At 41.3% G+C, this 144,179-nt stretch overlaps 1 protein-coding gene and 1 long non-coding RNA gene across 3 annotated transcripts; one reads left to right on the top strand and one right to left on the bottom strand.

Annotated features, from left to right (window-relative positions):
• The first annotated feature begins 24,861 nt into the window (after positions 1-24,861).
• Positions 24,862-91,110, top strand: CD47 (CD47 molecule). 2 transcript variants are annotated; one of them, XM_027567123.1, is made up of 11 exons: positions 24,862-25,192; positions 37,729-38,076; positions 49,894-49,983; positions 72,274-72,381; positions 77,331-77,423; positions 78,134-78,226; positions 79,503-79,595; positions 83,959-83,990; positions 85,564-85,588; positions 86,181-86,213; positions 88,133-91,110. In XM_027567123.1, the coding sequence occupies exons 1-11, from the start codon at positions 25,147-25,149 to the stop codon at positions 88,135-88,137; spliced, it is 966 nt and encodes a 321-aa protein (XP_027422924.1). In that variant the 5' UTR covers positions 24,862-25,146; the 3' UTR covers positions 88,138-91,110. The 2 variants fall into 2 exon arrangements, with proteins under 2 accessions (XP_027422924.1, XP_027422838.1); XM_027567037.1 differs by lacking the exons at positions 85,564-85,588; positions 86,181-86,213 and having other exon boundaries at positions 24,930-25,192; positions 88,133-91,105.
• Positions 91,111-135,864: 44,754 nt separating this feature from the next.
• On the bottom strand, positions 135,865-140,090 carry LOC113898740. Its single transcript, XR_003512734.1, has 2 exons — positions 139,949-140,090; positions 135,865-136,101 (listed from the first exon to the last, which is right to left on the bottom strand). It is a non-coding gene; the product is annotated as an uncharacterized LOC113898740 (long non-coding RNA).
• Between the last annotated feature and the right edge of the window lie 4,089 nt (positions 140,091-144,179).

Genomic DNA, 144,179 nt, shown 5'->3' with positions numbered 1-144,179 from the left:
TAGAGGGAAATCTCTGGGTTTTAATATAAAGTGAAGTCGCTCAGGTGTGTCCAACTCTTTGCGACCCTTTGGACTGTAGCCTACCAGGCTCCTCTGTCCATGGGATTTTCCAGGCAAGAGTACTGGAGTGGGTTGCCATTTAAACACCACTTAATTCTCAATGAAATTTTAGAGGAATTAAATACATGATGTGTGAGCACTTAGAAAGCACAAGAACAACCCTTAGGAGATGACATATGTTATGAAGAATTTTTGTTGTTCAGCTGCTAAATCATGTACAACTCTTTGTGACCCCATGGACTGCAGCATGGCAGGCTTCCCTGTCCTTCAACATCTCCTGGAGTTTGCTCAGATTCAGTCCATTAAGTCGCTGATGCTATCTAACCATCTCATCCTCTGCCATCTTCTCCTTTTGTATTCAATCTTTCCCACATCGGGTTTTTTTTTCCCCCCCAGTGAGTTGGCTCTTTGCATCAGGTGGCCAAAGTGTTAGAACTTCAGCTTCAGCATCAGTCCTTCCAATGAAAATTCAAGGTTGTTTTCCTTTAGCATTTACTGGTTTGATTTCCTTGCAGTCCAAGAGACTCTTAAGAGTCTTCTCCAGCACCATAATTCAAAGGCGTCAGTTCTTCAGTGCTCAACCTTCTTTGTGATCCAGTTCTCACATCTGTACATGACTACTAGAAAAACCATAGCTTTGACTATATGGACCTTTGTTGGCAAAATGATGTCTTTGCTTTATAATATATTGTCTATGTTTGTTATGAAGAATAGCCATGCAAAACACCTTTCCCAGAGGGGAATCAAAGATACAATTTAATTGCAACAGAGTATTTGAAAAAGTCAATCATATTGGTATTGTGATTAAAATGGAAAATATAAAGTGGGTGATTAGCTGAGTCTTCCTTCCCATTCTTCATTCCTTCATCCCTTCAATCATTCATTCAGTATTAATCATGTGTTCAGCACTACAGAGACAACCACCCTATTAGAATGAATGAACACATTACTGTCAACTCAGGCCTAAAGGAAATTTCTAAGTTTCTAAAGTGTGCTCTAGGACCAAAGCATCAGGATCACATGTGGTGCTTGTTAGACATGCACATCTGAAGTCCCATCCCACACTTACTGAGTCAAAATTTCCAGAAATGAGACTTGGTAATCTGCATGTTTAACAAATGTTCCAGATAATTCTTTTGTACACTAAAATCTGAGAGCCACACCAAAGTTCTCTGCTCTTTTCTGAAATCTTAAATATATTAATCAGTAAGTTAGGTGGATTCCAAGTTGGAGTAAAAATTGATAAACCATATTAAAGAATCAAACTTGAAAAAGACCTTGACAAAGGACAAAGGTGGAATGAAATTAATGATATACAACTTAATAGGGTTAAATGTTAAGTTCTGCATCTAAGTTCAAAGAATCAACTACTTAAATACAAGGTGGAAAAGCTCTGGACTGACAGCAGTTCACTGGGAAAGATATAAAGTTCAGTGAGAGTCAAAAATGTGGTATTATTTTTTTTTAAAAACTAACACAAATTTTAGTATGCATTAATAGAAATTGAAATTAAGGAAGGGAGAGGGAGGGTTACACTCATTATATTTTGCATTGGCAAAGCACATCAATTTCAAGATATTTAAACACCTGTTTTTTAAAAAGTCATTGTCAGACTAGAGTTTGCCCAAGGGAAGGTAACTAGGTTGTAAAGTGTCTTAAGACCACATCAGTGAAGACTCAAGAAGAATGTATCTCATATAGAAAAATGAAGATTTACTTCTTCATGATAGCTGACTTTGTGGGATTGGAAAGCTATCAGTTGAGGAAAGAATTGATTTTTTTTTCTGCATGATTCTACAGAAAAAACCTGGGAACATTGGGGCAAAGTTATAGAAAAGCTATTTTTGGTATAATGTAAGAAAGAATTATCTAAGAGTTGGAAGGCTCTATATACGGTATTAGCTGTTCACTTTAGAGATAGTGAGTTCCCGAAGTAGGTTAAAGCATCTGTCAGAGATATTGTGGAGAGGATTCCAATTAACCAATAAATCAACCAAGGGAGGTCTTGCTCAGACCAATAGTGCTGGTGGGCTGGGAACTAAGGAGTATGGTTAACTCAACCCTCTATAACTAAAATACAAAAAAAAAAGAAAAAAATTTTTTAATAAATAATAAAGAATACCTGCATTACCTAGGTGGTCTCTTCAAACAATGTTTCTGTTTTTTAAATTTCTGTATAAGTTTATCCAGAATGTGTCAATGAACAGGCTTCAGACCTTTATCTTGTTTTATCAGCTGTTAATCCTTCCAAAGGCAACCATTTCCGATATCTTTTACGGAACCTGTTTTGGAAAAGGCAAGAGTCAGAATGCCCACGACATACTTCCATGGTCTCCTGCAGAGGAAACCTGACCCTGGTCAACTGACATGCTTTTAATCCATAAACTGTTACTCCCCTGACACAACAACAGACAGCCTCCCCAGAAGTGGGAGCTGAACTCGACGTGTAAGCTGGCTGGTGCTCTATGAGGCAACTTGGCACAAAATCTGTATCAAAATAGGGTTAATATGACAGCAATTAATTGCAGGAATTATGTTCCCTCTTTTGAAGAGTTTCTCATGTAATACACAAATTGGTTTGAGCATTTGGAAGATGGAACAGAAGAGAAGATACCCTGGAAGAAAATGGACTATAAAGGATATGAAAGACCATTGGACATACTGAAATTATTAGAGAAACCAATAGATACATAAAGGAAAGAAGAAACCAAAAGATATACAAAAGAGAGGAGAGGGTGGCTGGCTGGTGGGAGTAAAGACTGTTGAAGTAGTCCTTCAGAGTTATGCTATGGGCAGAGGATGAAACACTCTACTGCTGAGGTGATGTCAAGATAATTCATTTGCTAGAGCCATCTTGGACTTTTTCTCAGCTCACTCTGTTCTTTGAACAATATTCCAATTTCCAACATAACTGTTGTTCAGTTCTTGAGTTTGTCCTTATTTGTGTGTGAATCCTAAGCAATACTTCTCTGACCTTTCCACTTAACCGAAGAAAAGAAGAGCCTGTGTACTACTAGCAGTCTGGGATGGAGTCCATGCAGCTGATCACAAGTTCAACGTTTCTTTGTGATCTCTTGTTATTTTTATCTTTAAAATTTCATGAGAAATTTGCATTCTCCTCCTTAATATATCTGTACTGATTTTTACATAAATATGATGTTCAACCCATTAATTTAAATTAACATCTTAGGGAGAGACACCACATATTTTTTCAGTTGCTTCCCAAATCTCCTGGCCCGTAACTCTTGTAATCCTTGGAGGTGTGGCTACCTCAGCTTGAGAAACATGGTTGCATGACACACTAACGTTACCTGAGGTTATCTGAGTGACTGGTCCCTGAAGATTCTAATATATGCTTTTAGGGAGTTTTTTTTTTAAGTTGACAGTGAAAGTTTGCAATTTACTATTTGAGCTTTGTTGCTAAGGACACTGGTTTGCAACTGGATTTGGTTTGGTTTGATTTTTGCTTTATTTACTTATTTAATTGAAGTAATAGTTGATTTATGGTGGTGCAGGTATACAACAAAATGATTCAGTTATATACATATTATATATAACTATATTTTATATATATATATATATATATATTTATGCCACGTGCTCAGTCATGTCCAGCTCTTTGCAACCCTGTAGACTGTAGACTGCCAGGCTTTTCTGTCTGTGGAATTTTCCAGGCAAGCATACTGGAGTAGGTTGCCATTTCCTCCTTCAGAGGATCCTCCTAACCCAGGGATCAAACCCACATCTCCTGTGTCTCCTGCATTGCAGGCGGAATCTTTACCCACTGAACCATCAGGGAAGCTATACACACACACACACACACATATTCTTTTTCAGATTCTTTGCTATTATAGGTTATTAGAAGATAATGAATCTAGTTCCCTGTGTTATAAAGTAGGTCCTTGTTGGTTATCTATTGATATTTTATATACAGTAGTGTGTTTCTATTCGGAGAAGACGATGGCACCCCACTCCAGTACTCTTGCCTGGAAAATCCCATGGACGGAGGAGCCTGGTAGGCCGCAGTCCATGGGGTCTCGAAGAATCAGACACGACTGAGCAACTTCACTTTCACTTTTCCCTTTCATGCATTGGAGAAGGAAATGGCAACCCACTCCAGTGTTCTTGCCTGGAGAATCCCAGGGAAGGGGGAGCCTGGTGGGCTGCCATCTGTGGGGTTGCACAGAGTCGGACACGACTGAAGAGACTTAGCAGCAGCAGCAGAAGCAGTGTGTTTCTGTTAGTTAAATGCTTTTAGAGATATTAATATGAAAGTGTGTGTGTGTGTGTGTGTGTATGCCTCAAAGCACCAGAACCTCTTCTGAATCACAAAAGCCAGGAAGACAGTATTGTAGGTATTTTAAATACATGTTGATTTATAATAAAATTAACCACAGGCTACAGAAAAATGGAATTTAATGTTTAAACATAAAAATGTTTATTTGTATAAATTTTTATATCTTCCTATATATTAAAATAACTATATATTTTTTTCTTTAGTCATTGTTATATTCCCCCGCTTTATTGTAGGCCTGAAGAAAGTCCATCTTCTTTCACATGAACCTTACTGAAGAAATAATAGGGAGAAGAAAGAGAGAGAAAGTTATAGAATGAGCAATACAAAGAGACAAGGATAAGATTAGACCTAAAACTAGTTCAGGTGTAGAGTTGCATATAGAGTACTTTTTCTATTGCTGCTGCTGCTGCTAAGTCTCTTCAGTCGTGTCCGACTCTGTGCAACCCCACAGATGGCAGCCCACCAGGCTCCCCCTTCCCTGGGATTCTCCAGGCAAGAACACTGGAGTGGGTTGCCATTTCCTTCTCCAATGCATGAAAGGGAAAAGTGAAAGTGAAGTCACTCAGTCGTGTCCAACTCTATCGACCCCATGGACTGCAGCCTACCAGGCTCCTCTGTCCATGGGACTTTCCAGGCAAGAGTACTGGAGTGGGGTGCCATTGCCTTCTCTGACTTTTTCTATTACATTTTATTAAAAATTAATTATGTTAAAAATTATGTGCTTTATTTGCTAAAATATCATTGACAGTTATTACATGTTATTTATTAAAACCCTTATAAGAATTAAAATTTTAAATTAAATATTGACTCCCAATAAACTAAACTTAATAAGTAAGCCTAATATTAATGGTGAAGGATTACAGGAGAAGAAGACATTCATTAAAAGTTTTATACATAAATAATATGTTCAAAGATAATGATTTTCCAAGCCAGTCCCCTCCCCCCCTGCATTTCTAGTGTTTACATTCTCTAGAAACTGGTGTGTTCTTCCCAGGCACTATTATGTCCAGTAACATTTACTGAGAACTCACTAATGACTGTACTCAACAGTTTAGTTCAGAGCCCCTTACTGGATAGTTATATCTAACTGACACAATAACACTAAGACTGACCCTGCCTGCAGGAGCCCACAGTCTGGAAAGAGGGAGGGGTGTGAAAACACATCATTGCAGTGAAGCCTGGTACATGCTAGAGGAGAATGTGTACAGGCATCGAGACAGGAGGCTCAGGAAAGTGTCCACAGATACAAGGGTCCCTGGGTAGAATTCTGACATAATACTAGGCAGGACTTTGACAGCGGAATATCCAAGAGGAGGAGTCCAAGCAGAAGTATCCAGTGTATGCAGATGTGTGAAGCAGCATGGGGTGTTAAGGAGCAGCCATTATTTAGGTGTGACTGGGAGAGGTTAGAGGAAGTGAATTACAGAGTGAGTAAGAAAGGAAATGGGATCCAGGCTAGATTTGTCGTTCCTTCTCTCTGTGTGACCATAGGCATATGACCTGATCTCTCTCTACAAGCTTCGGTTTTCTCATTTATGATTTTTTTTTATAAAATCAAATAAGATAAAGCAATTTGAGATGAAGGCGAGGACTGGTTCTGAGCTCTCAAAGTAGACTAGTTGTTCATGGTGTTTGTGGAGATTGATACAACTAAACACAAAAAAGGGAACTCCAGGCCCACGACCTCACAGGGACCACCTCAAACTCACTGCCATCCCAATGTCTGTAAACTGGCAACAACACAAAGACAGGACTCTGGTGTGTGTGTGTGTGTTCGTATGTGTGTGTGTATGTTGACAGACAAAGACACAAACAGAAAGACAGAGACAGAGATTGACCCTGGGAAGCAGGAGTTATAATTCTACCTGTGTCTTCTACAGGCTTCCCTGGTGGTTCAAACGGTAAGGAGTCTGCCTGAAATGCAGGAGACCGGGTTCAATCCCTGGGTCGGAAAGATCCCCTGGAGAAGGAAATGGCAACCCACTCCAGTATTCTTGCCTGGAGAATTTTTCTATGGACAGAGGAGCCTGGAAGGCTATAGTCCATGGGACTGTGAAGAGTCTCTGACACCTCCCACATGATTACAATACTTCATCCACTTTTCATAATGAAATAAATATGTTGTACTGCCCCTTTTCTTCTCATTATCACAGCTGGCCTGGACAACCACGGAACTTGTAGGAACTGCACATGTTCCTCCTCCACTCCCTGTATGACAGATGAACTCCTACGAAAGTGATGCCTATTAGAGTGAAATACAATATGCTTCTTTAAAGACCATTTGATTGAGGCATGATTGACATACAAAGAGCTCTATGTAGTTTGTGCATATATCACTTTATGAGTTGGAGATATGTATATATCCATGAAACCATCACCAAAATCTATGCCATAAATATCAATATATTTATCATCTCCAAAATTTTCTACTGCCTTTTACTATTTTTAATTTTTTGTAATAGCATATAACAGCTACCATCTTAGAAAACTTTTAAGTATATAAGATAATATCATAAACTATAAGCACTTTGCTTGTAGTAGTAGATCTCTAGGACTTACTTATCTTGTATAACTGAAACTTTGTCAGTTCAGTTCAGCTCAGTCACTCAGTCTTGTCTGACTCTTTGCAACCCCTTAGACACACCAAGCTTCCCTGTCCATCACCAACTCCTGGAGCTTGCTCAAACTCAAGTGCATCGAGTCAGTGATGCCATCCAACCATCTCATCCTCTGTCGTCCCCTTTTTCTCCTGCCTTCAGTCTTTCCCAGAATCAGGGTCTTTTTCTAATGAGTCGGTTCTTTGCATCAGGTGGCCAAAGCATTGGAGCTTCAGCTTTAGCATCAGTCCTTCCAATGAATATTCGAGGTTGAGTTCCTTTAGATTGACTGGTTGGATCTCCTTGCAGTCCAAGGGACTCTCTTTGTACCCTTAGACAAATAACTTCCTCATTTCTGCCTCCCCGTAGCCCCAGCAACCACCATTCTACTCTCTGCTCTGTGAGTTTGACTATTTTAGATTCCTCATGTAAATAGGATCATGTGTTGTCCTACTTTGGCTAATTTCACTTAGCATAATATCTTCCTGGTTCATCCATATTGTCACAAATGGCAGGATTCTCTTCTTTTTTAAGGCTGAAAAATGTTCCATTGTATGTATATACCATATTTTCTTTTATCTGTTGATGGAAATTTACATTGTATTTACATTGCACCCATTCCTTGGCTATTGTAAATAACACTGCAATGAGCATGGGAGTGCAGATGTCTCTTTGAGATCCTGATCTTAATTCCTTTGAGAATGTATCCAGAAGTGGGATTGCTGGATCATATAGTATTTTTTTTTTCTATTTTTTGAGGAACCTTCAAACTAATTTCCATAGTGGTTATGCAAATTTACATTCCTTTCAACAGTGTACAGGGTTCTTTTTCTCCATGATATACTCAATAAAAGTCCTCACATCGAAGTTCAACTGGACATCTTTCTAGTTTTTGATTGGGAAGACACTTGGAATTCATTTATCTGAAAGTCAGTTTCCCTAAACATTGCCCTCAAACTCGTATATCCTTCTCTGCTCCCAATACTAGTCAATAATAGCATCATTATACACCCAAAGCTCATGCCAGCAGCATGAAAGTCATTCTTGATGCTTCCTGTCTTTTACTCCCTGTGTTCAATCAGTCATCAAGTCCCAGTAAATCTGACTTCACATCATCAAACCTGTCTTCTTCCTTCCACTTCTGCTTTGGCTTCCTCAGTTCAGGTCCTTATTTTTGTTATGTTCTCATGGGACTTAATTGTGAAAGCCCTTCTCACTACTTCCTACATCCGACAGAGCCATCACCCATGAAGGCAGAGATGTAACCTTACACAGTTCTGCTTAAAGCCCTTTCAGGGCACTCTACTGTCTACAAAGTGAAGTCAAGACAGGGCGGCCATGGTCCTACCTGATCTGATCCTGCCTCCCTCTTTAATTTATTTCCCACCTCACAACCCTTCACATTTTGTGCTCTGATTATACAAAGTTCCTGATTGTTTCCCAGAAAAACTCTTCGAAGACTTCATACCTTTGTACCTACAATCTTCTATACTTTGCCACTCAAAATATGCACCATGGACCAGCAGCATCAACATCACCCAAGAGCTTATTACTGAATCAGAATCCATGTTTTAACAAAATCTCCAGGTGATTCTACTCACATTAAAATTTTAGAGTACTGCCTAGAATGCTTTTTCCACCTACTTTGCCCAAGTCATGGGTTCTCACCCTAGAGATGGAATGCCCCCATTTTATATATTTTTAAAAGGTATCCTGCTTTTTACTATCTTGCAACAAATGCTATAGATAAGATATATACACTCATAATTTTTAAAAATCCAAAATAATACTTTAACTGTAATAGGAAAAAACGCAAGTAGTATGGAATAAAATGGATGTTTCTGCATGTATATGCTTGGGCACACCTACACTCAAAGACATAACAAATGTTTGCCTAGAACCACAGCGGACTGATAGATACAAATGAACCAATTCAAGTGTATTGTTTCAGAGCCACAAATGCCAAGAGCAATGAGACAGTCAGTGATATGACTTTTCAGGCTGGTGAATGACTCTTGGCAAAATTCCAAAAAGAACAGAACACAATCTTTCTTTGACTCATAAGGGAGTTGTATTCCTGGAAATGCACTTTTTATTAAAACTGGGTAAAGCATACTTTGTATTTGCATGTGACATGAGTTGGCTATTAGGCTCAGACAATTGTAAGCAAATTTTCACCCAGACAAATGTCTGGTGGAACACTCAAATGTCCTGTTGGATGCAGGATGAGTCTTTGTGAGTAAGATCAAATCATACATAGCAGAACATCTAGCATTTCTGGCCTTCATCCACTAAATGCCTCCTATCAGTGACCAATGGTAACACCCACTAAGGTTCTCAAACTCTTGGAGGGAGCAATATCTGTTCTGCTGAGAACTTTTAGTCAACTTGACCAACTCTAGAGCTTCCTTCAAGCCTTGATCATTCTCACCACAGTCTCCTTCTCCAACCCTGGTACTTTCTGGCTCTTTCCTTCCACAGTCCTTAGCTCTCCTGAATGTAGTACTGGCCCAACCTCCTGCAGTGTGGGAGGGCAGGTGTATAGGGCAGGACTGCCTATTGATCACCTTCATACTTGCCCAGGGAATCCCACAATCTGAAATTGAATAAACGTTCAAAAACATTGCTGAATAAATGACTTTAAAAACAAAAAAACAAAAATAAAAAGAACAATAGAGCTCTAAGAGCATGTAGATTGAAGATTAGAGATATAGTCATCCATAACAACCAAGTGTTACCTAATATATCTACTTTACCCTGACATGATAAAAATAACACGCTTCTCAAACAGGCAATTTGAAATTAATATCATAGTTTTTTTTCACACTGATGTATTGAGCATAACACTTGGACCCTCAGGAAATTTACCACTAAAAAATACACTCTTTTATATAGTTCAAATAGTGTATAGAATAGGTCTTAAATATATTCTTACTTTTAGGGTGGGTTGTGGAGATGGTGGTAAAAAATTAAAATGAAAATACTTCTGACAGCTGTAATATTAAGGAATTACAACAGGCATACATCTGCCTGGTTCACTGTCCCAGAATATGCCACAGCTCCTGGCATGTCCAGGCATGTAGTAAGTGCTTGTGGAATGAATTCATGCACGCATACATAAATGCATTAATTTGGTCTCTATTTCCATTTGCTCCAAGGCTTGGAATTTCTATCAAAATTACTCAGCTTTAAGGAAATAAAACATATTAAGGAAAACAACCGAGAAGGGTTTTCCCTCCCATTCTGTAGTGAATGCAGCCTTTGAGGCGCTGAGGACACCCGGTCAGGGAACGCTGTGACCTTTGGAACTTAGCACAAAGGTGGCCTTTTTTGTTTCCCTCCTGTTCATTGGTTTCAGAAGCTGGTGCCAGCTGAGTCTAGATGGTGCGAGCTTTACACTTGAATGAAACACTCCCTGCCCTCCGTTCTGGGAGCTCCACTCTGCTGCCTCCATCTGCTGCTCTGATAAATGCTCATATTTTAAATATATTACTATCAGCTCACTCTCAAAGTGGTTTGCCAGCTCCCCACACAGCAAACAACCCCACTGGCACCGAGCCACTTCTTGGGTGGAAAGAATTCGGGCAGACAGAGGATATACCTCCCAGGGAGGAGAGAAAAGAGAGAGGAAATTGCCTGCAGAAGCTAGTGGCAAAGACCACGTCTGTGTCCTGAGGGTCCCCAGGGGCCGTCGGGATCAGTGCCCGGCTCCCGGGTGTCTATGCAGAGGGTGAGTGGGTCTGAAGTGTGGCCATTCTGAGAGTGGAGCTGAGGTGAAGTCGAAGAAGATGTTTTGCTTTTTCTCTGAAAACAAATTGAACATTCTTAGCCTGGTCGGCTGACAACCCTCCATTATGAGTAACCTCCAGGAAACTAAGATACACAGGAATTTGCCTCCAGCTCTCAAAGCCTCCTCAGCACGCACACCATTCATGCCGCTCTTCCAAGTGCTCCTGCTAGTTTCGGCTGGCAGTTGCTCCCTTTCAGTGTGCCTGCCTTCCAGCAACTGATCTCTAGCTAGCATACTCACCAATTGCATTTGGGAAAGTGGGGTAAAACAGAGTGGAAGGTCTCTCTGAAGAACACAATTACCATAGAAGCCACTAGGGTAGCTGTTTATTCTCTCACAGTTGTGGAATCATAGAATATGAGGACTGGACAGAGGGTTAGAGGGAACTGAAGGCCCAATTCCTTTATCCTAAAGGCATCTTGCATTTTCATTTCCCAAACGGACTCCTGATACCCTCCTCTCAGTCCTACACTAATCTCCCTGCTGGGTTTTCTCCCTTTATTTCAGTAGTGGTGACTCTGTTTATCCAGTTGCTCAAGCAAAATGCCTTACAGTCATCTTTGGTTTCTCTCGTCACTTTCCTTGGTTTCTCTCACACCCCACATCTGGTCTGACAGCAAGTCCTGAGGGCACTAGCTTCAGAATGTAGCCAATATCTGATCTAACTTCACCACTTCAACCTGGTCCAATCCACCTTCATCTCTCCTGTGCATTATTGCAACAACACAAGGATCAGTAGGGGCCAAATCTGGCCTGCCACCTGTTCTTGTAAATAGAGTTTTATTGAAACACAGCCACACTCACTAGTTTACCTTCTGCTATGGCAGCATCATCAAGGAGTCACAACAGATACATTGTGACCTACTAAAGATAACTATCATCTCTAGGCTTTCCCGGTGGCTCAAAGAATCTGCCTACAGTGCAGGAGACAGGTTCAATGCCTGGGTCGGGAAGATTCCCTGGAGGAGGGCAGGGCAACCCATTTTCCTTGCCTGGAAAATCCCATGGACAGAGGACTCTGGCAGGCTATAGTCCATGGGGTCACAGAGTCAGACCCGAATGAAGCGACTGAGCACAGCACACACCATCTCTAGCCAATCCCAGCAATAGCCTATTAAATTGAAGGTTGGATAATGACACTGTCCCTCAAAACTCTCTCACTCAGAGTAAAGGTTAAGTCTTTTAAGGTTCTGTGTGAACTGGACCTCATCCCCACCCTGCCCCATGATCTTCGGGCCTTATCCCTGCTATTCTTCCCCGTGCTCACTTTTGTCTGACCACACCCCACGCACACACCCCCACCCTTCCTCAAATAAGCCAGACAGATTCCTGATGCAGGATTTTGTATTTTTTACTCTCCCCTCTGCTGGAAATGATTTCCTCATGGACACCTGTGGGGCTTCCTTACTCCTCACTCACTTTTTACTCAAGGGTCACCTCCAGTGAGCCATCTCTGAGCATCTTATTTTAAATGGCGATTGCTCCCCAGCCCCTCACTGCTTTCTTCTTCTCCAGAGCTCCTATCAGCATTTAACCTACCACGCTTCCCTTATGCATTGTGTCTGTTGTCTCTCCCCACACCTCATATCCCTTCTCACTAAAATGCAAGCCCTTTAAGGTCTGTCCCATCTGCTGTTCTCATATACTCACAGTGGCTAGGCATGTACTAGATACTCAATAAATATTTGTGAATAGCTAAATAAATCCCTGGAAATAGTGATGTTACAGCAAATGTGAAATGTACCAGTGTCTCAGCAAGGGTTTCTACACACACACCTGCCTGGGAAAGAATCTCTAGGAGTAGCTGGCCTAAATGATCCATGGACTTGGGGACCCACCTTATTTCGCATGCTCCTTTTTTTCATCTCGTTTCTTACCATGTAACTAATGTCCTTATGCTATTCCTTGAGCCTATGGCTATAGTTTCTGTAGTATTTTCATTCTCACTCTGTCTTCCCTGGTGGCTCAGATAGTAAAGAATTTGCCTGCAATTCAGGAAACCAGGGGTCAATCCCTGGGTTGGGAAGATCCCCTAGAGAAGTGAATGGCAACCCACTCCAGTATTCTTACCTGGAAAATCCCATGGACAGAGGAGCCTGGCGGGCTACAGTCTATGGGGTCACAGAGTTGGACATGACTGAGAGGCTTTCACTTTCACTGTAGTCTTTTCCACCTATTGTTATTAAAACATATCTCTCTGGCTTCTATTACCAAAAGACTCTGGTCTGTTCTTTTCTAAGCTGATAAACTCATTAAAGCCCAAATATTAATGAATAATAATGTCTTTACCACCTAGAAAATAATTTGCATTTAAACAGCTTTCAGTGCCTGAATCCAAAGACACCAGTGATATGGGAATTCCCAGCAGGCAAATGGCCTGGGCCATCTGGGGTCGTCACAGAGAGGGCTCTAGAGCAAAATCAAATCCCAGCCCATGGGCAGCTGTCCACTTACCTCTATAGGGTGAATCCAGCTGTGTATATCCCCATAAAAGTGTGTGTGTATGTGTGTGTGTGTGCATGCGCGCACACACACAGATAGGCAGGGCATCAATTAGATGCACTGAGAATATCTTAACTTGCATGGAAACGAGCCTGTCACTTGTGATATATACCCACACTTACACATATTACTATCGATTCCTTCCCTTCGTGCTTTGATAGCTTTTCATCTAGCTTACAGTTCCACTGGCACAAAGCCACTTCTTGGGGAGGGGAAAGAAGCTGGATAAGCATAGACTTAACTCCCCAAAGAGGGGAGACGGGGAAAGGTAAGATGACTTTTAGAGCACAAACCACAAGCATGTTCAGTTGGCCTTCTGGGGCTGAATTTACCATGCTCCAAAACAGAGTGAGGGCTCTGAGGGTGGAAGGAGGAAGAGCATGAGAAACACAATCACAGAAAAGTCACAAAAAATAAAATTCCTAGTTCACAAGATTTTGTGCTGTGCCAGGAAACCAGCAGAGTTTCTCTGGCTTTCCAGGACTGCCAACAAAATTAAGAGAACCATCCAAACAACTAGAGGGGAACATGAAAGCGAAAGTGAAGTCTCTCAGTCATGTTCGATTTGTTGCGACCCCATGGACTGTAGCCTACCACGCTCCTCTGTCCATGGGATTTTCCAGGCAATAGTACTGGAGTGGATTGCCATTTTCTTCTCCAGGGGATCTTCCCGACCCAGGGATTGAACCCGGGTCTCCCGCATTGTAGACAGACGCTTTACCGTCAGAGCCACCGGGGAACATACCCATTAGCAAATCTGACTGATTCATCTGTCCAGAGCCCTTCTCTTGCCTCCAGAGGCATACCCCCTGGACAAAAATGTCACTTACCCCTTAGTGATAGAGAGGGTTAAGACGCGCCCTGTGCCTTAGTTTACCAGAACCTGCTCCAGGTGGTCTAGCCAGTGTAGCTGTTGAACATGAACACCTCATTTTCTTTTGAATTACGATAGAGTATGATTTTTTTTTCTCTCCTAATTTATATGCTGCCCTGTGGTACCTCTGAATTTGTCATCTGATGTAACGGGTACTGATGCATCCTTCCCCCAGGGAATCCCCCAGTTTTAGTCACTTCATTTTCTAGGCAAAGAAGCACAATTATGTAACCATATGTAAATTTTCTGCATTTTCATCAAAATGGCATCTTGTATGTAGAAACTCAGAAGAGATTAGCACAGATTTCAGGTCCTAAGTACTCTGATGGACACACAGGAAAGGCCATTGGTAAACTACAACAAAACCAGTTTCTAAATTCACTCAATATAGCACTAAAGAGATCCTCAAGCTACTTGGAAGTACACATCTGTTTCTTTCGGAAAGCGGCAGAGTATGAGTTCCTTCACCATGAGATATCAGAGAAAGCCTGCTCCCAAGGTGAGAGACCCTTCTCTTGTGGCTTCTGTGATTCTGTCTTCAGGTCACCACCACAGCCCGGCTACACTTGTGACCTAATGCCTGGAAGCCGGGAGATAACCTGGGGCATTTTGCACTTACTGTAGGCTACCTGCATTAGTAATCTAATAATCTATCTGCAGGGGATTCTCCACTGTACTACATGTGGGACTTCCCACCAAATCAAAGGGGGCAGAGGAGCTGATGATGTTTTTACCAAGATGAATGACCTCCTAGGCAGGCCACCTGACTTCTGAGATCGAGCCCTAAGCTGGTGGCTCTCAGATTCTCACATGCACCAGCACCTCCTTGAAGACTCCCCAAAACACAGATTCCTAGGCCTCACACCAGAGTTTCTGGGGTAAGGTCCAAGAATTTGCATTTCAACCAGTTCCCAAGTGTTGCAGCAGCTGCTGATCCAGATACCAAGCTTGGAGAACCATCCTTCTAAGCACAGTGTTTTGATAACTTTTTCTTTTTCTCCTGCTATTGGGGTTCATGGAACCTGTGATTGAGGGAAAGCAATAGAAATTTCAGCTGCAGCAGCAGGGGGCATGTGGTGCCTTCAAGTCCAGGCTGCCATTCAAGGCACACAGATAAGTCAGAGTAAAAGCACATGGAATTAGTCAACCTTTCTCATGATTCCAAATATATACATCTGTCTTGTCTGGGAGTCTCATCCTAGTTTATCCACTTCACTTTTAAAGCTCATCTGATGATAGTTTGAGTCTCTGGTCCATGCCTGTAGCAATTAGGCCAGTATTAGAGAAAAGTAGGTTGGCATAAAAGTAGAACTCATGTAGCATCAATAAGCAAACTTCACGAGGCACAAGAGTCTTGAGTCATTTTGTGTCATGGTCATAGTAGGGCAGGGAAGAGCACACTGAGGGAGTCCTGGTTTTGGTGGAGAACAAAGGTTCCTCAGCAGACATTCCCAGCTGCTGCAGGTGGGGAACTCTTCTGAAACTGGAGGTGAGACTGTCAGCCTGAAATGTACACAGTTCCTCTGCAGCTAATTTCAAAGAACACCCATGTGCTCTAGCCTTCATTCTTTTTTTTTTTTTTTTTTCTTTTCTTTCTAGAAAACTTGCTCCTCTAAGGACACAAAAGGCTGTCTTTAAAATCTTTCTCTTGGGACTTCCCTGGTGGCCCAGTACTTAAAGATACACCTTGCAATGCAGGGGATGTCGTTTCAATCCCTGGTGGGGAACTAAGAACCCATGTGCTTCAGAGCAATTAAGTCTGTGACTACTGAGCTCCAGAGCCTGTGTGCTACAACTAGAGAGTCCATGAGCTGGAATGAAGATTCTGTGTGCCACAACTAAGACACAACACAGCCCAATACATAAATAAAATAGAAGATAAATAAATAAAATATAAGATAAACAAATAAAATATAAAATAAATAAATAAAATAAAACCTTTCTCTTTTTACACCTTGGCCCCCAAAGAGGAAGGATAAGCAGCAAAATGTTGCCAGTGGAGTTGGGACTCACAGAAACAGTGAGCCTGCAAAAGTCCTTTTGGGTAATGCCAGTATTCAGGGTGTTCTTTTTTAGGTAAGGTAGGGAATGGGGGAGCCGCATTAGTTGCTGGAAATATCTGTGAAGGGCTTGACGGTGTCATTAAACCCTTCAGATGTGATCCCTTCTGGAGAGATGACACATTTATTTCTATTCTTATTGTGCTTCCTTTGTAGATCAGCTGGGGCACCACTCTGCTGCATCTTCACTCCGGGACCCAGGCTGAGGGAGGAGCCACTGTCTGGAGGGCTGCTGATTGCCATGGGGGAGGGGAAGAGAGAGTGGCAAATCCCATGCTCAGATCTGACATGCTTTAATGGCTCTAGTGAGTTGACTAGTGCCTGTATGCGTGTTCAATCGTTCAGTCCTGTCTGACTCTTTGGGATCCCATGGTATCCCCTCCCAATTCATGTCCCCTCCCGGTACCTCAGAATGTGCCCTTATTCAGAAGTAAGGCCTTTACATATGTATTCAGTTAAGAATCTGGAGATGACATCATACTAAATTTAGGTTTGGCCCTGAATCTAACAATTGGTGTCCTCATAAGAAGAGAGGACACAGACAGAGCAGAAGACCACATGAGGATGGAAGCAGAGAGTGAAATGTTGCCACCAATAGTGGTAGGGTCTACCAGAAGCTTTCCTGGTATCTCAGCTGGTAAAGAATCTGCCTGCAATGCAGGAGACCCTGGTTCAATTCCTGGGTCAGGAAGTTCCATTGGAGAAAGGAAAGGCTACCCACTCCAGTATTCCAACCTGGAGAATCCCATGGACTGTATAGTCCACGGGGTCACAAAGAGTCAGACACAACTGAGTGACTTTCACTTTCACCAGAAGCTAGGAAGAGGCAAGAGATGATTCTTCTCTGGAGCCATCAGAGGGACTGTGGCTCTGCTGACACCTTGGCTTCAGACTTCTAGAATATATTTCTCTTGTTTTAAGCCCCCTCTTAATGGTAATTTCATAGGGCAGCCCTAGGAAACTAAGACTCTGGGCGAAGTCAGTCTCAGCCAATTTCAGGGGAATGGAGAGGGATAATCCTGCTGTGTTGAATATTCTCTCTCAGACCAACTCTCCACCCTTCCATACTCTGCAGAGCCTGGAAAACGGAACTTCAAGAACTGCCTGCGCAGACCTCTCCCCCTGTGGATTCTGGCTGAGAATTGCCCATGGCAGGAATTCAGAGGATGGGAGTGAAGACTTACTCTGACACCTTTTTCTCTGCCAGGCTGGTAGTGGCTGTGTTCCCCTATCAAAGGCCACCAGCTCTCGCCCAGAAACCCTCCTTCAGTTTCACCTTTCTCTTTCTCATAATCGCTTCCTCCTTTTGCACCTCCAGACCTAGGGACCTGGGAGCAATAACTATTGCTAGCTAAGAGCCCCTCTTCTTTCCTTGTCAGTTTCTTTTAACCCTACCCACATCCTTGTAAACAGTCCTTTAACCAGTCTCTTCTAAATCATTCATTTGAGTGTGCCACCTGTTTTCTGCTGATGCCCAGTGGATACACTTCTCTGGGACCCTGGAGAAGAACCGAAAACTTGGTGGACACAATGGTGACTACTTCACTAAGTTGAGAAACAGCACTAGCAAAACAATAGTGGGAACCACAGTGACGGTAACAGATCATACAATTGCTTTGCTTCCACTGTTCCTTTTCCCTAGCAGAGGAAGGGGTGTGAACTCTGAAGCAACATTCAAGCTCCAATTCTACCATCTCTTACCTGTGATATAAACCTCTCTGAGCCTCAGTTTCTACACATACACAATGGGTATAATCATGCTTTCCTTATTGGACTGTGATGAGGATTGAGGGACATAAATAGGAAAGAGCTTGACTGTGGTAGGCAGAATAATGCCTCCCAAAGATTTCAGCCCCTAATCGCTGGGAGTCGGAGACTACGTTACTTTACATGGCAAAAGAGACTTTGTGGATGTGATTAAGGTTACAGACCTTAAAATAGGGAGCTTATCCTGGATTACCCGAGGGGCCCAATCTAATCACTTGAGCACTTAAAAGAAGAGGAAGGCAGAAGAGTTAGTCATAGAAATGTGGCAGAAGGTGAGAAGGCAGAAGAAGTATGACAACAGAAGAAGGATTTTGGGTACTGTTGCTAGTTCTGACATGTTTTGAGACTACATGCAACTATTTGCAATGACCCCAAAGAGGTCTAGGTGCTAAAGAGCCCCCCTAAAAGGCAGCAGGCAAAGGACTGTGGACATTAGTCCTATAGCTACTGAATTCTGCCAACCATGGGAGTGATGCTGGAAACGGATTCTCCTCTAGTGCCTCCAGAAGTGAAAGGAGCCCAGTTAACACCTTGATCTTGGCCTTGTGAGACCAGAAGCCAAGAAATCAGCTGAGCCACTGGACTTCTGAACTACAGAACTGTGAGATAATAAATGCGTGTTGTTTTAAGTCCCTACGTTTGTGGTAATTTGTTCTGGCAGCGATAGAATCTGCCTGCAATGCAAGAGGCTCAGAAGATGTGGGTTCAATCCCTGGGTTGATGAGATTCCCTGGAGGAGGAAATGGCAACCCACTCCAGTGTTCTTGCCTGGAGAATCCCATGGATAGAGAAGCCTGGTGGGCTACCGTCCATGGGGTTGCAAAGAGTCGGACACAACTGAGCAGGCCCGCATCACCCTCAATGATAGAAAATGACACACTAGCGTGGAAATGTCTGGTACCTAAGGTGACCCCCTATATATATATTCCCTGCCCTCAAAGAGGAGAGGTAGGCAAGATACAAGGGGCCTTCCCAGCATCCCAAAAGTCATGTGCTCTTCAAGAAATAAGCCTGTGGCAATTTTGCAGCCTAATGTGGAGGCTGTCTTTCTCTAGCACTTTCCAGCTGTTATGAGGATGGGCCTCCTACAGGGGTAACCTCCAGCAGCAGCAGCAGGAAAAGCAGGATACACTGTGCTTCCTTGTGACCCAAGCGAAACAAGCCTGTGCACCTCTGACACCTGCAGGGAAATTCACACCAGAGCAGGCTGTCATCTCTCTGGTAGGATATCTCTTACTGGAAACCTTTAGTCCTGCTACCATCCTCCTCCAGGGAGGCAGCTTCTATTTCCAGTATTCACCTCTAACTGAAACACCAGGGAGGAAGAAGATCATTTCCTGCCTGGTTTCCTTCCATCTCTCTCATCAAATCCATCTCCCCAGCCACACATGGAAATTTTTCAGCTGCCTAACAAACCAAACCCAGAGAACACAGACCCTCATTGCTACTCAGCTTTATTCAATGACCGGGACTCCTATGCTTTCCTGGTGGCTCAGTAGGTAAAGAATCTGCCTGCAAAACAGGAGACTTGGGTTTGATCTCGGGGTTGAGAAGATCCCCTAGAGAAGGAAATGGCAACCCACTCCAGTATTCTTGCCTGGAAAATCCCATGGACAGAGGAGCCTGGTGGGCTACAGTCCATGGGGTCACAAGAGTCGGACATGACTTAGCAACTAAACCACCACTTGTGCTTTAATAACTGGGTCAAATTGAAGTAACATCCTAGGACACTGGGCCCTGAGCTAGGTGAGAGAGACAAGGGTTCCTCAGCATTCAGTCACCAGCACAGTGTGCAGAAGAGCAAGAGGATTAAGGCCTTCCCACTGGGCACAGACATGTGCCTCTAGCTTAAGTCAAAATTGTAGACAGTTCACCAAATACGTTGCTTTTTCAAGGCTCCAGATCAGCGGTTGGGGATCCTTTTGAAATACTTTTCACTGCCCTTCTAGGAGACCCATCTCACTATAAGAAGATTGTAATCCTAAGAGCTGATACTGATTGTGTGATTATTGTGTACACAGCTCTAAGTAGCTATAAAAGTGTTATTAAATTCTCAAGGCAACTTGAAGAGTTAATTTCTATTATTTTTATCAGTTTGTCATGTAACTTTTAAAACGAGGAAAGGAAAAATAAGACTCAGAAAGATTATATAACTTGTCCAAGGTTGGCTGGTGGTACATAGCTGTAACTCAAACTTAGGCTAATGTGTTTCAGTGTGCTATGGGGTGTTTCTGTACACACGAAGCACACTGAGTTCTCTTGATTGATTTAACATACACAGAGCCCTTAGAACTCAACCAGGCACTGTGCCAGACCCTGGAGATACAAATAGACCAAGAAACGTTTCATTTTTTTCATTGATAACATGATAGAAGAGGACAGGTATATAGAAAGAAATATATACTGACACATTTTACTGTGTCATGAACACAAGTGTTTCATGCCACAATGTTTATTGAGGCATGAACAAATAGAAGAGGTTATTAGACCTTAAAAGTGGTAGAGAGAGTGAAGAGAAAAGGGAAAAATAGGGTTGAGAAAAGCTACTTAGAGGAGGTAAAATTTGGTCTTAGTCTTGAAGGATGAGTTGGAATTCTTTGGCTTGAAGAGAGAAGGAAAAAAAATGTGGGGGAGGACACATGAGGCAGAGGGAACAGCATGACTGAAACACAGAAGCTTGAAAATAGAATAGTCCCAGCAAGGAAAAGTCCACTGTTACAAGTGTAAAGCACTTGACTGGGGCATGAAAATTAGCTAGGAGCACATTGGCCAGAATTGTTAAAAATACAAGAATCTTCATTACAAATAGCTCCCCCTCTCAAATTATATTCAGAAACACTAAGAGAGATAATATTCATCATGTACTGCAACTAACTTGATGACTGATAAGCCCCAAAATGGAACTTAATGGTGATAAAAGCCTCTGATGTACCAGACAAGCATCAGGGTTAGCTCATTAGTGCAGTTCACGGAGCATCCCCTTTTGATGGGTACTTTGCCAGACAATCATAGAAAATAGAGTTCCTGGCCTTGAGAGGTTATTGATCATTCTTTCATTCATCATTTTAATGATCGATTTTTGATTACCTCTTGTGTGCCAGGCAGTGGGGCTAGCAGAGAACAAGACTCATGTGGCCTCTCCCCTCATTGGGCTTAGGAAGGAGTTACTATTGAACGGGAAGAAAGCAACAGAAACAGGTATTTTTTAATATAACAAAGTAACTGATATGTACCAAACAACAGAAAATACAGAGAAGGGGCCCTGAACTTACAGTGGGGGAATCCTGGGCTTTGGTTTGCTGTGGGATCATTTGATGTAGGTTCACTTACATAAAAAGGTATATCTAGCCCTCCACAAATTATAGGCCTTGCACAGTTAGGCAGGTACAGTTCTGAGCTAACTCTCCAAAGTATCAAGGATCAAGCATGGCACACCAACATGGGAACAAAAAAAAGTTCTAGTTGAATGAAAAATTGTAGTAAGGACACAACTGTATCAACACAAATTTTTAGATAATATCCTAACAATATGGGCCATGTGGTAGGATGTAGGTATAGTTTGGGGAGGAAGATAAAAGTAGATATACTGTTAAGATAGAAAGTGAAAGAAAGGGGAACTGACCATGAATTGAGAAGGGAAGCTTGTGAACATTTTCGCTGGCCTTGGAGTCAGACTAATCACCATCCCCTCCCTGAGCACAGTTCACCTTCCTTATTTGTAAGGGTAATGATGATGGGATAGGGTAGCAATTGTTTGGGCTTGTGAGTTTATTTACCTACGAAGGGGAAACTATAACATCTTTGATGTTACAGAGTGAAAAGAAAAAGTAGGAAAAAGAAGGCAAGTGAGTTAGACACAAAGGATCATAGACAACGTGCTCATCATCCCTCTTTCCTTTTGCTTCTTTGTCGCTGAAATGAAGATCATAAAACCCATTCCAAGGTCCTTGTGAAGATTTAGGTAATATACCTAATGTGTATTACTTCTGTTCAAAACATTCTATGCATTATTCTTTTGCTTTCTATCCAAGAAAACTCCTTATGTAAAGATAAGATGAGCTCAAAATCCGCCCCCCCACCTCAAAATGCTTGCAAATGTTAAAAGGGAATGTTAAAATGTTAAATATGAGGTGCTTAGATACTTGAGAAAGGAGCCCAAGGTTATCTCAAAGAGAAAATCATCAAACTTAGATAGGTTGCTTTGGATCGTCTCTCCCAGAACAGGCCTCCTCATGCCCCACCATCAAAACATATCCTGGTCAGATTCCCAAAGCAGAAGTGGTCACCCAGGTGGCCTCTCATTCACCTGACTTAAGCTATTCCATTTTCTTCACAAACTACCTTAAGCACATGACGTCAGCAGTTCCCACAATAAAACAGAGCATCACTGATCTCCACCTCTGAAGGTTAGGGACAGTCCTCCCCAGTCATTCTTTAGCTTTAGGGGGGTTGGTGGATCTCAGGGACAGCTGACAGCCTTATTTAGCCAACCAGCTGCTCTGTGATACACAATGTCCCGAATGCTCAAAGTCTGATGGATGATTCTTTTGTATCCACAGAAGCAGCAGTTGGAGGAGAATCCACCAGTCCCTTTGGTAGCCTCAGGGTGTCAAAGCTGTCATTCAAATCATTACCATCATAATTATTAACCATTGTTTTAGTAAGATATCTGCCAGGCAATTGTTTTTTCTTTCTTTCATTCTTTTTTTAATCATTAAAAAACAATCAAATTTCACTGGAGCAATGCTTGCCTCAAGTCACATCTACATGTTTATTAAAACCCCTTCTGTTTGCCTAGTTCAACAGGAAGTCTTGGAGAAGGGAATACTTAATATATCCTCTCTGATTGTAAAAAATGGATAATGCTGTGGGGAAGAGATTTACACCCACACACACACACACACACACACCCCCACACACACACAAAATCAAAGGGAAAGTTATGCAGTATATATAACACAATGCTACAGAAGGTCAGAGAGTGGTAATTTTACTTCCTGGATTTTATTACTATGGGGATGCAATGAAAGAGACACCATGGGTAGAGGATTTGGAGGACTGGAATATTGTGGTGGGAAGATTTTTTGTTTTCCACCAGGTGAGTGAAAAACAACCAAGGGAGCAGTGGATATTGAGAAATGGAATACTTCCTAGCAGGTTGGTACACAAGATGTCACAATCATCAGCGATTGCACCCATCCAGTGTGAGCAGGTGAGCCCTAAGGGAACTTAGGTAGAAGAATACCTGCTATCTAGTAGCCAGCAGACTATAGCCAAACTCTATTATGAGCCCTGGGGAAAGGAAGCTCAAGAGTGAAAACACAGGATGCTGGCCCCAGATAGCTATGATGCCTATAAAAGGAATGATTTCAGTGAGCCCAGACTCTTGCATCTTCCCATACACAGTTGTTATGGTTCAGTCACTAAGTTGTGTCTGACTCTTTGCTACGCAACCCCAAGGACTGCAGCCCAGCAGGTTCTTTTGTCCATGGAATTTCCCAGGCAAGAAGACTGGAAACCCGTTGCCATTTCCTTCTCCAGGGGATCTTCCCCATCCACTGATCAAAACCACAGATTGCACTCCAGTCTCCTGCATTGGTAGGAAAATTCTTTACCTCTGAACCACCAGGGAAGTCCCTTCCATACATAGAAAAGTACTAAATTCCTTAACTTGGGATATCTGGTTTTCTTAATTAACAATAACCTTCTCATGTTCAGACTACCTGCCCTTTGTTGCAAAGCTTCTATGTAACCTGGCTCCTCCCCCCTCGCCTCTTTGGAGTTCTCTCAGGGTTACTTGAGAGGTTCCCTCCCTGGCTTACCTTCTAAAAATGTCTGCTGAATAAAACCTAACGCTCAGCATTTGGATTGCATGTAATTTTTAAGTTGACAATATGCACGCCAATACAGTAGTCACCAAGCATGACTTTTCAGCAAGCATTTTCATCATTTAGGGTAAATGTTAAAGGGAGTTCTAAAAGGGAATTTGCTTCTGTATAAATGATGTGGTCTGTGTGATTCAGACAGCTAATCAAAGACCTTGTCCACACTGTGGCTTGGAGACACACTTCGAACCCATTTTTTTAAGCAAGGTAAACTCAAACAGCATAGAAGAGGGACCACTGCGAGGGAACTAACCAGGCCCAATGACTTTGCAGGAAGGGGCATCGTGGATACTTCTGCTAACCGTTGCGACCACCCCTGATGGTTGCTAGGGTTTCAGCATCAGGACTTCGAGACTGAACAACAACAAAGTGTTCACCACCACGAAAGGAACTTGAGTAATCCCCTTCAAAGGTTGAAAACACAACAGAACTAGGCGAGAAAAAGAACGGAGGATCTCAGAGCGGCCGACAAAAACCAAAGCAGACGGGACGCGGAGAACCCCGGAGGGCCCGACAGCCCACGAGCAGCGAGTGGAAGTTCCCAGCGGACACATGACCGCCTGCGACCTGTCCTAGGCGTGGTCCCTCCGGGCTCGCTGCAGGCGGGGGAAGCGTTGAGACGCCCCCACGTGGTGTGCGCTCCCACTGCAGGCGGCGGAGCTTTGGGGGAAATGGAGAGGGGTGAGAAGTATGGAGCCGCGGAGGTCCCATCGCGCGGAAGGACGGTGGATGAAGGGAGAGGCGAGCCACTGTGGGCTCCAGAGGGAAGTGGGCTTCGAGGTAGCGCCTCGGAGGAGCGCCTGGGGAGGGGGTTCCTGAAGCGTGAGGCTGGGCGTGAACGCAGGAGAGGACCAGTTGAGATAAGATAGGGGGTCCCCAGGGACGTAAAAGGGAACAGCAGACAGGGACAGGTCCAGTGAGGTCCCCGGTGAGCGGGAGAACACACACTCAGCCTCCAGCGGGTGGGGGGTGGGGGGCGGTGTATGGACATTGACGTGAGAGGAGGCGGCCTGGGGCCGCGGGGCGTGACCGGGAAGCGCCGCGCGCGCCACCGCCAGGGAGCAGGCGGGAGCGGGAACTAGAAGCTGCGAGTCTGGAGGGCGCGGCGTCAACAGCCACCGAGGCGGGGCGGAGACGAGGCGAGTGCGCGTGCGCGGCCCGCGCGGGCGGGAGCGCGCGCGCGCGCCCGGCCAGGCAGCCTGGGCAGCGGGTCCTGTCTGTGACAGGAGGTGGCGGCGGGTCCTCTCTGTGTCTGCTGCGGCGCCCGCTCTAGACGCCTGCGGCGGCTGCGGCGACCCAGCGGCGGGCGCGGAGATGTGGCCCCTGGTAGTGGTTCTGCTGCTCGGCTCGGTGCGCTGCGGTGAGTGGTCACTAGCTCTTGGTTCTCTACAGCTTGTGTCTCGGCGCCCCCGCGTGTGTGTGGGCTGCGTCCCGGCTGGCCCGGCGGCTCCCTGGAGAGGGTGGCCGGGGCGCGGGACAAGCGGGCCCTTGCACGGGTGCAAGGCCCGGGGTGCGGAAGCGGGAGGGCCCAGCGGGTATTCGGCACCCCCTTCCTTTCTTCCTTTCCCTCCTCTTCCTCTTACCCCTGGGTGAGAGCGGGGCACATCTTCCCTTGTTTGTCACCACCGAGGAAGACTCCAACCGTGCACCTCGCGCAAAAATTAGCTCTGGAGAGAAGGGGCAAGATCGTAGGCGAGGGGTTGGCAACTGTTAGGGTTCCCGTTCCTCCCCGTGCTTTAAACGTTTTGGGGGTTGAAGGAAGGAGAGTAGGAGGGCCCCAGCCTCTTGTGATGCAAGTACGCATTTTGGCAAAGTCTGCTAGAAGGGGTTTCCTCCGTTTGCCCTCCCACACGAACATAGGAGTTAAGAGGACGTAAAGGACACAATTAAGTTTCATTTCCAATCCAGCGTTTAATCAGAAGATTCTCTGGCTTTTTTTTTTTTTTTTTTAAACCCTAGGAATATAGCTTACTGAGTGGAAACTACCCCCACGCCCCACCACCATCAGCCACTTCAATACAGTCTAAATTGCGCGTTCAAGTTTTCCTACATTATTTAGGGGAACCGTTTTAAAAGTAATCCAGACTTCGCTTCAAGTATGAAGATAGTAACCTTTAGTCAAAACACATTTGCGGTAGAGTGGGATTTGGTGTCTTTCAACACCAAAGGCGTTTTGGCCCCCCAAGCTTTTGGAATCCATTTCGCTTTTTTAGAACGTGTGCTTCGCCTGTAAAAACTGAGGAAGGAATAGGAATTTTCGTGGCTCTATAGTGCCTGTCACGCTTCATATCTATACATTCTGTTGTGAACTTTTTGTAAAATTCAGAATTGAGTTAGAGTAGTAGTATCAAGCAGTTGTTACATTTAATTCTGGAATGCTAAATTAATTAGATTTTAAATGGGTTATTAGCCTCCCTCTACCATTTATGAAGGCTTGTGACTTGAAGCTGTTTACAAAATGCCCTTATGCCCCGACTTAGCTTCTTCCCCTTCTGTGAAACCTCCTGAGATGTTGGAGCTCTTAATAATCAATCTCTGTTATCTAAAGGGTTGATACTAGGTAAGGTAGTGTTTTCTGTTATCATCCTTAACATCTTGTTTCCTGTTACCATCATAGCTCAGATAATACTGCTTTCAGAAACCTGTTGTATGATCGGAAAGCCTTATACTGAACCCGGTAATGAATTTTTAATAAAATATTACTAAATCAGACCAGTGGTCTCAAAGCTAGTTTGAAGCATAAAAAAATGTGAATCATGCACTGTTTTAAAAACAAGGGTCCTATTTTCAAGTAGATTAGAAAGAACTGCTAGAATGGTACTTTTGAGGATAGAAATGGTTAGGCCTTCTTTAGTAATAGGTATGATCACGTATGATTAGCATTCATTTACATACAATATTAATATGCTCAAGTCCCTACAGAGTCTTAGAATTCAGAATTTATGGTCTTTTATTGTAGTTAGTTAATAATGACCTAAAAAAAAAAAACAGAGATATTATACATTTGAGTTGTTAAGTGTTGAATATAAAACAGGAAGGGATAGTGTTTGTCATAAGCTATAATGTATTTTTGTGCATGTGTGTTTAATATGTAGTTTTAAAAGAGCATGTAGGAAGAAATGTTACATTTCAGAACACAAGTAGTTGTAAACCCAAGTATTTGGAAGGCTGAATTTAGATTCTCGAATGAGTAAGGAAGTCATGGGTTTGTATGTTTATTTGTACTCAGGTTTGATTTTGCTTTCGGTTTCATTTATAAGTAATTGCTGGTCAAAGGCTATTTCCTGGTAGCCAGTACAGATTCAGTTGATCTTTATAGTAAAGAAAGTTATTTAAAATGCCCATTCCTTTTAATTATAGGCAAAATACAGTTTTCTGTATTGGTTTACAAGATACAGAATGAATTATTACTATTCTCCTTTCCTCCTCCCTCCCCCATATGTCCAATTATATGTTGTTTGAAAGCACATCATCAGTTTCAGTGATATTCACTAACTGGTAAATAAAAGGTTACTCAGATAATGACACTGATAGGAACCGTCTTTTCAGTGGTTGATTTTTCTTTATTTAAAGTGAGTTTTTAGAATCACAGGTACACATGATTTTAAAGCATTTTTATTGTCTAAGTCTAGTAGTAATTTAGTTGGCTTAAACAAAAATGTTTTCTTTTCTCCTAACAGATACATTACTTTGAACCACAATTTGCCATTTTAAGGAAGTAAATGCCTCTTTAAATGTACTTATTTCCGGGGCCGCCCAGCAGTCTAGAGGCAGGGTGCTAAAGCATCGCACTAAGTGCCTACTATTAGGACACTTGCTCATGCTGTCATCTGTATTTTGGCAGATGTTTTATGTTTGCCACTGAGTTGTTAATGAAGATTTGAAAGGCCAGGTTCTAAAATAGAGAAATAGGTGGTTTCCCCAAAATTGATAAACATTGTAAATCCAAAATGCATTATTAAAACTAAGTTTGCATTCCTTAATATTAAATCAACTCTAGCTAGAATAGGCATCATTTTTTTTTAAATACATTCATCTTCTTTTAGAGACATAGTTTTCATGTAACCATTTTACCTCTCTTTTAGCTTATTTTGCCGTCATACCTTTTTATACAAGAAAAAATTTTCTGTATCTTGTGGCTCAGCCTAATATAATGCACTCTTGGGCTGTGAGAAAGCAAATTTCACTCTGTGTACTAGTGCTGATATTTCTTCTATGATAAAAGAACAAGAATGATAGTGTAGGATCAGTTTTGCTGAACACATTGTAGCACTAAAGTGAAAAAAATGTATAGAGCATTCAGGAAATTTGATTGTGGTATACCTAGACTAAGACAGTAGAGTCTGGATTTTCATTCTCTGTGGTTACATGGAGTTGAAACAGGAATTAGAAGCTACACCCTGCTCTGAATATTTTATTCCATCTCCATGATGTGTGTGTGCTCAGTTGCTCATTTGTGTCCTACTCTTTGCAACCCTATGGACTGTAGTCTACCAGGCTTCTCCATCCATGGGATTTTTCAGGCAAGAATACTGGAGTGGATTGCTATTTCCTCCTCCAAGGCATCTTCCAGACCCAGGGATTGAACCCTCATCTCCTGTCTTCTGCATTGCAGGTCGATTACTTAACACTGAGCCATCAGAATCTGGTCAATCCCAGGGTTTGAGATTTAAATTCGGATTTAAATTAAGTGCATATTTGAACTTAATGGCTCAATTGGTAAAGAATCTGCCTGCAATGTGGGAGACTTGGGTTCAATCCCTGGTTTGGGAAGATCCCCTGAAGAAGGGAATGGCAGTCCACTCCGGTATTCTTGCCTGGAGAATTACATAGACAGAGGAGCCTGTTGGGGTTGCAAAAAGTCAGACATGACTGAGTGACTAACACACACACACACACACACACACACACACACACACAAGTTAAACAGTAAGTCAAGGGATTGGGGAAGTGCAGGGTCTGTCAACATTGCTTATTCTGTTTCAAGTAAGTATGAACCCATGTTATGCTTTAAGCATTTTGCAAGGCCTTCTTGGGCATACAGACAAATTTCAGACTGTACGCCTCTTAATAACTTAAAGTGTAGTTTATAAAGAGAAGGGATTTTTTGTTTTTATACCTCAATAGTACTTAATATATTTTAAGTGCTTGAAAAGGCTATAATTGTGGATGTTACTGCCTTTAAACTGCCCTGGGCCTTATAACTCTAAGTTGACTACTTCTGTTCTTTTGCTATGCTATGCTAAGTCACTTCAGTCGTGTCCGACTCTGTGTGACCCCATAGACGGCAGCCACCAGGCTCCCCCGTCCCTGGGATTCTCCAGGCAAGAACACTGGAATGGGTTGCCATTTCCTTCTCCAGTGCATGAAAGTGAAAAGTGAAAGCGAAGTCGCTCAGTTGTGTCTGACTCTTAGCGACCCCATGGACTGCAGCCTACTAGGCTCCTCCATCCATGGGATTTTCCAGGCAAGAGTACTGGAGTGGGGTGCTTATAGGGACCATTTAAAACCCCAGTGGGAGATCAGTTTGAGTCAGAACCAAACACCTGTGGACACTTGCCTTTTTAAAAACCTGACTTTGTTTGGTCTCTGTTGAGGAGAGATCTGACTAAATCCTCGCTTTGACCCTAAATTTAACCTGATTCAGTTTGAGACTCCAGTTCTTCATACCAGAACCCAAGCCTGATGGCAGAAATTAGATGGATTCATTTCTAGCAAGTGTCTTGACTCATGAGCTTTGCTTCATTCACCTTAGTGACTGCTGGGGCTTCTTACCCCATTCCTGATCATCCATCCTGAACAAATAATTAACTTCCTACTCTGCTGCAGAAAATAGTGATGTGTGGTGTGGACTCTTTCAACTTCCCACCCACCATTACTAAACTTGTGTGTAATATCTTAGGCAACATTCATTTCATTCTCCTCCTTCACCAGTGTCGGAAGTGCTCCTATTCACCTTTCCAAGGAAAGACCCCCACTGTCTACAGGTCTTGCACTTCCACCATCTTGGAAACCTGCCTAATCACCTTAATCCTTCAGTCTTGTACCTTAGATCTTTCCCTCTTCATTGATTCCTTCTTCTTAGTTTGAAGACGAGCTCAAGTTTGACTCCATATTAAAAACAAACAAGAAGAGCAGTTCCATGCTCTTTCCATCATTGCCTTGTTTCTCTGCTCTCTTGTGTGTGTTACTCAGTCAGTTGTGTCCGACTCTGCAACCCCACGGACTATAGCCCACCAGGCTCCTCTGTCCATGGGATTCTCCAGGCAAGAATACTGGAGTGGGTTGCCATTCCCTTCTCCAGGGGATCTTCCTGATCTAGGGATAGAACCTGGGTCTCCCACATTGCAGGCAGCATCTGAGCCAGCAGGGAAGCCCACAAAAGTGAAAGTGAAAGTCGTTCACTCCTGTCCGACTCTGCGATGCCATGGACTAAACAGTCCAGGGAATTCTCCAGGCCAGAAAACTGGAGTGGGTAGCCTTTTCCTTCTCCAGGGGATCTTTCCAACCCTGGTCTCCCGCATTGCAGGCGGATTCTTTACCAGCTGAGCCACGAAGGAAGCCTGCTTTCTTATACTGCCAAATTTATTCATAGAGAATCACTGCCTCTTCTTTCTCCCCTCCCCTTCACTTCCCAAATGCAGTCTGACTCCAGTCCCTCGTCTGCTGACATCGCTGCAGATAAAGAAGCTAAGAATGAAAATTTAAATCTAGAGGTTTTTTTTTTTTTTTTACTCACCCTGCTTAACATCTATTTTGCCCATAGTTAAGACCCTTCCATTGTGTCTGCAGTGGTGTTATTTGCTGCCTCACCTACTTCACCTCTTTTCTCACATCCTTAGTTTGTTCCTCTTTAACTATTTGCTCCATAAATATTGATATTCCCCAGCATTTTATTCTCTGGTACCTGCTCTGTTTGCAAGGACTCTCTGAGTGATCTTGTTTATGCTCACAGTTTCAGTTATCAGCTGTATTCTTGGTAATTCCCAAGTCTCTGTAGCCCAGACCTTTCTTCTTAAATCCACATTAACATATCCTGGGATCCACTGGACATCTCCATTTCAGTGTGCCACTGGTACTTTTAATACTCAGACTATTGAATATTGAAAGAATATTTACTGCTGAATCTCTTAAGTATCTTTACTCTATAGTTAATCTACAATCTAACTGGTTATACATACCATTTTAGTTAATAACTGTAATTCTTCTTGCTTCTCCTTTACCTCTCACATCTGACTTAGTCCGTTTGCTTTTTTTGTTCTTTCACTATTATTTTTGGCCTTCTCTTCACTTGTCATTTTCCTGGATTATTGCAGCCATCTCTTAATGAATCTCCTTTCCCAAAGCTCTTCCTGTCCTCAATTCACCCTTCATACTGCTGTTATTGTTATTTTTTTAATGTCATTAAGTCTGAGTGGTTTGCCATTACTTAGGTTATCGGCTCCAGACTTCCCACAATGACATTCAAGGAAGCCTTTACAATAAGTCTTAATCATCTTTTCCAGCCCCTTTTCCTGGAGTTCACTTGAATAATCATTGGCCTTCGGGTATTCTTTCTTTATTCCTCTGTACTTGTTATGGCCTGAAAAGCCCTTCCTTTTCTAGGACATTGCAACTCATCCAGTTTAAACACCGCCCAGTAGGAGAAGCATTCTTAGAGACGTCAAGTGATTTTAAAGGAACTGTTCCATCCAATCTGCATCCAACTTGGTTTAGATTTTTCATTAAAATATGTAGCCTCATGATACTACAATCAGGGCTATAGAAGTAAGAAACAGTGGAGGAGTCTCTTGAAATAAGGAAGAAGAATGAATCTTCCCTGATATGATATTTAGATTTTCTTTTCATGGGATTCATACTTTAAATTTTTACATTCAGGAGGAATGTATTGAGCCCTACTGTCTGGACCCTGAAGTAGATCCACAGGATATCAAATGAATACATTGTCCTTGTGTTTCTACCTTTTTATCCTAATGGAGAAATCAGTAGAGTAAAACAGTAGTTAAAAAATTTGGAACTGAGCGACAGCACTTGAATGGGGGGAATAGGAGCAGTAAGGAGGGAAGAATAGAGTTGAGTAGTAGCAACGACAGGGACAGTATTGAACATCTCAGCTGTGCCTTCAGGAAGAGCCAAAGTTAGTGAATTGTAGCTGCCATTTATTGAACATTTGCTGTGTAAGTGAAAGGCATTGCAGTAGGAACTCCATGTTCATTATCTCATTAAATCTCACAAAATCTCTATGAGGTGTACATGATCACTGGTCACATTTTATAGGTGAGGAAACTGAGATACAGAAATTAAGTAACTTGCCTAAGGTTATACACCTAGGAAGTGCTAAGTCTTGAGCCAAGTGTGTGCTCTTACTTGTACCTCCAGTGAAAGGTATGGGCCTCCTTAGGCTGGGTAACAGCTTGTGTGAGTGGGGAAAGGCCTGGAGATGAGAGTACATTTGCATATCCGGGAATTGCTAGGTCATTATGATTGAAGCTTACTTGGGAAATAAGAGAGTGTAAGAGGTGAGGACGGACAGGATCCTGAAGGACCTGGTTTGTATTCCATGATAATGTACTTGAATTTAGCCTGAAAGTGGGGGAAGGGGTGCTGTTAAAGTATATTAGGCAAAGGAGTGCACATTTGTGTTTGGAACAGTTATTTTGGGAACTGTGCAAAATGTATGACTGGGATGGGGAAACTTTGAGGCTGAAGGCAGGGAGCTAGTTAGGGGTTGCAGCAATAGTTCAAGGCAGAAATGATGAATGTCTAGTTAATTCATATAGCAGACATTGGATTTAGGAACAATTACATAGATTGAGCCTACCCAGAACTCGCCTGGCTGAGGAGAGGGCAGAATCTAGCATGATTCTTATCTAGGTCTGCTTGACTGCTAGATAATAAAAAGTACTTTAGGGAGGTGAGGATTTGGGATGAATGTAGGCAGAAAGTAGATAGATTTTTGTTCATGTTGACTCTGAAGTAACTGTAGTATATCCAAGTGGAAACGCATAGCACATGGTTGTCTTCTCAAGCTCTGCAGCTAAGGAGAAAGGTGGAACCCAGTTAATAAAATGTGTGGGTAGTTAAAACCTGGAGTAAGGGAGAATGCTGGAGTGGGGAGGGATGGGGGTCAGGGCTTGGTAGGAAGTCCTTAGCAACCTAATATGTATTGTGAGTCAAGGAATAGATTTCAGTAAAGCAAGCAAGCTGCGATGAGGTGGAGAAAGCACTAGGAGGAAATTCAGAGATACAGAAGCCAAGAGACAAGAAAGGGGCTCCCCACAGGCTCAAGAACTGTAGAGAAGTCAAGATGGAGAGCGAACCATGTGCATTCCGTTTTCACGGGATGATTGGCGACGTTGGCAAGAGCCGTTGTAGTGAAGAAGGCAAGGTGGAGGCCAGGTAGCAGGGATGTAGGAAGTAAGAGATGAAGAAATGCATTTAGATTATCTTTCTAGATGCTAGGAAAGAGAGAGACAAGTACAAGGGATTTTTTTTTCCAGTTGGCTGATATTCAAGTATTTAAAAACTTTTAAAAACCTATTGTAAATGAACTTGGGGGATGTCACAGGATGGTAAACAACTAGGGGAAGTCCTTGATATTGATGAGTGTGGAGGCAGAAATGGAAACTAGCTCTCAAGTGAAGGAGTTCGTTTCTGAAGTGGAAGAAGTGAGGGGAAGCGAGGTGTGGATAGGTAGGGCAGCAGAAGAATGTCCAGGGGGAAGTATTGGAAGCTTCTGGTTTCTTATCTGGAGGACTCAATTTGAAGTAATCAGGGAGGGAGGGCTCCTTTGGAGAGTATTGGATAAGCTCTTACAAAAGGAGAGTATTTTCAGAGTTGTTCTAAAGGAGAGAAATTTTCCGTGGAACATGTGAAAAGGTAAAAGAATGAAGGATTAAATAAATGGACAGAGTCTATGATAGTCTTCTGTTTTTCCTGTAGTAGCAACAAACATTTTCCTTGAAGTCTAAAGACTAATTACTCTCTTGCCCATCCATAGCACTTTGTTCATATAGGAAAGAAAGCACTTAACGACCTTGGGTTATAAAAAGTATATATCAGTCCCCCAGGGCTTCCCTTGTGGCTCAGCTGGTAAAGAATACGCCTGCAATGTGGGAGACCTAGGTTTGATTCTTGGGTTGGGAAGATCCCCTGGAAAAGGAAATGGCTACCCAGTCCAGTATTCTGGCCTAGAGAATTCCATGGTCTGTATTGGGATCACAAAGAGTGGGACACGACTGAGAGACTTTTACTTTCACTTTCATCAGTCCCCCAGGTGAGAATTCTGTTTTTTAAAGATGATTCCTACATTTTTTTCATTATTGTATTTGCACCTCCTGTTAAGTGTTTCAGATCAGATGAGATGGTTTGACCTAGCAGTTTGTATTCATAGAAGTTGTAAGGTCCAATATTTTTGGCATTTGATATAAGTTAATTTTCCCATTTCATTTGTTAATTTATCTGTAACTCCAGCATCATGGATGGTTATACTTATCAATTTCTATCTGATTAGACTGCTGTAGGCATTTCTTGATTATTCAGAGTTTACTTACTCATGATAATTATCTATATGATCCTTTATTTGCTCTGTATATTTTAGATCCTTTCTTCACTGTGCTGTTTCATCAGAAGGCAGTAGGCAAAATAGAGAAAAACCAAATCAAATAATTCCACTGCTTAATAGCTGTTTAACAAATGTTTGTACAGGATGAAGTTGTAGTTAACAGCTGATGAAGCAACATTTTTGGACTGTATTTATTAATTGTTAGTGCAAGGATTATTCAAATTATAGTTGATCCAGGTCAATTTCACTTTGAATTTTATTGACAGCATTTATTAAACTTAAATTGCTTCAGCTATAAAAATGGCTGTATTGATATTACAACAAATACTGCAGTGGAATCAGTGCTTTCTGTATGCTTTAGAAAATTCATTTTCTAAACACAAGTTATAAAGTCACTGAGTGCTTGCTGACCACTTTGTACTCACTTGCTGCTGCTGCTGCTAAGTCGCTTCAGTCGTGTCCGACTCTGTGCGACCCCATAGAAGGCAGCCCACCAGGCTTCCCCGTCGCTTCTAAAAAACTTTGCTGAGGTAACTTAGCTCTTCACTTGTATCTCTTTAATTAAAGGATAATTTTTAGGAGGTATAGTTTGACTCAAACAAATATGAAATGCTCATGTGTCTAAGTTTTTATTTCACACATTAATTAACAAGCAAACCAACAAGATGGTACAACCATCTTGGTTTTAAAAGAGAATTGGAAGGGACTTCCCTGGCAGTCCAGTGGCTAAGACTCTGCACTCCCAGTGCAGGGGGCCTAGGTTTGATCTCTGGTCAGGGAACTAGATCCCATATACCACAACTGAGAATTTGCACACGACAATTAAAGATCCTGCATGCTGTGGCTAAGGACCCAATGCAGTCAAATAAATATTAATTTAAAAAAAGAATTGAAAGAATAGACACATGTACATATAGGCAGTCAGGAATGGTGAAATGAATCTGTGGATAGATGCAAAGTTGGTCAGTGTCCTCAGGGCAATAAAATCTTTTTTTTTCCCCATGCTGTGTGGCATGTGGGATCTTAGTTTTCCAACCAGGGATCAAACCCGTGCCCCGTGCAGTGGAAGCACTGTCTTAACCACTGGACTGCCAGGGAAGTCCCTAAAATGTAATTTTTAAAAAAAATTCCTCTCTTCCAACAGGTCCAAATCAACTGCAGAACAAAGTTTGTTTGTATCTCTATGGTTATGAATCGTTTGCATAACCATCAGTTTTCTACATCTTACAAAACTGTAAAAACAGCCTAGTCTTGGCAAGAGGCCCAGGCTGCTATAGAGTTATTCCAAACGGATCTGTCCGATAAGGCCCAGCACCCCGTTGAAAGGACTCCTGGTAATCTTTTAGTCCATTTCAAAATCATTGACCATAGTTTCTGACACTTCCCTTCCTTTCTAATTCCAGCATCATAACCACTTTCTTCTGTCCTTGTACACTCTATAGTCTCCACCCAGTGCTTATTTCTCAGGGGAAATAATTCATAACTCCAGTGTTTTGAAGAATGCAGTTGGAAGTCCAGGTTTTGTCTAGAGCTTCCTGATATTTAGGTGCCTAGAAATGGAGAGAACTGGGGGAAGGTGAACTGTGGATGACCACAGGGTTGATTTAGACTGCAATTCCCAGAAATGTAACAGTTTAGACCTGCCAGTCAGAGAAGGTCCAGAGCATTACATTAAGATGCTGGAGTGCCTAGTTTTTATAGTATGACCTTACATATTTATAGCACAGTACAGAGCACTTACCAATGTTTTCTCCATTGATGCCGACCACAATTCTGTGAGGGGCTCCCCAGGTGGCGCTAGTAGTAAAGAACCTGCATGCCATTGCAGGAGATGCATGACATGCAGGCTCGATCCCTGAGTCAGGAAGATTCCCTGGAGAAGGGCGTGGCATCCCACCCCAGGATTCTTGCCTGGAGAATCCTGTGGACATAGGAGCCTGGCAAGCTGCAGTCCATAGAGTCACAGAGAGTCGGACATGACTGAAGCGACTTAGCATGCACAATTCTGTGAAGCAGCCCAGTGTTCATTTTTTGATCCTCTTACTTATAGAGAGTAAACCAAGGCATAGAAAGTTAAGCAAATTGCTTAAGGTTTCACCCTGAAAAGTAACAGACAGAGATGGGATTTGTTCTCAGGCTTCTGAGCATTGTTCAGTTCATATTCCATGCTGCAGCCCAGCATTCAATTCAGTGGGCATTTATTGAAGAGTAATTATGTTCCTAGAGTAATAATATCCTGTGCCCCTGATAAAGGAAAATTCTTAAAGATGAACAATTAAAACTAAGGTTTTATTTATATCTGTCAATCCTTTTTTGAAAGGAAACACCAACTCACTGCTTACATGAAAGAAGTCATAAGTGGCTGAAGAATATGGAGAACAAGTACAGTTTGTCCACATTTTTGCACATTCCACATGAAAGGGGACCCATTTCTCAACCTCTCTTTTATAAGGCAACAATCAGTAGTTTATATTATTGAAAAGAGTTGATCTGATACATGCTACTTATTAGTAGTATCCACTCTTGGTTTCAGCTTGCATCTTGTCTTTGTTTTGGGTGGTTTGTGGTTTCTAGAAGAAAGGGACACCTGTAATATATATTTGGAAGTTGTTCCTTAGTTTCAGTGAAATGTGGGAGTGGGAAAATGCCATTCAATTGTGTATAATCCTTTATGATACATGCATACTGAATGTCTGTGGCTGTCTGTATTTTGCAATGGAAAAATAGCTGTAGAGAATATTTTTTTTTCTTAATCCTTAGCATTCTAAGGCTTACCATCCTAGTGGAAAGATGTGATGTGATTCATGTGATTTACTTTTTATATTTAAGTACAGTGGAGCCTGCTACCTTTTTTGGAAATGCAACCTAGGGATAGAAATAAACTTCCTATCAGTTTAGCAAGTTCTATTTGGAGAAAATGTATAGAAGTTGAGACTGAATATATTATTTGGTTTTACTTTCAATTTAAAAATTTTCTCATAGTAAAGTCAGTATTTTTCTTTAAATATCAGAATACACAAGCTTCAGAGTTTCCAAAGCCAGATACTACATCTGCATGTTCTAACACAGTTGCTGAGTTTATTCCCAGGATACATGAGAATGTATATTTTGTGTTAGTGGGAATGAATAAAGAAGAGGTACAGTGTTGTCTATCAGCTGAGCACATTAATATTAAAATAATTTGTTCTTTTCACTTCACCCATCTTCCCTATAGTTGCTTACTTGCTTAAGTGAACAATAGAAGCACTTGTCTTTATCTTAAGAATTTGTAACATACCTAAGATCTCATAGTATTCTGTATGAAATGAAACAATTTTATTTCTCTTTTCCAGGTTCAGCTCAACTAATATTTAATGCAATCAAATCGGTAGAATATACCCTTTGCAATCAAACCGTTGTCATCCCATGTTTTGTTAATAATGTGGAGACGAAGAACATTACTGAATTGTATGTCAGATGGAAATTTAAAGGAGAAAACATTTTCATCTTTGATGGAAGTCAGCGGATGTCCAAGCCCAGCAGTAACTTTTCTAGTGCACAAATCGCTCCATCAGAATTACTGCGTGGCATTGCCTCTTTGAAGATGGCTAAAAGTGATGCCGTCTTAGGAAACTACACTTGCGAAGTAACGGAGTTGAGCAGAGAAGGGGAAACCATCATAGAACTAAAATATCGTGTTGGTAAGACTTCTATAAAGTTTCCCTGTTATTTCTTCTGCAGCAACATGATCCTGTTAAAGGAGGGTAAAATGGGGCTAGGAACTTCTTTGAATCAAAAAGCATACTATTAATACTTAATGTTGGAGTGTTTAGCAGCATTAAGATCATGAGTTTTATCTTATTTGCTCTTCTCCTTTTCTCAATAAATCTCCTTTGTTGGTTGATAATTTGTGCATTGTATGGTCCTCAGACTTTAGGTCTGAGGACTGTGACATTTGCAGGGAGCAGTCCAGGGGTCATGTCCTCTGAGGTTTTGTTTGCTGCCATCAGAAGTATTTTCTTTCATGTGATTTATTTTCAAGCCTTTTTCCCAATTATTTCACCTTTTTGTTTTTTAACCTTACACTTTGATCAAGGGTTGCCAAGTCCCAAACATGCTTCCTCTGGAAAGAACAGATTAGGAGGAGAATAAGAATATTAAAAATCATGTTATCATAGCTGATTCCTTGAGATTTCCTGTGCTTAGCCTTGCTTTGGTGTTGTTCCCCCCTCCCCACCTTGGCTAAGAAGTGGGAGAGCTAGGGATTCAATTTAATATATTTAAATTCAGCTTTGATTATAGTAGCACGATCCTGCCCTTTCTGAGTTGGTGAGTTGCATAAAGCAGTAAAGTTAGCTGAGTAAAAAGTTTTCATTTCTTTCCTATTCCTTGCAGTGCCAGCTAAGTTCTTCAGCCACACAGAGGTACATTTCAGCTTTCTGTTTTGAAATCTCTATTTAGAATTGCTAGCTATATTACTGATCTCAGGATTAGACCATATTTTGAGAACCTGCTCTTTTCGTGGACTCAGATCGGTTCCATTGGATCCACTATTTGCCTCTGTTCTTCTTGCATTTACCATTAATAAATGTCTCTTACCACACTGGGAATGAGGTGCTTGGGTTGATAGAATCCTTTAACATTGCTTAGTATTATGAAATCAGCAGATCCGGGTTATATCCCCTATTCTGCAACCTAACTGTTCACCTTTATGCTGTTGAGCAGTTACTTTGCCAAGTCAAGTTACCTCATCTCTAACATGGGGATGAAGATAGATTCCTGCCTTTATGTCTTATCCTAACAGTCTGATGAGCACCAAATGAGGTCCCTTGTGTACAAGCACTATGTGAACTGAAGTGCTTTATAGGTGTGAATTGTGTTCTTGGGATGTTTGTTTTATAAAGGATGGTGTCAAGCTGTGAAGCTGGCCTGCGGTTGTAAGAGGGATTCTTGCACCATGAGGAGAGGCTGAGAGATGGCTTAGAGTAGGCTAGCAGAATCTGGAAGGCTTTTCTGCTCAGAAATCTCTCTTACATTGTATCTTGTATTAAGTTGTACTAATTTAGGCTGAAGAGCTTTTTTTGTTTTATTTATTTTAAAGTATACCTTTCAACAGGGGGTCGAATCTGGAATTGCATAATCTAATATCTAGTTGAAACTTTTTCTGAAGGAATGTACAGTTTTATTGGAATGAAAAAACAAGACATAGGGATCAATCATTTGGTAGTTGTGTAGGTCACCGAGAGGTAATCTCAAGATATGAGACTCGAAAGGCCAGGAGATGGAATGAAATGAATGGGAAAGGAATACCAGCATCTGGAGATGAAGAGAAAGTGTATAATTTTGTGTGTCTGTGATTGTTTTATTTTTCTTTATTTTCAAAGTACCCTATAAAAATATGAACTATGTTTACTTTGGGACCATTCAAATGAGGAAGTATTATTTGGAGAGAAGTATTCATTGGAGGAAGTATTCATTGAGGAAGTATTCATTGGTGAGAATGTATGAAATTCCACCAGAGGTCTCAGACATTTGGCTTTGCACTCATTGTTTATTTTTTGAAATAACTATAGACTCATAGGAAGTTCACAGAAATAAAAAATTCACAAAAATAAAACAGAACAGTACTGGGTGCTGTGTACTCTTTTCTAAGTTACCCCTAATGCTTAAATCTTGTGTAACTTTAAAAAAAAACAAAACTGGGAAGTTGACAGTGGTACAATATGTGGGTATTTCTTTGTCATTTTGTGATATGTATATTTGTGTAACTACCACTGCAATCAGGACGTAGAACGATTTCTTTAGCACAAAGCTCTCCCTCACGCTGACCTGGCAAGGACTGATTTGTTCCCCTTGTCCATAGTTTTGTCACGTTAGTGCTGTTATGTAAATGGAATCATACAGTGTGTAATCTTTTGAGACTGGCTTTTTTCGGTCAGCACAGTGCCCTTGAGATCTAACCAAGTTGTTGCCTGTATCAGTTTGTTCTCTTTCTGTGTTTTTTGGCTGAGTAATATTCCATGGTATAGGCATATCACAGCTTGTTTAACTGTTCACCTGTTTTAGGACATCTTGAGTGTTTCCAGTTTTTGGCTATTACAATCATGTAGAGGTTTTTTAGGTGGGCATAGTGTTCACCTCTCTGAATAAGTACAGATTATTTGGTTGTTTGCATGTGTATGCTTAGTTTTTAAGGGAACCATCGAACTGGTTTCCAGAGTGGTTGGTCCATTTGACACCCCATCAGCAGCATATGAGTGATCTCATTTCTTCACCTCCTTGCTAGCATCTGCTGTTGTCATATCATTGTTTTGCATCCATTTTTTACTGGGAAAAAAAAAAAAAAGAACCTTCTTCCGACAAAAAGTTAACTGGAGCAGGACTGTTACAGTGGAATACAAATGTATTGTGATAATGGAACTTGCCCTCATATGGACATTGGGGATTTAGGCAATAGAAACCAATTTTTTAGGCATAGATGAGGAACTGAAATTGTGTCATAGAGAATTATACTTAGTAGAATGTGGATTAAAGGTGGCCATTCTTTGTGCCATTCTTTTAAGTATTTTAGAACTACTGTCAAATATATAGAAAATCTTTTATATATATATATTTTATATACCTCTGGTGCCTATGTATAGTATGGTACCATGGACAGAGCACAGGACTCAAATTTAGAAAGCTTTTTATATACATTTTTATTTTCTAGTTCAAGAAAATTTGGATAAGAAAGTCAACCTGTCAGGCCCTCTGTTTTTACCCACTAAATGCAGACCATTTCATCAAAGTCTTTCTCAAAATGTCTTGCTTACTTAACCAGAGATTTATTGAGCACCTACTGTGTGCTGGGCAGTGTCCTGGGCACTGGATTCAGTGATGACTAAGGCGAGATCCCTGATTTCAGGGAAGTGATAGTACAGTACCGCGGTAAAATAATCTTATAAGACCAAGTAGTTTATGTTTATTGTGTCTTTAATTTAAGAACTCTGGGAGTTAGTTATAAGTCTTACCATTTAACACATGAAGTAAGAGATTTTGAGTACTTGTTCAAAATCAGTGTCATAGCCAAGATTTTAACCTAGTTTTGTCTTTCTTTAAAACCAGTATGTTTACTACCACTGCATATGGTTGCCATGAAAACATCTTGTAAACAACCAAATTACTAAATGTAAATAATAATAGTTATATAATGTGTTACTCTTATTTGTATGTATAGTATAGTGATTCAAAAACTTAGAAGCATAAATCTTTACTTTTTTCTGAGTAAGCTCTTAGGGTTTTGTTTTAAAAGGTCTGTTCAAGTTTAGAAAAGTTGCCATTTCCGTTATTATCAACATGAAATGTGTTATGTTCCTAATGTTGACATGAAGGCATTTTGAGATCCTTGTGTTGGTTTTCTAGTGCATGTGCAAACAACCACAAATGTAGCAGCTTTAAACTGCACCCATTTATTAGCTCAGCACTTTGCAGATCACAGTTGTGGTCATGGTATAACTAGGTTCTCCATTCAGTCTTATGAGGCTAAAATCAAGATGTTTGAAGGCTGTGCTCAGGGTATGTTCCAAGCACACATGGTTGTGGAAAAATTAATTTCCTTGTGGTTGTAGAACTGAGGTCCCTGTTTCTTTGCTGGATGTCTGATGAGGGCTTCGCTTAGTTCCTAGAGGTTGCTCCATTCTTGCTCCAGAACCTCTTCCATATTTAAAGTCAGCTAAGAATAATCTTCTTCTTATTGATTCCTTTGCACATGTTGATTTTTTATTTTTTTTGGCTAGAACAATCCAGATCCTTTTAAGGTCTTATTAGGTTTGCCTCCTCTCCCTCAAGAATAATCACTCTTTTTCAAAGTCAGCTGATTGGGGACCTTAATTTACAGTCAGCAAAATCCCTTTGCCATGTGACACAACATAATCATGGGAATGAAATCCATCATGTTCACAGGCCCCATCCCTCAAGGGGAAGGAGTTTTTAAAAAAAAAAGGCTTGCAGGGGACAGGGTTTGGGAACCACCTTAGAATTCTGGCTTTGATTAAATAATTAGGGATTATATCTTAGCCAAGTCAATGCATCAGAAAAACCCCTACACAATCCTAAAGCATCACTAAAAATGTGGCTTGAATTTATTGTGATCTTCTTTTATGGAAATGTGTTCTTTGTGCATGGAGGTGTACCTTGTATATATTTGAAGGAGTTGTTGTTGTTTAGTCACTAAGTTGTGTCCAACTCTTTTGCAACCCCATGGACTGTAGCCTTCCAGGCTCCTCTGTCCATAGGATTTCCCAGGTAAGAATACTGGAGTGGGTTGCCATTTCCTTCAGATCCAGGGATGGAACTCACATCTCCTGCATTGACAGGTGGATTCTTTACCACTGAGCGACCAGGAAAGTGATCATATACATGAGTTCAGTTCAGTTCAGTTGCTCAGGTGTCCGACTCTTTCGATCCCATGAACCACAGCATGCCAGGTCTCCCTATCCATCACCAACTCCCGGAGTTCACCCAGACTCATGTCCATTGAGTCGCTGATGCCATCCAACCATCTCATCCTCTGTCGTCTGCCGGGGTCCAGCCCTGGCTGGATCCAGGGATTCCCTCGGGAGGATGGCGTTGGTGAAAGGATAGATAAAAAGAGAAAAAGATAAGGAAAGAATTTTGCAGTTAAGAAAATAGAGGAGAGAAAAGAGGCTGATATTTCTTGGTTTACGCAGAAAGCCAATAAAGCCCCAGCACAGGACTTGCTCTGTTCACGTAGGCCACAGGCGCCCTCTCAAATAGCTGAAGGTGCCCCACATTAGGCACCTTCTCGAGTGGGTCTTAGAAGCCCAGGCAGGAAAGTGAACGCAGAGGGCCCCTCCGCTCCAGGAGATCAGCCTGAAAAGGAAAAGGAAAGAGAAAGAATGACATGGGGAGACCAAGCTTCGGTGAGCAAGGCCCGCACTTTATTTTCCAAAGTAGTTTTTATACCTTAAGTTGTGCATAAAGGATAATGGGGGAAGGGGTAGAGTCATGCAAGGTCAGCAGTCCTTGATCCTTATGGAAGCCAGGCTTTCTTTCTGCAAACTTATCATATGCAAAAGTTTTAGGTGATTTACATCATCTGGCCAGGAGGCCTGTTAACTTTTCTTGAGAAAACTTATTTTTCTCTAAAGGTGATTATTCTAAAGTCAGGCGCCACCCTCCAAAAGCATTAGATAAAGTTGCATTCCTACAGGGAAAAAGTGTGGTGGGCTATAACAAGAAAAGAATTAACTCAAGGGTCCAAGGTTACAAACATTAAAGCTACTACTTACATTTCTATACACCAACTATATTAATCAATACACTCCTAGGGACACAGTAGGTAAGGGATATGGAAACTTGGCAGCAAGCATTAGCTCAACAAAGAAATCCTCTACTAGTTCTATTTTAACGATTTTAACTCTCTGAGAAGCTCTGCATTGTTAGAATATCTTAAGCTTCCCGTGCCTTTCATGGTTGGGAGGCTGTGAATCTGAACAAACCTGTCAGGCAAGCTAGAAAGTCATCAGAGGGGTTTGAATTGAAACACTCCTATTATGCCCAGGAGACTTATTAATTAGAGTTTCAAGTTGATTTTCTTACAGAGAAAGGTGGTCGGGGATAGCCCCCCGTTAATGTCAGAAGAGTTGGTGAAAGTCATAAAATAGTAAAACAGACAGATTTTGGTTTTGGGGTAGATGCTCAGGCAGGTCCGGAGGGCAGACCCCCTCGAGCTCTGACTCGCCTTGCCCATCAGAGCTCTCCTGCATGACCTTGTCATGGGTGGGGACTCCCGTGCTGGCTCCCGGCAGTCATCCCCTTCTCCTCCCGCCCCCAATCCCCCCCAGCATCAGAGTCTTTTCCAATGAATCAACTCTTCACATGAGGTGGCCAAAGTATTGGAGTTTCAGCTTCAACATCAGTCCTTCCAATGAACACCCAGGACTGATCTCCTTTAGGATGGACTGGTTGGATCTCCTTGCAGTCCAAGAGACTCTCAAGAGTCTTAAACACCACAGTTCAAAAGCATCAATTCTTCGGTGCTCAGCTTTCCTTATAGTTCAACTCTCACATCCATACATGACTGCCGGAAAAACCATAGCCTTGACTAGATGGACCTTTGTTAACAAAGTAATGTTTCTGCTTTTTAATATGCTATCTAGATTGGTCATAACTTTCCTCCCAAGGAGTAAGTGTCTTTTAATTTCATGGCTGCAATCACCATCTGCAGTGATTCTGGAGCCCCCAAAAGTAAAGTCTGACACTGTTTCCCCTGTTTCCCCATCTATTTCCCATGAAGTGATGGGACCAGATGCCATGATCTTAGTTTTCTGAATGTTGAGCTTTAAGCCAACTTTTTCTCTCTCCTCTTTCAGTTTCATCAAGCGGCTCTTTAGTTCCTCTTCACTTTCTGCCATAAGAGTGGTGTCATCTGCATATCTGAGGTTATTGATATTTCTCCTAGCAATCTTGATTCCAGCTTGTGCTTCTTCCAGCCCAGCATTTCGCATAATGTACTCTGTATAGAAGTTAAGTAAGCAGGGTGACAATATACAGCCTTGATGTACTCCTTTTCCAATTTGGAACCAGTCTGTTGTTCCATGTCTAGTTCTAACTGGTGCTTCCTGACCTGCATATAGATTTCTCAAGAGGCAGGTCAGGTGGTCTGATATGCCCATCTCTTTCAGAATTTTCCACAGTTTATTGTGATCCACACAGTCAAAGGCTTTGGCATAGTCAATAAAGCAGAAATAGATGGTTTTCTGGAACTCTCTTGCTTTTTTGATGATCCAGCAGATGTTGGCAATTTGATCTCTGGTTCCTCTGCCTTTTCTTAAAACCAGCTTGAACATCTGGAAGTTCACGGTTCACGTGTTGCTGAAGCCTGGCTTGGAGAATGTTGAGCATTACTTTACTAGCATGTGAGATGAGTGCAACTGTGCGGTAGTTTGAGCATTCTTTGGCATTGCCTTTCTTTGGGATTGGAGTAAAAACTGACCTTTTCCAGTCCTGTGGCCACTGCTGAGTTTTCCAAATTTGTGGGTGTATTGAGCGCAGCACTTTCACAGCATCATCTTTTAGGTCATATACATAATTTTATATAAAACATTGGTTTTACCCTAGAATCTCATTTTATATTTGAATATCCAATTCAGTGATCATCATACTTTTCCCATCTTACCAGTTAGAGGTACCATGTTTATGTCAATGAGAGAAGATAAATTACAGTAGTGATTTTAAACTGAGTAAGTTGTGGACACCCACCCCCTACCCCCATAGCCACACACACACAATTGTTGGAGTAAAAGCTGAGAGGGCAGTGTATGTAAAGTGAAGTGAAACAAAAGTCACTCAGTCATGTCCAACTCTTTATGACCCCATGGACTGTATAGTCCATGGAATTCTCCAGGCCAGAATACTGGAGTGGGTAGCCTTTTCCTTCTCCAGGGGATCTTCCCAACCCAGGGATCAAACCCAGGTCTCCTGCATTGCAGGTGGGTTCTTTACCAGCTGAGCCACAAGGGAAGCCCAGGAATACTGGAGTGGGTAGCCTATCCCTTCTCCAGTGATCTTCCCAACCCAGGAATGGAACCGGGGTCTCCTGCATTGCAGGCAGATTCTTTACTAACTGAGCTATGAGGGAAGCCCTGGAGAGTATGTGATGTTTGGATAAACCCCAGGTGGTTTTGATAAGTTTCAGTTAAGAATCACTTAGTCAATAATGTTATTTATTCATAATCCTACCCCACATCTTTGAAATAGCTCTTATACGTGTTATTTCTGCCTAGAGGTATAGAGTCAGCTGTTAGTCATCTAGTCTGTTTCCCCATCTAATTCATGATTTCCTTCTATCATACCGTAAGTAGTTGGTCATTCAGACTTTTTACATAAATGTTTGACATGAGGAAGCTGTTACTTCCCAAAGGATTTTAGTCTATTATTAGGCAGTTCTAATTCTTCCTGAAATCAAACTAAAGCTTGCAACCCTTCAATTTCTCACTCACTAGGAGGGCTGTGGTATTTCTCACCCAAGTTTCTTCTCTAAGGTAAAAATCCCCAGTTCTTTCAGTCATTGCTCATAGTTTCAGCATCCCCATTCTAGTCACTTTCCTTTGTAACAGTTCCCTATTATGACTTTAAATTTGATGAGTAAACTGAACACAAGACTGGACTGCATTTGTCAAACACATCCTACCTTTGTGCTACTACCTGACTGCTGCATTAACTTTCTGATAAGTCCTGTTTCTCTGTAATCCATTCTCCTCATGGCTACCAAGGAAGATTTTAAGTAAATCATTTTTCTGTTTGACGCTTTCCAATAACTTTTCATTGTAGAATAAAATCCAAACTTTCTAAACAAGCTAATAAGACCCAGCATGATGTTAATCCCAGCAAACTCTTTCCATCTCATCGTGTATCATTAAATTTTAGTCACACTGGCCATCATTTAGTTGCTCAAACTTGCTGTTCCTTTGGTGTATCTTCTCCCCTGTCTGGAAATGGCAGGCTATTTCCAGTCCAAGGTTTGGGGCCAGTTCCTCTCCCCAGAGGCCTTTCCTTACTACCCACAAGAGTCTTGTCCCTCAGCCCCTCCCCCTCCTCAAGGCTTGGCTTCACCTAGCTTGTTCACTGCTGAATCTCAGATACCTAGAAGAAATCCTATCCATGCATGCATTCTCACTTGCTCAGTTGTGTCCAACCCTTTGTGACAATATGGACTGTAGCCTGCCAGACTCCTCCCTCCATGGGATTTTCCTGGCAAGAATACTGGAGTGGGTTACCATTCCCTTCTCCAGGAGATCTTCCCAATCAAGGGAACTGAACCACATCTCCTTTATCTCCTGCATTGCAGGCAGATTGTTTAACCACTGAGCTGCTGGGGAAACCCACCCTACCCATGGTGGGCTTTTAATAAATTTTGTGTAATAAATGAAAAATGAGTGGTCAGACCAGGTCAAACATACTTCTTATTTTCACTGGTAGATTTCTGTTAATAAATGCCAAGAATGTTGAATATCATTCTGTTGTGTAGGCAGGGAGGCCTGTGAAATAACATTTCCTTCTCAGCCCATCTTGAACATGAGATCAAATACTGGCTGTATCTTGAAAGCAGCAACCACAGGATTTACTGTCAGACCAGAAGTAGGGTGTGAGAGAAACCGTGGAGTCAAGGATGATTCCAAGGCTTTTAGCTTGAGCAACTGGAGAAATGGGGTCACCACTACTGAAATGGGGAAACTGAGAGGGTAGGTTTGGTGAAGGAGTAGGGGGAACTTGTGTCAGAAGTCAGTTGCTTAATTATCTAGACCTTAGTTTCCCATATGATAAGGAGGGGTTAATTAATCCTCCTGTAATAATTGTGAGGATTTGGGGAGTTAATGATATACACAACTCAAAACAAAATAATAAAGGAAGTAGAGAAAAATAAGTCAATTAAGAATAATCATTAAATCATAGAGCTTTTACTAAATCCTTTGGGCATTTAGATGTGAAAACCTAGGGATAATTCATAAAGGTTTCTCTTGGTAGGATTTTAGACTGAATTGAAATGGATTTTTCTTGGTAAAGGAAGATGCTCAGTAATTGTTGGAAATTAAGGTATTAATTCAGAAGACATCTGTCTCTTGGTAGAGACCTGCAACCATGAGAGCATCCACCCCTCACCCAAAAAAGCTGTCTTTCATTCACTCACTATTTTTTGACTGTTGGGACCTTCAGCAACAAACCAATTGAATCTCTGCATGTGTAGGGCAAAATGTTAGATTATGGAAAGCAAATATCTGTGAGATAGAGTTTATAACATTATTATATTCTGTGGATTATTGTTAACATCTACCAGAGCTTAACATTATAAGCTAAGGTGGGAAATGCATAGTTAGCCTTACTGTATGAAAGCCAGATAGTTTCCTTACTTGCTGATAAAGAGGCAGAACAGTGGAAGATTTGAAAGAGTTAATTTTAGAAGAACATGAGTGCTTGCTTTGGATAAAATTAGGATTTCCCTCTATACAGACAAACTCTGAAATGCTTTCAGTGCATTTACTTTGCTTTATTGTTAGAGAAGAAATTTCACAGGTAAAATTATGGTCTTAAGATGCAACTAAACTTAATTTTTTTAAAGTACTCAACAAACCTTCTTTGAAGACTTAACATCACAATTTCTTTTATATAGAATGTATCATTTTATAATATCATTCTCTAGGTAACTTGTAACACACTTAATTGTTGTTGTTGTTCGGTCACCAAGTCGTATCCGACTCTTTGTGATCCCATGGACTGCAGCATGCCAGCCTTCCCTGTCTTCTACTATCTCCCACAGTTTGCTCAAGTTCATGTCCATTGAGTCGGTAATGCTGTCTAACCATCTCATCCTCTGCTGTCCTCTTCTTTTGTCTTAATCTTTCCCAGCATCAGGGTCTTTTTTAATGAGTCGGCTCTTTGCACAATTAATAGAAGCTTCCTTAATAGCTTAGTTGGTAAAGAATCCGCCTACAATGCAGGAAACCCATGTTCGATTCCTGGGTCAGGAAGATCCGCTGAAGAAGGGATAAGCTAACACACTCTGGTATTCTTGGGCTTCCCTTGTGGCTCAGCTGGTAAAGAATCTGCCTGCAATGCGGGAGACCTGGGTGTGATCCGTGGGTTGGGAAAATCCCCTGGAGAAGGTAAAGGCTACCCACTCCAGTATTCTGGCCTGGAGAATTCCATGGACTGTAAAGTCCATGGGGTTGCAAAGAGTCAGACACGACTGAGTGACTTTGACTTCACTTCACTTAATACCTAAAGCCCCTCATGTTACTTTACACGTAAACAATCATTTGAGGCCTAATTATTCATAAATGCATCTTCTAATCTAGAGTAAGTTTAAGAAAAGCTAGGGCTCACATCTGTCCGGTTTTAGTCAGAGTAAGGTGAAGGTACCCAGTAGTATAACTTCCTCACTTTGATACCCTGAGTCAGTCTTTACAGAAAGGCGTCACTGTTAGCTTAAGATAAATTCTTGGCATTTACATGTAACAGGTATTCATTGTAGCAGTGCATAATTATAATTGTAGTTAATGTTTACTGAGCACTTGGTAAGTGCCAAGGTTTTTTTATGTATTAACTTTGTTAGCAGTCACAATAGTCCAGTGTAACAATGAGGACACTGAAGAACAAGAGGGGTTAAGACTTTGTTCAAGGTCACAGAGATTGTAAATTAGCGTTGCGTTTCAAAGCCAGACACTGTGGCTGTAGAACCTTGTTCTTAATTCCTGTGCCGTACCACCTCCTTCTAGAAGTCATAGGTTAGGGAAAACGTGGTGCAAAGCACTTACATAAATAATTTTTTGTTTCATAAGTAAAATTTGTTGTATAAGTAAATTATATGTATAGTTTGTTTATTTTAAAGGTGAACTTTTAATTCAATTATTTTTATTTTCCATCTCCACAATAATATACATTGTTGACTAGTCACAGTTAGGATTTATAAAGTGATTATAGTAAGTGTTAATTGTGATTTTTGTTTTCTTTCTTCCCAGTTTCATGGTTCTCTCCAAATGAAAATATCCTCATTGTTATTTTCCCAGTTTTGGCTATACTTCTGTTCTGGGGACAGTTTGGTATTGTGAGTAAGTATTTATTTCTATTTTTCATTTATGTTTTACTGGTTAAATTGTTGTTTCTGGGAGGCAGTGTTGGCAAAATGTTTAATTTAGCTGAACTGTATTAGCAAGTATGATATTGTGATAAGTAAGAATGTGCAATCAATATTAATATTCTCCTTGAAGTCTATATTGTCCTTCATAGTTTACTTTGGTTCACTTTTAATTCCACAGAAGGTTTTCATTTTTTAACTTCTTAAGAATTAGCATTGTGAATCCTGATAATAACAGTACCTTGACTCAGCTGGTTTTAATGTTTACAGAACATATATAAAAATATTATTTTCTTTGGTAAAGATATGGTTACAGTCTTCATTGGTGATAAGATAGGATGTTGTAGAAGAAGGAATCAAGATGGCAGCATATGCACACCCTGAGCTTACAACCTCCCCTGGCACATCAAAGTTATAATACAACTGTTTTCAGAGCAGCTGTCTCTGAGAATGACCCAAAGACTGATAGAGAACATATTCTACAACTGTAAAGAGGAAACCACAACCAGATGAGTAGGAGGGGCAGAGATGTGGTCTGGTCAGAACCCACACTTGGGGTCCTTAAGTGGGAGGAAAATCACAGCAGTGGAGATCCTCCCTGAGGGGTCAAGCCCCACATCTGGCTCCCCATCCTGGAGGTCCTAAACCAAGTATGTGTGTGTGTGTGTGTGTGTGTGTGTGCGCGTGCACGCATGCATGCATGCACACACGCACATGCATTCAGTCATGTCTGACTCTTTGTGACCCCATGGACTGTAGCCCACCAGGCTTCTCTGTCCATAAAATTTTCCAGGCAAGAACAGTGCAGTTCAAGTGCCCAAAGCATCTGACCTTGAATACTGGTGGGACTTAGGTTTGGGAGAACCAGTGACTGTGGTATACCAAGACTTTGCTCTTAAAGGGTGTGTCCAAAAGCATATTTGCTTCAAGTCCCAGCACAGAGGTAGCACTTGACAGCTGTCTGGGTCAGACCCAGTGACTTTTCATGGAGAGCCTTGCTAGGAGACCATAGGCAGCTGGGATTACCCCCCAGAACTGAGATGCTGGTGGCAGCCATTTTTGTGATCTTGTAGTACCCCTCTTGATGCCTGAGCTGGTGGGCACCATGTTGGAATTGTCTCTCTCACATATTAGCACCTGGGGCTGGCACAGCCCACCAGCAGTCATGAGACTGGTAATAGTCATAGACTGACAGGTTGCACAGCCAGCAGTGTTGGGAAGTCTATCATGCCTACCAGTGTGCCTGCAGGAGTCAGCCTCACCACAATAGAAGAGCACACACAGGAGATACTTCTGGTGCATCTGGCTCTGGTGGCCATAGAGAACCTTGACACTGGGCCCCATAAGACATCTCCCACATAAGGCCACTTATCTAAGATTAGGAGGTGTAATGGACCTACCTAATATCTAGAAATAAACAGAGAATTAGGCAATATGAGGAGACAGAGGAATATGTTTCAAATGAAAAAACAAGAGAAACTCTCAGAAAAAGAGCCAAATGAAACAGATAAGCAATTTTCCTGATAAAGTGTTTAAGGTAATAATCATAAAGATGCTTACTAGTCTGGAGAAGAATGGATGAAAACAGTGAAAACTTCAACAAGGAGTTAGAGAATAGAAGAAAAGAATCCATCAGAACTGAAGAATACAATAACTGAAGTCAAAAGTACGGTCAGTTCAGTCTTTCAATCATGTCCATCTCTTTGTGATCCCCTGGACTGCAGCATACCAGCCTTCCCTGTACCATCTCCTGGAGCTTTCTCAAACTCATGCCCATCGAGTCAGTGATGCCATCTATCTCGTCCTAGGTCATCCTCAAAGGACAAAGGATTGTCACTTAAAAAGTGAAGGTTAAATGACAAAAAATAATTTTTATAAAATCAAATGTAACTATATACAGTGAGTGTTATTTGTGTGTACAGAATAGAAAGATATAAATATGACATCAAAAACATAAAACATGGTTTGAGAGTAGGGAGGAGTAAAAACAGTTTCAGAATGTATTTGAACTTCAGGGACTATTAACTTAAAATAATCTGCTGATAGATCCATGTATGTAAACTTCATGATAACCACAAACCAAAAGCCTATAATATATACACAAAAAGTAAAGGAGAAGGAGCCCAAACACAAAACTAAAAATCATCAAACCATGAGGGAAGAAACTAAAAGAAGAAAGAAACAGAAAAGAACTACAAAAGCAACCAGAAAATAATTAACAAAATGGCAATAAAAGTGCATACCTATCAGTAATCACTTTAAATGTAAATGGATTAAATGCTCCAACCAAGAGACACAGGATGGCTGATTGGACACAAAAACAAGATCCATCTATGTGCTGCCTACAAAAAACTCACTTCAAACCCAAAGACATACATGGTCTGGAAATAAAAGGCTGGGAAAATATGTTGATGCAAATGGAAACAAACAGAAAGCTGAACAGCTGTACTCATATCAACCAAAATAGACTTTAAAACAAAGACTTTAATAGAAGACAAAAAAAGAGAAGGTGTTACATAAGGACAAATGGCTCAATCCAAGAAGAGGATATAACATTCAAAAGTATTTATGTATCCAACAAAGGAGCACCTAATGTATATAAAGCAAGTATTAACAAATAATAGGAAAATTGACAGTAATACAGTAGTTGGTTACTTTGATACTCCACTTCATCAGTGAATAGATCATCTGCACAGAAAATTACTTGTCAGGCTTCATGTAACTTATATATACATACAGATGACTCTTGAGAGTCCCTTGGACTGCAAGGAGATCAACCAATACATTCTAAAGGAGATCAGTCCTGGGTGTTCATTGGAAGGACTGATACTGAAGCTGAAACTCCAATACTTTGGCCACCTCATGCAAAGAGTTGATTCATTGGAAAAGACCCTGATGCTGGGAGGGATTGGGGGCAGGAGAAGAAGGGTATAACAGAGAATGAGATGGCTGGATGGCATCACTGACTCGATGGACATGAGTTTGAGTGAACTCTGGGAGTTGGTGGTGGACAGGGAGACCTGGCGTGCTGTGATTCATGGAGTTGCAAAGAGTCAGACACGACTGAGTGACTGAACTGAACTGAACAGATACACACACACACACACACACACACACACACACACATATATGAGCACACACACACACATATATATATGAGTATACACACATATATAGGATATTCCATTCAAAACCAACATAGTACACACTCTTTTCAAGTGCACAGGGAATATGCTCCAAGATAGATAATGTGCTGGGCCACAAAACAGTCTCAATAAATTTTATAAGATTTACAGACAAGCAAAAGCTGAGACAATTCAGCACCACCAAACCAACTCGTCAACAAATGCTAAAGGATCTTCTTTGGATAGGGAACACAGAAAAAGTTTATAAAAATGAACACAAAACAACAAAGTAAATGGCAAAGGATCATACTTATAAATACTTTAAATGTAAATGGGTTAAATGCCCCAATCAAAAGACAAAGACTGGCCAAATGGATATAAAAACAAGACCCCTGTATATGCTGTCTACAAGAGACCCACTTCAAATCTAGGGACACATACAGACAGAAAGTGAGGGGCTGGAAAAAGATATTTTAGGCAAATGGAGACCAAAAGAAAGCAGGAGTAGCAATACTCATATCAGAAAATAGACTTTGAAATAAAGACCGTAATAAGAGACTAAGAAGGACAGTATATAGTGATCAATGGCTCAATCCAAGAAGAAGATATAACAATTACATATGTGCCCAGCATAGGAGCAACTCAATACATAAGGCAAATGCTAATAAGTATGAGAGGGGAAATTAACAGCAACACAATAATAGTGGGGGCCTTTAGTACCCCACTCACACCTATGGATAGATCAACCAAATAGAAAATTAGCAAGGAAACACAAGCTTTAAATGATACAGAGGACCAGTTAAACCTAATTGATATCTGCATTTCACCCAAAAACAATGGATTTCAACCTTTTCTCAAGTGCACATGGAACAGATAGATCACATCCTGGGTCATATATCTAGCCTTGGTAAATTTTATAAAATTGAAATAATTTCAAGCATCTTTTCTGATCACAATGCAGTAAGATTAGATGTCAGCAACAGCAAAAAAAGGAAAAATACTATTAAAAACACAAACATATGGAGGCTAAACAACACACTTCTGAATAACCAACAGATCACCATGGACAAAATTGAAAAGGAAATCAAAAGAAACAAGTGAAAATGAAAACATGACAACCCAAAATCTATGGGATTCAGTAAAAGCAGTGCTTAGAGGGAGATTCGTAGCAATACAAGCCTATCTTAGAAACAAGAGAAACCTCAAATAAACAACCTAACTTTATACCTAAAGCAACATAGAAAAAGAGCAGTAGAACCCCAAAGTTAGTAGGACAGAAATCATAAAAATAAAAAAAAAAAAGAAATCTTAAAAATCAGAGCAGAAATAAATGAAAAAGAAATGAAGGAGACTGTAGCAAAAATCAATGAAAACTAAAAGCTGGTTCTTTGAGAAGATAAAATAGACAAACCATTAGCTGGACTCATTAAGGGAAAAAGGGAGAACAATCAAATCAGCAAAATTAGAAATGAAAATGGAAAAATCACAACAGACAACACAGAAATACAAAAGGTCATAAAAAACTACTATGAGCAATTATATGCCAATAAAACGGACAACTTGGAAGAAACAAATTCTTTGAAAAGTATAGCCCTCCAAAACTTAACCAGGAAGAAATAGAAAATCTGAACAGACCCATCACAAGCACGGAAATTGAAACTGTATTTAAAAATCTTCCAACAAACAAAAAAGCCCAGGACCAGATGGCTTCACAAGTGAATTCTACCAAAAATTTAGAGAAGATCTAACACCTGTCCTACTCAAACTCTTCCAGAAAATTGCAGAGGAAGGTAAACTCCCAAACTCATTCTATGAGACCACCATCACTCTAATACCAAAACCAGACAAAGATGCCACACAAAAAAGAAAACTACAGGCCAATATCACTGATGAACATAGATGCAAAAATCCTCAACAAAATTCTAGCAAACTGAATCCAACAGTATATTAAAAAGATCATGCATCATGACAAGTGGGCTTTATCCCAGGGATGCAAGGATTCTTCAGTATTCACAAGTCAGTCAATGTGATACACCATATTAACAAATTTAAAGATAAAAACCATATAATTATCTCAATAGATGTGGAGAAAACTTTTGACAAAATTCGTTTTTGTCAACACCCATTTATGATAAAAAAAAACTTCTCCACAAAGCAGGCATATAAGGAACATACCTCAACATAATAAAAGGCGTATGCAACACACCCACAGCAAACATCCTCAATGGTGAAAAATTGAAAGTATTTCCCCTAAAATCAGCAACCAAACAAGGGTGCCCACTCTTACCACTACTATTCAACATAGTTTTGGAAGTCCTAGCCACAGCAGTCAGAGAAGAAAAAGAAATAAAACGAATCCAGATTGGAAAAGAAGAAGTAAAACTCCCACTATTTGCAGATGACATGATCTTCTATATAGAAAACCCTAAAGATACCACCAGAAAATTACTAGAGCTAATCAATTAATATAGTAAAATTGCAGTATATAAAACTAGCACACTGAAATCCCTTGCATTCCTATACACTAACAGTGAAAAAACAGAAATTAAGGAAACAATCCCATTCACCATTGCAACAAAAAGAATAAAATACTTAGGAATAAATTTACCCTCACGCGAAGAGTTGACTCGATGGAAAAGACTCTGATGCTGGGAGGGATTGGGGGCAGGAGGAGAAGGGGATGACAGAGGATGAGATGGCTGGATGGCATCACTGACTCGATGGACGTGAGTCTGAGTGAACTCCGGGAGTTGGTGATGGACAGGGAGGTCTGGTGTGCTGGGATTCATGGGGTAACAAAGAGTCGGACACAACTGAGTGACTGAACTGAACTGAACAGAAACAAAAGACCTATATATGGAAAACTATAAAACACTGATGAAAGAAATCAAAGATGACACAAATAGATGGAGAAATATACCATGTTTGTGGATTGGAAGAATCAATATAGTGAAAATGAGTACACCAATCAAAGCAATCTGTAGATTCAACACAATCCCTATCAAGCTACCCATGGTATTTTTCATGGAACTAGAACAAATAACTTCACAATTTGTATGGAAACACAAAAGACCTTGAATAGCCAGAGCAATCTTGAGAAAGAAGAATGAAACTGGAGGAATCAATCTGCCTGACTCCAGACGACACTTGATGACTACAGTCATCAAGATAGTATGGTACTGGCAAAAAGACAGATATACTGATCACTGGAACAAAATAGAAAGCCCAGAGATAAATCCACACATCTATGGACTCCTTATCTTTGACAAAGGAGGCAAAAATATACAATGGAGAAAAGACAATCTCTTTAACAAGTGGTGCTGGGAAAACTGGTCAACCACCTGTAAAAGAATAAAACTAGAACACTTTCTAACACCATACACAAAAATAAACAAAATGGATTAAAGGTCTAAATGTAAGACTAGAAACTGTCAACCTCTTAGAGGAAAACATAGGTAGAACACTCTCTGACATAAATCACAGCAAGATCCTTTATGACCTACCTCCCAGAATAATGGAAATAAAAACAAAAATAAATGGGACCTAATTAAACTTAAAAGCTTTTGCACAATGAAGGAAACTATAAGCAAGGTGAAAAGGCAGGCTTCAGATTGGGAGAAACTAATAGCAAATGAAACAACTGACAAGGTATTAATCTCTAAAATATACAAGCAGCTCATGAAGCTCAATGCCAGAAAAATGAACAATCCAATCAAAAAGCGGGCCAAAGAACTAAACAGACATTTCTCCAAAGAAGACATAGAGATGGTTAACAAACACATAAAAAGATGCTCAACATCACTTATTATCAGAAAACACAAATCAAAACCACAGTGAGGTACCCATCTCATGCCGGTCAGAATGGCTGCCATCAAAAAGTCTACAAACAATAAGTGCTGGAGAGGGTGTAGAGAAAAGGGAACCCTCTAACACTGTTGTTGGGAATGCAAACTAGTACAGCCACTATGGAGAACAGTGTGGAGATTCCTTAAAAAAACTGGATATAGAACTGTCATACCACCCAGCAATCCCAGTGCTGGGCATACGCACTGAAGAAATCAAAATTGAAAGAGACACATGTATCCCAGTGTTCATTGTAGCACTGTTTACAGTAGCTAGGACATGGAAACAACCTCAGTGTCCATCAGCAGATGAATGGATAAGGAAGTTGTGGTACATATATACAATGGAATAATACTCAGCTATAAAAAAAGAACACATTTGAGTCAGTTCTAATGAGGTGGATGAAACTGGAGCTTGTTATACAGAGTGAAGTAAGTCGGAAAGAGAAACACCAATACTGTATATTAAACCATATGTATGGAATTTAGAGACATGGTAACAATAACCCCATATGCAAGATAGCAAAAGAGACACAGATGTAAAGAACAGACTTTTGGACTATGTGGGAGAAGTTGAGGGTGGGGTGATTTGAGAGAACAGCATTGAAACATGTATATTACCATATGTAAAATAGATGACCACTGCAAGTTTGATGTATGAAGCAGGGCACTCAAAGCTGATGCTCTGGGACAACTCAGAGGCATAGTGTGGGGAGGAAAGTGGCAGGGGATGTGGGGATTCATGTACATCCATGGCTGATTCATGTTGATATATGGCAAAAACCACCACAATATTGTAAAGTAATTAGCCCCCATTAAAATAATTAATTAAAATAAAAGATTTAAATCATAATGAGCATTTTTTTCCTATTACAACAGTATGAAACTAGAAATCAGTTACAAGAAGAAAAATGAAAAAAATACAAATAAGTGGAGGCTAAACAGCTTGCTACTAAACAAATATTGGGTCACTTGAAGAAATCAGAGAGGAAATTTTAAAATACCTCGGGACAAATGAAAATGGAAACACAGTGATCTAAAATCTTTGCATTGCAGCAAAAGCAGTTCTGAGAGGGAATTTTGTGGTGATACAGGCATATGTCAAGAAGTAAGAAAAATCTCAAACAATATAACCTTATATCTAAAGGAACTGGAAAAGAGGAATCAGCAAGGCTCAAAATTAGTAGAAAGAAGAAAATAGTAAAGATCAGAGCAAAAATAAATGAAAAAGAGACTTAAAAAACAATAAAAAAAGATAAGTGAAACTAAGAGCTAGTTTTTTTTAAAGATAAAATTTATGAACCTTTAAGCCAGACTCATTAAGAAAAAGAGAAAGGACCCAAATATAATAAGAAATGAAAGAGGAGAAGTTATAACTGATACCACAAGAATACAAAGGACCGTAAGAGATTACTAAGAACAATTATACACCAGCAAATTAAACAACTTAGAAGAGATACATAAATTCTTAAAAACATACAATCTTCTAAGACTGGATTAAGAAAAAAAAATAGAAAATCTGAGCAGTCCAATTACTAGAAATGTAATTGAATTGTATGCTAAGTCGTTTCAGTCATGTCCAACTCTTTGTGACCCCATGGACCATAGCTCACCAGGCTCCTCTGTCCATGGGGTTCTCCAGGCAGGAATACTGAAGTGGGTTGCCATGCCCTTTTCTAGGGGATCTTCCTGACCCAGGGATTGAACCTGGGTCTCTCACATTGCAGGCAGATTTTTTTTTTTTTTTTTTTTTTTACCATCTGAGCCACCAGGGAAAAAAAAAACTCTGAACAGAAAAAAGTCTAGGAGCAGATAGCTTCACAGGTAACTCTACTAACATTTAAAGGAGAGTTATTAGGTATCCTTCTCAAAAAATTCCAAAAAATTGAAGAGAGAACACCCTCAAATTTGTTCTATGAAACTATATTTAATCCTGATACTAAAACCAGACAAACACACTAGAAGAAAAGAAAATTACAAGCCAATATCCCTGATGAATATAGATGCAAAAATCCTTAACAAAATGGTAGCAAAATAAGTTCAACAATACATTAAAAGGATCATGTACCATGATCACATGGAATTTACCCCAGAAATGAAAGGACAGTTTAGTATCCACAAATTAATTTAATATGATATACCACATTAGTAGGAGGAAAGATACAAATCATTTGATCATCTCAATTGATGCAGAAAGAGCAGTTGACAAAATCCAATATCCAGTTATGATAAACACTCAACAAAGTGGGTATATCCAACATAATAAAGGCTATGTACAACAAACCCACAGCTATTAATAACATCATATTCAGTGAAGAACTGAAGACTTTTCCTTAAAGATCAGAAATAAGACAGGATGCTCACTCTCACAACTTTTATTCAACATTGTGTTGGAATGACTGCCACAGCAGTCAGACAGGAAAAGGAGATAAAAGGCATCCAAACTGAAGAGGAAAAAGTAAAACTGTCATATTTACAGATAACATGATACTGCATTTAGAAAACTGAAGAGGAAAAAGTAAAACTGTCATATTTACAGATAACATGATACGGCATTTAGAAAACCCTAAAGACAAAGACATTGGTGAAAGAAATTGAAAACAACACAGAACCCTGAATTTTCATTGGAAGGACTAATGCTGAAGCTGAAGCTCCAATACTTTGGCCACCTGATGTGAAGAGCTGACTCATTTGAAAAGACCCTGATGCTGGGAAAGATTGAGGGCAGGAGGAGAAGGGAGATAGAAGATGAGATGGTTGGATGGCATCACCAACTCGATGGACATGAGTTTGAGCTAACTCTGGGAGATAGTGAAAGACAGGGAAGCCAGTCCGTGGGGTTGCAAAGAGTTGGACACAACTAAGTGACTGAGCAACAGCAACAAAATGGAAAGATATTCTGTGCTTATATATTGAAAGAATTAATATTTTTAAATGTCCATATTGCCCAGAGCAATCTTCAGATGTAATGAATCTCTATCAAAGTATCAGTGACATTTTTTACAGAACTGGAACAAATAATCCTAAAATTTGCATGGAAACATAAAAGACTCTGAATATACAATCTTAAGAAAGAACAAATATACCATATGGTTTCAATATCCATGGAATCTAGAAAACAAAACAAATGAACAAACAAAACAAAATAGAAACAGACTCATAGATACAGTAGTCATCAGAAGGGGGGGGTCTGAGGGGAATGGGCAAAATGGGTGAAGGGGATTTAGGAGTATAGTCTTTCAGTTAGAAAATAAATAAGTCATGGGGGGTGTGATGTGCAGCATGGAAAATATAGTCTAACTTTGTGTGGTAACATGTTTACTAGATTTACAGTGATCAATTTGTAGTGTATATAAATGTTCATTCCCTATATTGTACACTGAAATGAATATAATGTGTCAACTATACTTCAGGATGTTGTTCTTTTAAGTATTAATTATTTCCCTCTCTTAATTTTTCCAGTTTGAACTTCCCAGGAAAATACATGTGCTTGGAAAAGCCCAATTTAAGCCATATTTTGTCATCCTTTCTATATAGTTCTGCAGCCTCTAAGAAAGTAGCCATAGAAAGTGATGTTATTGGATTATATTTTACTATGATAATCATGTGACTGAACTTCTCAGGGAAAATCTTTCTGTATCAGATTTAGCATCAGCAATGTAGAATTGTCATTAGTAGTTAAAAAATGGTATTTTGCATTTTGGTTGATGTTTATATTTAGCTGTATTTCTGTACCAGTTTGGTAAAGGAAATTTACTAAATTAGTAAAGTTCTGAGATGATAGTCTAAACTTTTAAACTTTAAGATTTCTTTCCCATCTCCTTATAACACAATGAAATAAGTTAGTCATTGAAGGCCACTAAAGAAAGGAAAGGGGAAAAGTATATTTAAATAAGGCAAGGAGTAACTAATGGGTGGTTTCATTTACTTATTTTATTCTGCAGCCTTTATAAAAAGAAAGCTAGTAAAATATTGTAGCAGATTAGCTATTATGGGATTCCCTGATGGCTCAGATGGTAAAGAGTCTGCTTGCAATGTGGGAGACCCAGGTTTGATCCCTGCGTCAGGAAGATCCCCTGGAGAAGGGAATGGCAACCCACTCCAGTATTCTTGCCTGCAAAATGCCATGGATGGAGGAGCCTGAAAGGCTACAGTCTATGGGGTCACAAAGAGTTGGACACGACTGAGCAACTTCACTTTCCTTTTTTTTCAGTCATGTGTATCTAGAGTGATACATAAAAGTAGAAGTGAGATGACTGATTATATATTCTAAAGACTCTTTTCAATGTAGAGCACCCTGGAAATGCTTTGTGATTTCAAAGCTGTTCTCAGCTTTTGTCTAAAAGGCAAAAAAGACAAAGAAAGGGCTAAGAAAGACAACTGTCAAGACATTGCACAACTTTTTCAAAACAATGTCTGAAATTCTTATGGCAATTTCTTAGAGTTTCAGTAAGCTTTTTATATTAAGAAAATAACTAGTATAGCATCAAGACCTTGTCCACTGACATTAGGGGAAGCCTTTAATCCTGTTGGCAGACTCAGGTGTTAAGGCCTATGTCTTGTGATTTAGGTGGGAAGTAGCCTTTTTTTAAGATCATGAACTCACTTAACAGAAGTGTGACTTGTTGCATGTGGATTGATTGAACTGTGCTGATCATGGCATTATCATTAGTGAACTGAACCAGGAGTATGTTCACTATCAGCCATATTTTTACAAAAGTAAGTTTTACCATTGTTTTTCTGAATTAAAAAAGTAATACATACCACTTTAGGATACCTTATGCAACATAGGAAGTGTAAAGAAAAGACAAGTATCATCTAGAGTCTCAGAACCTAGAAATAAACTATAGAGGTATTCTGGGGAATTTCCCACTTCTCTGTCTTTTTTTTCTTAAAAAAGGAAAACCCATAAATGGATTCATATAGCTTATATACTTGTGAATGCTGATTTTCCTCCTGTGTTTTCAGAAATCTTTTTATAGTTGCCTGTGCTCTACTTTTATGGCTGTACTGTAATTTACTTAACTCTCATCTTGATGGATATTAGGATGTTTCCAAATTTTCTTGATGTTACGAAAGTAAGTGTGCTAAAGATATGTAACACTTGAAATGGCAGAGAAGGTATTTTAAGGCTCATGATATTAATACATATTGCCAACATGTTTTCTAGCACCATTTTATCAATTATTACTGCAGGTGAGAACACCCATCTTCCACCTCACAAACTTGACATCATTGTAATTCTAAAATCTTTGGTAATTCAATGATTGAAAAAAACATCATCTTAATTTTCATTTTTGTGTTAGTGAGGGTAATTCTTTTTTATACTTATTCTGTTGGTCATATTTTTTTTTTTTTTTGACCATGCCTTGTGGGATCTTAGTTACCTAACCAGGGACCGAACCCCTGCCCCCGGCAGTCAAAGCACAGAGTCCTAACCACTGGACTACCAGGGAATTCCCTTTTGTTGGTCATATTTTAACAAATGTGATCATAAACCTAAAAAAAAAAATTGTGGCAATGTTTATTTAGACTCATCTTAGAACAGGTAAATGTGTGTGTGTGTAGTGTTAGTTGCTTGGTCATGTCCAGCTCTTTGCGACCCCAGGGGAATCTTCCCAACTCAGGGATCAAACCCAGGTCTCCTGTATTGCAGGAGAATGCTTTACTGTCTGACCCACCATGGAAGCCCATTTGTGTGCGTGCGTGCTTGTGTGTGTGTGTGTGTTTAGGAGGAACCAATATACTTGATTCACCCAGCCTGCACTCACATTTAAAATGTTTGTGATAATAGCACCTAAGCTTTGTGTGACAGCACTATGCAAAGTACTCTACATCTGAAATCACATCTGCTTCTTTCGGGAACTCTGTAGGGATAGATACTGGGGTTCTCATTCTCATTTTGTAGATGAGAAATAGAGGCACAGATAGACTAGGCAATTTTCCTACAGTCACCCAGCCATTTCTTGATGGTACTGGGATTTGATACAGTGCTGTTTACCACTACATTATACTGCTTCCTTGTCTTGAAATTATTTTAAGAGTGTGCTTTTTTTTTCCCACAAAGGGTGAACCTGTATCTGGGTATACACACTGAGTAAGTGAAGCCGTTATTGATAGAATAGAATGTGGACCCACTTTTTTAAATAAATGTCTTTTGACAGGGTACATACTGATTCTTAGGCACTGGGCTGTGTGCTCGAGATGTGGAAATGAAATGTTCATTGCCCCTGGCTTTATAGCATTCCCGTTTCTGTTGTGATATGTAAGTGTACATGCTCTGTGCCTTCTGTCACATCTTCATGATAGACATGAATCTAAAATCCACTTTTCTCTCGGTTCTCTTTGTGGGAGACATTCTGTTTCTGGCCCGGGGATTCCACCCAAGGAAAACCCCTTTGTTTTGCACTCGCTGCTTGGTTATGCATTTTTTAGAGTGCAGAATCTTACAGCCTCTACAGTATTAATGGTAACTCAGACCCATGTCTCTCCCTTTCTAGATTTTCAGTTCCTTTTAACTTTTCCTGATTATCATTTATAGTCTTTCATTTATATCATTTATACACAGGGAATTTCTCTCTGATTTATTTGGCTCTGTGTGTCATTCTTTTGGTCACCCAAAATAAAACCTACACTTTTCATCAGCTAAACATCCAGTAAAGACATCAGATTACACTTTCACTTTGAGGAGAAAGTTTCTTTATACCAGAACTGTATTTTGAACTCTGTCTCAGGATGCCATTGATCTCACTGAGAAAAAAGCTTTGAGACCTCTAAACTCTGGAAGCCAAGCCAAGGACTCCCAAATATGGTGAGCCCTAGCCCATGTTTCGACCACAAAGGTCCCTCACAGGGAAATACCTTTGCCTTTAGCTTTAACTTACAAACGTCTGAACAGAATCTTATGGTAAACCAACTGCTCAGAGAATCCTAGAATCAAACACCGAGCCTTCTGCTAACCGAGTTACTTTGGCTAACAAATTATGGATTTGCTGGCCGAAATAACGAATCTCTAATAGGATTTTGTTTCAGGTATTTTGTTTTTGTTCTGAAAACTGTACCAACTCAGTTTCCCACCGCACTGGCAATTATGTTCCTGACTGATTTTCAGGATTGTTCTTCCTTACTCGTTGTCAATATGACAGGTATTTTCCATCATTTAGCTGTGTAATGAGTGATTTCAAGTGCTTCTCACTAGGATATCCAGTTTTTATAGGATTAATGTTTAACTCCATGTTGAGAACTGGATAACATGTTGAAATTCTTTGTGATATGATTGCTTGTTCTTATTTTTTCTTTTTTAGAACTTTTGTTATATTCAGTGAATCCCTGCTTTACACAGAACTGCAGGACTATAAACATGACCATGTAAGCTGAAACTCTGCAAAGCAATCTAATAATAAATGCCAAAACTACTGTTGTTCCATGACCTTTAAATTTTTGTCAAAACATTAAAACCTCTTATTGTCAATAATAAATGTATTAGGAAGTGAAAAAAGAGTAAATTTAATATTTAGTACATGATAAAACATTGAGAATTGGTGAATTTTATCAAGAGCAGGTTGAAAATGCTTGCCTTTTCTTGTTATATAACTTTGAATACAGAGCATGCATCTTGTCTACACCTTGGTGAATTGTCATACTCCTTTCTAAGCTCTAATCAGCTCCCAGCACTTTCATGTCTTGAACTATCCTTTATGCATATATTGCCATGAACTGTCTCCAAGAGTTGCTTTCATATGAAGTTTTTTTTGCCAGTCACTTCTGGGACATCTTTGTTTTTGTCACAGCCACCTCATTGTCCTCATGTATGCCAATAAGTTCACTTTTACTGAGTTCTTCTAACTGTATATCTAGAGAGTCTTGAATGGCAATAGTATTCACATTCCACAGTTAGCTATTCTATAATGCCAGTTACTGTCTATTGGAATTTCGCTTCCAGCATTATCACATCTCGTTTCTTTGCTCCTTCATCTTTATTGCCCGGTTTCCTTTTTTGATTATCCATTGTAAAATGTCACCATGGTTTATGACTGGGAGACAGGAGGTAGCACAACATATGTTTTGCTGTCTGTGTGTGAATTGAATAACAGATGTGCAGTGAGCAGTCACCAACAGTCTTTGAAAAGGATGACATGAGTGGTCACTGATGGTGATGCACATCTCTTATTTATATAGTGACTTGTGGATTGAAGAGATAACAGTGAAGTTTACACTTTATTCAATTACTCAGTTATTATATTGGGATGGTGGAAATTTAAACTGTGTTTTGGGAGGACTTGTGTAATTTAACTAAATGATGGTAACTGAAATTGATGCATATCAGAACCAGAGAAAGAGAGGGACAGCTGTAATTTCAAATTTGTTCATTGTAGGCATCTTTCATTTTGTTTTCTAACTTTCTAGTCCTTGCTCAATATTATTCCACAATGATTTTGGTTACTGCTCAGAGGTTTTTTGACTGGAGGCCTCTACTGAAATCAGTTAGAAAATTCAAAGGAAAAATTTCTCCATCACAACACCCTTGAGATCCTGCTAAGTTCTTGAGTCCAATCTTGAGTACTAGCTTGATTTTGAAAGTGATTAGGCCATGAAACCACATTTAAAAGAAGTAACGGAACAGAATTTCTTTGTAGATTAGAAAAATCATTCTGAAGAAATAAAGACATATATGGGCTTCCCAGGCAGCACTACAGGTAAAGAATCCACCTGCCAGTGCAGGAGACACAAGAGACTTGGGTTCGATCCTCGGGTTGGGAAGATCCCCTGGAGAATGAAATGGCAACCTGCTCCAGTATTCTTGCCTGGGAAATTCTGTGGACAGAGGAACCTGGCAGGTTATAGTCCGTGGGACTGCAAAGAGTAGACATGACTGAGCAACTAAGCACACATGCACACACACAAAGACATACTAACTGTCTAGGAAACTTCCATCCAGGAAGGCAAAACATCATCATAGTAAATGTTATTACTAAGATTCTGTTACATAATCTTGAACTCCCATTGCTTTTCCTTGGTCCTGTCCACATAATTATCCAATTCTGCTTATTAAAACATGTTTTTATATACTGGTTTTATTGTGGAAGGAACTGAACAAACCTACAACTTAGCAATATACTCTTTTGTAGAAATATAGTTGCTGTTACTTTGACTCTTTCCAAATTCAAACGTGCCACCTTCTTACATCTATTCTGAAGGGGTGGCATGGTCCATAAGACCAGGAATGTTTGGAACTAAAGAAAAGAAGTTAGTATGTTAGGTGTTGCCTTCTTTTATCTTTTATAGTCAAAGTACTTCAAAGCCCAGACTTCATGAAACTTGAACTCTTTTATTTCTCTGTCCTGTAGACTAGGAATGTGATTTCTCATCCGTCTTCATTTTGACAAAATTGTTTCATCAAAGAAAGTTGGATAGTGCATGGTGTTCATTATAAAATTATTTTACTCGCCTTCTGGCAAGTAATCAGTTTGTTATTGGCATTCTTATTCATTTTTATCTAGTACCAGTTTCACAAAGCCTTCTTTTTTTAATGTGTGTTAAATATTTTTAAAATAGTAATTTTAATATAATTAAATACAAATTTTGAAGTAATCTTTTTTAAAACTTACCAGATGTGCTTTATCCTTCATCAGGTAGAGTACCAATGTGCAGCTCAGTTCAGTTCAGTTCAGTCGCTCAGTCGTGTCCAACTCTTTGCGACCCCATGAATCGCAGCACGCCAGGCCTCCCTGTCCATCACCAACTCCTGGAGTTCACTCAGACTCACGTCCATCGAGTCAGTGATGCCATCCAGCCATCTCATCCTCTGTCGTCCCCTTCTCCTCCTGCCCCCAATCCCTCCCAGCATCAGAGTCTTTTCCATCGAGTCAACTCTTCGCATGAGGTGACCAAAGTACTGGAGTTTCAGCTTTAGCATCATTCCTTCCAAAGAAATCCCAGGGTTGATCTCCTTCAGAATGGACTGGTTGGATCTCCTTGCAGTCCAAGGGACTCTCAAGAGTCTTCTCCAACACCACAGTTCAAAAGCATCAATTCTTCGGCACTCAGCTTTCTTCACAGTCCAACTCTCACATCCATACATGACCACAGGAAAAACCATAGCCTTGACTAGACGGACCTTTATTGGCAAAGTAACGTCTCTGCTTTTCAATATGCTATCTAGATTGGTCATAACTTTTATTCCAAGGAGTAAGCGTCTTTTAATTTCATGACTGCAGTCACCATCTGCAGTGATTTTGGAGCCCAAAAATATAAAGTCTGATACTGTTTCCACTGTTTCCCCATCTATTTCCCATGAAGTGATGGGACCAGATGCCATGATCTTCGTTTTCTGAATGTTGAGCTTTAAGCCAACTTTTTCACTCTCCTCTTTCACTTTCATCAAGAGGCTTTTTAGTTCCTCTTCATGTTCTGCCATAAGGGTGATGTCATCTCCATATCTGAGGTTATTGATATTTCTCCCGGCAATCTTGATTCCAGCTTGTGCTTCTTCCAGCCCAGCATTTCTCATGATGTACTCTTCATATAAGTTAAACAAGCAGAGTGACAATATACAGCCTTGACATACTCCTTTTCCTATTTGGAACCAGTCTGTTGTTCCATGTCCAGTTCTAACTGTTGCTTCCTGACCTGCATACAGATTTCTCAAGAGGCAGGTCAGGTGGTCTGGTATTCCCATCTCTTTCAGAATTTTCCACAGTTCATTGTGATCCACACCAAAAACATCCTAAAATTACTTTCTGAGAGTTATCAGAAGATAGCACTGTAATAATAAAATCAAGCATATGTCTTCTCTTCATGATTTATTCTTTATTTGATGTGTCTTTTACCTCACTGGTTAACCTTCCTATCTCACTACTAAACTCACTAATCACTTAGGGATCATTTAATTGTCATGCAGTTAGAACAGGCATTGAATTCATGAATTTTGGGGTTTTGTTAGCTGGACTTCAGCCTGTGGTGGATCTATATGGGCTTATTGAATCCCATCTTTGGGATGTCATGAAAACTAAAATGATAGTTTTATTTGATCTCCAGGTTGAACCTGGTAATTTCACAAGACTTCTTCAATGACAGCCTGCATTGTTGTATATGTCCTTTACATCAGTGACGAAGACACAAAAAAGCCTTAATGGAGTATCTATCAATAGTATTAGCTACGTTTCTTCAGGTGGCTAGAGGGACATGTCATGTCTCTGTTCACATGAATTTGAAAGCTTAAATACGTAATAAGCCTTGCTTAGGCTAGACCCACATCTTTTACTTAACTGGAGGAGAATACCTGGGAGTAACACTTCCTATCACTCATTCCCCACCACCAACACACACACACACACACACACACACATTCATTCATACATTAGAATATAAGGAGCATTGAGGCAGAATTATTGGTTCACTGCCAGCACTTAGAATAGTGATTGTCACTTAGTAGGTGTGTGATCAATTATTATTATTGAATAAAGTAACTTCTACTTGTGCCTCAATTTGGTTGATGTGACTTGGGCTAATAAATGGGCCCAGTACATGGTAGGCACACAGTAAAGATAGAACAAATGAATGAACTACCCATCTCATCTCTGAGAAGTAGCTGGCTAGATTTAATTATTTTATAGAATGTATAAAAGGGAAACTTGGAATTCCTAATTTGTTGAAAAAAACTTGACATTGTCTCCCTGTATATTTGGTATTCCTGTGTCAGGCAGCACTAAGTTTATAGGTTTTTCTTAAAAACATAAGTTTTGACCATACCAAATGTTGGTCAGTGTGTGGAGCAAAAAGAACTTTCATTCACTGCTGGTGGGAATGCAAAATGGTACGGGTACTTTGGAATACAGTTTGGTGGTTTCATATAAAGCTAAATATACTCTTATCATATTTTCCAGTAATAGTTGTTGTTTAGTTTCTAAGTTGTGTCCGACTCTTATGCAACCCCATGGACTGTAGCCCACCAGGCTCCTCTGTCCATGAGATTTCCCAAGCAGGAATACTGGAAGTGGGTTGCCATTTCCTTCTTCCCAACTCAGGGACCAAACCGTCATTTCCTGCATTGCAGGTGAATTCTTTACCACTGAGCCACCAGGGAAGCCCTACTCCTTGGTATTTACCCAGATGGAGTTGAAAACTGAAGTCCACACAGAAAACTACACATGGATGTTTATAGCAGCTTTGTTCATCATTGCAAAAATTTGGAAGCAACCAAGATACTCTTCAGTAGGAGAATGGATAAACTGTGGTACATCCAGACCATGGAATATTATTCAGCACTAAAAACAAATGAGCTGTCAATCGTTAAACGATATGCTGCTGCTGCAGGAACCTTAAATATATATTCCTAAGTGAAAGAAGTCAATCTGAGAAGGCTACATGCTATGTGATTCCAACTGTAAAATAACAGACCCTAACAACAAGATACTCTGCAGACTTGCTATGGGACCTGCTAAAACATGGCCATTGTGAGCAAAGAAAATGAGTCAAAAGAAACCCTTTTTAAGGTTCACTAAAGAAAACATGGACATAATCTTTCATTGCCTGTGATTACTAAAGTAGACTCCACTAATATATTTATTGGAAATTGCTGCTTAAATTTGAGGAATAGTTTAGGTAGCCTTGAAAATTAGTAGTTGAACCAATCAGCAGAAATGAAAGCTACATCCAAAAGTTTTTAAAAAGACCATTCTATGGTAAAACACTGTCAGTAATAGCATTTTGTGGCATTTTATTTTTGTTTCTGTTGTTGACATTATTTTTCTCCTGTAGCTCTGCTAAGCATGAAGAGATTGAATTTTATATGAGGTTCAAACTCTTATTTTTCTTAAGAATGGTATAAATCAGCCATTTTGCATGTACTTATACTAGACTCTTGGAGAAGGCAATGGCACCCCATTCCAATACTCTTGCCTGGAAAATCCCATGGACAGAGGAGCCTGGTAGGCTGCAGTCCATGGGGTCGCGAAGAGTCGTACATGACTGAGAGACTTTACTTTCACTTTTCACTTTCATGTATTGGAGAAGGAAATGGCAACCCATTGCAGTGTTCTTGCCTGGAGAATCCCAGGGACGGGGGAGCCTGGTGGGCTGCCGTCTATGGGGTTGCACAGCGTCGGACACGACTGAAGGGACTTAGTGGCAGCATACTAGACTCTGGGCTTCCTTTGTGGCTCAGCTGGTAAAGAATCCACCTGCAATGTCAGAGACCTGGGTTCAGTCCCTGGGTTGGGGAGATCCTCTAGAGAAGGGAAAGGCTACCCACTCCAGTATTCTGGCCTGGAGGATACAATCCATGGAATCTCAAAGAGTCAGACATGACTGAGCAACTTTCACACACTGGACTCAGGTGAAGTCTTGCTGCTTGATCTTTGTAGCTCTTTTATGTGCTGAGTTAAACCTAGGGGTGTATCTTATGAATATTTGTTTGATTGTGAGGTAATTTGAAACAGCTTCTATTTTAGAAGCCTTTTGCAGAAATTTCAAACTCTTTTTAGTTAATAGTATACATGGGATTGGGGCTTCCCAGGTGGCACAGCGGTAAAGAATCTGCCTGCCGATATAGGAGACGTGGGTTTGACCCCTGGGTGGGGAGATCCCCTGGAGGAGGGCATGGCAACCCACTCCAATATTCTTGCCTGGGAAATCCCGTGGACAGAGGAGCCTGGCAGGTTACAGACTGTGGGGTCGCAGAGAATTAGACACAACTGAGCGGCTGAGCACACATACATGGGATTAAAATGAAAACCTTGCCTTATGTCCAATATTATAAAGCATTTATCCTCCAATTAAAAGTAAATTTTGAAAAAAAAAATTAAAAAGAGAAGGTTTCTTTTTCTGTCTTTATCTGTGCCTTTTGTAACATATGCACTGAATTTTTATCATCATAGCCAGTGTTTGAGACTAGAAAGTAGGCTTATAGGAAAAAATCTGTGCCCTATAAGAAGGCAGGGACATGACTGAGTCATAGTCACATAAGTTCCAAGTCTGGATAGATCAAATGAAGGCTTGGCAAGCTTATTGTTTCTTACTTTTTTCTGATTAATGTGAATTTCACTTTTCAGCTTCAGGATTAATTACGGTTAGCCCTCCATCCCCCTAAAGAGGACAAAGTTGAGGTTACAAAGTATGAGTAGAGATTTTAAAAGGTAATTATACCTTTTAAATGCTTAGCCATAGGTTATAATCTAACTCTAGGTTATAATACCTTAAACATGGACTTATCATGTTCATTTAGGAGTTTATTAGTTGTTCTTACTGTAATTTATCTGTTTGTCATTTTACTAGATGAAAATTAAATGCTAAATATAAAATTATTGAAAAAATTCTCCTCAAGACAACTGCCCATTGGTAAATAACATGGAGAGAATCATGTACGGATTGAACAGCTGAATTTCAATCACACACTCTTTCTCTCAGCTATTCAGTGTGCTTTTAGGTTACTCTTAGCAACTTTCTCGGTGAAACACTAATTTTAATCTTAACCAGAACAAAACTGGAAGGGTAAATACATGATTAAAAAAATAACATTTTTAGGTTTATGCATTATATCACTCTTTTACGGAAGCTGGATTCTTGACAACAGAGCCAGCATCAAAAGTGTAACATATATATTAAAACCTGTGGAGTATTTGTAGTTTATTTGTATGAAAGTATTTTAATTGAACAATGTAAGCACTTCCCCCCACCTCAGGATTTCAAGAGGGTGGGATTTGTCCAATGTATACTTTTTCAAAACAAAATATCTGGATTTCCAGACGTTCTACTAATTTTATAGAAGGTATTACAAATTTCTCTTTTTCTCAATATAACTGATTAGTCAGTTATTTCTCCTCAGTAGTGTGTCTATCAGTCATAAATAGACACAGCAGTTCTGTTCCTCAGGGAACAATGTCTGGAGATATTTTTAACTGACACCGTTTGGGGGTTATTACTGGTATGAGATGTGCAGAGGTCAGGGATGGTACTAAACATTCTGTTGTGTGTGGAGCAGTGCCTAACAGCAGCAACTTACCTGACCTAAAGTATTAATAATGCTATGATTAAGAAAGCCTGATATATATAACTTCATTTTAGGGGAATAAAGTATCACCTATAAAGTCAGCATCCATATTTATATTGCCGTGATACCATTTAGCCATTGACTCATTATGAAAGAGATTTGAGGTGGCTTGACATGATGTGGAGTTTTGTTTCTCAAAGGTTATTCAATTATAGTAAGTTATCAGTTTAATCTTTGTACCTTGTAAGTTACATAAATGGCTTTATTTCTTGTGATTGAGTTCATGTAATTCTTTGTGTTTTTTTAAGCGCTTAAATATAAATCCAATTATACGAAGGAGAAAGCCATTTTTCTATTAGTTGCTGGACTACTGCTCACTGTCCTTGTCATTGTTGGAGCCTTTCTTTTCATCCCAGGTAAGATATACAGTTATTATGAGGGAAAGGAGGATTGATAAGGTTGAGGACATTTCTGGAGAGGTGCATGTTAGTTTCCTAGGGCTGTTGTTAACAAATTACCACAAACTGGGTATCTTAAGACAATAGAAATTCTCTCACCATTCTGGAGGTCATAAATCTGAAATAAAGATGTTATCTTACACCCTCCTGACCCATTCAGGAGGGGAGAATCCATTCCATGCTCTCCTAGCTTCTGGTGTTTGCTGGCCATCTGTGCATCTCCTTGGCTTGTGGTAACGTAGCTCCCAGCTTCCTCCATGGTCACGTGGTCTCCTCCCCTCTGTGTCTCCACTTAATTTCCTGCTGCTTCTCTGTTACAAAGCTACCTGTCACTGGATTCAGGACCCACCTGGGAAATCCAGGGGACATTCCTTCTTTCAGATCCTTAACTTCTTCATGTATTTTACTATATACATTAATATTTACAGATTTTGGAGTATCTGGGAGGTGGACATATCTTTAGGATGGCCATTAGGCCACTACAGAGGCACACTTTATTAGCCAAGACTTGGTAGCGGGAATGAACTTGGGAACCCAGATGGGTCTGAAATTGCAGTTGCCCATGAAAGATGGCAGTATGAGTTGGGGGGAAGGGTCTGCATCACATGAAAAGAGCAGCAGAGACAGGCTGGGACTCACAAGTGCAAACTGGAAGAAGCCTTGTTTTTTGAGCAGAATACAGTATAAGCATAATGTTTAGGAATATCAACATGGTAGCTCTTTTTGCCATTGGAGTTAGTAAAGACGGGAAGTTCAGCTCAGTTCAGTTCAGTCACTCACTCGGGTCCAACTCTGTGACACCATGGACTGCAGCACGCCAGGCTTCCCTGTCTATCACCAACTCCTGGAACTTACTCAAACTCATGTCCATTAAGCCAGTGATGCCATCCAACCATCTCATCCTCTGTTGTACCCTTCTCCTCTCACCTTCAATCTTTCCCAGCATCATGGTCTTTTCCAGTGAGTCAGTTCTTTGCATCAGGTGGCCAAAGTATTGGAATTTCAGCTTCAACATCAGTCCTTCCAATGAACACCCAGGACTGATCTCCTTTAGGATGGACTGGTTGTATCTCTTTGCAGTCCAAGGGACTCTCAAGAGTCTTCTCCAACACCACAGTTCAAAAGCATCAATTCTTCGGCATTCAGCTTTCTTTATAGTCCAACTCTCACATCCATACGTGACTACTGGAAAAACCATAGCTTTGACTAGATAGACCTTTGTTGGTGAAGTAATATCTCTGCTTTTTAATATGCTGTCTAGATTGGTCATAACTTTTCTTCCAAGGAGCAAGCATCATTTAACTTCACGGCTACAGTCACCATCTGCAATGATTTTGGAACCCCCCAAAAATAAAATCTGTCACTGTTTCCATTGTTTCTCCATCGATTTGCCATGAAGTGATGGGGCCAGATGCCATGATCTTAGTTTTCTGAATGTTGAATTTTAAGTCAGCTTTTTCACTCTCCTCTTTCACTTTCTTCAAGAGGTTCTTCAGTTCCTCTTCGCTTTCTTCCATAAGGATGGTATCATCTGCATATCTAAGGTTATTGATATTTCTCCCGGCAATCTTGATTCCAGCTTGTGCTCCAAGACAAACCATTCAGTATCACAGTAATCCAAGTCTATGCCCTGACCAGAAATGCTGAAGAAACTGAAGTTGAACACTACTATAAAGATCTACAAAACCTTTTAAAACTAACACCCCCAAAAAGATGTCTTTTTCATTATAGGGGACTGGAATGCAAAAGTAGGAAGTTAAGAAACACCTGGAGTAACAGGCAAATTGGGCCTTGGAGTACAGAATGAAGCAGGGCAAAGGCTAATAGAATTTTACCAAGAGAACGCACTGGTCATAGCAAACACCTTCTTGCAACAACACAAGAGCAGACTCTACACAGGGACATCACCAGATGGCCAATGCCAAAATCAGATTGATTATATTCTTTGCAGCCAAAGATGGAGAAGCTCTATAGTCAGCAAAAACAAGACCGGGAGCTGACTGTGGCTCAGACCATGAACTCCTCACTGCCAAATTCAGACTTAAATTGAAGAAAGTAGGGAACACCACTAGACTATTCAGGTATGACCTAAATCAAATCCCTTACGATTATACTTTAGAAGTAAGAAATAGATTTAAGGGACTAAATCTGATAGACAGAGTGCCTGAAGAACTATGGACGGAAGTTCATGACATTGTACAGGAGGCAGGGATCAAGACCATTTCCAACAAAAAGAAATCAGAAAAGAAAAATGGCTCTCTGAGGCAGCCTTACAAATAGCTGTGAAAAGAAGAGAAGCGAAAAGCAAAAGAGAAAAGGAAAGATATACCCATTTGAATGCAGAGTTCCAAAGAATAGCAAAGAGAGATAAGAAAGCCTTCTTCAATGATCAGTGCAAAGAAATAGAGGAAAACAATAGAATAGGAAAGACTAGAGAGCTCTTCAAGAAAATTAGAGATATCAAGGGAACATTTTCATGCAAAGATGGACTCAATAAAGGACAGAAATGGTATGGATGGACCCAACAGAAGCAGAAAATATTAAGAAGAGGTGGCAAGAATACACAGAACTGTACAAAAAAGATCTTCACGACCCAGATGGTGTGATCACTGACCTAGAGCCAGACATTCTGTAATGTGAAGTCAAGTGGGCCTTAGGAAGCATCACTGTGAACAAAGCTAGTGGAGGTGATGGAATTCTTGTTGGGCTATTTCAAATCCTAAAAGATGATGCTGTGAAAATGCTGCACTCAATATGCCAGCATTTTTGGAAAACCCAGCAGAGACCATAGGACTGGAAAAGGTCAGTTTTCATTCCAGTCCCAAAGAAAGGCACTGCCAAAGAATGCTCAAACTACCGCACAGTTGTACTCATCTCACATGCTAGTAAAGTAATGCTCTAAATTCTCCAAGCCAGGCTTCAACAATATGTGAACCATGAACTTCCAGATGTTTAAGCTGGTTTTAGAAAAGGCAGAGGAACCAGAAATCAAATTGCCAACATCTGCTGGATCATCACAAAAGCAAGAGAGTTCCAGAAAAACATCTATTTCTGCTTTATTGACTATGCCAAAGCCTTTGACTGTGTGGATCACCACAAACTGGAAAGTTCTGAATGAGATGGGAATACCAGATCACCTGACCTGTCTCTTGAGAAATCTGTATGCAGGTCAGGAAGCACCAGTTAGAACTGGACATGGAACAACAGACTGGTTCCAAATAGGAAAAGGAGTATGTCTAGCCTGTATATTGTCACCCTGCTTATTTAACTTCTATGCAGAGTACATCATGCAAAATGCTGGGCTAGAAGAAGCACAAGCTGGAATGAAGATTGCCGGGAGAAATATCAATAACCTCAGATAAGCAGATGACACCACCCTTATGGAAGAAAGCGAAGAAGAACTAAAAAACCTCTTGATGAAAGTGAAAGAGGAGAGTGAAAAAGTTGGCTTAAAGCTCAACATTCAGAAAACTAAGATCATGGCATCCTTTCCCATTACTTCATGGCAAATAGATGGGAAACAGTGGAAATATGGCTGACTTTATTTTGGGGGGCTCCAAAATTACTGCAGATGGTGATCATGAAATTAAAAGACCCTTATTCCTCGGAAGGAAAGTTATGACCAACCTAGATAGCATATTAAAAAGCAGAGACATTACTTCACCAACAAAGGTCCATCTCATCAAGATCATGGTTTTTCCAGTAGTCATGTATGGATGTGAGAGTTGGACTATAAAGAAAGCTGAGTGTCAAAGAATTGATGCTTTTGAACTGTGGTGTTGGAGAAGACTCTTGAGAGTCCCTTGGACTGCAAGGAGATCCAGCCAGTCCATCCTAAAGGAGATCAGTCCTGAGTGTTCATTGGAAGGACTGATGTTGAAGCTGAAACTCCAATACTTTGGCCACCTGATGTGAAGAACTGACTCATTGGAAAGGACCCTGATGCTGGGAAAGATTGAAGGCGAAAGGAGAAGGGTACAACAGAGGATGAGATGGTTGGATGGCATCACTGGCTCAATGGATATGAGTTTCGGTAAACTCCAGGGGTTGGTGATGGACAGGGAGGCCTGGCGTGCTGCAGTCCATGGGATCACGAAGAGTCTGACATAACTGAGTGACTGAACTGAACTGTGCATATAAGTTAAATAATCAGGGTGACAAGATTTAGCCTTGACATAATCTTTTCCCAATTTGGAACCAGGCTGTTGTTCATGTCCAGTTAAATGTTGCTTCTTGATCTACCTACAGATTTCTCTGGAGGCAGGTCAGATGGTCTGGTATTCCCATTTCTTTAAGAATTTTCCACAGTTTATTGTGATCCACACAAAGACTTAGGTGTAATCACTAAAGCAGCAGTATATGTTTTTCTGCAACTCTTTTGCTTTTTTGATGATCCAACAGATGTTGGTAATTTGTTCTCTGGTTCCTCTGGCTTTTCTAAATCCAGCTTAAACCTCTGAAAGTTTGTGGTTCACGTACTGTTGAAGCCTGACTTGTAGAATTTTGAGCACTACTTTAACAGGGGGAGGAAGGAGATTAATTCAGAAGACAACTTGAAAGAACAATTGCTTTGACTTTGGACAGGTTGAGTATAGCAAGGGAAGGGAATGGTAAGAGATCTGAGTTTCTCGTTATAATTATGTGAAGTAGTTAAGAAGGAGGCAGAGCCAACTTAAGGGTTGACGTCTTCAGACTTATGTGCTGACATTTACATGTCTTAAATTTGGTCTAGAATAATAAAAAAAATAGTCATTTATTTTGTGTGAAGTTTTGGGGAAAATATTTTTAAACCTTTTGTAGTTTATAAGAGTGGTATAGAGATTAATACATTTAATAAATTAAGTAATCTTTTGTAAGAGTAGGAGGTTTGTAGGAAAATATTAATTATTATGTTTAATTATTAACAGGTGAATATTCAACAAAGAATGCTTCGGGACTTGGTTTAATTGTACTTCCTACAATAATATTAATATTACTTCATTACTGTGTATTTATGATAGGTGAGTATTTGTTGTGATGGAATGATTTTTCCCACCTTTTTCATTTAAAGAACAGCATTTTTGGTTAAAATATTCTTGTATTTTTTTTTAACTACTCAATAGAAGTTGCTTTATTAAAAGATTTCCCAGGCTATTCTTAGTGATATTTTATCCATATGGAATTATTTTAAAGTTGGCTTGGGTTTTCAAGGCATTCAGTTATCTTGTAAAAAATTATTTTTATGTATATTTGATATCAGTGTATTTTTAAAGTTATGCTATATAATTTCCTAATGATTATTATCATATTTTTATTTCAGGTTTTAACTATTCTACAAAATAGAATTATAAATAAGAAAGAGTAGCTTTTTTTTTTCAGTTATGGCAAATCTTAACATGTAGATATCCAACCTGTAATTGGTGTCATTTTAACTGCATTTTAGGAGTAAATCACTAGCATTTTTGTTAATATTAGAATCTATTTTTTTCTAGTTAGCCATGTGACTCTCAGCCTTAGAGCCTATCTCTGGCCTGCTGTACATTGGAAAAGTATTGATTTGTTACAAAATTACAGATCTAGACATAGAAGATAGGTCACTGGGAAAGAATTTACCATCTGACAAGAACTCCAGAGGTGGTCTTTGGTCATAGGCTATTATTCCTGATTGCAGAAAATACAAGCAGAAGTGATTGCTTTTTAAATACTCTCAACCCGCTTTTCCTCCGTCCAGCTATGGGGATGTCCTCCTTCACCATCAGCATACTGATCCTTCAGTTACTGGGCTATGTGCTCTCTGTGGTTGGATTCAGCCTCTGTGTCTCAGGTAAGAGTCCCAGCCTTCTCTAGTCTCACCTTGTCTTAGCAGGGCTTTCTCTTGGACGGAGTTCTCTTTTGTTTTCTTCTTGCTTTTTTTTTGTAGGCTTCATTTTTTTTTAGAGCAGTTTCAGGTTCACAGCAAACTTGAGTAGAAAGTACTGAGTTCCTATGTACCCCCATAGCAACCTCTTCCACTATCAACATCCCCCACCAGAGTGGTAAATGTGTTATAGTCATTGAACCAACACTCACATATTATCACCCCAAATGCATAGTTCACATGAGGGTTCATTCTTAGTGTTGTATATGCTATGATTTTGATTCATGTATAATGATATGGATCATAGTCATGGATATGATATCATTCAGTTCAGTTTCGCTGCCCTAAAAATCCTCTCTTCTGCCTGTTTATCTTCCCTCTCCCTAATTACCCCAGCAGCCACCAGTGTTTTTAATGTGTCCATAGTATGTTGCCTTTTCAAATTAGCTTCTTTTACTTAGTAATATTCATTTAAGATTTCTCTGTCTTTTTGTGGCTTGATAGCTCATTTCTTTTTAGCACTGAATAACATTCCATTGTATTGTATACTACAGTTTGTTTAAGCATTCCCTTATTGAAGGACATCTTGGTTGCTTCCAGTTTGGGGCAACTAAGAATAAAGTTGCTCTAAACATCCATGTGCAGGTCTTTGTGTGGACGTAACTTTCTCCTCCAGTGGAGTGCAGTTGTTGGGTTGTATGTTAAGAACATATTTAGTTTTTCGGCACACTGCCACACTGTCTTCCAAGGTGCCTATACCATTTTGCATTACCACCGGCAGTGGATGAAAGTTCCTGTTGCTCCACATCCTTGCCGGCATTTAGTGTCGTGTGCTCCCCACACTGAGGATAGTGCTTTCCACATTGCCGTTGGTATACTGGCTGTATATGGCTTGTGGGTTGATTCTTTCAGCAGCCAGACTGCTCTGCCTATATCTGTGAGAGAGCTTTTAAAATAACTAGGCTCCATCCAGTGGGTTGGGGCCTTCGGCTTTACACACTATTTCCCATTAGTCTTGATGTGATAAGGTACATATTATACAGACAAAGGATTTTTTTCTTTTAATAATTTGAAGTCATTTCATTGACTGACTTAATAGTGATGAACAAATGTAGATAATTTTTGTTTCTTAATAAAAGGGTGATTTCTTAAAACTCAATATTATTACTGTCATTGCTAGTTCTTTTAAAAAATCAATTATTGCATATGAATTTCTAATATAGAACTTCATTTGTTTTTGCAGAATGTATCCCAGTGCATGGTCCTCTTCTGATTTCAGGTTTGGGTATTATAGCTCTAGCAGAATTACTTGGATTAGTTTATATGAAATGTGTTGGTAAGTCAGCCTTATTTTTGTTAGCCTATGCCAGGAATTTCAAATATATAATCTGGATAATGCTTTTGGTTGATTCTTACTGTCTAGGACCAAAGAAACGCATGAGTAATTCCAAAAATGAGAAAACACAGCAAATGCCACTCTATTTTTTAAATAATTAATTTGAAATCGTTTGTGCTGTGCCTTGTGCTTAGTTGCTCAGTTGTGTCCAACTCTTTGTGATCTTGTGGACTGTAGTCCTCCAGGTTCCTCTGTCCATGGGCATTCTCCAGGCAAGAATATTGGAGTGGGTTGTCATTTCCTTTTCCAGGGGATCTTCCTGACCCAGGGATCGAACCAGTGTCTCCTGCATTGGCAGGCCGGTGCTTTACCACTGAGCCACTAGGGAAGTCCCTGGTTTATATTAGTCTCCCTTTAAGCTTCCCTGTGGAGAAGGCAATGGCACCCCACTCCAGTACTTTTGCCTAGAAAATCCCATGGAGGAGCCTGGTAGGCTGCAGTCCATAGGGTTGCTAGAGTCGGACATGACTGAGCGACTTCACTTTCACTTTTCACTTTCATGCATTGGAGAAGGAAATGGCAACCCACTCCTGTATTCTTGTCTGGAGAATCCCAGGGACGGGAAGCCTGGTGGGCTGCCGTCTATGGGGTCACACAGAGTTGGACATGACTAAAGCGGTGTAGCAGCAGCAGCAGCAAGCTTCCCTGGTGTCTCATAGAGTAAAGTGTCTGCCTACAAGGTGGAAGACCTGGGTTTGATCCCTGAGACCTGGGTTTGACTTTTTAATCACCATTTGTCTGGTTCTTGAAGATGACTCTGCTAATGATGTTGCTCCCTATTAATACTTGAGAATAGTATGTGACCTGCAGTATCCATGCAGCTGATGTAGTATTAGGTGTCTTTGACTGGTGGTCAGCTCTTTGTTCTTTTTTTCCCCTCATTATCTGTATTTCCCTCCCTTTTATTCCCATGCTCTCTCTTGCCTTCCCTGTCTGACGACCAGCAGGTCTGGAGATACTGACTCAGTGGAAATAGGCATCTTCTAGCTGCTGCCCCCTTGATGTTGCTCTCTCCCTTTTTCCACCACTACACCCCTGAGAAGCCTGTGAAACCATTATCATTACAAATGTATTATTCTCACATCAAATTCAAAGTGAAACTGAATTCCTAGCAAGTTCCTCAAACTGTTTTTTCTTTATGGTAGTTTTATAAGTATATGTAAGTGAAGAATTAAGTTAGGTTTTATTTACATTTTGAGACTTTTCTAAATTAACTTTTCAAATCAACTTATCTGATACTAGAGTTCAGAGAAATGCCTTCGGTCAGTTGAAGGACAAGAAGAGAAAAGGTACAGGGAAGTAGCTCTTTAGATAATGTGGTAGACTAGAAAAGTTGATGTATTTTTCATATATAACTGAATATGTAAATATAAGTATATATAACATTTAAGGTTGCAAATTTGAGCATTTATATTAAGAAGTAAAAATTGTAAATGCTTTCAGTGTAACTTTTACTTGTTGCTGATGTTCTATTTTGGAAAAGTCTAAAGAATGTGTCTTGACTTTTAAATCCAAGCTGTTTATGTCCCTGTGAGAGATTTAACTTTCATTATTTTCATTATTTCCCAATTTAAATTTGTAGCCTTAAATATTACTTAAAGAGTAGGATTTTAAATTTCATTTTCTGTGTTATTTTTTAACTGTGTTGGAGTTTGTTTACTGAAACATTTGTTTCATAAAATGAAATCAAGGGTTGAGAACAATAACAATATGAGAAAATATAGAAGATTAAAAAGAACTAACTAAACTCAGCAGTGAAGTTGGGTATATTACCTATGTAGGGTGCTAATGTTCATTCTTCATAAGAGTCATTACTTATTAATTTTCTTAAGCCATTACTATTTAATTCTGTATAAGGGAATATAGTAATGTTTTGATACAAATCAACCACCTAACAGTCAGGAACCATATTGACCACATCTCACATGTTTTAGAAAGACAACAGAATAGATATGTAAAATTCAGTGAAATTTTCTTGCCCATTGTTGGGGAGAGGTGAATATGGTATCAAAAGATAAAGTTGTCCCTGAAAATTCAAAACCTGGAAATATATTTAGTCCTTGTGTCAAGTGTTTTTGGTAGAGAAGAAGCTTTGCAAGTGAGCTTACATGAAATGCTTAAGGCTTGTGATTTATACACACACCCACACTCACATACATACATACATGGCTGTCATGCCTTAGGCCCATAGCAACAGCAGACAAATCACAATCATTCTTTAGTCACATAGGTCATATGCCTATTAGAGAGGATTAACTCAAGCTAAATTCACTTCTGCATTGTTTGGTCTTACATTAGAGGGGTCACAGCTGACTGGTGCCCTTTGAATCAATGTTCTTTATAGACCTCTTTGTTTCAGAATGGGCTAGCCAAATATGATGCTCCTTGGACCTGAGAATTAGAACTCAGAAACTTCTTCACACTTTTTTAAGACTGTTAAAAGAGTTGCTTGGCAGTTCTTAATACTAATTCTAACAATTTATGAGGTCAAAAATATAGCTTTAAAATCTTACCTCTGACCCTTCACATTACATGGCTGTTAAGTTCTATTTTCCTGGATAGAACATGGACACGGGGCATGGTTTAGTTGAAGTAAGTTGTATATACATATAACTACCATAATTGTCCCAAATAAAGTTCTATAATTCTGCTTGGTTTATTTCAGAGGTTGCTAATTGTGATTACCCATATTCCCAACACATTTTATTCCATAGTACTTTAAAAAGACATTTCTTCTTGTTTGGTCTCAAGGACCAAACCACTTTCAAATGCCTCCAGTAAAGGAGATTTACTTTGACACCACACATGGCACTAACAGAGATCGGAATCTCGTGAAAGCAGATACATAACTGATCCTCACAGAGAGTGGAACAACTAAGTGGTTTAGGAATTGGAAGAATCCAACACATCTCTGAAGTCTATGAGTCATGATTTGCCCTCTCAGTAGCAAGAGCTAGTGGATGCCCTCCTGCCAGTGTACTTACTTCCTCTCTCTCTCTCTTTGGTTCTTTGCCTGCTAGCCAGATAGCTCATCCTCTCCTTAATGTTTTGTTTTTGTTTTTTTTGATCCTATTCATGTCTTCTCACTGGTCTATTTTCTTACCTTTGGCTCTAACCTTTGAGCTTCTCCTTGCTTACTTTCTATCTCCTTTTCACCTTTCTTTCCCTTCACCAGCTTTCTCGTCTTCTTTCTTCTCTCCAGGTTCCAGTGGGAAAGAAACTTTTCAGGCCAGTCAGTTGCCATTTTCCCTTTTTCTTACCAAGCTTCTGACTTGTCTGTAGATTGGCTTCCCATGGCTCAGGTCTTACCCCCATTTCCCATCAGCTTTGGAAGCTTGATAGAGAAGGCATGGAGAAGTGGTAGGAAATACTGAGCACAGAAGACCAGAGCAGTTCTAGGGGCCTGCCTCAGTCTGCTCATAAATAAATCCAGTGCCATCATCCAATCCAGAGATCAGTGGAATTGACCATCCAGTAGCATCCTCTTCCTATAGAATGACCCGCAGGGTGTCGCCCCTTGACGCTTTTGTATCTGTAGGACTCTGATTCTGTATTTAAGACCAGTTTTAGCTGCTCCTGGACCTTCTCACTTGGTTTTTATAAGGAGCGTTTCTCTTCTTCCCTGTGCAACTAGAGCCATTCTTGTGTCACTTTCTTCATGCCCTTATTTCTTCATCTTCATTAACTAATCCAGTGAGAGGCAGTGAAGGGTAATTTGAAAAGCTAGGAAAAAAAAAAAAAGAAAAGCTAGGAAGGAATACAGACAGAGAAGGGCTTGATTGTAGCTAAAAGTAGCTGGCCTCAAATAATTCTCTAAACTCAGAGGGATCTGATATTTTCTTTAGTTTGTAAGCTAGCTGGAGCTTTGAAAACTGGAAAGATGGAAGGAGAAAAAAAAAGGACGGGCTGCAGGAACAACAGCAGGGAGCTAAGGGTGGGCAATTCCACATTCCAGCTGGGTTGAGTAGGGAGGGGTGTAAAGCCTACTGCAGGGGTGAGTAGATGACTGTTTTTCCACCACGAAGTGTAACAAGTGACTGATTTTGAGGGACATATGGCATGTACAAATGAGAGTGTGTGTGTGTTTATTATTTGATTGGGGTGGATTGTTTGCATATTTTTTTGTGTCAGTGTATATGATTGAGTGTTCTGTACCTTTAGTCTATCAAAGCCAAACTCTTTCAGTGGAGTTTCTGACATGTTTAGTTTTAGCCCTAAATGTTTTATCTTAAAATTAAACATAATATTGCCTTAATTTCTTTCATTTATTAAATTAATTTTCTTATTTTTTTAATATGATCAGCTTCCAATCACAGGACTATACAACCTCCTAAGGTAAGTTAAAATTTCTTAAATAAATTGGGTGTGATACTTGATGGTTTAGTCTGAGGAATGGTAATTGAGATATTGAACCCCATTACTCACTGTTCACCATGACATCAAATTAAGAGAACACTGAAGTTATTTCAGGGTTTCCCAGGTTGCACTGGTGGTAAAGAACCCACCTGCCAATGAACAAGACATAAGAGAGGCAGGTTTGATCCCTGGGTCAGGAGGATCCCCTGGAAGAGGGCATGACAAGCCACTCTAGTATTCTTGCCTGGAGAATCCCATGGACAGAGGAGCCTGGCAGGCTATAGTCCACAGGATTGCAAATAGTCGGACACAACTGAAGCAACTTAGCACACATATATGAAGTCACTTTATGACCTTTGCATGGATAGATCTAATCTATTTTAAAACTTGGTAATTTACTAGCAATGGGTTAGAATAAATGATTCCTTAAGATTGTGCTGTTTTCTCATGCCCAGAACTGGAAAGTTTGTGTGTAAGAATAATGGTCATTATCTGCTGAAAGAATCTGATTCCAATATATTGCCTCACCTGTTGGATACATTTGAAGTGCATATACAGAATGATATTTCAGGCTTAAAAATGAGGAAAGAAGTTCATATTAAATTTATTTCATTAAAAACAATAATCTATAAAATAAATGGAACTATGGCCAAAAACTAGCTGTTCTGAATTGATTCATTTCCCTCTTTCTCCCATTTTATAAGCATTTTTCTTCCTCCAAATTGCACTGTAGTTTTTCTGTATCATAAACTACCTGATAAAATTCCAAGAAAAGGAGCAATATAGAAGGTAAACTGAAAGGGATAAATGATGGGGGATGAAAAAAGCCATTTTTTCATCATGGTGACAGGGACAGGAACTACTTTATGGAAATAAGATCTGGAAAGGGCTATATTGTATTCATCTTCCTAAAAAGGATTAAGGATTAGTAATAGCTCTCTCTGGGATGCCAAAAGTGAGACTCTGTCCTGTCTGTGGCAGGAAGGGGTGATTACACATGCCCGTAAAGCTGATAGGCCTCCACAGACTTTCTGGAAAGGTGAGGGAAGTGGGGGTCACCGTACCCCACGTGTTCATTCTAAAAAGATTGATACCATAGCTACACAGGTCCCAAACAGCTAGAAGTTTTAAAAGTGCCTCTGTTAAAGATAATTCTGCCATTAGACCCTTCAGTCCTAACACCTGTCTTTCCTGTTACCAAGTTCAGTTTGCATGACTTGAAAATGATTGCTCTCATATCTGGCTTAACTGTATTGCTTATTATGTTGCTATCTATGTTTGTGTTCTGTAGTTAGGATTTCTTGAACAGAGAGAGGTAGGGTAGGGTGGGAAGTTCTGCACAGAAAGTATTAAGAGAATGATTCTGTTATTAATCAAACTATTAGCTAAACTTGGCAAGCTCTGTCTTCCTAACCTTTATTGCCTTACTTTGTCTTTTGGCTGTAGGATTCACTGTTTATATACAGTTTAAATGTTAGCATATATAAATTACAGTATGAAAGAACATGAAATAAATTCTCTTTTATGTAAATATATTTTAAATATTTTCCAGAAAGCTGTAGAGGAACCTCTTAATGGTATGTGGTTATTACAAATTTATATGTTCGTCTTGATCCATTACCAGATCATAATAAATTGAGTTAGCCCCCAAAGCAGTTTGAATGCTCTCTGTGCCTTGAGAAGAATCTAGTTTTTTTTTTTTTTTTTTAATTGCCTAACCTCTCTTTTCTTGATTATTCATCAAGAATTAAGAGTATTGCTTTTGTAGTGTTGTCACCTCTGAGAGAAAAATGCACTGTTCTGTGTCTCTCGAGCCAAGTGATTTTGGGTGGGGGCACTCTCTTGCCTTTTTAATTGGCCAAGATGAAATGTAACACCCCCAGTAGAGAAGGATCTCAGTTAGTTTCAATTTTGTATTATAAATTTCAGATCCAGTCTGTCATCATGGAGTGAGACCAGAGTATCTCACTTCTCCCCAAATCTAGATCTGTATTCCCAACGGCTTTGTGTCCTTCGTGGAGCCTGTGGGTGTGACCCACAGGAAGGCTTTCGTAACTAAATAGTAATCTTAACATTAACTGGGCATGATATTACTGCATATTTGTTTGCCTAGAAATGATTTCTAATTGTGGAATCTTACTAACTGCTTGGCTTGTTACTAATTCTTAGCATTTAAAGAATCAAAAGGGATGATGAATGATGGTAAGTATAAAATCCACCTGCAATTATAGCTTGGTTAAAATATGGACGTTGAAAAGAAGTAAAATTGCTTCTTGAAAGTGTGGTGTTTTTTTTTAAGGGACACTGTCAAATCATAAAGGCCCACATTTCTCAGTTTATAAAACTTATGTACTCTGTTACAAGTTGCAAAACTAATAATATAAAAGCTGTAGGGTATCACTAATCAGACTCTCCAGTCATATTGCTCATAACAAAGAAAAATAACTGCTTTAAAAAATAAACAAACATTTTTCAGATGCAGTGTGTGATGACTGAAACTTTAAATGCTCTTTGTAAGACACTTAGATAATTTGGCACAAATCTTTATCATCTTGACAGGGTTTCTTTTGTGCTCATGTTTGGTGATTTTTGTTGCATTTAGCCTGTGAAGACTTAATATCTCTGCTTTTCCAAGCAAGAATTGGGTTCTAACCTTTTGGGAGAGGATTGAAAAAGAGATATTTAGTCACTCCAGCTTTTTGAAGAGGGGACTCTGGGCTAATAATTTTTAATTTTTAATGACTGTTTCAAAGACCTATATTTATTAGTTCTTAAAGCTAATTTAGTATGAGATATTGAGTACTGTAAGCATTCATTTTAATTTTACCTTATCATATTCTGATATTTGAGTTCTGTTAACATTTGAATAATTATGTTTTCATTTTATTGAAACTTTCTTCATACCTTTGATATTTATAGTCATTCCTTGATCATGTAAATAGTCTGCTTTCAGTTGTACTGTTCTAAAGTCTGTGACCTATGTGCTCCCCTCTACAGCAAAATGCAGCATTTAACTCAAGAGGCTATATTCCCCTGAGTGCAATTAATTTTTGCATAAGATTAAAAACACGCCAGTTGTGTTTGGTGAACTCAGTTTAAAACGGTGCCTGGACTGTGTTCAGTAAGCAGTCACAGAATGATCCCACTTTTGTAAATTTGTGTCACAGCCTTTATTACAAAAAATGCATGCTCTGCTAACCACTGCACTCCTAAAAAAACAGGATTAGAAGGAAAACATTAAATGACATTTTAAAAAGAACTGATACCTGAAAGTGTGGCATGGTTTGTCTGTGTTTGCATTCTCGTGTTCTGTTGTTGGTTTTTTGTTTTTGTTTTTTTAAATTTCATTGTTTTTCTCCTTTTCCTACTGTGGTGTCAATCTTCTGTAGTCGTATGAAGAAACTGAACTCTTCCCCATTTTCAGAAAACCAGTAGAAGAGCCTTGAGTGCCTCTTCCTTTATTAATTTCCCTTAAGATATGACTTTTTGGGCATCATTGTATAGACAGCAGATTTTGTATTTTCATAGCACGTGATAACTATAGCAACCTTTGAAATTCCCTTAATTTTGTTAATTTTAGCTTCAGAATTTGTTGGGTTTTTTCCAAATGTCTGTGTGGTGGGCTCTTCCTACTGACAGATCACAATGCCCGTGGTGTATCTGTCTTTTTGGTGAGTGAGGTACCAGGTGCCCCCTTGGGACCACAGTCCCATTTCCTCTTTCACTTAACACCTGATCACATATTTAATTTTCTTACATTAAATGAATGGTGTCAATCTAAAATGAAAGTGATAGCATATTATTCTAGGATCAGTGTCTTTTGCTTTGGAAAAATCAACCTCTCTTGATTTCTTCTCAGCTAACCCAGCAAACTGAGGTTATCAGATTTTGTTGATTTACATTTCCATTTGGCATTGGCCTTTTGCTTACTGCAGCTAAAGAGGCTAATGGATTGTCTAGTTTATGTCTGTGACCTTTGCAAATCTAAGATTAAATAATTTTTCCTTATTTTTAGATACTGTATATCTGAAACAATTTTCAATTTTTAAAATACATCAACTTGTTAAGGCATAGAAAATAGACATGCATAGCAATTATATATTCATTTTTCAATTTTCCAGAGTAACTGAAGTGGAGTGATGGACTCTGATTTGGAGAGTAGTATGACATGAAAGAAATACACTTGTGTTTAAGCACCATGGCCTTGATTCATTGTCCTGGAGAAGAAAACAAGAAAAGTAACTGGTTTCCATCTATGGGAGAAAGTAAATAATTGACCTTTAAATGATTGTTACAGTTAAGTTTTTATTCAAAGCATTTTAAAATTTAATTAATAAATGAATTATGATCTGTGTTGTGTGCCCAATTGATAATCCAGGTTTTTGTTGTTATTTTTATTCAATTAGGGGCAAAAGTAGAGTGGGCAACTTCCAAGAATGATGCCTTCCAGATCCTGGGGCCTCTTAACTCTAGGTCACCAACTTAAATTGGTTCAAGGTGAAAATTTCCTGGCACTACCCTGGTTACCCAGAGCAATCTATGAAAACAGAGGCTTCCATCAAACCTTAGCAAACTTTGGCACCGCCACTTTGGCTGTTATGGTGTTAACTGAATAATGTCTGCCTCTTCTGGGTCAGGGGCATAATATTAAGTACAGACGAGAAATTCATTTAGGAACATCTTGTCGGCTGCTTACATGGGGTATGATACTGCTGAGGATCATGGTCTTCATTCTTGGGGGTTGCCACTCACACGTTATCCCCTCAACATACAGTGTACCAGACCCTTTCCAGATTGAGGGTAATTTTGTTGATGGATGTTTTCTTCCCTTTTTTTTCACATGACCCTTTACATGCTGTCTTGTCCTCCTGTTATTTGCTTCTGCTGTATGAGATGTAGCGCTTTTTCTCCTCTTTGAACATGGTCCAGTGACACAGTAGCATCACTTCAGAAAGGAGCCAGACTTATTCTCAAAGAACTATGTTCACACTTTTCAGCAGAAATAGCGATGGTTGTAACATATGTATCCCCTCCCTTGGATTTGAAGGCACAATCTACAGTGTTTCTTCGCTTCTTTTCTGATCTGGGGCATGAAAAACCAAGATTGAGATTTGAACTATGAGTCTCCTGCATGGCAACATAATGTGTGTCACCGTCAGGCCAACAGGCCAGCCCTGAACGGGTGGTTTTATTACTGTTGTATCTGTGTTGCATGATAAACACTCATCATCTCCTCCTGTAGTCCTGCCTCATATTCACTTACCCTAAGATTGAAAAGTAAAACAAACCCGCCCCCCACGTTTCCTACCCCCCATTAGAAGATTAACATTCTGACAGTTGTGATCACCTGGAGTACTTTTAGATTATTAGGTTTTCTTCCCTTGCAGGTGTGTGTTTGTGTGTGCACATGTGTAAGATAGGCACGTACCTCTTCTGTATGGACAACAGTGAGGTACCTACGGGAGAGCAAATGTTAATTTCATGCTTCTAGCGAGAACATTTAAAAACAAAGATCTTTATTGGGTGGACTTCTATTTCATGTGAATAGTCGATCACTTAAAACGTTTAAAAAGTTCTAGGTAATTTGCCAAGCTTTTTGACTGCTCACCAGTGCCCTCTAAAAATACTGGTTTTTCTTCCTGTTTGTGTAATAAGACATTGCTATTTGTAGTTGCATTATTAATAGTTATTTCTTAGTCCACTGAATGTTCCCATGTACCTCATTTATGCCAAATAACTTGTCATATTTTACGTTGGGACCAAGTGGTTTGCCCATGGCAAACCAAAATTTATGACCTGCTGATGCCTCTTAGAAAAGTGAACATACTATGAAAACAGTTCTTTTTGAAAAAAAGAAAAATAAATGTTCTTCCTAATTGTGTTCCTGTCCAAAGTATTAACATGTAGAGGGAGCTCTATTCCTTTATACAAATTTGATGGCTCCCATTGCTCTTCTTCCTTCAGAAAACATTTGTATTTTACTAATATAGTTTGTTAATTTAGAAATCAATTCTGATGAAAGGAGGAAAAAAGCAGATGGACTTGAAAAAGATCCAAACTCCTGTTCTCTATATGAAATCTTATAATAAACTTTTTTGTGAACCAGAGTTGTACCTTTTAATATGTAGTCAGCTCTCATTTATTTGGGGCTCAGTCTTGGGACTTATCCATCCTTTGTGTTCTCTTTAACACTACCTGTCTTTGGAGGCAGTCCCTGCCCTAGACAGCACACAGAGGTGGCAGGAGAAAGGCCAGGTGTGTTACTGTTACCCTTGCTGTTACTTGTCAACTTCTCTGGAAGAGGGACCACAGCAGCAGGCGCCGTCTTACTTGGGCATCGTTGGGCCAGTTCATTCTCTTTAAATTAGACTTCTAATGACAGTAAGTTTTCTGTCACACCAAATTAAAGTTGTCAGCTGTTTTGAGTATCAATATTATCTGTTACCCGATAATATGCTTTTTTAATCAGTGATCCCAATTTCTGCCGTCGACTTCAGCTTTATTTACTGTATGTTCTCAGAGTGACAACATTTGTCATTTTGGCAACAAATCAAATTCTCCTTCAAAACATTATCCCCCCACCTTTCCTCCCCTTCTGGCTCTCCTTTGAGGTCTGTGCCTATCTGGCTGCCTCTCATCTCTTACTTACCTTTCCTAGTACTTTGCGTGTCTCTGCTTAGCTCTGTTGGGTTTTTGTCTTGCTCCTCTCATTCAGTTTTAAAAATTCCACCATAAAACAAGAGTCTTTTTTCCCTTTCCTTTCTCTTCCTGCAGTGTTTGCATACATTAGATGCTCACTCTGTAAATTTGATGATTGAGTAGGCTGTATTTCAGTTTCCCTATATTGTTAATAGAATGAGCCAGAAATTTTTCTTTTTAGACAAATTTCACATGCTCTGAAAACCTTCAAAGGTGATAGTTTTTTCACCTGAAAACCCTAGGTCCAATCTGTTAATTTTCTGAGAATGTCAGAATGAAAATAATGGGGTTATCCCATACTTGAGAGTATTGTTCTTTTCAGGATGTTGTAGTTATTTTAGTAAGTGACCAACCAAATTGTGATTTGACTTATAATAAAGCTGAAAAAGTTGTGAGTTTATGCTTTCTTCTCGTTAATAAGAATTAAGCTCTGTATCACCTAGATTTCTCTTGTCCTAACATGGGTATTCAAAAACAGACATCTGTAGTGTATGTATGGAATGGCACACCCCTTGTTTACCTGTTATTGGAAACTAGAGAAGTGATTGTTGGGCAACGCTTTATCGTTACATTGTGTTTAATTTGATGAAGATTCTGTGTAGAAACAGTCTTTCACGTGTCATGTTTTCAGCCACTAACTGCCATCACCCACTGGGGTCCTTTGTTAAGTCATCTTCCATGGCTAATAGGGATAATCCAGGTAACTTTTCAGAGATGAGCAGTGAACAGGAAGCTTTCCTGCCTTTGGCTTTTGACAGCCCTTCCTTAATATTTAAGAACAGCTTTCCCATAAATTTAGCCTTTTGAAAAGAAGAGAGCATCTGTAGTGAACTTCTCTGTAAGGCAATATCAGTGGAATCTTAAATGTTGTTATCAGGGTTGGTGAGAGACGGAAGCATTTTTGTTTTTATTAAACAGAGCATTATTTACAAAGAGCCATTGTTGAGAATTAGATTCCACACCGTATAAATATCCATTAACGATTCTAAATAAAGGAAACTCTGGTGTTGCTATGCGTGAGATCCTCTCCTGGGGGCTTTTTTCCATAGCAATTAAAGGTGTGCTATTTGTCAGTAGCCATTTTTTGCAGTGATTTAAAGACCAAAGTTGTTTTACAGCTGTGTTACTGTTAAAGGTTTTCTTTTTATATGTATTAAATCAATTTATCACTGTTTGAAGCTTTGAATATCTGCAATCTTTGCCAAGATACTTTTTTATTTAAAAAACATAACTTTGTAAATATTACCCTGTAATATTATATATACTTAATAAAACATTTTAAGCTATTTTTGTTGGGCTTATTTCTATTGCTGCCTCAGCAGGCGACAAGTGCATTACTGAGAAATTTTAGTTTATCAATGTATTTTAAGGTCCATATCCTATGTACCAATGCAAATGATGACTTAAAATATTAATTTGTAAGTTCTTTTTTTAAAGTATAACAATATCCAAAAAGTAAATGTTTGATCAGAGCAGAGTTTTAATTGAAAGTTCCAAGTAAGTCCAATGCATTAGTTTTCCCCATGGTAGAGTGAATACTTCACTTTTCTAGTCCTGGGTGTACATACTCCGGACTAGCAGAGGACCTCAGCAAGCCAACTTACCTGCCTCTGTGTCCCCCCTTATCTGTAGAATCAGATCAGCCTCTTTAAGACTGAAATGCAAATTGAAATGGTTCTCCATGTTAATTGGTTATCAGCTAGGTCTAGTTTGATTGCAAGTGAAAGTAAAACTAAATATAAGAAAAGTGGGATTTATTGGCTCCTATAACTGAAAATTCACCTGTCCAGCTGGAGAGGGCCTCCCAGCAGTGTCCTCGGGATCAGAGTCTTCAACTTTCAGCTTCAGTCTCCTTCCTGTTGCCTTCTTCAGAGCCTGTGTGTGATGGCAGAATGGCTGACTGCAATCCAGTACCCACCATCTTCTGAGTTCAGGGAGGGGAGAGGGGAGAAAAAAAGAGTGTCTCTCCCTTTCTGAATAGTCCTATCCACCCAAGATTGCAGCTCGGAGCTCGGCCTGGGCCAGGGGCCTCTCAGTCAGTGGGGCCCAGTATCTCTGACACCCAGGTTGGGCCAGCCTGAACCTCATGTCTGTCTGTCCTGGAGGGAATGGAGCTGTGGACTCCATCTGGGATAGGGGTGGGGGACAGAAGGAGTTAACTGAAGCAAAATCATGATTGTAACCAAATTAAGATGGCATTAGATTTTAGGCCTGTTTCTTGCAGGTATATACTGTGATTCTGCATTGTATGTGTGATTGTAAACCATTTGAATGGAAAATAATATTTGGCAGCAAAGTACCATCTCATTCCTTACCTCATAGGCAATTTAATTTTTATGCATTTATGAGGACTTTTTTCACTCAGCAGGAGTAACTAATGGAGTTCAGAAAGCATTTAATAGCCTACCTCCTGTACAGAAAGCTGTTCTGTGCAGCTCATAACAGCGCTCAACTTCTTTCAAACTCCCACGGAGGTGTAGGCTTCCAGATGCATCTGGATTTCGTTTTTGTGTGGCAACCCTTCCAGCTCAAGGCCTCAAGTCTGACAGCTTTAGAAAACAATGTATTATGGTAACACCATCCATGTAGGACATGATTTCACCAGTAGCTCAGAGATTTCTGCACAATTGACAGAGTTGGGTGTTTGAAGTGAGACTGTGCTGGGACTCAACCCCTGGTGTTTATTTTGAGAATTTAAGTTTCATGCTCAAGTACCCATCCATCAGATCAGAGGGAAATGAAGTATTTAAGTTATGGATAATTGGATTGATTATTTAATGCCAAAGACAGCACTGCAGACTACATAGAAGTGATCGTAGATTAAATGATTAGAGCTCCACTTATTCAGCATTTATTTAGTCATTTGGTGATAAGACAGCAGCTTTTCAATTCTGTTCATAGTCACTTGTGGAAGACCAGGTATGTCGTCCCAATTTGGAGAATGAGAAATGTTTGGTAAAGAGTCTGGTTTGGAGAGAAATGATTTATATGTCGGAAGACCCATCCGATGTCAATCTGGAGGCCAGATAGGCAAATCTGGCGGATTCATGAACCTGCTGCTGCTTTTCCCTTACAGATGTTGCAACTGCATGCACTATACCGGGCGCCCAGATCCCTCTCTTAAAATGACCTTATTTAATCATAGACTTGTCTTCCAAAAAAAGAACCACTATCGTTTGCTTCCTAATTTTCTTTGAATTGCCTGCTACATTCTTCAAGGTCAAACTGACAACGTAAAATCTGGTAGACTTCCATTCTAAACAAATGTGGTTTTCAGAGTTAAAGCGTATTTGTTTAAAACGTGGATTATATCTTCCCTGGATATACTCTCTACTTATTAATTTCTTAAATAAATGATAATTAGTCTTTTTAAGCCAGTCCATAAAGGCCTTCTGAGTCATTTTTATTTAAAAAGTGTTTGTTTTGGGAGTGCTGTGGTTAGGTTGCATTATGGGTGAAGTTTTGGGGTACATAGCAATCACTGTGTAAATTCTGTGGGGTAATTTTTCTCTCATGCGCTCATACTGAGGGCAACCAGAAAGCACTGAAAACTGCTACATCTCTTTCTCCAACAGTTGTAGCAGTAGCTGCCCCACCGCCTTCATGTAAGCCCTGTGTTGGAATGACTTACCCACCCTCCCAGGTAAGTCATTCTAGGAATGCTGCTCACTCTCCAGGGAGTCTCCACCCCTAGCTCCACCAGACATTTTTAGAATGTAATGTTCATAAACCTCTTTGCAAGTTAGAGGATGCATATATTTGGTTACCCCAAGAAACGTTTCTTTATTGCAGTGTTAACAGTCATTTAATTCTTGCAGTTAAATTGGTAGGCATATATGTTGGGTTTTTTAAAGTTTTATTATCCTTGATTCAATAGAACTCATGCCTCCTCATATCTTGAACTATATGCCTAACTATCAACTGAGGTTGTTGCTTAACAACTATCACTATGTGGAATAGAAAATACTACTCTGGGTCCTGGGCAGGGATGTATTTGAAAGCATCAACAAATATCAGTTGTTCTCACCCCTATTCAAGGGAAGTTGTTTAAAAAAATTATAGAATCTTTATTCTTTAAGCTGATTGACAGACTGTGGTTTATTTATTAATGGCTTAAAATCATTGTGCTTGAAATTACACAAAACATTTTTTCAACTTTTTCAAAAGCAACAAGTTTGGTAAAATTAAACACTCATATTATTTTATGCCTCTGGAAAAGTCATTGATGCAATCTCCCGGAAAACATTTGATGGAAATGTTTGGCTGGAATATTTACCAAATCTCATCCATGGGCCTTCTGGCTGGAATCGTTTACTTTACTGTGTAAATAGACTAGACTTAGTAAAAGAGAGACCAGCCAGCTCTTTGTCCTTCCTCTAAGGCACCAGGGATTCTCCAAAGGAGTCATAATATAAAGTGATAAGACAGTCTCATAACAGATTTCTCCTGAGTGACTGGGTCCCGAGAGGCCACTCAGTGGCTTTAACACATGTTAATGAGGCCCATGATCCCCCACCTGAGCCAGCTTCATATTTGTGTGGCTTTTCTTGCTCCTCAAAGGATTTAGAGTGCCCCATTTGGGTCAGATAGCTGCTTTCCATGATCACAACCACTCAAGCGTGGTTGTAAATCAGCGTGGGTGTGAAGGAGAGCAGTGCAGCATTGGGTAAACAGCAAAGCCTAAACGCCTTGCTCAAAGCGACCTCGCATGAGGCCAAGAGATTCGTTTGTTCATATAAAAAGCAGTTTTATATTTTCCCCCCTGAGGAGCAAAGCCACCACCATAATTTTCACATATATGTAGAAAATTTATATTTAAAACATTCCAATAGCCTGGATGCAATCCAAGTGAGCCTCTCAAAGACACAGGTGCTGATGGAAACGACATTCGATGACGCTAACTTCTCTGGTCTTCCTGGGGATCTTTGGTCTTCAAATTGGAGATAAAAATAAGATTTGATCTCTCAAGGTGAGGAGAGAGACGGTAGTGTGTGTTCTTCAAAAGACTCAAATAGATAATAGATTTTTTTTAAAGCTGTGGCTGAGTGTAACTTATAGCTTCAAAGGGCTTTTTTAAAATGAAATCTTTACAAGCAATAGTAAAGAAATCTAGAACCCCCTGGGGTGGTGGTTAGAGTCCTGTCAGGGATTTAGATCTAATTATTAGCCTGAAAGTAAAGAAGAGAAAGAACCAGCCAAGTGTCAGCCTGGAAAACAATAATAGCTCATGGAGTTCAGCAGCCCAGTCATTAGCGCCTTAAAGGAGAATTCAGCAAATTTATTCTTATCCTGGAAGGAAGGCCACAGCGGTTGCAGTGTTTTCTGACAACAGTTCCTTTTTCTTTGGAGTAGAGATGCTGCCTACGCTTCTAGATTTCATCTCTTCCTATCACCTAGTAAACCTTAGAGCCGGCTCCCCATGCAGGTGCTTAAAGGAGAGGCAGTACGCACGGAGTCAGAGTGCCTTCATCAGCTGTGTGGCCCTGTGCAAGTAACCTAACTTCTTTGGGCCCTCTGCATCTCCCTTTTACACATGAAGATGAAATAAGATAATGCATGTGAAATATTTAGCACAGTACCTGGCCCATGGTAGGTACTCAGGAACTGTCAACTATTTATCTTTTTCCCCTTCTTATTAAACTTTGGCTGGGGAGGAAAAAACTTAGCATGATAGTCTAGAGATGAGCACAACATATACTGGAATTCATACTTACCTATGTTGGGTTACTGCCAAAGAAGCAAATCAAACATAAACTGACTCGGCATATAAAGTGATACGACAAGCACTGCTACGCTGCAGACCTGATCCATCCAAACACGATGTTCTTGTTAGGTGTACCCTCTGGTTCCCTCAGGGCTTCCCAGGTAGCCCTGGTGGTAAAGAACTTGCCTGCCAATGCAGGAGAGGTAAGAACCACAGGTTTGATTCCTGGGTTGGGAAGATCCCCTGGAGGAGGAGCATGGCAACCATTCCAGTATACTTGCCTGGAGAATCCCATGGAAAGAAGAGCCTGGAGGGCTACAGTCCATAGGGTTGCAGAGAGTTGAATACAACCGAAGCAACTTAGCACACACGTACGTGTGCTGGTTCCTTCAGTGAAACCAGAGGATGGCAAGTGAGAGAGAAAGGCATCGGAAGATCTGATTCGCCCTTTCCTGGAGAGACAGGAGCTTGTCCTCATAAACATGTGGAGGGTCTTTAGAAACCACTTTGCCTGCCAGCAATACTCAACTCACCCATTTATTCATTCATATCAGAGGCTGATGCTCAAGACTAAAAGTGTGCTAAGAGCAGGCCCTTAAATCACTATAGATTCATGGGAGAACTCAGAGCTGCCTTTAGGCTAATAACTAGCAAAGACTAAAGCCAAGTATTGATACATGGGAGTGGAGGTGCTTGTTGAAAATATAGAAGCCTGGTAAATATTATTTCACCAATGGAAGTATTTCAGTCGGGGGTTTTAATAAGGCTTAGGTGATATGTAATCAGCTCACTCTCTTCTCTGAAATGATGAGCGTCTCTGCTCTACCAGTGCTCCTGGGTGTCTGCAGAGAGCAAAAAAGGCAGCTGAAGACATGCTGTGAATTGGAAGTGACTTCTATTTACTTCTTCTCCGCCTACTCATATGGCCACGGATGATGCCCAGTTCAAGGGGGAATCAAAAGCCAAGTGGGGCTGTCTGGCTGCAGTCCTTTGAGTGGAGTACAAAACGTGCTTCAGAGAATGCTTGATTAAAGGCCCCCAGTTCGTTTGAAGGCTTGGTTTTCTATTAAGCCTTGGATGCTTAGACTGTTGGGTACTTTCCACAGAGACAGAATCTGAGCTGTCCTCGTACGTTGTTTCAGCTCCTGACTCCCGACTTGGCCAGATGTGTGTTGTGAATCAATATGTCACAATCTGTTAAGGTGTTTTACTGTTTATGTTTGTTGGGTGTTTCGAGATGCAGTAACTATAGGAGTCTTTTCTTAGTCTGTCATCTGCATCTGAAGAAAAAGAGAGTAATGCAGAAAGCCAATCACAGCACCATAATTATATCCAAAAGTAGGCACTTGTGTCCTTCATCAGGGACATTTCCAATCCATGCTACCCAATGAAACATCTTTTATAGACACCTCTCTCTCATTTCTTCCTCCAAACTGATTCCTCACTTTCTTCCACCCAAATTAAAGTATACTGTGAGTCACAGCATTATTGATGAATGTTCAGTAGGGAGGATGTTAGGAGCAGTGAAAAATATAAATAATTGGTTCTACACTGGATAATAATTGGTTCTACACTGGAATTAATGGTGAAGCCAGGAAGATAAATACAGCACAATTAATTGCATTCAAGCAAGATTAACAAGAGTATTGTTCTATGGAAAGAAAAAAATCAACAGCGTTAATGAAAATTCAGCAATATCTTAGTGGAACTAGTAAATAAATAAATATATCTCTATATGTTTAATTAAAAGCAAGACTCAATTATGTCTCGTTTCTTACTGAGCTGCTTAATTCAAGAAATGTTAATGTTAAACGAGAAAATCAACTCAGGACACCTTTTCATCTGCATTTAATTAAGACTTCTGTGTCTCAGACAAGCTTTTGAGACAGGTATGGCAAGTGTGTACTTAAGAATCTCGAATGAACTTGCTTCAGCTTCCAGTTTACAGGTCTTTAGATTTCCTGTTTGGGTACAGAACTCTCCTAATAGTACTGCAACTGTAAAGCCCCTTCCTCTATTACCTTCATTTTGTCATTTTGATAAAAAGATACCATTTCAGACTTAATAAAGCAAAGCTTAAAGCTATAGCTAAAATTATTAGTACGTTCTTTTTTTTCTAATAATAAAAGCAACACAGAAATGTTCAGCACTGCGTTTACATGAGGTTTTGCTTCAGTTCAACTCAATTTCCTGCAATGTTTTAGGTCTTACAGAAAGTATTACAGATCAGATTTGGGGAAGAAAATCTGGGAGGTCATTTCTCATCTGTGTTGTTCCCGGTCTCTGGGATGTAAGGCCAGGTAATCTGAGAGGGAGCCTGATGTAATAATGATAGAAGCAACGTGTACAATGAATGCAGTGTGCTTGAATCATTCCAAAGATCAGTCCCCCACCCCCGCCCAGCCCATGGAAAAATTGTCTCCCACAAAACTGGTCCCTGCTGCCAAAAAGTTGGAGACTGCTGGTAAACACTTCTCTACAATCAATTCTTCTAAGTCGTTTTTTCTGTACCTGCTAAGAGTCCAAGGTGAATTCGAGTTATTCCTCTTTGCTGAGGTCATCTCCAAGGTGATGGAATGGAATAGGGGGCAGAAGTCCCTCTCCGCAGAGGTACTGAAGAGGGGGTGCCCTGAAGGTTCCAGTGGGGCCGGAAGGCAGGCACACAGAGCAGGAAGTAACTGTGTCTGCCCCGGGGCTCTGTGTGTGGCCCTTTCTAAATCCTTCTGTGTTTCATGTCCTCTCACTTGGCAAGAGTATTGCCAGGACTGGTGAAGAGACAGTGAGATAACTGTCCAATACCTCAAAATCCTTGGAAGAAAGATGCGGTGGTATAAATCAAAGTCATTTCTTATTTCAGTATTAATTATGCAAACCTCTTTCTTTTCTTCATCCTACAAGGTCTCTTTTCATCTTTCCTGAAGGTCTCATTGCTCACCGGTTTCCACAGGGGAAATAACATTATTGGCAACTCTTCTGAGCACTTGTTCCCAGCCAGGCACCATGCAAAGGCCTAAGGATACAGCTGCAATGACAGACACAATCCTCCAAGCTGGGCTGTATATTTAGTAAGTTTCTCACTTTCTCTGAGCCGTGATCCCTTTATTTGTAACATAGAAAAAAAAAATTTTTTTAAATAGGTATCATGCCTTCCAGAAATGTTTTGAGGATTATTTGAGATAATGTATATAAAATTGTCTAGTGGAATATAACTAAGAGTTTAATCATGTTACTTCCCCCACCCCCATTATAAGCAAGAAAAGGAAAAAAAACTAAATTCACACATTTCCCCATTTCTTAACAATTTTTTAAAAAAATAGATTGTTGTTTAATAGAAAGTTTAAGGTCTTCATTTAAAAGAATACGTCATTTAGGATGAAACAGCAGATCACAGGTTAGAGATCACAGGACCAGAATCTTCAAGCCACTCTTTCCCTCCCAGGATACATTCTATCAGAAAAAGCAAATCATTCGCCTGAGTCAGAAGTGTGTAGTTTTTCATCTCAAGATAGTGGAAACCCCTGAGCCGAAAGGATGGAGGGAGAGACCTTGGGAGGTTGAGCCAGAGTCTCTGCAGAGCCAGTGCCCAGCTCCTTGGCTGACCTGGGGGAGCAGCTCTGTGAACTGGGGAGACCAGCTCTGCCAGGGTGGCCTGCAAGTTGAATTTGCCTGGCATGACCTATTGGTGTTCCCAGGCTCTGGAAACAAAATAAGCAAGAAGCCTTTTTTGGAGGGATCTCAGGAAAATTTTGTTCACTTCCAAGAGAGAATATTCCAAAGTTCCTTCCCACCTCTGTTTCCCTTTGGCCTTCCTCACTTTTCCCAGCCTCTGCTCTGAGGTCTGCTATTTATGCAGATCCAATCTCGTTTCCCCGATGGCTCAGTGGTAAAGAATCATCCTGCAGTGCAGGAGTCTCACGAGATGAGAGTTGATCCCTGGGTTGGGAAGATCCCCTGGAGGAGGGCATGACAATCTACTCTAGTATTCTTGTCTGGAGAATTCTATGGACAGAGGAGCCTGGTGGGCTACAGTCCATGGGATGGCCAAGAGTCAAACACGACTGAAATGACTCTGCACGCACGCGAATGCCCATAACCTCCAGAGAAGGCCTGGAGGGCTAAATGTGCCCTGTGTGGGCAGGCACAGCAGGAGATAGTAAACAGTGCTGGGCAGTGAGGAAGGAGTCCTGGGATTCATCCCTCAGCTGTCATCCACAAGCAGTGGGCCTGCGGAGGTGTTGGGAGATTTCTGCATCTCTTCTTCCTTATGTGTAAAGTGAAGGGCTTGGCCTCCATGCCTGAAGGGTTCTCCCTAGCACTACTGATCTGACATCTCTCCCAGAAGTGCAAATAGCAGGGCAGTGTTCCTTTCTTAGTATCCATCATACAAGAAGCCAGGAGGTGGCCCACAGAAGGAACCAATGCCTCAAGGTGATAGAAAGACCCCAGGAAAGAAATTCTGCTGTGTGAAGGAGACTGTACTTCTGTCCAGCCCATGCCAGCCCCCGACATCCCCTAAGGACACGAGGCCCAAGTTAAGGTCAAAGACATAGCTTCCCTTAGTCAATGAGGGTTCCCAAAGCTCCCAACTTCCCAACTGAAAGAGGAGACACATGTGGAATGCTAAATTTGGAATAATTTAGCAAGAACACTTCAACATTCAGAGTACCATGCAGAAGGTGGGATACAAACAGACCACAGACGGGTAGGTTTTATGTGGTGTACACAAAGATTTAAACAACATGTGCACTATTAAAAGAAAAGAATAAAAGGAAACTGTGAAAACAGGAGGCTCTCCATTTAAAATATATATATATATTTCCAGCGTTTGTTAAATAAACGCAGTAGAAGATCTGGCCACACTGGTTCCCATGCCCACCCCCCAACAAAGGGCTCAGTGGCACAACTCCTGGGTTTCCATAAGGTGCAATGTGATCCTGTAGTTTAGAATTTGTTTGTACTAGAGGAATAATTTCCCTGTGATCACAAATTCACAAAAAGTGAGAAAACAAAACATATACACAGAGGACCACTTGTTTTACCAGCAAGTAGAGAAAGCATCATTGTGAAAGTGGGAGAGGTAGTTAATGCTTACTATGCAGACCCCAAGCATACTCCATTCATTTCCACTACCTGCCTAACTCACAAAAACAGTGAATTTCTTCTCCTCTCCCTGGAAAACCTGGAAGATGGAAATCTGCAGACAGTCTGCAGCTTTCTTCCAGACCTTCCTCTTCCAGAGGTATGTAAGGTCATGGTGGGGTGGGCTTGGCACCTAACCTTGGCAGGAGTCCTCTTATCTTAAGACCTTGCTTTGTCATCAGCAGCAGCAAACTTGACAAGTCTCATCCATCAGCCTTTGGGCAGGTAGGAATCTAGGAAATTAATCCATAGTTCATTTGCTTGATACTAATAACAGGGCTTTCTCTGATGACTTTCTCCATCTTTCACACAAATGAGGAAATTTAGGCTCAGGTAAGTATCATACCCCAAGGGTGGCATCCCAGTATCAGCTGGTCTAGAAAGGGGATTGAGAAGGGAACTTTTCCTTGCCCTTTCTCTGGGGACAGTGAGATGCCCTTCCAACCCAGCCCTTCCTTGTTCTCCCAGCTCAAAGGCAACATGAACATACACATATTGTAAGGCTGTAAGCTGGCCAGCTCCTCCCATCCTCTCCTGGTGTCACCCTCACTGAGCAGATGGGGTGGTACCGGGAGAGGAGCCAGCTGGTCTCTGCATGCTGTGGACCTGCTGCCCATGGGATGGCCACTGCCAGCTACCACCACCTGAGGCTGACTGCTGAGAGCTAGGAGCTGGAGCCCTCAGCAGGCATGGACAAGGATAGGCCACAAGCTCACCCAGGTTTCTACGTAAGGCTGCTTGGTGCTGCCTGGACCCCAGTCTAGAGGGCATTGGGAAGGGAGTAAATACTCATCCCAGCTCTGAAATGGAACTGAGAGCAGAAGCCAAATCAGTGCAGTCATGATGCACAGAGGGTATATAAACATCCTAGCAAAAGAGCAACCCAGTAGCACTGGTGTGGGTGCAGCAACATTATAGCCCCAGATGTGGACTCTGGGTGGCCTTGCCTCAGTGGTAGTCATCTACTCAATCCTTATCTGATGAGTGCCTACTCTGTGCTAGGTACCCAGAAAATACACAGTCCTCAGCATCCCTGGATGAGGCCACAAGAGCCACAGAGGAGCTTGTTTGTTGACCATGGGCCAGATCTGAAGAAAGTTCCAAGGCTTCTATGTCTGAAGTTCCAAGTCAGTGTGGAAGCAGCTGATTCACTTCCTATGGACTGAACGTGTCTCCCCAAAATTTGTATGTTGAAGCCTTGATCCCCCTATAATGGTATTTGGAGGTGGGGCCTTGGGAGGCAGCTAGAGTTAGATTAGATAACGAGGATGGGGCCCTCATGATGGGATTAGTGCCTTCAAAAAAGGGGAAGGTCAGTGTAGGCCTCAGCAAACCAGGAAGCTGGGTCTCACCAGACATCAGATCTGGGAAATCTGGTGGGCCCCAGATCTTGGACTTCACAGGATATCCAGAACCGTGAGAAGCAGATGTTTGTTATTTAAACTACCCAGTTGTGGTATTTTTGTTATGGCAGCCTGAGCTAAGATACCTCCCAAATTGAATTCTTCAGCAACAAGCACCAGTCAGAAGGCTGGGCTAACATCTTCCATCCAGAGTATATAGGGGCCTGACTAGGAAAATGGTCAGAACTTGAGTTTCTAACTTCTAATACTGCATAGGTGTTCTTCTGTATGTTGTTATTCTGTTTACTTCCAGAACTCAACAGTAGTTTCTCCAGACATATTTTATTCCTGAGGCATGTGAGGGTCGGAGAGGGTAAGAAACAATCCAAGGTCACTCAGTCACTAACTGATCCACCCAGGATCAGTTCCTTCTGGTCATAGCTCCCTCTGTTCTCTGCAGCTGTGCCTGCAAAGACGGTGCTGTGGAAACATTTTTTGGTCTCATACTGTTGAATTCACCTTGAATTCTTGGAAGAGTTTTAAACCAACTGCAAACACAATTTCTAAAGAATGTCCCCATACTTCCTTCTTGTGCTGATATCTTCTTCCAGATGACTGAGACATGTCTGCTAAGACCAGATTAACCTATTTCAACTTGATGGCTGGATTCTGACACACTGAGGGGAAGGAAATATATAAAGGACAAAAACCTACAGTTACACTGAACACAGTAACATTTCCTCTTAGGAAACCTTCAGGTTGTACAAACAAGTATTTCCTTAGAACTGAAAGAAAATAAGAATCACCATCCTTCCTTGATTCCAAGATAGGTAGTTTGGAAAGTCTGAAAGCTGGGTGTCTCAAAGTCAATATGTCATTTAATGGGGCTGTCTTTTCTCCTCCCCACCCCAAGTGGGCTTTGACCTTAAATCAAGAGATATCAAAAGCTGCAGTAAAAATAATTGTGTGTTTTAAAACCAATGGTATCTTAGAAATAGGAAATATGAAATGATGACAAGTCTAGCCAGAACACTAATTTGTTTCTATATCCCCAATATATAGCGGGCAGTATGATTTCAATATGTTTATGAGAAGGACGAATATCTCAACAAAATAGACACTGACTTTTTTTTTAATTAGAAAAAGTTTCAAACGTATACCTAAAGTAGATAGTGTATTGTGGTGAACTCCCATCACCCAATGTCAGGATTTTCAACTCAGGTGATTTGGTTTTCTCTTCCACTCCCTCCCCAACCCAGGTCATTTTGAAGAAAATCACAGATGTCAGGGCATTTCACTGATAAATGTATCTGTATATATTTGTAAACAACCAAGACTTATGCTTTTAAAAAACAATGATGACAGGATCATCACACTTCCTGAAATCACTAACAATTCCTGAATATCATCTCATATCCATTTAGTATCTACAGTTCCCTGTTGTTGTTGCTTAGTCACTAAGTCGTGTCCTACTCTTTGTGACCCCATGGACTGTAGCCCGCTAGGCTCCTCTGTCCATGGGATTTCCCAGGCAAGAATACTGGAGCAGGTTGCCATTTCCTAGTCCAGGGGATATTCCCAAGCCAGGGATTGAATCTATGTCTTCTGCATTGCAGGCAAATTTTTAATGCTGAGAGTTCCTCTCCCTTTTCCTTTTGTCGTAGTTTGTTTGCCCCAGGATCCAAACAAGGTTTATACTTTTTTCTGTTGGTTGTGTTGTTATTGTTGAAGAACCCAGGTCTTTTGTCTGGTTGAATTCCCCACAGTTTGGCTCTGCGGGTGGCATGCCCGTGATGTTGTTTAATAAGCTTCCTTTTCTCCCCGATTTCTTATAAAATGGTGTTCAGAGTTGGAGGTTTGTGCAGACTTAGTTTGGGGTTTGTAGTATTTCCATCATGAGGTTCATCATACCTGACTGTCTCTATCTTTGGATGCCATGAGCTATGATGATAATTGCTTAGGTCATATCATCACTTTTGAGATGACTTTCTCATTTACTAGAACTACCCCCAAATATATACATCAAAAATCAAGAATCTGAAACATTGGATATGTTACTATTGAGTCGAAGATCCTGTCAGTTACTATTCAGAGTGATTCCCTTGGCTTGGCCCAAATAACAGGGGCTCCAGGACAGCTGTCTACAAGGATATGAGAGCTGTGTACCTGGGCAACCTTACCTTAACAAAAACAGTGTCATACAAACTTGTATTTTTACAAAAGAGAGAGGAGGAATGGGGGCTGTGGTCGTCATTGTTGTTCAGTCGCTAGGTCATGGCCCACTTTCTGTGACTCCCATGGACTGCAGCATGCCAGGCCTTCCTGTCCTTCACCAGCTCCCAGATAGCATCACCAATTCAATGGACATGAACTTGGGTGAACTCCAAGGGTTGTAGGAATTGCTATAAAATAATCATTGCTATAGTTTTATGTGTGCTGCTAGAATACTTAAATGTACACATAAACATGCAGTGTGAGAGTCCCTCTAGCTCTTGCTCAAGGATCACGTGTTATGTGCTCAACAGGGCAGCATTTCTTATGCATTTCCATTACTTGGAGCAGCACAAACAGTGGTGACCTCAAGCAGCAGGTCTTTCCCTCTGCCCCAGCAAGCTACTTTTATACTGGGTGTAAGCTCATTTCCCCTAGTTAATCAATCATATTAAGTCCCGTTTGCTATTTGAAAACTCACTCTGTGTGCACACAGAGCAACAGGGGAAACTGGGCTCTCGCAGGCACCCGGCACCCTGGTAAAGAGCCCGGTGGGTGAGTAGACCTCCTGGAAACGTCGAGAGGGTCAAGGGCAGCTGCCCAGACCAGAGCAGTCACAATCGGCATGCGTGCCTCTGCACCATCAGTTCTTTCTAGCTCTGTCCATTTCTCTTTCCCAGTGTAGACTAGCTTTGTTATGCTAGTAGATGCTCTACCCTGCATCTCTCTGTGGGTGAAATAGGCATTCAAATGTCTAACATAGTCAGCAAATGCTTTCAAACCTTTTTGGCCACTGTTTAGTAGATTTTCATTATAACTAAGTACACACAAACATGCAGATGTGGAGGTGAATGTACATGCTGTAATATAGATATATAGTTAGACGCACACAACTCATCTTTCAAACTAAATGTCATCTAACTAAACTAAACACCATCATCTTACTTTGTGTGATATGCTTTGATATTCTCTTTTCTATTCTTTTATTTTACAAAAAAATCCTGGTTATAATCCACTAATGGCTTCCCAGGTAGCACTGAGTGGTAAAGAACCCACTTGACAATGCAGGAAACTGAGAGACTTGGGTTCGATCCTTGAGTCAGGAAGATCCCCTGGAGAAGGGCATGGCAATCTTCCTGGGCACAGAAGCAGGCTACAGTCAGTCCATAGGGTCACAAAGAGTGGGACATGACTGAAGCAGTTTAGCATGCACACGTGCAATACACTAAATTTATTTCAAAACCTGTTGATGGGTCATAACTTTCATCCGTAACCATCCCCTACAGTGAAGGTAGAGATCAAAGGCATCAGAGTAAAGTTCTCGGGAGCTTGACTGATTTATTATTACACTGTGAATTAAATCAGAAATTAGAACCTGTTTATATTTGTCACATAATAGCACATTACAAGCTCCACCTTAGGTGACCAGACAGCCCTTTGGCTGTACTTTGTGATTAGGTTAATCTGGGGAGTGAATCTATCAGGGAGAGAGAAGCCCTGCAGGCCTGCGAGCTGCCGGGAAGCCCTGCCTCTCCCATTGTTACCGTGATGGATCTGCACTTCCAAACAGTAATCACCCATCACATGAACCCAGTTCTATTTTTCTAGCTCAACAGGGCTCAGTGTGCTCTCTGAAGCTACAAAGGGGAGAAAATACTCCCTCCAGTCTTTCTGCATGATGAATTCTTCCATCTCTACATAAAGCCATGCTTACAGGCCTGTCTTATGGGCTTTTTGAATGTCCCAACAATGACAAAAAAGGAAAGAAAAGAAAAAAAAAAAAAAAACTGGGTAGGAGAACAATAATGCTGTGCTGCAGCCAGGTCATATTGCCTTATATTTTTCACCTCTTTCCTTATAAGAGCTCTCAGCTCTAGGGGCAAAAAAAAGATAAGAGGAAAGAAAAACCTACACAATATCAATAAGTTTACCCTTGAGAATAAGTCACTTTCTCAGATGGTGTTTTCACAACATAAATGTTTTATGCATTTGTGCTTAGATTTTAAGATATTAGATAAGAAATCAAATTTCCCTCCAGCTTTTATTCAGCACCATCCCCTCACATACAAACTCACACATACACACATGGAAACTGATTCCTAATGTCAGAGTTAATTTCTCATTTACCAGGAGCATGGAGCTTTTTCTACAGAGTATGATCAACCTAGAGGTATTGTCGTGTGAGTTTAATAATATTTTTGATAACTAGAAAGGAGGAAATTAACCCATGAGTCATGAAAAACCTGAAAAGATTATTCTGATGTTTGTTTATCTTGAACTAAATTTGCAAGGAAATAAAATTACTCTGGTAGCTAAGACTGCATACTCACATTCTTTTGTTTGAATTAATTATACTTAACTGCTCTATAATGTCCTGATTAATTATTTCCTGTTCCAGTCAATTGATTGTGCATTTTTGATATGAAACTTGCATCATGATGAGAATCTTGGACCTATTTCTCATCTTGCTTGAGGGCTCCCATAGAGCTTATCTGAAGAACTAGCTTCAAAGGAAGCTCCACCAGCAACCCAGGAGGGTTGTGTCACAGCACAAGCAGTGACAGGGCAACTGCATTTTCAGATTTGCAACTGCAATTCCAGAGCATGGAATCAACACTTATGTATGGGCAGCAGTAAACTAGAGCTTTAAATGCTGCACCATTTGTGAGAAGCGTAACCCCCACTCTGCGCAGGCACTGCGTGTCTAGTCTCCCATCAGCAGACTTTCCAGAGTGAGGGGCTCTACACAGGAGGGTGGACAAGACTAGGTAGGTCCTGGAGACAGGAGAAGCTGAATGTATCATTTTCTTATCACATCTGTAACAGATTACCACCAGCTTAGTGATGTCATAGCACACAAACTTATTATCTTAGAGTTCTCTGTTTTAGAAACCCTATGTCAGGATGGGAGTAGGGCTGCATTTCTTCTAAGTGCTCTAGGGCACAGTCCATTGTTTTGCTCTCTCCAGTTTCTAGAGGCTCCTGTCTCCTCCCTCCCAGAAAAGCCAGCAGAGATGCATCTTCCAATCTCTTTCTCTGACCTCTTGCTTCTGTCATTTTAACTCTTTCTCTCACTTTCCTGCCTCTCTGCTTTTCTTCAAAGAAGCTTTGTGATTATATTGGGTTCAGATAATCCCCAAAAATCTTCCATCTCAAGATTCTTAACCACATCAGTCCCTTGGTACATAGTCACAGGTTCAGAGATTAGGACGTGGACTTCTTTTGGGGGGACACTCTTCTACCTTTTGCACGAAGTATCCAGACCAAAAAAAAGCCAGTGTAGGTCAGGCCTGAGCCGCCCCAGTGTCAGGGCATGTTTAACTAGTCCTGCACCAGGCGCCAGGGAGAGGGGCTAGAGCAGAAGTCAGGAGTGTGAGTTCTAATCTTGGTAAGAGGACTTAAAGTATATACCAAGACCTGCCTTGCTTTTTACCTTGGTTAAAAGTTGATTTGCATTCATCGTGCCCTAAAACCATGTAGCAATTACTACAATGGTCCAAGATACCAAATTAGCTTGTACACATGCACTAAAGACAGCAGAGAGGTGACACAGAGGACCTGAACACTGGGAGTGCCCCTGGCATGAAACGCTAACATCAACAGCATAGTCGACTGAACAAAGGGATGCAGTAAGCAGTTAATCCCAAGCTATAGTTAACATTCACACATTTCAAGGAAGACTGTCAGAGTGGGGAAGGTTAATAAGCTTTGGAGTGGAGAGGTGCAAAGAGGTCAGGGTGGGCCGGGCCCTCACCACTTCTCTTTCCCCCGACAAATCCACTGAGCTCGTCCTGACGAGAGATGGATACATCAGACACATAGCCTGAGGTCCTGAAGTCCTCAGGTCATGTAACTAACTGCTCTTTCCTCTGATTCCAGGCCTGCCATGAAACCCTGGGATAACTGGGCTCCCCAGGGAGGCCCCCATGCAGGGAGAGGGACGAGATGTCAATCTTTGGTCCACTTGACAGATCGACTGTGTTTCTCCTAGAAAATTAACAAACCGGAGTACGGACTTGCATATATTAATGCCTTGAGAGTTTAGTTGGCATGAGTCAGCACCTCAAAGCTGTCAATCTCTGGTCTGTGTGAAAGATATATACTCTAATTTCTCATGAAAATTAGCAAACAGCTATGCTGGTTTGTATTTATTAATGCCGTAGGAGTTTCTTTAGGATGAGTCAGTGTCTAAACACTGATCAGATCTGAGGTACCACCCCTCTCTGTCCCCCACCCCCAGCACATGTCCCAACCCTCATTCTGGGCCACGTCCTCACACATCTCCTCTAATTCACACAGAGCACACCATGCAAGGTGACTTTGGAGCTGGACAGCCCTGCAGCATTGCCCCGGGTCACCCCCAAGCATTCTTCAGGGTGTCGCTTAAATGCTGCTTCTTTTAAAAACCTTTTGTAACCCTTCAGCATTCTTCAGACATCCCTGCTTTTTGTTTGAAGAATCCTGCATTTTCCTCTCTTCACCCTCATTTGGCATCTTTCCCACCACAAGAGGAACCAGGGAAGTTTTACTCATTTTTAGATGCCCAGTGCCTAGCATAATAACTGGCACAAAGTAGGTACTCAATGAATATTTATTGAACAAATGAGTAAATGGACACTCTCCTGATCACCCCTGATGCTTCTTTTCATCCACTAGAGAGTGGAAAACAGATGCTAGCACACCAAAAGATTCAAGAGTAGATAGTATAAATTAAAAGAAAGGTCACATTCAATATAGCAGAGATGCCTTTGTGGAGTTAACAGGAGGCTGTCTTCCCAGGAGCCTTGGAGAGACAGCCCATGAGGGTGACAGCCCAGCAGTGACAGGACAAGACTGCTGCAGTGACACGGCAGCAATAAGGCGTCCCTAACAAACAGTCAGACATTTCTATCTGAATGTCCTGACAATACCCAACTCTACAGGTCCCAGAGCAAGCTCACAGTCTTTTTTAATCTCTATGACCTCCAAGTGTTCTTATTTCTGGGTGTTTCCCAGGATCCTAACTTTGGAGTTAAGATTTCTCTGTCTTAAGTTCTACCAGCTGATAAAGCAAACACTGAGATGGGTTTCTCATGTTACTGCTGCCTGAATTCCAATCACATCAAGTCCCCAACCTGGGTGACTGCAAAAAGTGTCTTGAGTTACCTTCCAGTTTCTGGCCTCTCACTTTTCCTTACCTAGGCGTGTGTGCGCCCAGTTGCTTCAGTCGTATCCAATTCTTTGTGACGCCATGAACTATAGCCTGCCAGTCTCCTCTGTCCATGAGATTCTCCAGGCAAGAATACTGGAGTGGGTTGCCATTCCCTATTCAGGGGATCTTCTCTACCCAGGGATTGAATCCACATCTCCTGTGTCTCCTGCCTTGTAGGCAGATATTTTACTGCTGAGCAGCAGGGGAAGCCCTTTTCTTGTCTATACTGAATCTCAAACACTTTTCTTCAAAAACAAATACCCGGGCTCCTGGGAGGTACAGTGGTTAAGATTTCCAGCTTCTAATGCAGGGGACGTGGGTTTGATCTTTGGTCAGGGAACTAAGATCCCACATGCTCGCCACATAGTGCAGCTTAAAAAAAAAGAAAACACCCAAATACCACTTATTATTATTTTGGCCACACCAAGTGGCATGAAGGATCTTAGTTCCCCACCAGGGATCAAATCTTTGCTCCCTGCAGTGGAAGCTCAGAATCTTAACCACTGGACCGCCAGGCAAGTCCCAGTACCACTTTTATAATCTCATCTCCTTCCTTTTCTGAAACCCTTCCAGCACACTGTCAGCAGAGGGTCCTGGAACCCCGCACCTTGGCCCTGTCTCATCCACCCTGTGTCCTTCAGTTTCACATCCAACTCCTGACATTGGCCTCTCCCAGGCCATTTCTCCTCCTCCTCCAGGGGAGGCAAATCCCACCCTCTCCTTCCAGATGCCCAGGCCCTCCAGCCTCTTGTTCAGGCTGGACTGTCTTCCCTTCTCTTTCTCCTGTTTGACCTCTTCTATACGTCACAGGTCAGCTTAAGTTTCAAGGCTTTTGTAAAAATCCCTTAATTATCTCAGCACACAGAGCAGACTGGGTGTTGAAAGAACTTGGACTTCAGAACACGGCCTTCTTTGCAGCTCAGGAAAATGCGGCTGATGGCCAGAGACCCAGCTCCCTTTCTGAAGCTGTCACTTTTCCTTAACAGTTTGTCATGGTGCTTAGTGATTATCCCACCTGTGTTCTCACTGCTTCCTGTCTTCCCGACCAAGCAGCCTGGCTCCAAGAGGACAAGGAGATCTATGAGGCTTCTTCTGTCACAACCTCAACTTCTCACTCTGTGGCAGGTTTCAAAGGTTCTCAGTAAATGACTCCTATTGAAAGAAACCCAGAGAAAGTAGGTCACAGCGAGTGTAAGGTAATGAAAGTACAGGAGAAAGAATGTGACTGCGGGTCTTTCCAATCACTGCCAGGTAACAAGTGGCCTAATTTTCAGTGACCCATCCCAACTTGCAACCATCAGGTAACCTGGTCTAACACAACACTCCTACAGGAGGGTTCCTTGGCACCTGAAGGAGCTGACAGCCAGAGGCTATTCGCTTAGCACACTCCCCATAGCTAGACAGTGGAACAGGGTGAATAATGGTCCCACAAAGTAAGAATGTCCACCTCCTAAACCCATCAGTTCAGTTCAGTCACTCAGTCACGTCCGACTCTTTGTGACCCCATGAATCGCAGCATGCCAGGCCTCCCTGTCCATCACCAACTCCCGGAGTTCACTCAGACTCACATCCATCGAGTCAGTAATGCCATCCAGCCTTCTCATCCTCTGTCGTCCCCTTCTCCTCCTGCCCCCAGTACCTTCCAGCATCAGAGTCTTTTCCAATGAGTCAGCTCTTTGCATGAGGTGGCCAAAGTACCACCTGAAGCTGGAGTTTCAGCTTCAGCATCATTCCTTCCAAAGAAATCCCAGGGCTGATCTCCTTCAGAATGGACTGGTTGGATCTCCTTGCAGTCCAAGGGACTCTCAAGAGTCTTCTCCAACACCACAGTTCAAAAGCATCAATTCTTCAGCACTCAGCCTTCTTCACAGTCCAACTCTCACATCCATACATGACCACAGGAAAAACCATAGCCTTGACTAGACGGACCTTTGTTGGCAAAGTAATGTCTCTGCTTTTGAATATGCTATCTAGGTTGGTCATAACTTTCCTTCCAAGGAGTAAGCGTCTTTTAATTTCATGGCTGCAGTCACCATCTGCAGTGATTTTGGAGCCTAAAAAAATAAAGTCTGACACTGTTTCCACTGTTTCCCCATCTATTTCCTGTGAAGTGATGGGACCGGATGCCATGATCTTCATTTTCTGAATGTTGAGCTTTAAGCCAACTTTTTCACTCTCCACTTTCACTTTCATCAAGAGACTTTTTAGTTCCTCTTCACTTATGACTTTTTTCAGAAAAAGGGTATCACAGATGTAATTAAGGATCATGATATGAGATCATCCTGGATTATGCAGATTGATCTTAAATCTGATGACATGTCCATATAAGGGCAGAAGAGCAGACAAGACAGAGATGAGAAGGCCACTTGAAGATAAACACACAGATTGGAGTTATGCAGACACAAGCCTGGAGCCAACAGCAGCTGGAAGAGGCCTGGATGGATTCCACCTAGAGCCTTCAGAGGGCACGTTGTCCTCCTGACACCTTGATTTCAGACTTCCGGCCTCCAGAACTGTGAGAGAATACATTCCTATTGAATTAAGTTACCTAGTTCCTGGGACTTTATTTCAGCAGCCTTAGGACAGCCTTACAAACAGCAAGTGCTTCCTGAAAGAAAGACCTGGGAAGCCCATCTGTCTTCTTCCGCACTGTCCACAAAGACCTTTGTGGAGCCATCAAGCATTAACAGGTCCGCGTAACCTGATAGTCTGGGTGTTGGGAGAGTATTCCCAGGATGCAGGGTATACCCAGAGGAGAAACTCGTCCAGTCAGTGTCAGAATGAGGGTGGGGGCAAGAGGAAAGCGGCAAAGAGAAGCAAGGGAGGAGTTCAGGGAAGGTTTCTGGGGGGACAAGACTGCAGTGAGCAGTCAGCTGGGTGAGGGGTTGGAAGAGCTGTCACACAGGTGGCAGAGCACAGCAGTCACTGTTAACAGAGAACCAAGTGTGTGGTAAGGAGGCCAGGAGTCTAGGTACGGGTTGGGTCTCTGGGGGCTTTGCAGACCATGGTAAGAAATACAGAGTTTTTTCTTAGAGGAGATTGTCAGCTGGGGAAGTAGCAGCACATGTCTGGGTATCTGTGTTTGCATTTCTTGGTTGTCACTGTAAACGAGAACGACTCTTTCTTTCTTCCCTTCTAGGTTCTTTCGTTGGCCTAATAGTTAAATTGACATACGATAGATCAACAGGAGTAAAACCTAATTGCACATATGTACAGAAACTCATAAAAATATGAGACTCAAAGAACTGACCAAAGCAGGCAGCTTTTATACCATTTAGACAAAGAAACAATAAATTTGTGAGGAGCTGACAAGGCAAAGGGATTTGGTCTTAGGATCAATTCAGTTTAGTTCAGATCCTCAGTCACGTCCTACTCTTTGCAACCCACTCCTTCCAGTGAATATTCAGGATTGATTTCCTTTAGGATTGACTGGTTGGATCTCCTTGCAGTCCAAGGGACTCTCCATAGTCTTCTTCAAAACCAAGTTCAAAAGCATCAATTCTTTGGCACTCAGCTTTCTTTACAGTCCAACTCTCACATCCATACATGACCACTGAAAAAACTAGAGCATTGACTAGATGGACTTTTGTTGGTAAAGTAATGTCTCTGCTTTTTAATATGCTGTCTAAGTTTGTCAAAGCTTATCTTCCAAGGAGCAAGTGTCTTTTAATTTCTTGGCTGCAATCACCATCTGCAGTGATTTTGGAGCCCTAGAAAAAGTTTGTCACTGTTTCCATTGTTTCCCCATCTATTTGCCATGAAGTGATGGGACCAGGTGCCTTGATCTTAGTTTCTTGAATGTTGACTTTTAAGCCAACTTTTCATTCTCCTCTTTCACTTTCATCAAGAGGCTCTTTAGTTCCTCTTCACTTTCTGCCATAACAGTAGTATCACCTGCATATCTGAGGTTATTGTTCTTTGTCCCGGCAGGCTTGATTTCAGTCTGTGCTTCATCCAACCCAGCATTTGGCATGATGTACTCTGCATATACAGTGGAAGTGAGAAATAGATTCAAGAGGTTAGATCTGATAGACAGAGTGCCTGAAGAACTATGGATGGAGGTTCATGACATTGTACAGGAGACAGAGATCAAGACAATCCCCAAGCAAAAGAAATGCAAAAAAGCAAAATGGCTGTCTGAGGAAATAGCTTTGAAAAGAAGAGAAATGAAAGGCAAAGGAGAAAAGGAAGGATAAACCCATTTGAATGCAGAGTTCCAAAGAATAGCAAGGAGAGATAAGATAGCCTTCCTCAGCAATCAATGCAAAGAAAATGAGGAAAATAATAGAATAGTAAAGACTAGAGATCTCTTCCAGAGAAGGCAATGGCAACCCACTCCAGTACTCTTGCCTAGAAAATCCCATGGATGGAGGAGCCTGGTAGGCTGCAGTCCATGGGGTCTCTAAGAGTTGGACATGACTGAGAGACTTCACTTTCACTTTTCACTTTCATGCATTGGAGAAGGAAATGGCAACCCACTCCAGTGTTCTTGCCTGGAGAATCCCAGGGATGGGGGAGCCTGGTGGGCTGCTGTCTATGGGGTCGCACAGAGTTGGACACGACTGAAGCAACTTACCAACAGCAGCAGAGATCTCTTCAAGAAAATTATAGATACCAAGGGAACAAATGGTATGGACCTAACAGAAGCAGAAGATATTTAGGAGAGGTGGCAAGAATATACAGAAGAACTATACAAAAAAGATCTTCATGACCCAGATGATCACAATGGTGTGATCACTCACTTAGAGCCAGACATTCTAGACTGTGAAGTCAAGTGGGCCTTAGGAAGCATCACTACAAATAAAGCTAGTGAAGGTGGTGGAATTCCAGTTGAGCCATTTCAAATCCTGAAAGATGATGCTGTGAAAGTGCTGCACTCAATATGCCAGCAAATTTGGAAAACTCAGCAGTGGCTACAGGACTGGAAAAGGTCAGTTTTCATTCCAATCCCAAAGAAAGACAACGCCAAAGAATGCTCAAATGGCACAATTGCACTCATCTCACATGCTAGCAAACTAATGCTCAAAATTCTCCAAGCCAGCCTTCAACAGGACATGAACCGTGAACTTCCAGATGTTCAGACTGCATTTAGAAAAGGCAGAGGAACCAGAAATCAAATTTCCAACATCCGCTGGATCATCAAAAAAGCAGGAGTTCCAGGAAAGCATCGATTTCTGCTTTACTGACTATGCCAAAGACTTTGACTGTGTGGATCACAATAAACTGTGGAAAATTCTGAAAGAGATGGGAATACCAGACCACCTGACCTGCCTCTTGAGAAACCTATATGCAGGTCAGGAAGCAACAGTTAGAACTGGACATGGAACACAGACTGGTTCCAAATAAGAAAAGGAGTACGTCAAGGCTGTATATTGTCACTCTGCTTATTTAACTTATATGCAGAGTACATCATGAGAAGCACTGGGCTGGAGGAAGCACAAGCTGGAATGAAGATTGCCAGGAGAAATGTCAATCCCCTCAGGTATGCACATGACACCACCCTTATGGCAGAAAGTGAAGAAGAACTAAAGAGCCTGTTGATGAAAGTGAAAGAGGAGACTGAAAAAGTTGGCTTAAAGCCCAACATTCAGAAATCTAAGATCATGCCATCCGGTCCCATCACTTCATGGCGAATAGATGGGGAAACAGGGGAAACAGTGGCTGACCTTATTTTTTTGGCCTCCAAAATCACTGCAGATATTGAATGCAGCCAAGAAATTAAAAGACGCTTGCTCCTTGGAAGAAAAGCTATGACCAACCTAGACAGCATATTAAAAAGCAGAGACATTACTTTACCAATAAAGGTCCACCTATTCAAGGCTATGATTTTTCCAGTGGTCATGTATGGATGTGAGTGTTGGACTGTGAAGAAAGCTGAGTGTCAAAGAATTGATGCTTTTGAACTGTGGTGTTGGAAAAGACTCTTTAGAGTTCCTTGAACTGCAAGGAGATCCAACCAATCAATCCTAAAGGAAATCAGTCCTGAATATTCATTGGAAGGACTGATGCTGGAGCTGAAACTCCAATACTTTGGCCACCTGTTGTGAAGAACTGACTCTTTGGAAAAGATCCTAATGCTGGGAAAGATTGAAGATGGGAGGAGAAGGGGATGACAGAGGATGAGATGGTTGGATGGCATCACCGACTCAATGCACATGAGTTTGAGTAGGCTCTGGGAGTTGGTGACGGACAGGGAAGCCTGGAGTGCTGCAATCCATGGGGTCTCAAAGCGTCAGACAAGACTGAGCGACTGAACTGAACTCTGTGTATTCTTGCCACCTCCTGTTAATATCTCCTGCTTCTGTTAGGTCCATACCATTTTCGTCCTATATTGTGCCCATCTTTGCATGAAAGGTTCCCTTGGTATCCCTAGTTTTCTTGAAGAGATCTCTAGTCTTTCCCATTTTAATGTTTTCCTCTATTTCTTTGCATTGATCACTGAGGAAGGCTTTCTTATCTCTCCTTGCTATTCTTTAGAACTCTGCATTCAAATGGATATATCTTTTCTTTTCTCCTTTGCCTTTCATTTCTCTTTTCTCAGCTATTTGTAAGTCTTCCTCACACAACCATTTTGTCTTTTTGCATTTCTTTTTCTTGAGGATGATTTTGATCATCACCTCCTGTACAATGTTACGATCTTCCGTCCATAGTTCTTCAGCACTTTGTCTATCAGATCTAGTTCATTGAATTTATTTTTCACTTCCACTGTATAATCATAAGGGATTTGATTTAGGTCATACCTGAATGGTGTAGTGGTTTTCCCTACTTCCTTCAATTTAAGTCTGTATTTGGCAATAAGGAGTTCATGATCTGAGCCACAGTCATCTCCTGGTCTTTTTTTTTTCCTGACTGTACAGAGCTTCTCCATCTTCGGTTGCAAAGAATGTAATCAATCTGATTTCAGTATTGACCATCTGGTGATGTCTATGTGTAGAGTCATCTCTTGTGTTGTTGGAAGAGAGTGTTTGCTATGACCTGTGTGTTCTCTTGGCAAAAAACTTTGTTAGCCTTTGTCCTACTTCCATTTTGTACTCCAAGCCCAAATTTGCCTGTTACTCCAGGCATCTCTTGACTTCCTACTTTTGCATTCCATTCTCCTGTGATGAAAAGGACATCTTTTTTTTTGGTGTTAGTTCTAGAAAGTTTTGTAGGTCATCATAGAGCCGTTCAACTTCATCTTCTTTGGCATTAGTGGTTGCGGCATAGATTTGTCATATTGAATGGCTTGCCTTAGAAACAGAAATCATTCTGTTGTTTTTGAGATTGTACACCAGTAATGCATTTCAGCTTCTTTTGTCACCTATGAGGTCTACTGCTGATGGGCTGCTGTCTATGGAGTTGCACAGAGTCGGACACGACTGAAGTGACTTAGCAGCAGCAGCAGCATTTCTTCTAAAGGATTCCTGCCCATAATAGTTGACATAATGGTCATCTGAATTAAATTTGCCCATTCCAGTCCATTTGAGTTTACTGATTCCTAAAATGTCAATGTTCACTCTTGCCATCTCCTGTTTGACCACTTCCAATTTACCCTGAGTCACAGACCTAATATTCCAGGTTCCTATGCAATATTGCTTTTTACAGCATAGGGCTTTACTTTCATCACCAGTCACATTCACAGCTGTGTGTTGTTTTCACTTGGCTCAGCCTCTTCATTTTTTCTGGAGCTATTTCTCCACTCTTCTCCAGTAGTGTATTGGGCACCTACCGACAGGGGAATTTCATCTTTCAGTGTCATATCTTTTTGCTTTTCATACTGCTCATGGGATTCTCAAGGCAAGAATACTAAAATGGTTTGCCATTCCCTCTTCCAGTGGACCACGTTTTGTGATCCAAACATGGATTGTAAACTGATAAATAAATGAGAAGTTTTGTTTATATAGCTTTTTTGGCCCTAAACTTCCTCTGTCTGGTATAAAGATAACTTTCTTCCTCCTGATCCAGGGAGGGTCCATTTTATTTCCTGTTTTCAGGAGAACAAAAGAGGGTCAGAATGTCCTTCCTGCACTGGTGTTTACAAAACAAATTTAATTCAATTAATCAATGTGCCAAAATGGTGTATTGTGTGGTGATGCATCCTGCCCCCTCCTTAAACGGAGCAGAACCCTGTGGGGCCCTGAAGATACAAATTCTCTCTATGTGCCCCACTTCTTATTTGTAGGAAACACACTCCATTCAGCCTCCTTGGTCTTCCCTGAGTTTCACAGGGCAGATTCAAAGGGTTGCTTATCAGGGAAGAGAGAGAATACAGAAACTAAGGAGGAGCAGTCAAGAAACAATAATGCTGCCCAGGGATAGGACCCTGGCTCCTCCTCAAGAAATATATGTATTTATTATGTATATATATGTATATAATATACATATTATAATATATAATGTGTATATGTGTGTGTGTGTGTGTGTGTATAATATAAAACCTTTGATGAAGGGTGGTAATTCCAGGCTGAGCACAAGATTTCTGGAGCACCACCATGTTACCTCACCACCGACCAATCAGAAGAAAGTCTGTATACCGTGTAAGATAAAGAAGATGCTGACCTCCTCCCTAAATGATCCTCTCTTTAAAAACTTTTATGGCTGATCAAAATCTTTGGAGTTGGTTTTTGAACACAAGTCCGCCATCTCCCTGTGTCACTGGCCTTCAGAATAAAGCAACCATTCCATTCCCACCAGCACTTACCTCTTGAGCATTGGCTTTCATACTTGAGCAGCTGAATTACAGTTCAGTAACACTACTGCACAATTGCACTCATCTCACATGCTAGTAAAGTAATGCTCAACATTCTCCAAGCCAGGCTTCAGCAATATGTGAACTGTGAACTTCCTAATGTTCAAACTGGTTTTAGAAAAGGCAGAGGAACCAGAGATCAAATTGCCAACATCCACTGGATCATGGAAAAAGCAAGAGAGTTCCAGAAAACCATTTATTTCTGCTTTATTGACTATGCCAAAGCCTTTGACTGTGTGGATCACAATAAACTGTGGAAAATTCTGAAAGAGATGGGAATACCAGACCACCTGATCTGCCTCTTGAGAAATTTGTATGCAGGTCAGGAAGCAACAGTTAGAACTGGACATGGAACAACAGACTGGTTCCAAATAGGGAAAGGAGTACGTCAAGGCTGTATATTGTCACCCTGTTTATTTAACTTATATTCAGAGTACATCATGAGAAATGCTGGACTGGAAGAAACACAAGCTAGAATCAAGACTCCGAGGAGAAATATCAATAACCTCAGATATGCATATGACACCACCCTTATGGCAGAAAGTGAAGAGGAACTAAAAAGCCTCTTGATGAAAGTGAAAGTGGAGAGTGAAAAAGTTGGCTTAAAGCTCAACATTCAGAAAACGAAGATCATGGCATCCAGTCCCATCATGTCGTGGGAAATAGATGGGGAAACAGTGGAAACAGTGGCTGACTTTATTTTTCTGGGCTCCAAAATCACTGCAGATGGTGACTGCAGCCATGAAATTAAAAGACACTTACTCCTTGGAAAGAAAGTTATGACCAACCTAAATAGCAAATTCAAAAGCAGAGACATTACTTTGCCAACAAAGGTCCGTCTAGTCAAGGCTGTGGTTTTTCCTGTGGTCATGTATGGATGTGAGAGTTGGACTGTGAAGAAGGCTGAGTGCCAAAGAATTGATGCTTTTGAACTGTGGTGTTGGAGAAGACTCTTGAGAGTCCCTTGGACTGCAAGGAGATCCAACCAGTCCACTCTGAAGGAGATCAGCCCTGGGATTTCTTTGGAGGCAATGATGCTAAAGCTGAAACTCCAGTACTTTGGCCACCTCATGCGAAGAGTTGATTAATTGGAAAAGACTCTGATGATGGGAGGGATTGGGGGCAGGAGGAGAAGGGGATGACAGAGGATGAGATGGCTGGATGGCATCACTGACTCGATGGATGTGAGTCTGAGTGAACTCCAGGAGTTGGTGATGGACAGGGAGGCCTGGCTGCTGCGATCCATGGGGTCGCAAGGAGTCGGACACGACTGAGTGACTGATCTCATCTGATCTGATCTGAACACTCCTCAGCACAATGAGATTTTCTATCAGCATATAGCAGCATGCTTACAGAGATGCTTAATGTCCTGCAATGTGAAGAGACAGTCCAGCACAATGAAGACCTTCTTGTCCCTCCCAAACTTTCAAAAGAGCCCTACCCAGTTGAGAAAACTGCTGGCAATAATAGAAAACCCCCAAAGGGGTTTAAACATGGAACTGACAAAATTGGGAACTGCAGACAGATGGCTATGGTACAATGGGAGTGTAAGATTCAGAAAGACAGAGGTACAATGTTAAGAAAAATTAGGAGGGCACAGTTCAAGTACAGAAAGTGTGAAAAATATGAAAACTTGAGCAAGCTGGGAAGGAAGGATGTCAGGAGAAAGAGTGGGGGAGGGGATTGGGAGGCAAATTCAGCAGATATATAGGTTAAAAATGCATGAATTTGCATTTGAATAAGAGATTGCATCTCAAATTTCTAGTACAGAGTTGTCACTAACAGATATAAAGAAGGAAAAAGGAGTTATCAGATCATAATTCAATTTGGGGATTGTTGATATGTCTATGAGATAGCTAAACAGAAATGCCCATTAGGCAGTGAAAGTGAAGTCGCTCAGTCGTGTCCGACTCCTAGCGACCCCATAGACTGCAGCCCACCAGGCTCCTCCGTCCATGGGACTTTCCAGGCAAGAGTACTGGAGTGGGGTGCCATTGACTTCTCCGAGTTGAAATCTACTAACATTTAAAGGACAGTGTTCATGCATTGGAGAAGGAAATGGCAACCCACTCCAGTGTTCTTGCCTGAGAATCCCAGGGACGGGGGAGCCTGGTGGGCTGCCGTCTATGGGGTCACACAGAGTTGGACACGACTGAAGCGACTCAGCAGCAGCAGCAGCAGTGAACACTGTAATCTCTAAGGAGAGTATTTTCAAGCGACCAGCAGAAGATGTTTTCCTTAAATGGACAATTTGAAGCCTGGAAAATAATGGATTGGGTGCTTATAATTTAGTGTAAACCATAGACTGGTTGAAACCAGAAGGCAGATGGTTGAGATTCCTGGAATTTCACCCTGTTACCTCATCACCAGCCAATCACACACCTTGCAGTCCTCCCCCCAGTTTTGCCTTTAAAAATTCTTCCTGGAAGACTATGAGGGAGTTTGGGTGTTTGGGTAATAAGCCATCCATTCACTCTGTGGTTTCTTTAAATAAAAGATGGATGAAACTCTTGAACTTTAAAAGAAGGGCTTTGTTTGCACTCAGATTAGTTTACAAAGCAAGATAACTGCTCAGGTGCTCAGGGTTCTGCCTCTTGACTAATAAGGAACTAGACTGTTCTTATGAAACAGTCAGAGAAACACAAAGCATTGGAGTATTTAGACAACTTAGACTGGAATAAAGATCGACTCTTGGGCTTCAAAAGAAGAATCTAGCCCAAAGAAGATGGTATTTCATTTTCAAAATATTTTTCTTCACTCTACTTATACCCAGAGTACTTGAGATATTTCTATTATCTTATCCTTGATTGTAAAAATATCTTCAGTATTTTGCTTCAGTTTAGTGGGGCTAAATTTTCTCATACTGTTCATTTTCTTTAACTGTTTCCCATCTATGAAAGATCCCCAAAGTTCTAAGAACTTGTTCTTACTTCTTAATTTGGTAACTTTATGTAAAACCCATGGAGATAAAGATCAAATCTGCCTGGTTCACACTGAATCCCCAGTAGCCAGCACATTCTCATGCATGTAGTAGGCATGAAATTGCACAGGACCCTGTGGGGCCCTCCCCTGTACAAAAGCCTTTCTGTGTCCCTCATTTCTTGTTTCTAGGAAAAAGGCTTCAGTCCCACACCTTCCCTGAATTAAATAGTTACTAATTAGGGAAGTGAGGAAAAGCACTCAAGAAATAATAGCACAGCAGTAAAAAAGTTCTAACTCCTGCTCAAGGGATAAACACAGCAATCTGACACATATCTCCGAGTTTTACAGGAACTAAGGCACCTACCCAGGATGGGTAACTTCCACCTGAGAACAAGCACATTGGAAACCCCAAACTGGTTGAAACCAGAAGGTTGATGGCTGAGATTCCTGGAATTTCACGCTGTTTCCTCATCAACAGCCTATAGCTCTCCCTGCATGTTTCGCCTTTAAACTCTTCCTTGAAGACTATGAGGGAGTTTGGGTATTTTGGGCACAAATCACACATTCACCTTCCTTGGCTTTCATAATAAATTTTTCTCTCTCCAACCTCCTATGTTTTGATTTATTTGACCTCTGTGTATTTAGCACAGGAACTTGACTTTGACAACAGGCACCCAATAGGAGTTCCAAACAATAGCAAGGAGAGATAAAAAAGCCTTCCTCAGCGATCAATGCAAAGAAATAGAGGAAAACAACAGAATGGGAAAGACTAGAGATCTCTTGAAGAAAATTAGAGATATCAAGGAAATATTTCATGCAAAGATGGGCTCAATAAAGGACAGAAATTGTAGGGACCTAACAGAAGCAGAAGATATTAGAAGATATAGCAAGAATACACAGAAGAACTGTACAAAACAGATCTTCACGGCCCAGATAATCACGATGGTGTGATCACTCATCTAGAGCCAGACATCCTGGAATGTGAAGTCAAGTGGGCCTTAGGAAGCATCACTATGAACAAAGCTAGTGGAGGTGATGGAATTCCAGTTGAGCTATTTCAAATCCTGAAAGTTGATGCTGTGAAAGTGCTGCACTCAATATGCCAGCAAATTTGGAAAACTCAGCAGTGGCCAAAGGACTGGAAAAAGTCAGTTTTCATTCCAATCCCAAAGAAAGGCAATGCCAAAGAATGCTCAAACTACTGCACATTTGCACTCATCTCACATGCTAGTAAGGTGATGCTTAAAATTCTTCAAGCCAGGCTTCAGCAATATGTGAACCATGAACTTTCAGATGTTCAAACTGGATTTAGAAAAGGCAGAGGAACCAGAAATCAAATTTCCAACATCCGCTGGATCATCAAAAAAGCAAGAGAGTTCCAGAAAAACATCAATTTCTGCTTTATTGACTATGCCAAAGCCTTTGACTATGTGGATCACAATAAACTGTGGAAAATTCTTCAAGAGATGGTAATACCTGCCTCTTGAGAAACCTGCTTGCAGGTCAGAAAGCAACAGTTAGAACAACAGACTGGTTCCAAATAGGAAAAGGAGTACGTCAAGGCTGTGTACTGTCACCCTGCTTATTTAACTTATATTCAGAGTACATCATGAGAAAGGTTGGGCTGGAGGAAGCATAAGCTGGAATGAAAATTGCCAGGAGAAATATCAATCCCCTCAGATATGCAGATGACACCACCCTTATGGCAGAAAGTGAAGAACTAAAGAGCCTCTTGATGAAAGTGAAAGAGGAGAGTGAAAAAGTTGGCTTAAAGCTCAACATTCAGAAAACTAAGATCATGCCATCTAGTACCATCACTTCATGGCAAAAATCACTGCAGATGGTGATTGTAGCCATGAAATTAAAAGACTTTTACTTCATGGGAGGAAAGTTATGACCAACCTAAACAGCATATTGAAAAGCAGAGACATTACTTCATCAACAGAGGTCCGCCTAGTCAAGGCTATGGTTTTTCCAGTAATCATGTATGGATGTGAGAGTTTGGACTATAAAGAAAGCTGAGCACCGAAGAATTGATGCTTTTGAACTATGGTGTTGGAGAAGACTCTTGAGAGTCCCTTGGACTGCAAGGAGATCCAGCCAGTCCATCCTGAAGGAGATTAGTCCTAGCTGTTTATTGGAAGGACTGATGTTGGAGATAAAACTCCAATACTTTGGCCACCTGATGCGAAGAGCTGACTCGTTGGAAAAGACCCTGATGCTGGGAAAGATTGAGGGCAGGAGGAGAAGGGGCCAACAGAGAGTAAGATGGTTGGATGGCATCACTGACTCAATGGACATGGGTTTGGGTGGACTCCGGGATTTGCTGATGGACAGGGAGGCCTGGCGTGCTGCGGTTCATGTGGTCACAGTGAGTTGGACACAACTGAGTGACTGAACTGAACTGAACCCAATAAGAAAATGATTTCCAAAAAACACTTTCATTCCAGTAAGTGAGAGAGATGGGTGTTAAACAACTAACTACAGCAGTAAACCCTGAATTGCTTTTTGATGAAGTCTTCCAAGGGGAGGTTGCTATGAGAAGGGACATCCTATAGGATTGATCTTTTCTGGGGAGAGTAAGGCTTAGGAAGAATCATTTGAACTGAAATCTAAAAGCTAAAATGAATAGCTGTTAAGACAGGAAGCAGGAGGACAGAGGCAGTGGTAGGTAAGGGTTATGAGGGATGGTACAGATGTGTGATGTAAATAGGAGATTAGGAAAGAGAAAGAGGCTTGACTCTGTCAGCCTCAATTTTATGAGCTGTAAAGAGGAGCTGCAGTCTGAGATCTAAGCTCTTTGACTATGTGGGATTGAAATAATCAAGAGAAGCTGTATGAAGGCCTTGGACTGAGTCTGCATTGTGAAAATAATAGATGAGGCTTAAAAGGAAAGAGGGGATGAGAGGAGGGAAGACTTACTTAGGTGGAGACACTCTGAGCAAAGTTACAGGAGCAGGAAGGAGCATGGACCTTCTGGAGAGAGAGGGATACGATTTGCCTCTTCAGCAAGGGGAGGAGAAATTTAGGAATAACGGAAGACAAAGATATATGGTAGAAGTTATTAGGCCAAATCATTTACTGAGCCAGGAATAGGTGATCTCATACAATATCACAAAACTCTCTGAGACCAGGACTGTACTCTTATGGTCCTAATTTTACAACTGAGAACATTGAGGCACAAAGAAATGTCCAAAGACATATGACAATCGAGTGATGGGGCCAGGAATGCCGTGTGGGTGATCCCACTCCCCAGAAACCCCTGGGGCAGGGGGCACTCAAAACCTGTGTGGTGTATTTCTTATCACAGTCCTCAACAAGTACTTCCCAACATGACCAAGACTTTAAGCTCCCTTCTCCCCAGTAAGAGAGAAGCCCTCTGAGCATAAGAAGAAAGATCGCATCAAGTTTCTTATAATTTATTATAGTTGTAAAGCCTGGACAAGGACTCAACCCTAAATTTTTTATTGGAGAGAAGTCTAGAAATCTGTCCCTATGAAGTGAAACCAAGCAGGATTCTCTGGGGCTCCTGGACACAGAAGCCTTTCTGTGTCACCTGAGAAATCTGTATGCAAGTCAAGAAGCAACAGTTAGAACTGGACATGGAACAACAGACTGCTTCCAAATTGGAAACGAGTACATCAAGGCTGCATACTGTCCCATCACCCTGCTTATTTAACTTATATGCAGAGCACATCATGCAAAATGCCAGGCTGTGGATGAAGCAAAAGCTGGAATCAAGATTGCCAGGAGAAATATCAATAACCTCAGATATGCAGATGACACCACCCTTATGGCAGAATGTGAAGAAGAACTAAAGAGCCTCTTGATGAAAGAGAAAGAAGAGACTGAAAAAGTTGGCTTAAAACTCAACATTCAGAAAACTAAGATCATGCCATCCAGTCCCAACATTTCATGGCAAACAGGTGGGCAAACAATGGAAACAGTGAGGGACTTTATTTTGGGGGGCTCCAAAATCACTGCAGATGGTGATTGCAGCCAAGAAATTAAAAGACGCTTGCTCCTTGGAAGAAAAGTTATGACCAACCTAGACAGCATATTAAAAAGCAGAGACATTACTTTGCCAACAAAGGTCCGTCTAGTCAAAGCTATGGTTTTTCCAGTGGTCATGTATGGATGTGAGAGTTGGACTATAAAGAAAGCTGAGTGCAGAAGTATTGATGCTTTTAAACTGTGGTGTTGGAGAAGACTCTTGAGAGTCCCTTGGACTGCAAGAAGATCCAACCAGTTAATCCTAAAGGAAATCAGTCCTGAATATTCATTGGAAGGACTGATGCTGAAGCTGAAACTTCAATACTTTGGCCACCTGATGCCAAGAACTGACTCATTTGAAAAGATCCTGATGCTGGGAGAGATTGAGGGCAGGAGGAGAAGGGGATGACAGAAGATGAGATGGTTGGATGGCATCACCAACTCAATGGACATGAGTTTGAGTAGGCTCTGGGAGTTGGTGATGAACAGGGAACCCTGGCATGCTGCAGTCCAGGGGGTCTCAAAGAGTCGGACATGACTGAATGACTGAACTGAACTGGACTATACAGTGCATGGAGTTTTCCAGGCCAGAATACTGAAAAGGAAGTTCAAAGGCCAGGTTCAAACAGTTGCTTTTCAGGAAAGGGAGGAGAAGCAGAGACAAAGGGGGAACAGTGAAGAAACAGTAGTACAGCCTTGGGACAGGATCCTGGTTCCCTCTCAAGGGAAACATGCACTTAACAATATCATTGATCACTTCTGCAGAATTAAAACTCCCAATGAATGGATGATGTTAACTACTTGAGGAAGCTTTCTTCCATCCAGAGAGGAGGTCACAGTTTGATAAATTTGAAAACCACTTTTTTTTTTGATAAATTTGAAAACTCCTCAGGAGAACACCTGGGTCCAGAGTAAAGGCTCTGCAGGCCCTGCACACACCCTGGTGCTTATCAGCAGCCCCACCTTTAAACTATTTCTTTGTAACTCCTTATCAGATCCCTTGTGGGTTGGGATAAATAGTTTTGGCAGTTACAATCTCACTGTATCCCCATTTGCCTGGCAAAGCAATAAAACTATTCTTTTTCAACTTCACCGGAAACTATCTTAAAGGCACTTAGGCACCAGTGCGCAGAGGCTACAAGACCCCCTTCTGCTCATGTGCCCCTGCCAGCCTGGCGAGAAGTGGACACCTGAGTCAGGGTCAGCCTATGACCTTGAGACTAATTATTGATGGGGTTCTTCCTAACAAAAATGATCTCTGTTAGACGGTGTCCATGTCAATATTACCAGACTCTGTCGTGTGTAGGGTCTGAAAATGAGATATTCAGAAAAAATTATCAGTCAGCAGCAAGACAGAGGCCAAATGACATTCAGAAAGAAGGCAGTAAGCAGAAACTGTAAATCAGAAAAAGAGAATAGAGTCAAATATTTAACCAAATATTTGACTGAAAAGTCAAATAAGGAGATGATGAAGCAGGGATAACTGAGTCAGCTGGTGGAATATGCTGGGACAGAGATGGTGTGGCTTCTGGCAGGATGTGTTTTGTGGATGTGTGACCCATGTAGTCTCTCAGTCCTGAGCTCAGAGAACCTCCCACAGACTATCATTACCTTAAACTTTCTGATAACTTTTAAAAGAAGGGCTCCACACTTTCATTTTGTACAGGGCCCTGCAAATTATAATAACAAAAGTGATTACAATGACAACAGTGATTACTATTAAAAAAAAAAAAAAAAACAGAGCTGAGGACTTGGGCAGACTTGAAAACTGAGGAATGTCAATATTGTCTTCTCCTCCATCCCCTCCATCCTCAGTTCTCCAGACCCACCAGTCGAGGCCCAGGTAGGACTCTGTCCATTGCCTCCAGCATAGTCTGCTTAGAACACAGGCCATACCACTCCATTTAAAACCCTCCAGTGGCTCCCAATGCCCTTAGGTAAATGCCACAAATGATCACGAACTTGACACTCTCCAATTCATCTATTCTTGTCTCAGAGACAAGTTAAAGACCAGCTTGAAGCAATTCCATTGGAGAAACCTCTGTGAGAGACAGCAAAATACAACCTGGAGCCAAACGCTCACCAGAGAGGGAGGGGCTTTGTGTATCCATATGGGCTGACTCACGTTGCTGAACAGCAGAAATGGAGGCAATGTTATAAAGCAACTATCATTGGCATTGTCGTTCAGTCGTCCAGTCATGTCCAGTTCTTTGCTGGCCCCATGGACTGCAGCATACCAGGCCTCCCTGTCCCTCACCATCTCCCGAAGTTTGCCCAAGTTCATGTCCAGAGCAACTATACTCCAATTGAAAAAACAAACAACACACACACAGAGAAGTATCTGCTCAGGGATTACTACAAGGAAATGACAACCTACTTCAGTATTCTTGCCTGGAGAATCCCATGGACAGAGGAGTCTGGCAGGCTAGAGTCCATGGGGTCGCAAGAGTTGAACGCGACTTAGCGACTAAACCACCACCATAGAGCTTAAGACCTTTGGGAGTGGGAGCAGGGAAATCATGACTCTCAAGAGTGGCAAGGAGAGGATGAGACTATCCAAAGGGGATACTGTAGGAAAAAGAGCTGATGGCTAGAATGAGATCTGAGGTCGGTTGAGGGGTACAGTATGAAGATGGAAGAGCCTCGTTAACCACAGAACCTCTGCTTGGCTGAGTTGTCTGTGAAGCCTGAAGTCAGAGCTAAATTAGGATTGTGAAATAAATGAGCACAGCTTCCTCTTGTGCCTTTTTCCCAGGCAGCACTCAGCCTCTCATGTAAATAAATGTTGAGTAAATGTTTAAAGAACAAAGCTTTAAAGGGTGCCAAGTTATTGAACTACAAAACTGAGCATGTCTCAGGCCAGTCATGCATACCCCTCGCTCCTCCTTCTCTGTTGACTGGCTGTCTCTCTCTCTTTCTCTGCACACCTTCCTTTTCTGAGTCCCTGAAAAAAGCTACCACAGGGACTTCTCAGAGGCTCTTTTCTTCTGCCTAGAAAGTGCATTTTCCTTCAGCTTTTGTGGTCCAGTCAGCTGTGGACACAATGGTAGGTTCAGGTGGACAGAAAGAGTTGTAGGGGTGGCAGGTACAAGGCAGGATAAATTTCTCTCCAATTTCAAAAGGAAGCCCCCAGAACTGCAGAGAAGTATAAAAAATATGATGGAGTCTGGGTTCTTGCTCTGGGACATCTACATGGACCGTGTGCTTCTAAGTGGTGGAGATGGGATCTCCAGGTTCTCTCCCTGCCCTCCCATTCCCAGCAGTGGCCAACTGCACAGACTGAAGCACTGATCTCCCTGTTGGATTCCTGGCCTCACCACTCAACATTTACGTGGCCCTGGGCACGGATCTGTTTCTGTTTCTTTTTAAAAAATTCATCCCTGTGCCTGGCTTCTCATCCATAAAGTTAGGATAACAGTAGTACAATACCAACATTAGAGCTGATAATATTAAATGAGATAATCCAGCACCATACTTGCATAAACATTTTAATTATTAATACAATGTCTAACACCTGCTAGTCCTTTGAATCACTCAACTCAATAAGTACCTCGTAGATGTTCCTTGCATTGAATTGGATTGAATGCTGAGTCCCAAAAGGCTCCTTTCACTGTGTCCTCACATCTCTCTAATTTCATCCCCTCCCTTGCCAGAACTACCTGAAGTCAAGATAAGAACGCAAGGAATAATCCAACTTCTCCATTCTTAGATCCCATAAGATATTTTGAATTACAAACAGAAGCAGAATGTCTTCTGATGAAATAGTCTATTATATTATTCTGAAAGGTTCTGTAGCAGTAAAAAGGAAAAAATAAAAAGAGAGAGAGAGGGAAATGAGGGTTTTTTTTTTTTTCCCTTTCCTTTTTCTGAGGACAAGGAAGATAAAGAGAAGAGTGAACAGGCCTGCTCATTCCTAGCTTTTTTATTTTATTCCTAACTCTACATGTCTGTAACTAAGTTTGCTTTTCTGCCCCCTTGACTCTGCAGGAGCTACACTTTGCACCTATTTTTCAATGACTCTATGTTAAATACATCCCGTATCTGGTGTTTGCCCTTACAAGACTCTTCCACTTATAGTTCTTCTTTTTTTTTTAAATCAAAAAGAAGGCCACAGAGCCACCGAACTGCCAGACTCAATTACTGGGTTACCGATGCCAGCCTATGACTGTCTTTGAAACAAAGTTAGAGGAAGAAATCAAGATCCTAACACCTTTGATCATCATTAGTGACTCCTGACTTCAAGCCTTCATCTTATATAAGCCCCAAGGCTCCTCATAAAGAGAGGGCGTGGAAAGGTATTCCCCTTTCTACCAGCTGACAATTAAAGCCACCTTTCTGTTACCTCCAAACTCTGTCTCTGTACTTTTTATTCGGCTTCAGTGGGCAGAGAAAGCCAAGGTTTTGGCCAGCAATAGGTCTGAAAATATTCATCCACCACCATACTTAGTAAAAGAGGTCCAGTTTGCAAAGCAGGTAAAAGATACTATGAAGCTCTCTGTTAAGCAGAAGAGCATCAGTTTGTGGGAATTTATCATGTGCAGTTCACGAGGCCCCAGGGCCGTGATATTGCCATTTAAACATTTGCAGGAATAGCACGGAGAGCAAAGTTGACATCTGAAAGAATGAGTGGCCCCAGTGCTGCCTTTTTGTTTGCCTGGAAAGATCACAGCATATGAATCAGAGCTTCTCCTAATTCTTCCTCAGCGGCTGCCACAACTCTCTGAATACACCAGCCTTTCGCCCTCTGGATGGTTTATATAGTGATAATGGAGTGAATTTTAATAGGGTCCCTCCTTCCTTCCTGGGCTTCCCTGGTGGCTCAGCTGTTAAAGAATCCACCTGCAATCTGGGAGACCTGAATTCCATCCCTGGGTTGGGAAGATCCTCTGGAAAAGGGAAAGGTTACCCACTCCAGTATTCTGGCCTGGAGAATTCCACAGACTGTATAGTCCATGGGATTGCAAAGAGTCAGACACAACTGAATGACTTTCACTTTCCTTCCTACCTCCCCTCCCTCCTCTCTTTTCCCCTCCCTTCCTTTCCCCTTTCCTTTATTTGTTTACTCAAGAATATGCAAGCCCTTGCTTCCCTCAGTTGGTAAAGAATCTGCCTGTAATGCAGGAGATACTGGTTTGATTCCTGGGTTGGAAAGATCCTCTGGAGAAGTGATAGCCTACACACTGCAGTATTCTTGGGCTTCCCTTGTGACTCAGCTGGTAAAGAATCTGCTTGCAACGCGGGAGACCTGGATTCGATCCCTGGGTTGGGAAGATCCCCCTGGAGAAGGGAAAGGCTACCCACTCCAGTATTCTGGCCTGGAGAATTCCATGGACTCTATAATCCATGAGGTCGCAAACAGTCTGACACGACTGAGCAACTTTCACTTTCATGCAAGCCCATCAATCAAGAGCCAGGCTGTAATTTGATCTGATACCCTCCTAGCGCTTACAGTCTAGCAAGGAATGTAGGCATTGAGTGCTAGTGAACTAGAAATGGCCTTGACAGTGAGAAGATATTGAACCTAACCCGGTGAGAGAAAGCCTCCTGGAAAAAATAATTTTCCTCTGAAATTCGAAAGTTGACCAACCAGAAGAAACAACTGGGGAGGGTGGGGAGTGGGGGCCAGTAGGGTAGTGGGAGAGGACCATGGGCCCTGCTGAGCTAGAGAGCATGAGGTCCCCACGGCCTAAAATGCAGCTGCCCCGGGGACGCTCACGGCCCCTCCCTCCTCTGCGTCTGTGCTGGGAATGACTTTGCTGTCAGGTGAAATCAGCCCTCCTGGTGTGATGTGAAGGGACACTACCATCCTCTCCATCTCGGCAAGGGTCGATGATCACCTCCAGCTTGCACAGGCATCTCCAAGAAGCAGAGAAACTTGCTCCAGGCTCACTGCTCTTGTGTCGCAGTTACTGAAGCCCGCCTGCCCTAGAGTCTGGGCTCCGCAACAGCAGAAGCCACTGCAGTGAGAAGCCCTTGAACCGCATGGAAAACCCAGTGTAGCCAAAATAAATAATAAATAAAGAATTAAAAAACAAAATCAGAAGGCTGAGCTGGAGTTGAAGCTCAGGACTGCTTGGTGTCTTTGAAATATGTGCCCAGAGGGAGGCTCAAGAGGGCGGGGATATATATATATAATTATGACTGATTCACATTCTTGTATAGCAGAAACCAACACAACACTGTAAAGCAATTATCATCTGATTAAAAAATAAAATAAATAAAATATGTGCCCATTCCACAATAATAAGACAACTCCCAGACCTTCCTGGGTCAGTCCCCACCACCCCCCAAAATAAATACTGTCTGCAATTCCTCCACCAGAAAGGAGTTAATACCTTAGAAACAAAAGACTGCTTCTTTCCTCATGTCCCTCTTTTATAAACAAACACTGAGCAAGCTTTGGAATGTTGAAAAATGCTCATGACAAAGAAAAGGGGACCAGACACCTCTTATTTTGTCTTCACCATTTAAATCATGAATACTTCCATATCTTGAGTTCTTTTATACCTTAAACAAATACATAATAAAAATTTTAAAATTCTGCAGGGCTTCCCTGGTGGTCCAGTGGCTAAAAGTCTGCACTCTCAATGCAGGTCCGATCTCCAGTCAGAGAACTAGATCCCAAGTGCTGCAACTCAGAGCTTGTACGCTACAACTAACAAAAGCAATGAAAATCGAAGATCCTGCATGTCGCAACTAAACCAAAAAAATTTTTTTTAATTTAAAAAAGCAGATACTCCTTGGTAGAGGTCACCTATGAAATCAGTAATACTTGCTGCTGCTAAGTCGCTTCAGTGGTGTCCGACTCTGTGCGACCCCATAGACGGTGGCCCACCAGGCTCCCCCGTCCCTGGAATTCTCCAGGCAAGAACACTGGAGTGGGTTGCCATTTCCTTCTCCAATGCATGAAAGTGAAAAGTGAAAGTGAAGTCGCTCAGTCGTGTCCGACTCTTAGTGACCCCATGGACTGCAGCCTATCAGGCTCCTCCATCCATGGGATTTTCCAGGCAAGAGTACTGGAGTGGGGTGCCATTGCCTTCTCCGAGTAATACTTAGGAGTGTATATATTTATCAGGAGATTTTCATTCGAACAAGAGAAATGAGGGCAGCACATAAATTATGGGCGCCCACCAAAGTTTGAGATACAGAGGCAGAGCTTATAGTACTAAATATAATTGTCATGGTCTTCAGGATTTCACCTTGTGCCAACTCTTCTAAGTTATTATAAAATACTCTTCTCTCCCCAAGCCTAGCTCACATTTCTGCTGGACATTAGCTCCAAGTCTTCCCTTTGGGTGGAATATCCTTTAACCTTTTGATATAGATTTTACCTCCCTGGGGGAAACTGTGTAGATCTCTTAAGTCAGAAATCACCTATACCCTTTATTTTCTCATACCATGTGGTGATGTCTCTACTATTAAGCCCTTATTGCATTAGTATTTGTCCTAAAGTTAATTAGGCATTCACTTGACTCCCCTTCTAAGTTGGGAATACTCAGGAATCACAGCTCATTAATCTGTGCATTTCCCATGATGTCCTGCTTAATACTGTGTACATAGTAGGGGCTTAATACATCTTTAAAGACTTGAAAGAAAAATACGTTCTTTCTGGCTCGAGTAAAACTTTAGTAGGAATTTCTCCATAAATATCCATAATGAAGAGTTTTTCAGCTTGAGACATTTGTAGGATTGCTTTGGCCTTGATGAATTTTCTTTGATAGAAAAAAAAAGTAACCTGAATACTCTTTCCTGTGATAAGAGTTATAATTTCTAGAGACAGAGCTGTTCAGAGGAAAACATTTTTTGAATTCTGTACTATGTTCTGAGCCAATTAGAAGCAATTGGGTTTATGAATTTTTTATTTTCCTGATTGATTTTCTATTTAGTTTCTTCTGAATAAGTACTTAAAAATCTTTCCATAACATTCACCCTTTCCGTTGATTTCTAGCCTTACAGAACTTACCTTTCAGCAATTATATAGGCCCTTCACACATTTTTTCTTTTTTGCATTCCACTTCTTTTAAAGTAGTTTATTGAAATCCTCTCCAGATAAAAACCTTGAAATCATTAAGCAGATCACTGTTCAGAACCACATTAATTCTTCTATTTTTCTCCTTAAAGGAGATGACTGGTGGACAGCTCAGAATAGCAATGAGGAATGGTATTTATCTATAATACCTCTCCCATGATGAATAACTAATTTATTCAAAATCCCATTACTCGGAACACTTCAATCATGGTAGAATGAGGTCTCTGATTTGGGTTCTGGTTAGTTTAGAAATGGCCTCCTTCCCTGGGGACATTGAGAGATGCTAAGGCCAGCTGGTGATACAGACTGAATGTGAACACTGCAACGCTGGGAATTTGAGCACCATCTTCCTAATTCCTGGCTCAGAATAGCCTGCGAGGTCTGGGGCCTTGCCCACCTCCATTTCCTCCAGGAATTTCAGCCCTCATTGCAAGGATCATCTCCCTGCCCTAAACACTGCCACAGCTGTCCTGATGGCCTTGCTATCTACAGGCATTGGACCTTGTCAGCACTCAGAACTACTGAAGTATGAAGCACTCAGACTTCAGGTACCCCCTCCCAGACCACAGCCTCGAAGGTCCAAGAAGCTGTGTTCTTAAAACTTATCATAGCATCTACCACTGCTTCCTAACTCACAGAGGAAGAGCCATGGGTCCTAGTGGTGGCCATGGCCCTTGGAGAGCAGCCCACTCAGGGATTTTAGCTCAGGATCCTTTTCCTCAAATGAAATCATATGTGGACACCCCATAAGAAAGAAGAAACAGAGCTACTCAGGCTGAAATGGAAGTGTAGACCACAGCCACTCATTCTGTCTTGTGCTGTGATTTTATTACAGAGTGGATGTCTAAATACATGGCTGCTACTACTGCTAAGTCACTTCAGTTGTGTCTGACTCTGTGCAACCCCATGGACTGCAGCCTACCAGGCTCCTCCGTCCATGGGATTTTCCAGACAAGAGTACTGGAGTGGGGTGCCATTGCCTTCTCCTAAATACATGGCATTTTGATTAAATTATGCGTGTAGCCTAGGCTTTAATTCTTATCTGTGACATGGAGCCTCAGCACCCAGCAAATCCCCCTTTATAGGCACTCCTTCCCCTGATACTTTTGGAAGGCTCCAGAGAGTTTCTCTGAGTAGCTCATGAGTGAAATCATTCAGTTCCCCACACGGGTCTTCTGTGTGGTCTCCACTCTGTTTCCCCCTCTCTCTACCCTTGCTGCCCTCCTGACTCCATGCAGGATGCTCCCAAATCCCGCAGGCTCTGCTGCTGCCTTTGCTGGGCACAGCTGCCACCCTTTGCAGGCACAGCTCAGCTAGTGCAGTAAACATGGGGGGACCCTGACATTGACCAGTCTCCTTTATGCATTCCTTCTGCTCAAAGGATACCAATGCAAGCTCTTTTCTGAGAGAATCATTCATGAAAACAGCCCTGTTATGTTTGCTTACAGACTTCTTTCTCTCAGGACCTGAAAATTTAGTCAATATAAGGTTGGGAGCTGAGCACCAAAGAAGTGATGCTTTTGAATTGTGGTGTTGGAGAAGACTCTTGAGAGTCCCTTGGACTGCAAGGAGATCCAACCAGTCCATCCTAAAGGAGATCAGTCCTGGGTGTTTATTGGAAGGACTGATGTTGAAGCTGAAACTCCAATACTTTGGCCACCTCATGCGAAGAGTTGACTCACTGGAAAAGACCCTGATGCTGGGAAGGATTGGGGGCAGAAGGAGAAGGGAACAACAGTGGATGAGATGGTTGGATGGCATCACCGACTCAATGGACATGGGTTTGGGTGGACTCCAGGAGTTGGTGATGGACAGGGAGGTCTGATGTGCTGCAATTCATGCGGTCACAAAGAGTCGGACACGACTGAGCGACTGAACTGAACCGAACTGAAGGTTGGGATAAAGACCCATCTTTACTGAGAACTGAAGATTTAGACTTGGGTCTGGTGAGTCAGCTGTGCTATGCCCTCTGTGAGGAGTTCCCATCTTCCAGCTCTTCAGTTTCTCAGACAAATCGTTTCTTCTGGCAGTCTGCTAGGTGATAGCCTCCAGTGGCGGTGCAGACATAAGCAGGGCCATCTCCTTGGCCTGATCCTGGACTCACCCGAAATCACTTCTGTCTTTAAACACACTGTAGAGAAAAAGGTTGTAAGACTCAATTTAAATGGATTGATTTTTACCAAAATGAGAGAGCAGGGTATTTTGAGAAAATACAAGTTTCTATTGGCAAAAATAATGAAAATTGTATTGATCATAACTGTGCATCAGTGAGAACTGATACTTGAGCAATTAATTTAAAATTTTGATAAAGCAAACCAATAATCATGTAGGATCTGAAGAGAGCACAAGGATAAAGCTAGTCACTAAGAAATGTGGGAACCACACACACACACACACACACAGTTGTGCACATACACACACACTTCCCTAAACCAGAGAGAAAAGGAGGGATCTTTCCCACTCCCATTTTCTCCCTTTAGAATTGGCTTAAAGCTTGGCAACTTGTGAAATAGCAAGAAATTTATACATTGGTCTCTGCCCCACCCCACCCCCCACCCTCCCAACTCCACCCCCATCGCAGTTCCCAACATGGAGCTCCTGAAACTCATAAATGCTTAAGTGATAGGAGCATTAGGAGCATCTTTGTTCTAATGAGGAGACTGAGTGGGCTCCCCAAAGGACACTGGTCACCGGAAAGACCCAGTCACGACTAGAAGCTTGAAATCTTCAGCCCCACCTTCCCATCTCCAGAGAGAGGAAGGGGCTGGAAATGGAGTTAATAACTGATTATGCCAATGTGATAAAGTTTCCATAAGAAGCCCCAAAATATAGGATTCGGGGAGCTTCCAGGTTGGTGAACATATCCATATATGCAGGGGGTGGGTGGGTGATGCACCTCAACTCCATGTGGACAGAAGTGCCTTTACCCGGGACCCTCCTGCACACCTCGCCCTATGTATCTCTTCATCTGACTGTTCATATGCATTCTTTATCATATCTTTTGAAAAACTGGTAAATATAAGTAAAGGCTTCCCAGGGGGCACAGTGGTAAAGAATCCACCTGCTAATGCAGAACACTCAGGTTCAATCCCTGAGGAAGATCCTTGGAGAAGGAAATGGCAACTCAACTCTAATATTCTTGCCTGGGAAATCTAATGGACAGAGGATCCTGGTGGGCTACAGTCCATGGGGTCGCAAAGAGCCAGACACGACTGAGTGACTGAGCGCACACACACACACACACACACACAAGCATAAGTGTTTCTCTCAGTTCTATGAGCTATTTGCAAAAACATTGAATCCAAGGTGAAGGAGCTCATGGGAACCTTCAATTTGTAGACCAGTTGGACAGAAGTTGTGGGTAACCTGGAGACCTGCCACTTGTGATCCAAATCCAGAGTTGGGGCAGGAGGGCCGTCTCGTGGAACTGGGCTCTTAACCTGGTGGGGGTCTGATGCTATGTGCTGGTTGATAGTGTCAGAATTCTGCTGAATCGTAGGACACCTAGCTGGTGTCACAGAGTTGCTTGGTGTGGGGTAAACTCACACATCTGATGTCAGAAATGTTTTGAGTGTGCTAGGAGTGTAAGGGTAAAGGAGAAACATAGGAGGAGGACTGGAGGTTGTTTCAACATACAGTTCAAAATTCCACCCACAGACCAGCCACACACCAGCATGACCTGGGAGCGTATGAGTGATGTAGAATCTTAGCCCCACTCCAGGGCCGCTGATCCAAACTCTGCAACTTAGCACTGTGGGAGATGCACACACACTTGAACTCTGTGAGGCACTCTTCTGTGCTGCCCTGAGTGTCACTCAGTCATGTCCCACTCTTTTCCACGGCATGGACTGTAGCCCACCAGGCTCCTCTGTCCTTGGGGTTCTCCAGGCCAGAATACTGGAGTGGGTTGCTGTGCCCTTCTCCAAAGTGCTCTTCTACATATTATCAACCACTTACATGTACAGAATATATGTCTCAGATCCTTCCAGAGCTCACATGTGGCTGCAGTACAGGAAGAAAGAAGTGTCTGAGAACTCAGCGAGGACTAAAGACAAAAGTGTTTAAGAGGAATACTGGGAATATTCTAGGGGGGAAAAAAAGCTTCAAACTTCTCTGCTTTGCCAAAGATTGGCTCTGGGCACCAGCCTTTATAGTCGAAGCCAAGAGAAACATCATCCAAGTGTAAAATTTGAATAGGAGCTGCAAGGTTTCCTCCAACTCCAGTGCTAGGCAGAGATCAGGAGCAGACCAGGACCCCAGCTTTCCTGTTCCTGACTGATTACAGTCCTAGAAGAATTTTTTAAGAAATGGATAACCAGCTTGGCAAAAACAAGACATATTCACTGTTGCATTCCCCTTGAATGGAGTCAGTGAATGCTCTGCCTCAAGATTAATTTCCAGCCCCTGACAGCAATGCTTAAGACATGCAGATGGGGTGAGCAAATCCTAACTCTAAGTAGGGAACAGGGATACAATGCAAGTTTCTTTCTGTTTAAAGCTCCTTATGCTGAGGTGGTTGGAGAGCTGCAGAATAGGAGGGAATTGCATGGCTCCCAAAACAATGCTTTCTCATTTGCAGAAAACAGGTGAAGGTCAGCAGAACGTCTCAAAGTGACACACATCTCTCTTCTGGGTGCTTCTGGCGTGCTGTCCTGATGATGAATTTCTCCCTGGGAAAGCACCAGACAGTGGCATTGCAGAAAGTGGGGGGTGGGGTGATACCTGCACAGGTGGGCCTTGTCTGTGCTCTGCTTGTCCCGTAAGAGAGAGAAGCACAGCCACACCTGCTCCTTGGGCTCACACCCTGCTCTGGGTATGTGCCATTGCCCTGGCTTTCTTCCCTTTTCCACTCAGAGAATTGGGTTTGGTGACCCAGGCAATCCAGGGCTTGCAGCCAGACTCTGCGCTGTGAACACCGTGCCTCTGCTTGGCCAAACAGCTGCCTGTAACAACACAGAATTCAAAGTGGAGCTGGGGCGATCCGTCACTCGCCACTCTCAGACAGGCTGCTATTAATCACGCCGGCCACATCCATCAGGTTCTTCTCTTTTGGCCACGGCTCATAGTCACAGAAGCGCAGCCAGGGTCTCCTGATAAATCAAACCCAACAGTTCTATGATAAGGATGACACAGGTGAATGGGGGACAAAAGTGTACAGTCTTAGCCATGTATCCACAAAATTTAAAAAGTGGAGGACAGAGATGACTGCTGACTGCCAAGAGCCAGAGACTGACTTTCTTCTTTCTTTTCTTTGTTCTTTCTTTCTTCCTTCCTTCGTCTCTTTCTCTCTCTTTCTATTTATAACCTTCTTAAACCTCCATCATGTGTGGGAGTTAGTATTACCACTGTGCTCAGCTGAAGAAATCAAAGCTCAGAGAGGTTGAGAAATGTGCACAAGATCACAAAGTTTGTAGTAGCAAAGCTAGTATTGAAGTTCAGGTCTAGGTGAGTGGCAGAAATAGTTAGAATAGCGAGGAAGATAAGTAGTAAGGAGCTGAGTCAGGGGCATAGAGAAGATGAAAAGAGACAGAAAAGAATGAGAGGAAAAGTCCAGGAGCAGAAAGCAAACTGCCTTCACAACCAAGTTCCTCTGCTGGACTCTCAGCTTTGCCACATGCAGCCTGGTGACTCAGGACAATCCTATCACCACAGCCTCTTCGTCTGTGCAAGGCGACCAGGGCCAGCCAGCCAGCTGTGACACTGGTTTGTTTTCAGGATCAAAAGACGCTGTGTGGGAAGTTCTACATCACTGGGCATGCTGTACACATGGAAGCTCTTCAGCTGGTGTTTAGAGGATGGATGAGACTCAGAAGGGCAGACCCCAGGATATAGGAAATGAGAACATCCACCAAATGGTGAACAGAGCTGTGAGGAACCCCTGCCTAGGATGTGGAGCCAACTTGGATAACCACCTGCAGGTCTGCTTCACCCAGAATCGACCCAACAGTGGAGGTGAGTCTACTGACCCAGGCACTTACCCCAGGTAGAAACAGCAGCTCATTGAGGTTTTAGAAAAAAGGAAACCCCTTCTCCCAAATCTGTACCGGAATCGAGAGGGATCACTCCCTTTCTTTCTGGACCAGGAGCATGTCGTTGAGTCATCATCACTAATAGCTGCTGGGGAAGACAGTCAGAAATGAAAATGTGGTGAATATTGGGTGGAGAGGGGATGGGTGGAGATGTGGGAGGAAGGAAGCTGGGAGTTTGGCCAATCCCACATGAAGGGTTCATGTGACTCGATTCAGCAATCAAGGAGGGGGTACTGATGAGGCTTTTTAGTGAAATAAATCTAGAGAGAAGAAACCAGAGGGCAGGAAGTTAGTTGGAGAACCTTCTCTTCCTTTTCTGTGCAGAGCAGAAGGCCAGAAAGGAGAAAGGCTGATGTGAGCAGTTTCTTTGAGGTGAGAACCATAAAGGAATTTTTGACTCCCGAGGCTGGGAGCTCCAGAGAGTGCTACCTGGCCTGAGCTGGAAATACGAAGGCCTGGCTTAGTCTATTCATGGTGCTCAACTACCAAGACCGCAAGGCTGTGTCTGTGAGTATCCTCTTGTTTGGGATGTGCCTCCAGGTTTCTGCCTCTTCTGTAGCTTGGCCCAGAAGGTGGAGGAAGATGCTGCAGAATGAGGGAGCAAGGCCCAGATCCCAGGATGTGCTCCCAAGAGGAGGAGTCACAAAGCTCCTCTGTGCTTCATCCTGCCTCCCCTGGGAGGGAGGTGAGGTGGGCTGAATGGTGCCCCCAAAGATACGACCACGTCCTAATGCATGGAACCTGTGAATATTACCTGAGGCAGGAAATGGGTCCTTGTGAAGAGGGCTAAGTGAAGGGCCTTGAGATGAGGAGAGCATCCTGGATCATCAGAGTGGGACCTAAACGCCATCACAGGTCACCTGGAAAGAGTGAGACGGAGGGAGAGTGAAAGGACACTCAGAAGAGCAGTCAGTGTGAAGACAGAGGCGGAGCTTAGAGCCACGTGGCCTTATGAGAAACAAGGTCTGGAGCTGCCAAAACCTGTAAGAGGTGAGGATGGATTCACCCCAGAGCCTCTGTGGGAAGCTCGGCCCTCCCAACACCTCGATTTCAGACTTCTGCCCTCCCAACCTGTGGGAGAATGCATTTCCTTTGGTTTCCTTTGTTTGTTTTTTTGACTGTGCCACACAGGATCTTAGTTCCCAGATCTGGGATAGACCCAGGCCCATGGCAGTCAAAGCACAGAATCCTAACCACTGGACCGCCAGGGAATTCCCATACATTTCCATTGTTTTCGGCCATCATTGGAAACTAATGCAGGCTGCAATGGAAAAGTTGCCCAGAGGCAGAAACACTTCCTAGTCTTCTGACTTCCCTCTTCGGGGAAAGTTCAGGACAGGGTTCATTTGCCAGAACAGGACAGAGGTGGAATTGACCAGCCCCCATTCTGTGTACACCCATCGTGCAGAGTTTCAAAGGGAGGCCGACCACACAGGCATGCTTGCCACAGGGGATAAGGGCTGAAGCAGAAGACCAGAGGTGTATGTCCAGGGTCTCGGCAAATCTCCAGCAGTCCTGTGAGATGGAAATGGAAGCTCAGCATTCAGCCCAAGAGAAGAGTCACTCAGATTTGGGTTTGAATTCCAGCTCCCCCATTCAGTGACCATGTGACCTGACACCCATCCTCCCACCCCCACCCCCAACTCTAGCCTTTAATCTGTGAAACTGAAATTATGACACCTACCTACAGGCTTGTTGCTGTGAGGTTTAAAGCCCTTCACAGAGCTCTCTGCTTCCTGAACGACCTGGTAAATAGTTCTTGCTATTATGGCCCAGGATCCCAGAGCAGTCAGACAGGCCTGACTGATGTGGGGGCCTGAGGCAGACTCACACTGCAGGGCAGCCTATCTATGTGGAGGAGCTCATTTCAACTCCCCCACAACACTGGTCTGAGTGGGTGTTGCCTGCTGTGCTCAGCACCAACCTCTCCGTGCTCCCCAAACCACAAGGGCTAGAAGCCTGAAAACTATGTCTCTCAGATCCCCCCTGCCAGCAGGGTTCCAGTTTAGACTCTGCCTTTGGAAGGCTTTTGCACCAGAGCAGGAGGCAGAGAGGGAAACTGTTTCTCTGGCTCCAGACTGGGAGGCAGCCTAGCCCTCCTGCAGAGACAGAGCTAGCAGCAGCGGAACCCTGCAGGACAGTGGCTGGTTCCTGCTGGCCTGAGAAGAACAGCAAGGCTATTTGAGTCCTGTGGGCTCAAGTAGGTTCCTACAGAGTTACAGCGACTGACTGCAGAGCTGGATCTCTGGGTAGCATCACTGTCACCATCTGTAGTTTTGCTCCTTCCCTTCCAACAACTAGGAAACTTCACTCCCTATATTAAATTTCACTGTGTTTGAAATACCTATAGTGACTTTCGTTTTCCCAACTGAATCCATGACCAGTCCATCAGTCCTCTGAGGTGCAGGGGCCAAGGTATACAGATCGTAGGGGGCTCAGAGGGCCATCTTCGCCAGGAAATATGACCTTATATTTCCCATTAGAGATAACCCTTATAATGAAAATACACCATGTCTGCTAAGTCACTTTAGTTGTGTCTGATTCTTTGTGACCCCCTGAACTATAGCCCGCCAGGCTGCTCTGTCCATGGGATTCTCCAGGCAAGAATACAGGAGTGAGTCACCATGACCTCCTCCCGGTGATCTTCCTGACCCAGGGATCAAATCCACATCTCTTAAGTCTCCTGCTTTTTCATGCAGGTTCTTTACTGATGAGCCACCAGACCAGGGAAAGCTATAATACTGGCTCAAATGCTACCTATAGGGAGTCACTGACCATCTCACAGTCTGTCTTTAGTGAAAGTTTTGTAAATGAGGAAGAGTGCTAAATACAGTAGGGCAGAGAGGAAGCTGGGATGAAAGAAGGGGAAAGAAAATCCCTCAAAGGGAGGAAAAATATCAGAGAGATGTTACAGAGAGAAATACAGATTTGCCCAGGCAGCAGCATATTGCTTGACTGCTTTATTTTTAATATTGTGGTAAAATATACCCAGGAAAGAATTTACCATGTTAATTATTTTTAAATGTACAGTTCAGTGGCATTAAGTACATGCACATTGTTATATAACCATCACCACCATCCAGAACTTCTACATCTTTCCAAACTGAAACTCCATTTCATTGCACAGTAACTCTCCACTTCCCCCTCCCCCAGCCTGTAGGTATCATCATTTTACTGTGTCTGTGAATCTGGCTACTCTAGGTACCTTAGGTAAGTGGAATCACACAGTTATTTGTTCTTCTGTGTCCGGCTTATGCCACTCGGCTTAATGTCTTCAAGGCTCATCCGTGTTGTAGCATGTGTGTGAGAATGCTATTCCTTTTTAAGGCTGACTTGTATTCCACTGAATGTACATACATACCACTTTTTAAAAAATTCATCTGTGTTGAATTTAAAACTTCAACTTGTGTTGCTTATACATTTTGGCTATGGCAAATAATGCTACTGTGAACATTGGCGTATGAATGGTTGTTCAACCCCTGCTTTCAGTTCTTTGGGGTAGAAAAATTCTACCTAGAAGTAGAATCATTGAATGACATAGTGATTTTAGGTTTAATTTTTTGAAGAAACTCCATGTTGTTTTTCACACTGCCTGTATCATTTTACATTCCCACCAACAGTGCACAAAGGTTCCAATTACTCTACATCCTCTCTAATACCTGTTATTTTCTTTTTTTCAATAATAGCCATCCTATTGGGGACGAGGTGGCATCTCATTTTGATTTGTGATTCCCTAATGATTAGTGATGAACATCTGTTCATGTGCTTATTAGCCATTTGTGTATCTTCTTTGGGGAATGTAATGACTTTTTACAGGAATCTTTAAAACAAAGAGACTTAAGTCGGTAGGAAGAAAAAAATATGACTCCCTATCCCTCCTCATATAAGCTTCAGAGAGTTTGAAAAAAAAGTTTTTTGAATGTATTGGGTCACATTTTTTATGTATATTGGGTTCAAATGGATGCAGAATGCGATTTTTCTGCCTAGTCAAATAAACTTATTCAGAAGGCAGATTCAATATAATTCAAAAAAGTTATGAAATAAAATGTATTAAAACACATCAATTTCTACTGAAGGATGCATTAAAAAAAATAAAACTCCCCCTGTCATTCAAATTATAATTGGTAAGTATCTGGGCTCAGGAGATGAGAAGCTGCACTTTAGGGTCATGGAGTAGGGA

This window comes from Bos indicus x Bos taurus, chromosome 1, assembly GCF_003369695.1.
Source record: "Bos indicus x Bos taurus breed Angus x Brahman F1 hybrid chromosome 1, Bos_hybrid_MaternalHap_v2.0, whole genome shotgun sequence".
Taxonomy (NCBI): domain Eukaryota; kingdom Metazoa; phylum Chordata; class Mammalia; order Artiodactyla; family Bovidae; genus Bos; species Bos indicus x Bos taurus.
Note: the sequence above shows the minus strand (reverse complement) of the source record. Positions and strands in the feature narration are given on the sequence as shown.

Bases quoted from the DNA above. Each gene is read 5' to 3' on its own strand.
- CD47 (XM_027567123.1), top strand. From the start codon at position 25,147: ATGTGGCCCCTGGTAGTGGTTCTGCTGCTCGGCTCGGTGCGCTGCG. The intron at 38,077-49,893 runs GTAAGACTTCTA...CTTTCTTCCCAG, and splicing joins AGAACTAAAATATCGTGTTG to TTTCATGGTTCTCTCCAAAT. The intron at 72,382-77,330 runs GTAAGATATACA...AATTATTAACAG, and splicing joins AGCCTTTCTTTTCATCCCAG to GTGAATATTCAACAAAGAAT.